The sequence below is a fragment of the Molossus molossus genome, unplaced genomic scaffold, assembly GCF_014108415.1.
Source record: "Molossus molossus isolate mMolMol1 unplaced genomic scaffold, mMolMol1.p scaffold_m16_p_1, whole genome shotgun sequence".
NCBI lineage: Eukaryota > Metazoa > Chordata > Mammalia > Chiroptera > Molossidae > Molossus > Molossus molossus.
Window position 1 is genome coordinate 102,172,280 of NW_023425344.1, and position 144,179 is coordinate 102,316,458.

At 40.9% G+C, this 144,179-nt stretch overlaps 1 protein-coding gene and 1 pseudogene across 1 annotated transcript; one reads left to right on the forward strand and one right to left on the reverse strand.

Moving 5' to 3' along the window:
- Positions 1–42,029: 42,029 nt before the first annotated feature.
- On the reverse strand, positions 42,030–119,629 carry GAD2 (glutamate decarboxylase 2). The gene is given in 17 exon segments (XM_036269338.1): positions 42,030–42,656; positions 49,923–50,012; positions 50,347–50,454; positions 56,555–56,704; positions 59,417–59,495; positions 65,580–65,644; positions 67,793–67,909; positions 69,498–69,552; positions 95,977–96,056; positions 107,544–107,659; positions 111,875–111,987; positions 112,533–112,623; positions 117,203–117,436; positions 118,413–118,445; positions 118,448–118,531; positions 118,734–118,814; positions 119,524–119,629. Coding segments are annotated over 17 exon segments (1,746 nt in total). The 5' UTR covers positions 119,600–119,629; the 3' UTR covers positions 42,030–42,482.
- On the forward strand, positions 77,394–79,311 carry LOC118637962 (annotated as a pseudogene).
- Positions 119,630–144,179: the final 24,550 nt, after the last annotated feature.

Sequence of the window (144,179 nt, forward strand, 5' to 3'; positions counted from 1 at the left end):
TTGTATCTTTCGTTGTGCAGAAACTTTTGTTTGATGTAGTCCCATGTGTTCATTTTCTCCTTTGTTTCTATTGCCTTAGGTGATGTATCAGTGAAAATTCTGCTGCATATGATATCTGAAATTTTTTTACCTACAGTTTCTTCTAGGATTTTTATGGATTCATGAGTCACATTTAAGTCTTTTATCCATTTTGAGTTTATTCCTGTGTAGGGTGTAAGTTGATGGTCTAGTTTTATTTTTTTTGCATGTAGCTGTCCAGTTTTCCCAACACCATTTATTAAAGAGGCTATCCTTACTCCACTGTATGCTCTTGCCACCTTTGTCAAATATTACTTGAGCATATTGCCTTTGGGTCCATTTCTCGGTTCTCTGTTCTGTTCCACTGGTCTATATGCCTGTTCTCGTGCCAGTACCAGGCTGTTTTGATTACAGTGGCTTTGTAGTATAACCTGAAATCTGGTAATGTGATCCCTCCAACTTTGTTCTTCTTTTTCAAGATTGCTGTGGCTATTCGAGGTCTTTTTTGGTTCCATATGATCTTTTGAAGTATTTGTTCTAATTCTTTGAAATATGCCGTTGGTAGTTTGATGGGGGTTGCATTGAATCTATAGATTGCTTTGGGTAGTATGGACATTTTAATGATGTAAATTCTTCCAATCCATGAACAGGGTATGTGCTTCCACTTTTTTATATCTTCCTCTATTTCTTTTTTCAATGTCCTGTAGATTTCTACAAATACATCCTTTATTTCTTTGGTTAAGTTTATTTCTCGGTGTCTTAATTTTTTGCCGCAATGGTAAATGGGATTGTTTTCTTAGTTTCTCTTTCTGTGAGGTCATCATTGGTGTATAACAATGCCATTAATTTCTTGATGTTAATTTTGTATCCTGCTACTTTGCCAAATTCATTTATTAAGTCTAATAAATTTTTGATGGAGTCTTTGGGGTATTCTATGTATAGTATCATGTCATCTGTGAATAATGACAGTTTCATTTCCTCCTTTCCTATTTGGATCCCTTTATTTTTTCTTCCTGTCTGATTGCTGTGGCTAAGACTTCCAGTACTATGGTAAATAAGAGTGGCGAAAGTGGGCATCCTTGCCTTGTTCCTGTTCTTAAGGGAAATGCTTTTAGTTTTTGCCCATTGAGTATGATGTTGGCTGTAGATCTTTCATATATGGCCTTTATTATGTCTAGATATGATCCCTCTATTCCCACATTGCTGAGTGTTTTTATCAGAAATGGATGCTGGATTTTGTTGAAGGCTTTTTCAGCATATATTGATATTATCATGTGGTTTTTATTCTTCATTTTATTTATGTGGTGTATCACGTTTATTGATTTGCGAATATTGTACCAGCCTTGCATCCCTGGGATGAATCCCAGTTGGTCATGGTGAATAATTTTTTTGGTGTATTGCTGGATCCAATTTGCTAGTATTTTGTTCAAGATTTTGGCATCTATGTTCATCAGGGATATTGGCCTGTAGTTTTCTCTCTTTGTAGTGTCTTTTTCTGGTTTTGGAATTAGAATTATACTGGCTTCATAAAATGCAAGTCTTCCTTCTTCTTGAATTTTGTGAAATAGTTTGAGGAGAATGGGTGTTAGTTCTCCTTTGAATGTTTGGTAAAACTCCCTCGTGAAGCCATCTGGGCCTGGGCTTTTGTTTGCTGGGAGAGTCTTGATTACATCTTCAATTTCTTCTGTTGTTATTGGTCTGTTCAAGTTTTCTATCTCTTCCTGGTCCAGTTTTGAGAGATTATGTGTCTCTAGAAATTTGTCCATTTCACTTACATTGTTGAATTTGTTGCCATATAATTGTTCATAGTAGTTGTTAATGATCTTTGGTATTTCTGTGGTGTCAGTTACTTCTCCTCTTTCATTTCTGATTTTGTGTATTTGGGTTGTCTCTCTGTTTCTTGGTGAGTCTAGCTAGGGGTTCATCAATCTTGTTTATCTTTTCGAAAAACCAGCTCTTTGTTTCATTGATCCTTTGAATTGTTTTTTTTTTTTTTTTGGACTCTATGTCATTTATTTCTGCTCTGATCTTTACTGTTTCCTTCCTTCTACTTGCTCTGGGGTTTTCTTTTTGTTTGCACTCTGGTTTTTTAAGTTGTGAGGTTAGCTAGTCTATTAGAGATTTTTCTTGTTTTTTGAGGTAGGCCTGTAGTGCTATGACCTTTCCTCTCAGAACTGCTTTCGCTGCATCCCATAGATTTTGTGTTGCTGTGTGTTATTTTCCTTGATTTCTAGGAAGTTTTTAATTTCTTCCTTGATCTCCTTGGTAACCCATTCATTGTTTAATAACATGCTATTTAGCCTCCATGTGTTGAAATGTGTTTGCGTGTTCTTGTTGCAATTGATTTCTAGTTTCATGCCATTGTGATCTGAGAAGATGCTTGATATGATTTCAATCTTCTTGAACTTATAGAGGCTAAGTTTGTGTCCTAACATGTGGTCTATCTTTGAGAATGTCCCATGTGCACTTGAGAAGAATGTGAATTCTGTAGTTTTGGGGTGTAATTCTCTGTAGATATCTATTAAATCCATTTGGTCTAGTGCTTCATTTAGAGTCTCTGTTTCCTTGCTAATTTTTTGTCTAGAGGATCTATCCAGTGATGTCAGCAGGGTGCTGAAGTCCCCTGCTATGATTGTATTGCTATCGATTTCTCCTTTGAAATCCTCCAGAAGATTTTTAATATTATTTCGGTGTTGCTATATTGGTGCATATATGTTTACCAAGGTTATATCTTCCTGTTGGATAGATCCTTTCAATATTACGTAGTGGCCTTCTTTGTCTCTAGTTATGGTCTTTGTTTTGAAATCCATTTTATCAGATATGAGTATTGGTACCCCAGCTTTTTTTTCTTTCTGTTTGCTTGGAAGATTTTTTTCCATCCCTTCACTTTCAGTCTATGTGAGTCTTTTGTTGTGATTTGGGTCTCTTGTAAACAACATATAGAAGAGTCATGCTTTCTTATTCAATCAGCTACTGTGTCTTTTAATGGGAGCATTCAATCCATTTACATTTAAGGTGATTATTGATATGTACTTATTTATTGCCATTTTTGTTTAGTGTGGTTCTATTTTTCTTCCCATTTCTCCTGCTAATTACAGCAGTCCTTTTAACATTTCTTGAAGTGCTGGTTTGGTGCTAATGTATTCTTTTAGCCTTTTTTTGTATGGGAAGCTCTTTATTTGACCTTCTATTTTGAATGACAGCCTTGCTGGGTAGAGTAGTCTTGGATTCAGATCCTTGCTTTTCATGACCTTGATTACCTCATGCCATTCCCTCCTGGCCTGTAGTGTTTCTTTTGGAAGTCAGCTGAGTGCCTAATGGGGTTTCCTTTGTAGGTAACCTGTTGCTTATCTCTTGCTGCTTTTCGGATTCTCTCTTTGTCTTTAATTTTTGGCATTTTAATTACTATGTGTCTTGGTGTGGGCCTGTTTGGGTTCTTCTTACTTGGGTCTCTCTGTGCTTCTTAAACTTGAATGCCTTCTTCCTTCACCAAATTAGGGAAGTTTTCTGTCACTATTTCTTCGAATATATTCTCTAACCTTTGCTCATTTACTTCTTCTTCAGGGACTCCTATGATGTGAATATTATAATGTTTCCAGTTGTCCTACAGTTCTCTTAAGCTGTTTTCCTGTTTTTTAATAATTTGTCTTTTGGTTTTCTGATTGGTTGATTTTTTCTACTCTGTCTGCTAATTCACTGATCCAGTCCTCAGCTTCCTCTCCTCTGCTGTTTAGACCTTCCAATGTGTTTTTTATTTCTGATAATTCATTCTTGATTTCTTTCTTGTGGTTTTTAATTTTCAATTGGTTGATTTTCAACATCTTTATGTCCTTACTCATGCTGTTGAGCTTCCTCAGGCTGTGAATTATAGCTCTGTTAACTTGCTTAACTGCACCTCATTTATCTAATCTTTGGTAGAGGTCTCTTGTTCTTTCATTTGGCTTTTGTGTCTTTGTTTCACCATTTTGGCTATCACAGTGGGCTTTGGAGCCTGCCAAATTTTCCCTGTGGGTGTTGGTGTTCTGCTGTTTGTGGCTCCCTCTCCTGGGTTTGAATGCATGAGGAAGGACCCACGTTAAACACCACTGTCAAGTTTTACTTCCCTGGTTAGAGTTGCTAGCCCAAGAATGGTACAGTTATCCTCTAGCTTTTTTGCTTGAAGGCTATCAGTAGCAGTTACCTGAAGAGCTTTGGGTTCTCAGTTGAATGAAAAAGTCCCTCAGGTGCTTAGCGTAAGGGGATTTCCCAAGGGTGGTGCAGATGCTGGTTGTTAGTGAGCCTCAATTTGCATTTCAGTGCCCACCTGGGTTGGGTTGAGTCTCCGAGGGAGGTGTTGCAACCTCTCCTCAGAGCCCTGGGGAGGAGTAAGATGGCCCCATCCTGCGTGGCTGCAACTCAGCAAGAGCTTTGAGCCCCCTCTAAATCCCGAGTGTCCCCACACAGTTCCAGTCCAGTCTGCCCTCCCTCTGCCAGAGCACAAGGTGAGCGGCTGTGGCTATTTTAGCATCTGTCCTGGCATTGCGCTGTGGAGCCATTTGGGAGTTTAACCCAAGGGCGCTGCTCATAGCTAAGGCCACTGGTGTCTGTGGGCTCCCATTCTCCGTCTCGCACCTCTGCAATCCTACCAGGTTTGTGTCAGTGTCCCTGGTTATATGATCTTCGCAAGCTGCTTTTATGTTGCTTTTTCCTATTGATTTCTCTTTATTTTAGTTTTAATTTCAGTTTGGTCCTGGGTGATAGTCTGTGTTGCTTCCATTCACTCAACTGCTATTTTGGAATCCCCCCTTTGGTTTTTTGATTGGTTGATTTCTTTTCTACCCTGTCTTCTAATTCACTGATCCGGTCCTCAGCTTCCTCTACTCTGCTGGTTATCTTTCCAATGTGTTCTTAATTTCTGCTATGTCATTCTTCATTTCCACTTGGTTGTTTTTCAGTGTTTCTATATCATTACTCATCATGCTGATGTCCTTACTCATGCTGTTGAACTTCTTCAGTATCATAGCTCTGAACTCTACCTCTGATAATTTGCTTAACTGCATTTCATTGATCTCATCTTTGATAGAGTTCTCTTGTTCTTTCACTTGGGATTTATTTCTTTGTTTACCCTTTTTGGCTATCTCAGTGAGTTTTGGCGCCTGCCAAATTTTCCGTGTGGATATTGGTGTTCTGCTATTTGGGGCTCCCTTTACTGAGTTGGATGAGCCTGGGTGGGCCCATGTTAAACACCACTGTCAAGTCTTACTTTCCTGGGTATATTTTCAAACCCAGGAAAGGTTCAGTTATGCTCTAGCTTTTTCTTGGAGGCTAGCAGTCTCAGTTACTCAGTGCCTTGGAATTTGGCCCTGGTGTTCTGCATAAGAGGATTTCCAGCGGGTGGGATAGATGCTGGTTATTAATGAGCCTCAATTTGCATTTCTTTGCCTTACCTGGGAAAGGCTGAATCTCTGAGGCGGGGGGCTGCTGCTTTCCCCCACAGCTCTAGGAAGGAGCACACTGGCCACCATCCTTTGTGCCCACAACTGAGCAAAATCTTTGAGTGCCCTCCAAATCCCGAGTGTCCCCACAGAGTTCCAGCTTAGTCTGCCCTCCCTCTGCCATAGCCCCCAGGTGAGTGGCTGTGGCTATTTTAGTGCTCTGTCCTGGCTCTCTGCACTGTGGAGTGGGCTTGGTCTTTATTCCGCAAGGGCACTACTCACAGCTAAGACTGCTGCTGTCTGTGGGCTCCCAGCCCACCACCCTCTCGGGCCTCCACAGGTCCTACCAGTGTCCCTGGTTTTATGGTCTCGTCCTGCTGCTTTTCTGTTGCTTTTTTCTGAGGATTTGTCTTTATTTTAGTTGTAATTCCCGTTTGGTCCTGGGAGATCATCTGCGTAGCTTCTATTCACTCTGCCTCCATTTTAACATTCTCTATGCCTATCTTGTGAGCAGCTGGGTTGCACAGGCCTTCCTGGTGCCCCTGCACCCTGTAGGTCCAGTGGGTAACTGAGTTGCACATGCCTCTCAGGTGCTTCAGCACCCTGCCAGCCCCATGGGTAACTAGATCGCACAGTCTCTGCTGGGTTGCACAGGCCTCTGTGGTATTTCAGCACCCCACAGGTCCTGGGGATAACTGGATCACACATCCCTGCTGGGTTGCACAGGCCTCTCTGGTGCCCCAGCACCCTGCAGTTCCTGCAGGCAGGCAGCTGGATCGCACCAGTCTCTCTCGCACTCCAGCTTCCCACTGTACTTGTGGGCTACTGGACCACACAGGCCTCTTTGGAGCCCCAGGTCCTGCCGCTGGTGGCTGGGGAGTGCTGCTGCCCCATGGGGCTCAACTCCTGCTCAGCTTTTGCTGCAGTTTTTGGGGATGGGTCTCAGTTGCTGGTATGCACTTCTGTTGCCTGGGGATGGATGTCTGCTCCCCAGCCTCTGTTGCTGGGGGGTATATCTAGACTCTGATCGGGCTGCTACTATGGGGGATGTTGTTGGGCTCCGGGATGTCCGTGGCTTCCACAACCAGCACCTTGGGAGCTCCACTACTGTGCACTGGTCTGTATTGACACAGAGTGTTCACTGGTTCAATGGTGCCAGGTGTGCTGGTGGGCTCAGGTTGCTGGCCCCTAGCCGCTCCCACTGCCTCCTCCCAGGGAAGACCCAGGATCTTCCAAAATGGTGGGACTTCCCTGCGGTGCAGGGAGAAGCGCCCTGAAGGGCTGCTTACCAAGGTAGCGGCTGCTCTGTCCACAGCACAGGAACCTTCTGTTCCACGGCTCTGCACTGCTCGGGTTTGGTCGTCCACCTTCACGTCCACTCCCATTTTTTCTTTTATACAAAGAAAATTCACATTAAAAATACACATGATACGAATATTAACATACTAATCTCTTGGGTTCACTGTCCCATGGGTTTCCAAAAATAGAACTAACAGTAGCAAGAAAGCATGAACATGGCATCTGTCCCAACTGGTTGGGCTTTTAGTCTGAGCAATCAGTACCCACTCCTCACCAGATGTGAAATATTTTGATAATTAGTTCTGCCTAAAATAATATCAACTCATTATGCTCTGGGTTTAATATAGAAATTTAAATAGAATATGAAACACTTTGAGCAAATTTTTAGTGGTAGGTAATTAGTGGAATGAAGCACTATTCCTTCTAAAGAGCTGCTGCTACCTCAGCAGAAGTGAAGGTTATGGTAACATGTTGCTTCTTGAGCTTCTTCATCAACTCATTTCTTATGACTGTCTAAATGTAATACACTTAGCATGGAATGCAACCAGTACATAATCACTATTGTATATTTAAGGATGCTCATATATACCTTATATACTTTAGAATAGCCCTGCTTGGATGCAAATATAATTTTCCAACAGAAAAATTACCATTTTTATTCTCAAGGATTTTAGAACTGAATTACATGTTAAAATGTTCTTATTTTAGAATGCTATTTATTTTTTTTATAAATAAGCTTGGAATTTCCATTTTAAAGGTTCTGAAATATTTAGGAAAATAGAATTTCCAAGGATAGTACCATTACAAATGGTAAGTACATAAAAGAAAAACAGCTTGCATAACTAAGGAGTTACAGTTCCTCTGCCTGGTAGAAGTTACTAATGTGAATTTAGAACTATGAGTTCTGAATCACAGGGCAAGCGTTCAGGGTTAATGAGGCTCTCCTGGAGAATCAGAGAAGAGGTGTGTAGAGGCCCAGAGAATGACCTAGGACACTGATGAAACTCATTTCATAATATGCTGTAGCAAACCTTACTTATTTTGAAACCATGATATTTTCTCATTTAGTTTCCCAGATAGGAAGCACACATATGGGGCCTATCTGATTCAAAACCACATATTTGGCAATGCTTACTAAGTACTGGAGGAAAAGCTTAGGTTGTAGCTGAAAAGGAAGTGAAGAAAAAAGAGGAAAAAACTGGAAGAGAAAAATCAAAGAGCACAAAATTTAAAAAAGGAAACATAGAAATGGATAGAGTAAGATCAAGAAGGATCAGAAAATTGAGCTGGTAGAGAAGAGGTGATAGGAGGAAATAGACACCAAGAACATTATCTTAAAAGAAAAATGTGAAAGCATAGTAGGTTAGAAAGAAAGAAAAAGACTAAAAAGTGATATCTGTGTGAGTTCAATGAAGCAGCTGGGCCCATGTGAGGTAAAGTGAATGGGAAATATAGATGGAATTTCTCAAGGATGGTGTTGATACTATTTATTATTTTAACAGGGAGGCTGATTCTGAGGGTCAGCAGAAGCAGGACAGGCAGCTGGGTTCAAGGAGAGCCAATGCAAAGTTTCAAGATCAGAGGCCAGAAAGGAAATGGATTAATCTCAGAAAACTACTCAGAGGCAATGACCAAGGGAGGGGCCTAGAACAAGAACAGTTAGATGGCAAGAAAACACAGACACAGAGTTCTGCCCTAGCCAGGGAGACTCTTACATATTTCTGTGGGGTCAGAAAAAAAATTCAAGACGTGACTTCTCAGTCTGCATTTGAAAGCAGCTAACCTGGTGGGAAATTTAGGGCCTGAGGTCAGAGAATATTCAAATGATCTTTCACTGAACACTGTTCCTCCTAGAAATTGAGTATTGGTCCCAATTGAAATAAATCTATTGGAAACATTTGAACACTACAATGAGATTTAAAAATAGTTGCCTCTGACCATGTAAGTGTAGTATTAATTAAGAGTAAATTACTCTAGTGATTTAATTATATAATTAAAAATTCATATTTCATGACATTTAGGTCCAACTAAGGCAGTAATTGAATATAAACATTTAAAATTGTGTGAAATACTGTGTAGAATTCACAGTCCACTAAATTTTTGTCTTAAGGAAAAATGAGTTATATTTAGAATTCAGGCTGAATAGGCAGAAAGTACATAAATCAGACCAACAGACATGTCAGGAGAGGCTGTTAGTGTAATTTGAAGTTTTTGTTTGTTTGTTTGTTTTTATCCTCACCCGAGGACACTTTTCCATATTTTGTTCAGTTAGAGTGGGAGGGAGAGAGAGAGAGAAACATCAATGTGAAAGGGACACATCGAGTAGTTGCCACCCATATGACCAACCAGGGCCGGGGACAAACTGCAACTGAGGTACATGCCCTTAGCGGGAACTGAACTCGGGTCTCTGTGGATTTCAGGCCGACGCTCTAACCATTGAGCCAAACCGGCCAGGGCTAATTTGAAGTTTTGAAGGAAGCAGAAACTATAACCATCTTCAAAGATCTTGGATACAAATTGAACCAGGCTTTTGTCACCTAGATGGCATGGGTGGGGAGAGATACTTATCTTCTCATATATACACTAGAGGAGCCCATGAAGCAGGGGTGAGTTCTGTTCTTGAACTATGAGAAATGGAAGTTTTCATCACTTGACTTGCAATGAAAGTTTTTTAGTCAGGTTTCTGAATATTACTGGAAGCAGAATGCTGATTATATTGAAATAAACAGAAATAGTATATCATTCACATGCAAATATACAACTTAATTTCAAATGAGTTTTTCTAAGTAGTGATATTTTTGATACCTTCTAAAAATATTTCTCCTTGTAAAAAAGTCACATCTTTCCAAAATAAGGAAGATACATTTTATTGAGAGTCACATAATTTTCAGAGCTCATTTAGTATATATAGAAATGGAATATTAAAAATTTGTGTGTATATACTTTCATATTTTATCCTTGAGAAAATTAAAACAATATGCAACTCCTGAACAACAATTAGTATTACCATCTATTACTACAGACATATAGTCAAAACCTTGTGCTTTTGGCTTCCTGGTTTTTATTTATTAATTTTATTTATTTATTTTTAAATCCTCACCTGAGGATATTTTTCTATTTATCATCAGATAGAGTGGGAGGGAGAGAGAGAAACATTGATCTGCGAGAGACACATTGACTGGTTGCCTCCCACACGACCCGACCAGGGCTGGGACGACCTGCAACTGAGGTACGTGCCCTTGACTGGAATCAAACCCACAAGTCTTTGGTCCATGGGCCAATACTCTCACCGCAGAGTCAAACCAGCCAGGACTTGGCTTCCTGGTTTCTAAAATCATTTTCTTCTAAACCCACAGGTTTTATTTGAAGAGGCCTGGGCCTTCTGTGGCACTACACTAGGAAGCCAAACTTCTATTTAAAATGTTTTCACAAGTGATTTGAATAAAGGAAAACAAGAACATGTGTATTAGAGTCACATATAATATTGAACTGGTTGAGATTGAAAAACTGTTAGTTGTACTGATACTTTATAATATTAGAACAAAATTTAAACAAAAATTGAGAAATTAGAAAAATAGTCACACATAAAAAGGATAAAATTTGAGATAGAAAAGTTCATCACGCCAAGCCGGTGTGGCTCAGTGGTTGAACATTTACCCATGTATCAAGAGGTCACCTGTTTGATTCCCAGTCAGGGTACATGCCCAGGTTGTGGGCCCAATCCCCACCGGGGGGCATGCAGGAGATGGCCAATTGATGTTCTCTCTCAGCAGTGTTTCTCTTTCTCTCTTCCTCTCTCTGTAAAATCAATATATATATACATATATATATATACATTAAAAGTTAATCACTTCCTTGGTGTCCATACCCCCTTATCTATGAGCCCAACTGTCCCATAGCCTGAGAAGACTTCTTACCCACTGTGTGACACTGACTCTTGTCCACAGCTGACTGGAATGAAACTGACCACTTTCCAGGACTGTCTGGAAGGAGAGCAGTAAGGCCTCTGGCACCATCAGCAATTGTGCTTCCCCTGGGAAGACTGTTGGAGTTCAGAGAGTGTACTCTAAGACTTTAAGAAAGGCTTAGTATTAGGACATTTATTAACATAATTCACCATATTAATAATCCAATAGACATAAAGATATACTCATGTTGATAGGTATAGAAGAGGCATTTAATAAAAATTCAATGTCTGTTCTTGACTTTAAATAAATTATAATAAAATAGAAATAAATGAGTACTTATTTATTTATTTACTTATTTTTTTCTTCATTGATTTTAGAGAGAGAGGAAGTAAGAGAGAGAGAGAGATAGAAACATCAATGAGAGAGAACATCGATTGGTCTCCTCCTGCATGCTCCCCACCGGGGATCAGGCCCACAACTTGGGCATGTGTCCAGATTGGGAATGGAACCAGTGACCTCTCAGTGCATGGGTTGACGCTCAACCACTGAGCCACACCAGCTGAACAAATGAGTACATTTTTAATATGATAAAAAAATCTGTTAAACCAGAATGTAGAAATATATTTCTGGCAAAACACTGGACACATTTACATTATAATCACAAATAAGATTAGGGTGTCATTATCCCTATTATTACTTGATATTAATATAAAAAAGTTAATAGTTTTCTTATATAAGCAATAATAAATTAGAAAATAGAAAGAACAGACCAAGTCTTGTCACAATAAAGATGTTTTCAAATATCTCTACAGAGGGATTTAAAAGAAGACAAATAGAGAAGCATACCTTAATCATGGATAGGAAGGCACCTTACACTTATCAATTCTTCTTAAATCAATATTATATTCACTTGGATCCCTATGTAAAATTAGGCCAAGATTTTGGAAAAATTTAATCAAAAATAATTTTGAAGTTCATGTAGAAAAATAAGTATAAAAGAATATTCAAGAAAATTTAGAAAGAGTCACAAGAGTAGAATAGCTTTATGATACCAAATTATGTTATAAAGCACTTGAGAGTAATAGCTAAGAGTTTGTTTCTATGGCCAATTTAGGATCAAATCTTGACTCTTCCACTTACTATCTTTGTGAGCTTGGTAAATTACTGAACGTTTTTATGCCGTATGTTCCACTTGTAAAACATTTGTAACAGTACCAGCACATAATAAGCATGCAATAAACTTTGCTGTTGTCATTATGAAGTCACCTTAATTAACACATTAGGATATTCATACTGAAATAGATGGACTAATCAATGGAGAGAATTCAGAAATAAATGCAAGAACTAATAGAATTCCATGTATAAATAAAAGTGGCATTTTAAATCCTTGAAAAAAGGTGAATTAATAAATAATGTTGGGACAATTGGTTAGTCATTAAAAAGTAGATTCCTACATTATTTCCTAAATACAATATAATGCAGAAAATATTTTTAGATAAATAAAAATTTAAATGTGAGAAATAAAATAACAGAAGTGCTAAAAGAATATGCAAAAAAAATTGTTTTTATAATATTGGAGATAGGAAAGGCTTTTATGACTAGGCATAAAACCAGAATCCATAAAGAAAATGTTAATAAATTTGCTTCTGTAAAAATTAAAACTTTATGGCCAAAAGAAAACCAACAATCAAACAAAAATAGGAGATTCCAAGATAGTGGTGGATTAGGTAGAAGCTACACTGATCTTCTCCAAGGACAAAAGTTGAATTACAATGAAAATATAGAAACAGCATCCTGAAAAACCAAATGAAGACTAGCTGAAGAGAAGACTTAAAACCAAGGACTTGAAGAGGAGGCCACATTGACTGGTGGTAGTCATCTCAAACTTTGAAAGTGGGGAGGTCCTTGAGAGATGGCAGTTTGATATTGAGTGTGACAAGACTGTCAAAGATGACAATACATCCAGAGAAAAGTCTCACAAAGCTATCCAAGATGAAATCTGCTCAGTGATCAGACAGATCACAGCTATCATAACATTTCTGCCACTGCTGGGAGTTTCCTGTTCATTAGATCTGCTGATCTACACAGACGAAGATTTGGTTGTACCTGAAAAGTGGGAAGAGTCAGGACCACAGTTTATTACCAATTCTGAGCAAGTCCGTCTGTGTTCCTTCACTACTATAGTCCTCAAAGTAAACAGCATGGTGGCCTGCAAAATCCCCGTCCATGACTGAGGATGAGACGAGAGAAATAGTGGAGTTCTCAGATGTGTTTCCTGAAATCACGTTAACTGTACTCATGTTCTGTTTCACTGAGCAATTTTTAGATGGAGAACTTTATAGTATAGTTTACTGAACTGTGCATAGTGTTCCATTTTTTTGGTACCTGTTTGGCTTTCCATAGGGTTGATGTCATTTTTTACACACTGTTCAAAGGGAACCAGCAGATTACAAAAGCACTGTTAATCCCTATGAAGGTGGTAACTGGAGATGGAAAACTTTTGCTATAAAGCTAAATGCCTTGCTAAACCAGACCTCTTGGTCAAGTAGCTTGACTCAGAGTATAGGCAAATGTGAAACAGCAAAAGAAATCTGAATATTCAGAATCTTTATTTAGTCCTAAAGTAACTGATAATTCACAATCACAACATATTTCTAGAAGTTTCTTTTGACATTTATTTCATTTGTATAGTTTCCATGCTGAAAAAGATCACCAATTATTTGATTTTAATGTATATAATTTACATTTACAAAGCTGTCTCTATTTCTACTGTTTAAATTCTGGTAATACAGAACTCTTACTGTATTTCTGTGTTTTATAAAATCAAGCTTTAAATAACAATAATAAATAAAGTTAAATGTGTGTTTAAAAAAAAAAAGGAGGCCACATCGAGACTGGTAGGAAGTGTGGAGGCACAAGCGGCTGGCCAGCTCCCACAGGTTGCAGCTGAAGTTCCAGAGGAATATCTCTGCTGTGGGGGTTCCCCCTGAGAAGTCTAGGATCTAAATCCCAAACTAAGCTCCTTGGCCCAGAACATCAGAACCAGGAAAGGTGCCCACATAACATCTGGCTGTGAAAAGCAGTAGGTTTTTTTGTCCACCAGGGAGAGACAGCTAGAAATGCAGACACCTTCTTAAAGGGCCAATGCTCCAAGTTTTGTTTGTAGCCACTCACCTTGGGCTCTGGCAGAAGGAGAACAGAGTGGACGAGAGCTGTGTGAGGAGAGTCTAGTATTGGTGACTCTGTGGAAAAGGCTGAAATGACAGCTGCCTGAATCCCTGTGCTGTCATTCCCTCATTCTGCAGAAACCATCCTTCACAGGCAGAACTTTCTCATCTATGCAACGTTATCTTGTGGGGAGGCAATAGCCCCACCCACTAGATTGCCTCTCACCCCACCCTCTGGTACTTATGCCTAGCTGGGGACTACAGCTAAAGGCTCATTAAGTGACTGAGATTAACAAGCAACCTGAAGGCAGAGGTAGATTCCTGGGTGCTTGGAGTCTTTGCCTGACCTGCTCCTGGACCCAGGGATAGTAAAAGCAGACATTAGTGCACAGCTTGATCCTTTGCACAATGTACCCAGGCCAAGCAGAGGGAGCCGCAAGCTGTGGATTGCTCATAGTCCCAAACAGGTTGCTCAGGGCCAATCACAGACCATGTCTGACATTGGCCTGCACCAGAGTTCCTGCAGAGAGGCTCATAAACAATACAGCCAGCTTCAGACAACAATAAGCAGCATATCCACAGGGAGATATTGGCAGGCACCAAACCCTGCTGAGGCAAATTTTGTTTCATGTGATCAGCACCTGCACAGCAGCCTGCAAGCTGTGTTGGGGGTTGAGCCTCACTGTCAGCCAGCCTGAGGGTCAAGCTCATGCATGAATGGGCCAATAGCAATAAAGACTCAATTACAACTGGAAGGCCCTCACAATGTTCACAAGGGACATTTTCAGAGCACCCAGTACTGGTGATCAGTGAGACTGTGCCAATGGGTACCACAGGCCAGCTACTGCATAAGGCCATCCTACCAAGACCTGGAGTTTCAGCAAATCTACCTAATATGTAGAAACAAACAGGCAGCCAAAAAATGGGGAGACAAAGAAACAGACCCCAAATGAAGGCACAAGAGAATTCTTCAGAAGAAAAGCTAAATGAAGTGGAGGTAAGCAATTGGTCAAATATAGGGTTCAGAGTAGCGATTATAAAGATGCTCAATGGTATGGGAAAGGTTATAGAAATCATAAAAAAGGACCAGTAAGAAATGAAGAATGCCATACCTGAAATAAAGAATACACTGAAAGAAATAAACAGCAAGTTTGATGAAGCACAGGATTGAATCAATGATTTGGAAAACAAGAACAGCAAAAAGGAAAAAGACTTAAAAAAAATGAAGATAGTTAAAGTGACTTTTGGGACAACATAAAATGAAACATCTGTGTGATAGGGGTACCAGCAGGAGAAGAGAGAGACCAAGGGATTGAGAATCTATTTGAAGAAATAATGTCTGAAATCTTTCCTATCCTGGTGAAGGAAACAGACATACAAGTCCAGAAAGCACAGAGTTCTAAACAAAATGGATTCAAAGAGGCTCATTCCAAGACACATCATAATTAAAATGCCAAAGTTAAAGACAAAAAGAGAATCTTAAAAGCTGCAAGAGAAAGGCAGGCAGTTACCTACAAGAGAGCTCACCTGAGACTGTCAGTTAATTTCTTTTTTTTTAATCCTCACCCGAGGATATTTTTGCATTTATATTTAGATAAAGTGAGAGGAAGAGAGAGGGAGAAACATCAATGTGAAAGAAGCACATTGACTGGCTGCCTCCCGCATAACCCCAACCAGCTGACCAGGGCTGGGGATTGAACTGCAACCAAGGTATGTGCCCTTGACCTGAATCAAATCCATGACTCTTTGATCTGAGGGTTATTGCTCTAACCACTGAGCAATACCAGCCAGGGCTAGACTGTCAGCTGATTTCTTAACAGAAACATTTCAGGCCAGAAGGGAGTGGCATGAAATATCAAAGTGATGAAAAACAAGGACCTACAACCATGGCTACTTTACCCAGCAAGGTTATCATTTAAAATTGAAGGAGAAATAAAGAGCCTCCCAGACAAGAAAAAGCTAAAGAAGTTTATTACCACCAAAGCAGTATTACAAGAAGTGTTAAAGGGCTTGTTTTAAAAAGCAGAAGACAAAGAAAAAAAAATACACAACAAAACAGAACACAGTTTAAAAAATAAAATGGCAATAAATATGTACCTATCAATAATCACTTTAAATGTAAATGACTTAAATGTTCCATTAAAAAGATATAAGGTAGCTGAATGGATAAGAAAACAGGACCCAAAAGCTCAGGAAAAAAATGGCAGCAGAGTGAATGGAAGCTACACTGACCATATCCCAGAACCAAGTTGGAGTTTCAACTAAAATAAATAAACATTATTTGGAATAACCAACTGGAGACCAGCTAGAAAGAATTCTTATAACCAGGGACATAAAGAGAACCCCAAAGAGAGATTGATAGGAGGTACAGAGGTGCAAGAGGGCTGGTTGGGCTCCCACGGGCAGCAGCTGAAAGCTACCTTATCTGTGAGAAGATTTCTCTAAGAAGTCTGGGGTTTAAACCCCAAGATGGCTCCCCAGCACAGAGTGGCAGAACAGAAAAAGGTGCCCACTTACCACCTGGCTGTGAAAAACACCAAAGCAGAAGTTCTGTCAGGCAGGGAGACACTTGGAGAACATGGGCACCTGCTTGAAGGGCCAGTGCACTAAATTATAGCTACAGCCACTCACTTTAGACTCCTGCAGAGGGAGGGCAGAGCTGAGGAGAGAGTCAGGGGTCCAGGCACTGGGGAAAGAGCTGGGAAGGATGCCATTAAGAGCTCTATGTTGAGTCATTCCCAACCTTACAGAAACCATTTTTCTCAGGAATTCTTTTCCCATCAGAGTGGCCTTAGCCCAGGGGGGAAACAACAACCCCACCTTTTGGAATTTAACTGCACCCAGCTGTGAGAAGCACAACCTGAAGCTCATTGATTGTAAGAGACTATTTGCCAGCCAGTAGGCAGAGAGACAAGTCTCTGGGCACTTTGAGCCTTGGGCCTGGCTTGTGGATATTGGGTTTTGAGGCTCTGGGGTCAGAGCTGTGAAACTGGCTGCCAGAACCCCTGTGTGGAGTCATTAACCCACACTGCAGAAACCATTTTCTTCAGGCAGAGTTTTGCTCTGAAAGCAGCTTTAGCCCAGGGTGAAGCAATTGCCTCACTCACTAGAATCCTCTTAACTTGCCCACATGAGGGCTTCAACCAGAGATTCATTAAGTGACTGAGACTAACAGTCAGCTTATAGGCAGAAGCTCTGGAATATATGAATCTTTGCCTGGCCTGCAACTCTACCCAGGAGAAAAAGACCAAATATTGGAGTGCAGCGTGGTCCCCTCCATACGCATCCAAACCCAGCAGAGGGAGTCAAAATCTGCAGAACATCAATACCCACAAGATTTTGGCATGCTCCAAACCCTGCTGAGACAGCCAAAATGCTGAAACAAAGAAAAAAATTTCAAATGAAAGAACAAGAGAATTTTTCAGAAGAAGTGATAAATGAAATGGAGATGAAACAGTTATCAGATAAGAAGAGTTCAGAGTAATGATTATGGACACTCAATAGCATGAGAAAAGATATGGAAACATTGAAAAATTACCAATTGAAAATAAAGAATGACATAGCAGAAATAAAAAATACACTGGAAGGAATATCCAGCAGATTAGAGGAAGCAGAGGATTGGATCAATGAATTAGAAGACAGGGAAGAAAACAATAACTTATTCAGAGAACCAAAAAGAAAAAAAAAACAATTAAAAAATAGAAGAACATTTTAAGAGAGCTGTGGGAGAACATGAAACATAACAACACCCACATCATAGAAGTTCAGAGAGAAGAAGAAGAACGTGAACAAGGGTTAGAGAATACATATAAAGAAATAGTGGCAGAAAATGTCCCTGATTTGGTAAAGAAAAAAGGCATAAAAGTTCAGGAAGCACAGAGAGCCTCAAGCAAGATAAACTCAAAGAAGCCAAAACACATCATAATTAAAATGCCAAAAGGTGAAATAAAGAGGTTCCCAAACAGAAGAGAAAAAAAGGTTAAGGGAATATGGTAGCACCAAACCAGCACTGCAAGAAATGTTAAAAGGACTACTGTAATAAGGATAAAAAAATAAATAGATAAACACAGACATAATAAATAAAAATGGCAATAAATAAGTACATATCAATAATAAATATGTTAAATGCTCCAATCAAAAAACACAGAGTAGCTGAATGGATAAGAAAGCATGACTCATATACAGTTATCTACAAGAGATGGTGGCCATCTTGCTCCTTCCTGGAGCTCTGAGATAAAGCAACAGCCCCTCCTTTAAAGATCTAATCCCACCCAACTGGGCCAAAAAATGCAAATTGAGGCTCATTAACAACCACAATCTGCCCCAACCTCTGGTAATCCTCTTGCACTGAACACTTGAGGTAGTTTTTTATTCAGCTGAGGGCTACAACCCAAGGCTCATCAAGTAACTGAGACTAATAGCCTCCAGGCAAAAAGCTAGAGAATAACTGAATGTTTCCTGGGCTTGCAAATCTACCCAGGAAAGTAAGGCTTGACAGTGGTGTTTAACGTGGGCCCACCCAGGCCCATCCAAACCCAATAGAGGGAGCCACAAACAGCAGAACACCAACACCCACAGGGAAAATTTGACAGGTTCCAAAATCCACTGAGATAGCCAAAATGGTGAAACAAAGAAACAAATGCCAAATGAAAGAACAAGAGACCTTTAGCGAAGATGAGATAAATGAAATGCAGTTATGCAAGCTATCAGAGGTAGAGTTTAGAGCCATGATCTTGAGGAAGCTCAACAGCATGAGTAAGGACATCAACACCATGAGTAAAAATATAGAAACATTGAAAACCAACCAAGTGGAAATGAAGAATTACATAGCAGAAATTAAGAACACATTGGAAAGATAACCAGCAGCGTAGAGGAAGCTGAGGACCGGATCAATGAATTAGAACACAGGGTAGAAAAATAATCAACCAATCAGAAAACCAAAAGGAAAAAACAATTTAAAAACGGAAGACTGCCTAAGAGAACTGTGGGACAACTGAAAATGTAATAACATTCGCATCATAGGAGTCCCAGAAGAAGATGAAAATGAGCAAGGGTTAGGGAGTATATTCGAAGAAATAGTGACAGAAAACTTTTCTAACTTGGTGAAGGAAAAAGGCATTCAAGTTCAAGAAGCACAGAGAGCCCCAAGTAAGAAGAACCCAAACAGGCACATACCAAGACACATAGTAATTAAAATGCCAAAAATTAAAGACAAAGAGAGAATTTTAAAGGCAGCAAGAGATAAGCAACAGGTTACCTACAAAGTAACCCACATAAGGCTCTCAGCTGACTTCTTAACAGAAACACTACAGGCCAGCGGGGAATGGCATGAAGTAAACAAGGTGATAAAAAACAAGGATCCGAATCCAAGACTACTCTATCCAGAAAGGCTATCATTCAAATCATAAGGTGAAATAAAAAGCTTACCAGACCAAAAAAGGCTCAGGGAATATATTAGCACCAAACCAGCACTACAAGAAATGTTAAAAGGACTGCTGTAATTAGTAGAAGAAATAGAAAGAAAAATATAACCACACTAAGCAAAAATGGCAATAAATAAGTACAATAATCACCTTAAATGTAAATGGATTGAATGCTCCAATAAAAAGACACAGAGTAGCTGATTGGATAACAAAGCATGACTCATCTATATGTTGTTTACAAGAGACCCACCTCACAACAAAAGACTCACATAGACTGAAAGTGAAGGGATGGAAAAAAATCTACCATGCAAAAAGCTGTGGTACATATATACAATGGAATACACTGCAGCTGTAAAAAAAGAAAAATCTCTTATCCTTTGAGACAAAATGGAGGGACCTCAAGAGTATTTTGCTAAACAAAATAAGCCAATCAGAGAAAGACAAATACCACATGATCTCACTTATTTGTGGAATATAACGAATAAGGTGGGCTGATGAACAAAACACACCAAGAGACATAGAAGAGAGTATGGTTCAGATTGACAAATCTCAGAGTATGGGGATGGGGGGGATTGATGAGATGAACCAAAAATTGATATGTATGTATGCACAACCAGTGGACATAGACAACAATGCTAGGGGGGTGGGGAGGCTGGATGGGGATGTGGGGGATCTAAGGAGGAGGGATGAAGAAACATCTGTAACAAAAATTTAAAAAAAACCTTATGGAGGACTCAAGGGAGAAATCAATAGCAATACAATCATAGTAGGGGACTTCAACACACCACTGACATCACTGGATAGATTCTGTGTACAAAAAATTAACAAGGAAATAGAGACCCTAAATGATGCAGTAGATGAGATAGATTTAATAAATATTTACAGAGAATTACACCCCAAACCTGCAGAATAAACAATTGTATCAAGTGCACACAGGACATTCTCAAAGATAAACCACATGTTAGGACACAAACTAAGTCTCTAAAAGTTCAAGAGGATTAAAGTCATATTAAGCATCTTCTCAGATCACAATGGCTTGCAACTAGAAATTAATTACAATAAAACACTCAAAAACATTCAAACATATGGAGGCTAAATAGCATGTTATTAAACAATAAATGGGTTACCAAGGAGATTAAGAAGGAAATTATAAACTTCCTGGAAAGCAATGAAAATGAACATACAATAACACAAAATTTATGAGACACAGAAAAAGCAGTCTTGAGAGGGAAGTTCATACCATTACAGACCCATCTTAGGAAAAAAAAAAATTAATAGACTATCTAACCCCATAACTTAAAGAACTAGAAAATGAAAATAAAGAAAAACTAAGAGCAAGTGGAAGTAAAGAAATTATAAAGGTCACAGAGAAAATAGATGACATAGAGACTAAAAATAAATTGAAAAGATCAATGAAACCAAGAGCTGGTTCTTTGAAAAGATGAACAAGATTGATGAACCTTTAGCCAGACTCACCAAGAAACAAAGAGAGAGGACCCACACAGACAAAATCAGAAATAAAAGAGATGAAGTATCAATTGACACCACAGAAATAAAAAGGATCATTAACAAATACAATGAACAATTATGTGCCAACAAATTTGACAACCTAGATGAAAGAAACAAATTCCTAGAATCACACAGTCTCCCAAAACTGAAGCAGAAGGAGTCAGAAAACTTGAATAGACCAATAACAACTAAGGAAATTGAAGCTGTAATCAATACACTTCAAGTAAACAAAAGCCTGGGTCCAGATGGCTTCACAGGGAAGTTTTAGGAAACATTCAAAGAAGAAATAAAACCTATGCTCCTCAAACTATTCCAAAAAATTAAAGAGGAAGGGTTTCAAGCTCTTTATATGAGGCCAGCATAATTCTAATGCCAAAACCAGAAAAAGACACTATAAAGAATGAAAACTATAGGCCAATATCCCTGATGAACATAGATGCCAAAATTCTCAACTAAATATCAGCAAATTTGATCCAGCAATATATTTAAAAAATATTCACCACAACCAAGTGGGATTCATCCTAGGGATGCAAGGCTGGTACCATATTCTCAAATCAATAAATGTGATATACCACATAAACAAAATGAAAAATAAAGATCATATGATCATATCAATAGACAAAATCCAGCAACCATTTCTGATAAAAATGCTCAGCAATGTGGGAATAGAGGGATCATATCTCAACATAATAAAGGCCATATATGAAAAACCTACAGCCAATATCATACTCAATAGGCAAAAACTAAAAGCATTTTCCTTAAGGACAAGAGCAAGATAGGAATGCCCACTTTCACCACTCTTATTCAACATAGTACTGGAAGTCGTAGCCATAGCAATTAGACAAGAGGAAAAAATAAAAGGGATTCAAATAAAAAAGGAGGAAGTGAAACTGTCATTATTCACAGATGACATGATATTGTACATAAAGAAGCCTAAAGACTCCATCAAAAATCTACTAGATTTAATAAATGAATTTGGCAAAGTAGCCAGATACAAAATTAACATCTAGAAATTGATGGCATTCTTATACACCAATAGTGAACACACAGAAAGGGAAACAAACAAACAAAAAACCCAATCCTATTTATAATTGCAACAAAAACACTAAGATATCTTGGAATAAACTTAACCAAGTAGATAAAAGACCTGTTGTCAGAAAACTACAGGACATTGAAGAAAGTAATAGAGGAAGATATTTAAAAAGTGGAATCATATACCATATTCATGGATTACATGAGTCAACATCATTAAAATGTCCATACTACCAAAAGCAGTCTACAGATTCAATGCAATCACTATTAAAATACCAACAGCATATTTCACAGATCTAGAAAAATACTTAAAAGATTATATGGAACCAAAAAGACCCCAAATAGCTACAGCAATCTTGAAAAAGAGGAACAAAGTTGGAGGCAACACATACCAAATATGAAGCTATACTACAAAGCTATTGTACTCAAAACAGTCTGGTACTGGCACAAGAACAGGCATATAGACCAATGAAACAGAACAGAAAACCCAGAAATTGATGCAAGACATTATGTTGAATTAATATTTGACAAAGGTGGCAAGAGCATACAATGGAAGCTCCTTAAAGACAGTCTCTTTAAAAAAAGTTGTTGGGGCCCTGGCAGGTTTTGCTCAGTGGTTAGAGCATTGGCCCGTGGACCAGAAATTCCCAGTTCGGTCCCCGCTAAGGGCATATACCTCGGTTGCAGTTTGTCCCCGGCCCCGTTTGGGGTCATGTGGGTGGCAACCATTTGATGTGTCTCTCTCACGTCAATGCTTCTCTCTCTCTACTTTTCTCTCCTTTCTGCTCTATCTGAAGATAAATGCAAAAAAAAAAAAAAAAAATGTCCTCAGACGAGGATGAAAAAAAAGTTGTTGGGAAAAACTGGACAGTTACATTAAAATAAAAGTGAAACTAGACCACCAACTTACACCATACACAAAAATAAACTCAAGGTGGATAAAAAACGTAAATGTAACTCGTGAAACCATAAAAATCCTACAAGAAAATGTACACAGAAAAATCTCAGACATATTCATAGAATTTGCAGTGATAAATCACCTACAGCAAGAGAAATAGAGAAAAAATTAATAAGTGGGAGTACATCAAACTAAAAAGCTTCTGTACGACATAAGAAACCAGCCACAAAATAAAAAGGAATCCACTCTTTGGGAGACTATACAGTGATACCTCGGTTCTCGAACGCCTCGGATTTCGACCAAATCGGTATTCGACCAGGAGATTCGAGAAACTTTTGTCTTGGAATCCGAACAAATATTTGGAACTCGAACTTCCGAGATGAGCCGAGTTGAGCCGAATGGCGTTCATTCGGCCCAGCGCGCCTTGCTTGCGTCCTCAGTGTGAGTGCAGAGAGAGAGTCACGCTTTGTGGAGAGAGTCACGCTTTGTGGAGAGAGTCACGCTTTACACTGAATTTAACCCTTAGACATACTGTACACTTTTATTTCTTGTTGAGACTTATGTTTTTCTACATATTATATACAAATTAGGCCAGTAAATAGGCATTTTCTGGGGCTTGGAACGAATTAATCCAGTTTCCATTATTTCCTATTGGGTTCATTGCTTCGGTTCTCGAACAATTTGGTTCTCGACCGTCCTCCTGGAACGAATTATGTTCGAGAACCGAGGTATCACTGTATTTGCCAATGATACATTGGATAAGGGGCTAATATCCAAAATATATGCAGTACTCATACAACTCAGCAAAAGGAAGACAAACAATCCAATTTAAAAACGAATAGAGGACCTGAATATACACTTCTCCAAACAGGACATACAAATGGCCGAGAGACATATGAAAAAATGCTCAGCATCAGTAATCATCAGAGACATGCTAATTAAAACAACTATGAGATATCTCCTCACACCTGCCAGAATGGCTGCCATCAACAAATCAAACAACAAGTGCTGGCAAAGATGTGGATAAAAGGGTACTCGCTGGTGGGAATGCAGACTGGTGCAGCCACTATGGAAAACAATAATGTGTTTTCTCAAAAAATTGAAAATGGAACTGCCATTTGACCCCGTGATTTTACTTCTAGAAATATATCCTAAGAAGTCTGAAACACCAATTAGAAAGAGCACCCCTTTGTTCATGGCAGTGCTATTTACAATAGCTAAGATCTGAAAACAACCCAAGTGTCCATGAGAAGATGAGGGATACAATGGAATACTATGCAGCTGAAAGAAAGAAAGATCTCTTACCCTTTGAGATTACATGGAAGGACCTGTAGAGAACTGTGCTGAGCAAATAAGAGAACAAGTACCACATAATCTCATTTATGGAATACCATGAACAAAATAAGCTGTCGATCATAATAGATCCATCCCTGGCCAGTTTGGCTCAGTAGTTAGAGCGTTGGCCCGCAGACCAATGAGTTGTGGGTTTGATTACAGTTAAGGGCACATACCTCGGTTGTGATTCATTCCTGGCCCTGGTTGGGGTTGTTTGGGAGGCAGCAACTTGATGTATCTTTTTCACTTCAATGTTTCTCTCTCTCTCGCCCTCCCCTCTCTTTCTCTCTCTTCCTCTCTTTTTTCTCTTCCTCTCTCTCCCTCCCACTCTATCTGAACAAAAAATCCTCAGGTGAGGATAAAAATAAATAAACAAACAAAATAGATCCAGTGGCATGGAAGTAGGCTACATACTGACAAACCTCAGAGGGAAGGGGGTTGGGGGAGTTAGGAAGAGGTAAAGCAAACAACTTATAAGCACATCCAAAAGACAGAGACAATAGTTTAGGGAAAGTAAGAGGGGGATGGGAGTGGGAGAAGGGAGTCAACGCGGGAAAATAGGGGAGACATCTGTCATACTTTCAACAACAAAGGTAAAATAATAGGAAAAGAAAACAAGATCCATATATATGCTGTCTTCAAGAGACCCACCTTAGAACCAAAATACCCACAAGCTAAAAGTAAAGATATGTAAAAAGATATTTCATGCAACTGGAAGGGGGAATAAAAAGCTGGGGTAGCAATACTTATATCTGACAAAATAGACTTTGAAACCAAGGCTATAGTAAGATACAAAGGAGGACACTACATAAAGGGAGAAATCCTGCAAGGGAATACAACCCTGCTAAACATTTATGCATTCAACCTAAATATGTAAAGCAATTATTGGTGGACATAAAGGGAGAAATTGACAGTAATACAGTTATAGTAGGGGATTTTAACATCCATTGACATTAATGGATAGATCTTTAAACAGAAAATCAATATGGAGATGGTGGCCTTAAATGACACACTAGATTAAATGGACTTAATTGATAGCTTCAGAGTATTCCAACCTAAGGCAGCAGAATATACATTCTTTTCAAGAGCACATGCAACATTTTCTAGGATAGACCACATGTTAGGCCACAAAACAAGTCTCAATAAATTTAAAAAGAATGAAATTATATCATGCATATTCTCTGACTATAATGCTATGAAACTTGAAATCAATCACAAGAAGAAAACTAAGAAACACACATAGGCATGGATCCTAAATAACATGCTACTAAATAATGAATGGGTTAACAATGAAATCAAGAAAGAAATAAAAAAAATACCTTGAAACAAATGAAAATGAGAACACAACAACCCAAATCTGTGGGACACAGGGAAAACAGTCCTAAGAGAGAAATTAATAGCATTACAGGCCTGTCTCAAGAAACAAGAAAACATTAAAATAAACACTCTAACTTTACTAGCAATCTAACAATTTAATTTTAAATTTAACAATTTAATTTTAATTTAATCTAACAATTTAACTTCCAAGGAACTTGAAAAAGAACAACAAACAAAGCCTAGAGTGAGTAGAAGGAAGGAAACAATAGAGATCAGAGCAGAAATAAATGAAATAAAATCTAAAAAAAAAAAAAAAAAATACAATAGATCAATGAAACCAAGATATGGTTATTTGAAAAAGTAAACAAGATTGACCAACCTCTAACCAGACTCAGCAAGAAAACAGAGAGAAGACTCAAATAAATAAAATCAGAAATTAAAGAGGAGAAGTAACAATTGACATTACAAAATTTAAAGAATTGTAAGAAAATATTAGGAACAACTATATGCCAAAAATTGGACAATCTGGAAGAAATGGATAAATTACTAAAAATATACTACCTTCCAAAATTCAAATAGGAAGAACCAGAGAATCTGAATAAACAGATTGCAACTAGTGAAATTGAAGCAATAATAAACAAAACTCCCAACAAACAAAAGCCCTGGACCAGATGGCTTAATAAGTGAAGTTTACCAAACATTCAAATAAGAACTAACACCAATCCTTAAACTAGTCCAAAAAATTCAAGAGGAGCAAGACTTCCAAGCTCATTTTACATGGCCAGCAATACCTTAATTCCAAACCAAGATAAATACACTGCAAAGAAAAAAATTATAGGCCAATATCTCTGATGAACATTGATACTGAAGTCCTGAACAAAATATTAGCAAACCAAATCTGGCAATACAGCAAAAAGATCATACACTATGATCAATTGGGATTTATTCCAAGGATGCTAGGTTGATACAATATCTGCAAAACAGTAAATGTAATACACCACATAAACTAATTGAATGATAAAAATGTCATGATGATATCAATAGAAACAGAATAATTACTTGATAAAATCCAGCACCCATTTGTGATAAAAACTCTGAGAAAAGTGACAAATCCAGAGCGAACATCATACTTAATTGCCAAAAACTACAAGCATTCCCCTTAAGATAGGGAACAAGACAGGGGTGTCTGCTTTCATCATTTTTATTCAACATAGTTCTGGAAATCCTAGCCATACCAGTCAGAAAAGTAGGAGAAATAAAAAGCGTCTATATTGGAAACGAAGAAGTAAAACAGTCATTTGCAGGCGACATGATATTGTACACAGAGAACCATAAAGATTCCACAAAAAATTACTAGATCTGATAAATGAATTCAGTAATGTAGAAAGACACAAAATAAATACTCAGAAATAAGTTTCATTTTTATACATAAATAATGAACTATCAGAAAGGGAAACTAGAAAACCAATCCCATTCAAAATTGCTTCAAAAAGAATAAAATACCTAGGAATAAATTTAACCAAGGATGTAAAAGACCTGTATTGAGAAAATTCTAAGACATTAAAGAAAGAAATAGAGGAAGATAAAAATAAGTGGAAGTATTTTCCGTGTTCATGGATGTGAAGAATTAACATCATTAAAATTTCCACGCTACCCAAAGCAATCTACAGATTCAACACACCTCCTAATCAAGATACCAATGGATTATTTCACAGAACTAGAACTAATATTAATAAAAATTTATATGGAACTCCAAAAGATCCTGAATAGCAACAACAATCTTGAAAAAGAACACAGAAGAATCACTCTACCTGATATCATATTATACTACCCGGCTATAGTAATCGAAACAGCATGATACTGGCATAAAAACAGACATAGATCAATGGAACAGAATAGAGAGCCCAGAAATAAATTCACATATTTATAGTCAAATAATATTTGACAAAGGAGTCAAAAACATATAATTGACTAAAGATAGTCTAGTCAATAAATGGTGTTGGGAAAATTGGACAGATATGTGCAAAGAAATGAAAGTAGACCAGCTTTTACCACGTACAAGAATAAACTCAAATTATATTTCATACTTAAATGCTAGACTTGAAACCATAATCCTTGAAAAAAAATAGGCAGTATAATCTCCGACATTTGTCATAGTAATATTTTTTTTCTGAGGCAAAGGAAACAAAAGAAAAAAATAAACAAATGAGATTACTTCAAACTAAAGAGTTTATGCACAGCAAAGGAAACCATCAACATAATGAAAAGACAATCCACTAAATGGGAGAACATATTTATCAATGTACATCTGATAAGGGGTTAATATCTAAAATTTATAAAGAATTTATAAAACTTAACACCAGAAAAATAAACAATCCAATTAAAAATGGCAAAAAACCTGAATAGACACATCTCTAAAGAGGACAGATAGATGGTCAAGAGACATATGAGAAGATGCTCAATGTCACTGGTCATCAGAGAAATGCATATTAAAACAACAATGAGATATCATCTCGCAACTGTCAGAAAGGCTGTCATCAATGAATCAACGAAGAGGTATTAGCGAGGATGTGAAGAAAAGGGAACCCACATGCACTGTTGGTGGGAATGCAGACTGGAGCAGCCTCTGTGGAAAGCAGGATGGAGTTACCTCAAAAAATTAAAAAATGGAATTTCCTTAAGAGCCAGTGATTCTACTTTTGGCAATTTATCCAAAGAAACCAGAAACACTAATTAAAAAGAATACATGTACCCGTGTTCATTGCAGCCTTATTTACAATAGCCAAGATTTGGAAGCAGTCCAAGTGTACATCAGTAGAAGAGTGGGTAAAAGAGCTAGGTACATTTGCACAATGGAATACTACTTTGAGGTAAAAAGGAAGAAGATTTTACCTTTTGTAACAGCATGTATGGCCCTGGAGAACATTGTGCTAAGTGAAATAAGCCTGTCAGAAAGTCAAATAGCATATGATTTCATTCATATGTGAAATTTAAAGAAAAAGCTGAACTACCAAGCAAAATAGAGACAGATTCATAGAAAGCAAGCAGACAGCTCATGGAAGATGGGGTGGGGTGGAGTGATTGAGCAAAAAAGAAAGAAAGAAAGAGAGAGAACTCATGGACATGGACAACAGTGTGGTGATTGCGGGAGGTGAGGGGTTGGTAGAGGTGAAAGAGGGCATAGAGGGGATATACAGTGATGGGGGAAAGAAGAGTTCATAATTCTATATTTTAAAAATAATAAAATAAATTAAAAGCCAAAACAAAAATTTATTTCCACTCATGAAAAAAATACATTGACAAATGTCAGGAAAAAGATACACAAAGTTTCTGCACCTGAGAAAAATGAACATAATTTGTTTTTGCTCTAGGGGAGAAGGTGTAGAAAAAAATGATATGTGGACATAGAAAGATGGGGCTCGCTGCTGGAACTGCCTCAGTGTCTTTGTACCTTTCTTAGTACTCAGTTGGACAGCCTCCCTCTCTCTACCCTTTTTTTGCTACTCCCTCCCCTCTTTTCCCTCCCTCCCTGTGACAGAAGCAAATATTGCTCATGTACTTGTGTTGAATTGCTTAGTCATGCTAAAACAGCACCTGACATATAGTAAATATTCAATAAATGTTAGTCATAAGAGAGATAGTATCGCTTCTAAGATTAATTCATCTCTTGTGTTACTTTGTCTCCTGCAAATACCCATGTACCCAGTGTCTCACCTCCTATTCCAAATGTCCTTGCACAAGAATTTTCTTAAACAAATAAAATTGCCATCCTGAGAGGTATTATGGTGCCAGGGATAACTGATGAATGTGTAAAAGAATTACATACACACACACACACACACACACATGTATATAAAAATATATACATATAAAATTTATATACATATATAATGTAAATTATATATGTACACACACATGTACACACACACACACAAACATGCCTAGAAATATAGCCTCACACGTGTATGTGTTTCTCAAACTTTTCCCTGTACATGTTTGCTTCTATGTTTAATAATACATATAAATACAGAAACACCTACACATGTTTAATTATATTTACGCATACAACTTTTATTCTACATATCTATAAATCTATATAGAATTTATATGTCTACACATCTATGCATTTGTAGATGTACAGAAAAGCACCAATGTGGTATAGGCAAATCTCTTCATAGAGTTTCTCTCTAGGGTTTGTGCACCGCTTTCAGCTTCTAATTTTTACCTTTCATATTGGTTGGATTTTCTACGTTTTATTTATTTTGGCAAAAAAAAAAAATGGGCTTAAAAATTAAACAGAGTGTTTGAAGGACTGTAAAAGATGAAATGAAGACAGAAAATATTCCCAGGTTTTAAATTTTCAACAAAATATTTGGAGTGGTTTTTACCACCATCATATTCTAAATGAACACAGGGTGGGTTTTTGAATCTTGGGCTCTCTACTTAGAGAAAAAAAAAAAAGACAACAAAGAACCAACCAACTGAGGGGGCGCAGGTGGAGAGAATGAACAGAGAAAGAATATGAAGCCCAATATATTCACTTATTCATTTACATTCATGCACTTGTTCATTCCCTCTCACACTTTCTCTCCACCTCAACCTCGTGTGTGTGTGTGTGTGCGTGTGTGTGTGTGTGTGTGTGTGTGAGACTTAGCATTCTTTCTTAATTGTAAGTTACTGTTAGGTGTTTGTGTAGTAGCATCTCACAGAAGCAATGGGTTGCCCACTGCAACTTGAACACTGGGGAGTAATATAATGCGTTATATGTAGCATTTAGAGATTACAAGTCATTTTACTTTTAAAAAGAACTATTAGCTATGATTTTCCAGCCTCAGTGATAGCACTCATCAGTATGCTGACAATGTGGCTCAGAATATAGTTTCTCTTAATTTAACTGTGCTCAGTTCTACTCTCTGCTTGAGAAAGACAATTGAAGGGTGTAATTATATACAAAGAATAGATAAATGACAAAAGAAAAGATTTACCCTCCAAGAACCACAGTAGAGAATTAGAAATGGAAGATGAGAAAATGGCAAAAATACCAAATAATTATTTTCTGCATGTCCTTAGAAATCGAGGTGAAGGAACTTGATGATGATGACAGAGATCACAGAAATGATAGTTATTGAGGGAGACTAACTGCTTTGAAAATAAAAATGTCAGTGTGTTCATTGTGTCCTGCAGTATGAAAGGAGCAGAAGAAAATAAAAATGAAGATCTGGAAACATAGTTTTCCTTAGAACAATTTCTGAAATAGCTAAGTGAGTTAGTTCATTCTTTTTAAGTGAACATTTGAGGGGAATAGTGCAAGTGTAGATGCTGTCTGAATAGAAAGACACATGTTTTTCAGAGGGAAAACCAATATGAATTCCTTGAGAGAGATACTGCTACTGCCCAGCATTACCATTTTAGCAGGTTGTAACTGTGGAGGTGACAGTACGATACTAGATTCCAGTACGTGTTCTCTGTGATAATAATATCAGTACCGGTTTCTGAGTGTCAAAAGGGTGGCCAACATAAGTCACAAAGATGCTAATGAGAAAGTCAGCTTCAGGTGACTTCATCTCACAGTGAAGGATAATGAGTGCGTGGGAAACTACTGGGACTCTTATATGTGAATGTGGAATTTTTATCAGCTGATTATGGGGTGGAAGAAAAAATAAGGGGTGAAAAGTATTGGGAAGGAACACTCAGACACTTAGGGATCTAGTTCAACGTTGGGTTCATGCATCTCCTGAAAATTTCTACTGGTTTTATGTGCAGTCCAAGTATTTCAGTTTTTCTCTTTGAGTAAAGTAAGTTCATTGTTACATTGTTCACCTGGAGAAGGTAAGTTCATCGGGATGGGCTGAGTGATTCAAGTCCAACTCTGTCAATGTAGTTTATCCTACCATCTTTAATTTCTGAAAAAATGTAGCCATGCGATCCAAGTACACCATTTTATACGAAGTATTGGTAGCCATGTGAGAAGCTCCAGAGAATAATTAAATTGAAGTTGTAAATTTAAAAGACCTGGTGAGAGTTACCTATGAGAAATAGATGTTGCTTTTTTTAAATACCATATTTTTGAAAAAGCTAATGAGGCTATTTGAAAATTTCTTATAGGATTTTAGGGAGCTGTCACAGAATTTTCTGCATGGGGGCAAAGACTTAAATATAATTTTAGATGGTGCACATCTCAAGTTATGAATGATAATTGGAATGTTTCAGGAACATCTCTAATACTTGAAGTTTTCTTCACATATAGTGATCCTGTTTTCCCAAGGTAAGTCTCATGATATCTCTCTCAGACTCACAATCTTGGGAGAAATCAGGTTTTAGTTCTTGCTTCAGTCAACATGTTCTATAGTTTCCCCATGGTTCTGAATCCATCTAGTGTCTTACAAGCCAGATTTAGCAAAACCGGGGTCACAACAGGGCTAAACGGGGCAGGGATGAAGGAGAGGGCAGGGAGGGGGTCAGAAAGGAAATGAGTCACCCTTACTTACTTTGAATTGCTTTGCGCACTGGTACAGTTGATGGCTTGTTTGTCGTCGCAAACTGGGACATTTATGGAGATATAGATTCCCGCCTGAGATTTTTTTTGGAAGCCAGGAAAGAATTCTAAGTAAGTGGCTCCAGAAAAAGGTGGGAGGAATTCTTACTGAGCAAAGGCTTGGAGCAGGGATCCTGAGTTCTCTTGTCCTTTCTAGAAAGTTACTTCTCATGTCAGTGTTAAGTGAGCCAACCTTGGAGCTATATATCTTCTATTCCTTTTTCCTTTTTGTGCCTGTTTGGAATTTGATGAAATATGATATAGCAGTAAAGGCATCTGGTAACCGTTGGCCACAGTTGGGAATATACATTAATCAGGTAAGACAGCCATTAGAGAAAAAAAAATCACATGAATATTATTTTACAATCCATTAAAATTCAGAATGTCTCAAGCTTGCTTAAGTAAACAATAGAAGCTATTTAGGGCAAACTAATATGTTTTAAGATTAAAAAGAAAATCCTTCAAAGATGTAGTCTGCAAACTTGAGAGAATGTTGGTGAACTGTGCCAAATACATTTTTGTGCAAGGAAACCAGGTCTCTGGGACAGTAACTGTGCAAGGAGAGGAAATTCAGGGAGACTGCTAAGGAATTTAAGTATTCCCAGCTTTTCCCAGATGAAAGTGTGGCAGACACAAGCTAGGCCCTCTATGAGGGGGTTTTGTCTGATATGTCTACAACATACTTTTCCCAAGTTCCTTCTTCAAGTGTCTGATCCAAAAATATGAGTGTTATGTTTAGTTTCAACCCAGATTTTGACAGATTCTAAAATACATTTTGTTCATGTATGAGTTGCCTATAAGATGAAATATATTTAAAAATACATTTTGAGTGTAATCTGGCCCCTTTTAATCTAGAATGATTGAGAGGTATGAGATTTCAGTTGACTGGGTTTCTATAGAGGCAGAATAAGTATTGACACATTTTATTAAAGGCAATAAAATGAATTTGCCACCAATGCTTTATTGTGTTTAATATGTGGATTAAAGAATGGCTTTATCTTTTTTTGATAATGCATAAACATTTGAGGAACCAGTTGTGCTACAGGTCATCTTTACTGACAATAATTTACAGCAACAAATAACATTCCTGGCCCTTGTGAGTTCCTAAATGATTTTGTTCTGTATAAACAGTGGTTCTTTGACATTGGTTGTTTATTCTTATTGCTTTCAATTATTCATAAAATGTTTGTTGAGTATCTACTAGATGTCAGACACAATGGCAGGTGTGGGTACACAAATATGAACAGAGCTGAATCACTGGCCTCAAGGAGCTCACAGCCTGGGGAGGAGAACGTCTAAATAAAGAAGTAAAGGTCGGTGTGGCTCAGTTGATTGGGCCTTGTTCTGTGCACCTAAAGGCTGCTGGCTCAATCCCTAGTGAGGGGCACGCAGGAGGCAGCCGGTGGATGTTCTGCCCTCACATTGATGTTTCTCTATCTCCCTCTCTTCCTTCTTCTCTTTCTCTCTAAAAAAAGAAGAAAGAAAGAGAGAGAGAAAGAAAGAAAGAAAGAAGGAAGGAAGGAAGGAAGGAAGGAAGGAAGGAAGGAAGGAAGGAAGGAAGGAAGGAAGGAAGGAAGGAAGGAAAAGAGAAAGAAATTGCTCACAAGTTTAGGTGCTTACAGCCATCCACAGCTAGGCAAGGAACATAGCTAGGAAAGAGGGGAGGACATTTAGTCTCCTTTCTGCCATGAAGTCATGAAACCAAAGCTCTAATTCACAAAGTTTGAGAAATAAACTCAGGCAAAAACGGTCTAATGCCAGGCTTACCTCCCTGGATTTCTGCCTTCACTAAACCGATGAGTATTTTTTATTTGTTGCCAGGTCATGATGTTTGTAAGATGTTTTAAATATATTATCCAATAATTTTAGCTGTTTTCAGTTAAAAAGTAGGTATGAGAATTTGGGCCACCATGTTACTTTCATGTGTCATTATATCTTTATTTTCTTACCTCTAGTTTTCTCTGTTCTATTTTCTTGGAACTCTTGGCTTGAATCTATAATTCTCTTGAATGTTCCCCCTGCCTTTTCCATCTGTCTATTGTTTCCTATTCTTAGAGATCTCAAATTTATTGTATTTATTGATTTGTTTTTCAGCAAATATAATTATTTCCATATTGGATAGTTTTCATTTTATAAATGAAATATAGCCTTGGCTCTTTCTGGACAAGGGGTGACAACAGGTTTTGTAATTTCATTAAAGGCCAGACTGTCAGGTTTAGTAAGTTACTAGGTAGGTACATGTGGGGCAGTAAGTGTTAAGGTCACCTGCACCGCTGTTTTGATGACATGCCTTCCATTCATTGCCCTGATTGTTGACCCCTTCTTGCTCCACTGTCCACGTACCTGCCCAGGTGAATTCAGATTTTGCTGGATTCTGCCAGGAAGGCTGGCTGCCTTCTCTGCTGTAGCTTCTCCCAAGCCGTTTGGGACTGTGCTTTCTCTGCACTATTTCAGTCTATAATATATTTTAATTTTTTAAAGAAATATTTCAATTCTGGCCCATTAATGCTACCCTTCTCCTGTTAAGACTACTGTGAAATACATGTGTTCAGTCTACTGTCTCATACTGTAACTTGACTAAGAAAGTTCTTTTCCATTTAAAAAAAGATTCATATTAGTTTTCCTTCATCTTCTTCAGATCTTCCCTCTAATTGATAAAGGGCGTGCTGGTGGTGGGGAAGTAAGAGGGGAGCATGAGCACTAGAGAAGAAGAGTCATGCTGTGGGGATCAAGGACCGTGAGGACAGTGGGCCCACGGCCCGTCCACACCGGCCAACACTTCCTAGTCTGAGATTCCACCATGCTCTTCTGGACCATCGTGATATCCTTCCACGTGATATCCTTCCTCTGGACCTCTCCGATCATTACCTCACATTTCAAACAGTTCTACTTGTGCAAATCTGCCAACCTACCCTCCCTTCTTTTAGGACAGAGACACAAACAACTCCTGGATCTGCTCTCCAAGGCCTTGCGGGGCCTGGCCCTGCTCCTCTCTCCAGCCTCACCTTGGCACTGTCTCCTCCTTGCTCTGTTCCCTTGGGAGCCTGGCAGCCAGCTGATACTGGAGAGACAGCAGTGACCAACAGGCCAGACTATTGCTCTCTAGTTGACAGAGACCAACAAAAACCAAACGTTTGGAATGTGTCTTTTGCTGGTCATGCTCCTGTCCCCCACAGGGTGCTCGCATGTATGGTTTCCTCTTCCCGGAACACAAGTCTTTCCAATTTTACTTGGGTTACTCTGCCTTTCATATCTCAACTTATAAATTAATTTCTCAGGAAAGTGATGTCTTCATCATAGGTTCTCATTATATCAGGTACCACTCCTTTCTGAAGTTGCAATTTTACATTTATTTGTTTTACTGTCTTCTCTACACTTAGGCGTATCCACATGACAACAGGTACCTTGCCTGTTTTTCATTCTCATTATATCTCCAAGGCCAGACCTCATAGGTACTGAATACATATTCGGAGGCAGAATGAATGATTGAGTGAAATGAACAATGTTGCTGCTGCTGCTGCTGCTGTGTGTGTGTGTGTGTGTGTGTGTGTGTGTGTGTGTACATGAGCATGCACATTAAGTAACCAATGATCCTGTCAGTATGCCTGCCAGCTCTTTATAGCCCTCAAACCACCCTCCTTCCCCTGACCTCTATTTCTGAGATTACATATTTGTGTGTGTGTGTGTGTGTGTGTGTGTGTGTGTATTTTCTTTTTTCTTTTTTAGGGACTGCTGTGGTTCCCCCATTTCTGAAGCAAATTGTGTTATTTAACCTCAGAAGGGAATGACTAAAGTCTTTTTCATTCTTTCATCTCCTTTTTTCTTAGAGGAGTCCCTCGACTGGGTACAGGGAGGATGAGCTAATTATGGTTCCTGCGCCAGACAGTCCTAGTGTTGTTCTGAGCTGGCAGGGATCCGTGAGTAGGCTCCTGTTAGGGGTCCTGGGAGAAGCAGGGAGACCAGCTTCCTCCAGCCTGTGTGAAAGGTGAATGAGGCAGAATGAGATTATTCCTAAGTGCCAGCCTCATGGTGTGGGATGTGGGAGATGCAGCCCTGTTGGTGCTGTTCCCCGTGTCTGAGGCCTTTCGGAGCCCACACCACTCATCTCTTTGCAGCAAAAGCAGCTGCAGTGGAATCTGTCAACCTGGGGTCCTCTGTCTCAGGTGGTTGCTGCTCACCAGCTAATAGGTGATTATCTAGTCTGCCCCTTGGGGGCCCAGTCTTAATAGAATCTAATAAAGCCCTTATAAATGAGTTTCCTGGAATAAAACCTGCTCCCAGCGTACTCTAGCCCATGACTCTTCTTGCAGAAGTGTATGGTCTCTGTTGATGTTTCATTGAAGCAAACAAACCCCCAAACAAAACCCCTTTTATTTATAGGAAAAGCTACCCAGGGTAGCAATCACATTTCTAGTGAGTATATTGATCCAGTTAACTCTCCAGGAGCCATCTATCGGGAGGTGATTCTAACCCCAGGACAGCAGGGCAGTCACAGGACAAGCCGAGGAAAGAAGGACAGTCACCGGCAGGTTACTACTGCCGAGAGCCTTACAGGGTTTTCTCATCCGGTCCTTACAACCTTCTGCAGTAAGTACCACTAGCCCGTTTGCAGATGAGGAAAAGACATTCCGAACTTATAAAGAGAGGAGACAATATATAATTGAGTAGGAATGTTGTCATTAGTTCAGGTATTATTGAAGGGCTTCTGAAATTATGCGATAGTTGCCCCAGATTGAAGGTAAATAGTAGGGAAAGGAATGAGGCCAGGCCTCTGCCCCTTTCTCCGTTCCTCGATTCCCGCACCGAATCTCATTACGCATTGCTACAACTGTTAGATTAATAGTGTCACTCGATCGGGGTCCTTCATGCATTGAATTTATTCCTAGACTCAATCAGCTCTTATAACGAATTATTATAGCTCATGATGACAGGAGCAGAGAGAATCACTCACTGTCAGAATTTAATTTCCCACCCAGGGCTAACTATAGACAGTTAATTCTCAATAGATCTTTTACCTGAAATTCTATGCACCCTTTTAAAAAATATATATGAAGTGAACAGATACTTTGTTTTGCCACATCACAAAGCAGGAAACTCTTTCTTTAAGTCTTGGCTGCTTAGTAAGAACTGGAACCATCTGCTCTTTCCCGAACATCAACCAGCCTGGGCTCAGCCAACGCTGGAGACGCACAGTGGTTCTCCCTTGAACGTGTCTTGACGGTACAGAGGAAAACTCGAAAGCCCTTTTCTTGCCAATTGTAATAAACGTTTAATTACTTTTCCTGAGCCAGAAGCCGCAGTTCTGACACTTTCATAGAGACCACAGATATTTTTTTCCAAAAGTGGGAGCAGGACTCCGCGGAGAGAAGTGTCTGTGCAGCCACTTGGGCCTCAGGACTCATGGCAGCAGGTGCTGGGAAGGGATGACCTTCAATTTAGAACTTTTAGTGCTTCTTTGGTACTTGCTCTTTGAAGCATTGGAAACTCTTTCATGGCTTAGGGGAGACCGAGTCACTCCTCGGCCTGGCGGTGTGCCCCCAATGATTCAGTCTCATCGTGTAAACGGAAGCTGTGAGCCTTAGGTAAGTGACCACATTAGCAATTCCAATGAAGCCAAAGCTGATGTGCTGTGTGATTTCATTCTGACTCTGACAGCTGCCTGTCTGAGGCAAGCCTGTGCCCTGAGGAAAGCAGTTCAGAACCAGTAGTAGATAATCCATCCCAACTAAAGTGGCTTACTTCCTCTTGCTCTTGCTTTTCACTCAGCTACCTGCCCAGCCTTTCTGCATCTCTTCCCCTTCTCTATTAAAACCAGGCTAAGGCGGTGACAGAAGCTTCCTCCGCCACCAGCCTGCTGTCCTCAGGGATAATTCATAAGCTTTCTACAGGGAGATGCTGCAGTCACGTGCTCTACCTGTTCAGCACAACCTTGTCTAGATGAGCTCGGTAGGATGAAGGGCTTGCTCCTGGAGCCTGGTTCTTCCAGGCGGCAGCACAGAATGAAAGTGAAATGAACACATTCTCAACATTCACTGTGTTGCTGGCACTGGGTTTTCTTCTCATTTCAATCTTCACTATCATCTTGTGATAAGTGCTATTTTTGTCCTCACTTAACAGATGAGCTAACTAAGGTTCAGAGAGGTTAAGTGATTTGTTGAGGGTCACAGAGCAAATAAAGAAATAGCAGAGCTGGCACCTGAGGCCAGGCAGTCTGACTCCAGCAGCTGCTCCAGCAGCTGCCTCATTGGAAGGATAAAAACATGGGTGCAGGGGGCCTACCTCTCCTGGCAGGGGCCTAGGTTTCCCGGCCACCCTAACCTAGTCCTTTAGGATACCTCCTCCTCATGACGTGATAGCACTCATAAGCATCTGTAATGTATTCTAAACCTGATTTGTATTTACTGTCCCTAGATGTCACTGGCAAGGCATATCAGAATATACCCCACCACTTAAGTTCCCATGGCTTTCTAGTTTTTAACTGCTCACACCTCCATGGTCCATGTGTATACAGCATCATACTGCGGTCCTGAATCACATGTCCCAGCTGCCCTGGGAGGTTGTGGGGCCTCTGGGTTTCCTGGGTCACAGGCCATGGGCCAGGCATTTTGCTACAGAATTAAAAATCAGGGACATGAGAACACTAACTGAATATTTGATATTACTATGGCAATATTACTACTAGAGTTTTTCTTTAGTGATCATGGTATTGAGGCCTTTTTTAAGGAATCCTCTTTTATAGATTCATATAAAAATAAGTTGGTGTTGGGAGAATATGAGATGGGGGAATGGATGAAATGAGATTCAGGCTCAGCAAATGTTGAAGCTGGGTGAGGCCTCCATGGCGACTTATTACACTGTTTTCTCCATTTGTGTATGTACACTAAAGGATCCATATTAAAATATATTTTTTTAAAGGAAATGATGTTTTAATACAAATTAAAATCACAATTTATACTTTCTAGAATGGCTAAACTTAAAAAATCACCAAGTGTGGGTTAGATGTGGAACAATGGAAACTCCCACGTCCCAAAGGTATGGTACAGGATAGAACAACAGTTTGGCAATTTCTTACAAAGTTAAACATGCAGTTAGCCTAGCATAATTCTACTCCTACGTCTTTTTTTTTTTTTTTCCTGGATATAAATGGTTTATTTTTATTTTTAATTTTTGTTACAGATGTTTCTCCTTTTTTACCCCATTGACACCCTCCTCCCCATCCCCCCCGCCCTGTCCCTGGCTTTGTTGTCCGTGTCCATTGGTTATGCATACATGCATATAAGTTCCGTGGTTTATCTCTTCCCTCCCCCACCACCCCCTCTTCTGAGGGTTGTCAGTCTGTACCCCACTTCCACGTCTCTGGGTCTACCCTATTCCTTAGACTGTTATGTTCATTATATTCCACAAATAGGTGAGATCATATGATACTTGTCTTTCTCTGCTTTGCTTGTTTCACTTAGGATAATACTTTCCAGGTCCCTCCATGTTGTCTCAAAGGATAAGAGATCTTTCTTTCTTACAGCTGCGTAGTACTCCATAAAATATATATATATATATATATATATATATATATATATATATATATATATATATATATTTTTTTTTTTTTAAAGATTGGATCTGACTCAAAGAGAAGCCAGAGTGGGAAGTAATATGCTTCAGAAGCTACAGTGGGGGCGACTGCGAAGGAAGAGCTCATTCTTCCAACAAACACCCAAAACATGCGGAGCTCTGTGGCAAGCGAAGGGCCTTTTATTCAGCAATTTGTCAACTATTCTCTTCACAGCGTGGCCAGGTTGGAAATAAGTATACAAAGCCTGAGATGTGTCCACATTTACACATTTATTTGGGTTTAGAGAGACGACACAGATAAACTACTTGGATCATACACAAGTTTATATTTGGTAAGAACAGGTTGCCACATGTTTATATTTTTTATCTTTTTTTGTCTTTAGGAATGGAATACTGTTGGGGAGATGGCAACGTCTTTCAGGAACACCAATTGGGAACACTATTGTGGCACACATAACTAATAAGTACACAGTGTTTGCACTTAGCATTTGAAAACAGGACAGCACGTGCAAGATGATCTCCCCCGACAGGGTCCTGGGTTCCTCCTTCTGCGCTATATTTACACTTGGCTTTCTTTGTCCATGTTCTGAGGAGTAGCACCTACTCCAAACCAGTGTAGGCGCAATACCTCCAATGTTGGCAGTCTGTGACAGTCCATATGGGTTTCTTCGGTTCTCAGAGATGAAGTAGCGCTCACCTTGCGTTTTGTGAAATAACACAATTCTCAAAGGAGATTTCTCAGTGGGGAGCTTAGCCAAGGGCGTGTTCTGTATTAGAGCTGAGGTGGAGGGCGTACGGTTTAGCAGAGAGAGGGAGAGAGAGATTACAGGAACAGATGCAGATGTAGTTCTCAGAGTAGCAATACAGCTACCACACAGAAAAAGACATATCAATAATATATTGAACAAGCTTTTACAGCAACACATGTTGATTTGCAACACTGTACAGTTCAGATCTAAAGCGCACAACCACAATCTGAGGGGACAAGACAGTACTATCAATATAATAAAGGCAGCACAGTTACACATACAGCTGATTCCTTCGCTTTCCTCAGTCTGTGACAGCACATGAAGTCAATTACCATTTGAATGTCTCAGAGGAAGACACACCATACTTTTTTTTCAAGTATTTTAAAATAATAAACACAACATTGCTGTGTAAGTGAAAATGGTCATGTCAATTCTGATTAAAACCACAACCGAACTTTTCTAAAATTTCTCAAGAATGGTTCCACAGAAAAGCCTTTGGTACCGGGAATTTGGGCTAATGTTCAAAAACAATCTCCCTCCCTCAGTCCCTCCCACCTGAGTGGATCATAGACCTACTTTAAAGAATAGTTATTAAACTACGGGAACCTGTTAGGCTTTTATTGACCTCCTTCCCTGGGCTACCGTTGGTAGGGATTCACTGCATATGGTTGAGCAGGGCTCCCAGCAAACTTGGGGAAGGACCTGCAAGGAGCAAGGGTGGGGAAGGCAGCCTATTGGTAAAAACGAATTCTGGTCCATACAGAAAGGAGAAATGTTTTAAATTCGTGTCTGCAGTCCCCTCTCCTAGCTCTCAGCATCTAGAATCGGCGGCCCATAAAGATCTGTGGGAGCTTCTGTTAGTTCATGTCTCTCCATCAGGTTTGCAGGGGCAGAGGATGCTTTCCAAATGCTGTTTTGAATTCTAAGGAGCATAAACTGGTCATTTTGAATCTTGATGGGAGATAGGGAAAAGAAGATCTTAAGATGCTGTCTCAAAATCCTGGGTGAGGAGCTCTTCTCATGAGAGAAAAAAGAACCACCCATGGAGTAGAAATTGATTATTTTGGATCCCAATGATGGGGAGCCTAGCAAGGGTGATTTTTGTGGGTAGGAATGGGAGGAAATGAGACTAAGCAATTTCCCAGGTGGTAAATGGTCCCTTCCTGGACAGTGGCAATATGGCCTCTGGGATGATGCCATTATTCTCACACAGAGACCTCTTCTCCCAAGGCTGGCTTTCATTTCCGGGGCTCACCACATTCTGGAGTGTGCTTTGTTCCTGTTTGCTTGGGCTGATTTGGTTTTATTTTTCTCTAATTAATCCAAATGATCTACTAAAAGAGTACGGTGTGGGAAGATGCCTCAAGAACCAGCATCAACCTTCTGTTCAAAACAGGCTGAACTGGAGAGTAGAATAGAGACTATTACCCTAATTTAGTCTAAGGGGAAGCTTGGCTTTTCATGCTCACTGAGTGGGGCTGCAAAGGGTCAAATGGGTGGAAAACATTTTTAAATGGGAAGAGAATCTTATTGTTGATCTGATAAATTATATTAAGGAACTTGCAGTATTCTTTTGTGTTTGTTTTATAATACTGACTTTAGAGATGTGAGAAGACATCATACGGTTTTAAGAATTTTGTGGGCCTGTGTTTCAAAATAACTTTGCTAAGTGTTTTATTGTGCCTCCATGAAAAGAAAGAGAAAAAAAAAATCTGGCTTAGTTTTTATATCTGCCCCTGCAGTTTGTATAACCCATATAAAATAAAAATCTATATGTTACAAAATAGGATTTCTTTTTAATATATATATTTTCCTTTTGTAAAATTATATGCATTTAAATACATTTGAAATGTTGCTATAGGTAAATTAGAAATTTTTTTCTAACACTATGAAAAAGGCAAGAGTTTTTATCGTCAACATACATTTTATATTTACTTTATCCTTTTCACTGTACCCCCAAAGAACCTTTTATGATTCAGGGGCAATTTGGCACTATTCAATCTTACTACTTTGAAGTGAAAATAAAATTTGATTTGCATACTATATTAAAAGTAAGGGAAGTATTTATAATAATTTTAAGCTTTTCCTTATTGATTAGAACACAGCCATTGTCACTAATTATTAGAGAGGTATTCTAAACTTAAGAAAGGGTTTTCAAAAGGAGCATTTTTTTTTTTAACTGTACTTCTACTTTGACACCACAATATAGAAATAGATTTACTTTGGAACAAACTACAAATACATTCACAGAGGTTGTGACAACTTAATTGCCTACCTAGAGAATTGAAACAGCTTAGTGAGCTAGTTTATTATAAATCCTGTCCAAGGCGTTCTATTTCTTCAATCAGGAAGTCAATGTCTTGGTGAGTTGCTGCAGGATTTGAAATGACCATGCGGAAGAAATTGACCTTGTCTCCCAAGGGTTGGTAGCTGACCATTGTGGTCCCATACTCCATCATTCTGGCTTTAATCACCGGAGCCACCTGTGCGAGACATCAGATCAATACGGTGACTGTTACTCCTGGGGACTTTCCCCTTGGTCAAATAACCTGCTATCAAGTTGCATTTTAGTCTGTAACTAAACAATTAGAATCATATTTGTGTTTCTTAGAAGGAACTGCCTCCAAGTTTTCTTGGGATTGGAGGACTGGGGCAGTTCAATACATCCAAAATCTTAAATGTGGTAAGAGGACTAATAAATGGTAGGCTATTAAGTGCTTGCCACCTTTTTCTTGACTTTCTTGTCAGTATTTTGGGAGAATGAGAAGAATCTGGTGTTGGTCTAAGACTAAAGAGTTTAGCAATACAGCTTTGGGGGGTCCTCGCCCCCCACAGTAGATGTAGAAACATTGGAAATAAAACATTGTTCGGCCCTGGCTGGTTTGGCTCAGCGGTTAGAGTGTTGGCCTGAGGACCAGAGAGTCCTGAGTTTGGTTCCCGCTAAGGGCATGTACCTTGGCTGCAGTTTGCCCCGCCCCGGTTGGGGTCCTGTGGGTGGCAACCAGTCGATGTGTCTCTCTCACATCAATATTTCTGTCTCTCCCTCCCTTTCTCTCTCCTGCTCTATCTGAAGATAAATGCAAAAATGTCCTTGGGTGAGGATAAAATAAATCCAAAAACTTTGTTCAGAGAATGGTTACCAAGAGGTAAGTGTCAATATCAAGTGATGTATGAAAATAAGCAGACTTTTGAGACCCTAAAGCAATTTTTTTCTTGAGACCCTAAAGCTTTCTCGTTCCTTTTCATTCTCCTTTTGCATTACCTCAATTTATAAGATATTTTGAGACATGTTTCTTAATAATGATGAAGAATCAGCTGAGACAAAAAGCTGAACCCATAAGGACTTGCCATAACAGACGGGATCGCAGACGAAGTTTCTCCACATGGAGGCAAACTGAAGACCACAGGGCCAGCAGCCCTCCACTGGGCGTGAAATTAAAGCCAAACTCTTCACTCAGCACAAAGGCCTTTGTCACCCAGCTCTGAGGACTCATCTTCCAGTGCTCACCAAAATAAACCTTTAACTCTGAAAGAGCTATCTATTTAATACCCCTTGAGTGTGCCACACCCTTGTTCTCTTAGCTTAGAATTCATTATCTCTCACAGTTGACATTCAACACACTCCAAGGCTCCACCGCAGTCCTACAACTGCTATGAACCCCCTCCTTATTCCTCTAGTTCACTAGCATCTTCTCTTTTAAGTTGTAAATATATGATCCTTACCCACAGATTATGACTGTATTCTCATTTCCAATTGTCCTCTTATGAGAAAATACATTTTATCTCAGTACTTCACCTGCAAGCTCCTGGGGGGTAGGCACCGTGCCTTTCACTTCTTTTTGTTTAGTGGTGGCACTGGGTGCCTATTCAGGGGTCCCTGAGTCCTTATTGACTGTAAAGGCATACATTTAAATGATGTCTAAAGGTATGTATGATCTGTCCAATGATATTCTATCATTGGAGTCTATAGATATAACATCTGGTCATTTAAGTTTGTTGCTGCAAATATGTAACCAGGAATGGTAGATATTAGGAACACTGCAGACAGACTTAGTTTGGATATACATAGTCAATAAATCAGTTCAAAATGGGGACCATGCCTTATATCCCAGTTGAATCCATCTGAAATAGAGGATAGTTAGAGTCAAATGGAATGTTGTTAGGAACATATCACTTTTCAGTACCAACACATAAATAGTCGTTGGTTCACAATGAGTTGTTCATCTTCACATGCATGATGCACAAAATCAGTTTGGTTCCCATCAGGCCCATTGATTTGTTAGAAACTAGGGGCACAAAAAATAATGTTCCTCCTACCTTCTAAATTCTTCTAGCTAGATTAATAACCAAAATTAACAGACACAGATTAACAGGAGACAATGTCCAAAGTTTATTTTATTGGTGCCATAAGAATGAGACCCATGGACAGACTGTGTAATTAAGAACTATAGGCCATCCTTTTTTTTTTTTTTTTTTTAATGGTATAAACCTAATTTGATTTATTATTATTATTTTAACAGGAGAAAATAACCATTTATTAGCCATGTAAACACCAGGGTTCCATAAGAATATGGGGCCCTGTCCTGGCCACCATGAATAATGCTGCAATAAAGTTAAGGGTCCATATATCACATTTTTTGGGTAAGATACCTAGAAGAGGGGTTGCTGGGTCATACAGTAATTATATTCTTAATTAAAAAAATTTATCTTTATTATTGAAAGTGTTATAGATGTCCCTCCTTTTTTCCCCCATTGACTTCCTCCTCCCCACTCCTGGCCCCCCTTCACCTTTCTGTTGTCTGTGTCCATTGGCTATGCATATATTCATGTTAAGTTCTTTGGTTTATCTCTCTTGAGCTAAGGAGGAGAGGAGGTGGGTTGTAGTTTTTGGACTTCAAAGGGCAAGAAGGCAATTCACATGGAGATAAAAAAGCAAATGTTTGGTAGAGAAATGTTTTCTGGGCCATCTCTAACAACAGGACACAGTGAAGACTTAGATCAAAGGGACATTGCTAGGTTCCTCCCTGTCCATCTCACCTAGTTTATAGTAAACTACAGTTATCTGTGATGAAATCTCCCTTCCTGGAGCAGATCCTCTATCTAAATTTCTTTAGGCAGATAAAGGGGGATAGTCAAAGGTTCTTTCTGAATCTTTAGTTCCTTAATAACCAGTTTAAAATAACCAATTATCAAAAAAGGCACATTTTGGGGTGGCAAACTCTGCTGTCCTTCATTACCAAAGACAAAGGCAGACATACTTCACTTTCACCTTCACTTCACACCCTAAACCTAATTTACTCATCTCAAAATGTGGAGGATGGTTCCAGTGCTGAGTGTTCTGACCCTGTACTAACAAATCCTTAAGTCCCTTCCCGCCCCTTCCTTATTCCACGTGGAGGTAATATAAAGAGGGTTATTTCTGTTGGGTTAATCCTTTTTTCACCCCAAGGACTAAGGCTATATTCACAGCACTGGGCTCATTCCAGGAAAATAATATAAATACGAATTAAATATTTCAACTCTGGGATTAAGTTCTGGAAATGGATCTACTGGAATATTCTAGCCTAAGGACATGAAATTCATTATTTTGTGCTAGGAGGCAAGGCAAATCAATGTGTTCCTGGGAAGATAAACTCCAAATTAGAAAAGGAATTCCACATCCATGTATCTGCAGGAAATTAAGGAAAAATCACACAACTATTCCTTAGTTTTATCTGTGCAACAATTATGCTTGCTCTTTAGAACTGATAAAACAATGACTGTGCTTTACTTAGTGAATTAAACCCTGGTTTGTCTGCATGGGCAATCCAAGAAAAACATATATTAATGGCACTAATGATTAAGAATAACCACCTCCAACTTTTCAAATAAATGCAAATCAAAGGTCAAAAGATTAATGGTAATAGCCATCCTTTAAAATAGACTTTGGCATAAAGTAAGATTGAATTCCTCCCAGTTCCTGAAGCTAGCTGGGTTGGCAGAAATCACAGCTGTCTAAATACATATGACTTTTAGTTGTTTCCAGAAAATGCTTATGAACTAAAATTAGCAGGAACATAGAACATCTACTTCATTACAGAATCACTAATTGCAAGTTAAGAAGGAAAATAAAATTCTGGCAATTCTGATGACCACATAGAGCTTTTATTTATTTCTAGCATTTGTGTTTGTGTGTGTGTGTGTGTGTGTGTGTGTGTGTGTGTGACATTTTGGGTTTGCTGAATAAAGACAGGCAGCTGAGAAAGAGAGGGGCTGCACGTTGAAGAATTCACTAAGGGCCTAATCAGCAGGAGCTCTTTGGAGCTGCCTTAAAAGTTTTAGGGTACTATTTTTCCTTTGTGTCATTAGCTTTTACAATCCTTTAGAAAACAATAACCAGGGGACTCTTACATAATTTGAATCCACATATTTTCTTCCTCCAAAGAGAGCTCAGATTAAAGCTTCATGAAATAATATCACCCACTATCACAGAAGTGTATTTTTCACTGTGTATTACAAAACCTTTTTGTTTTTAAATCTTGGAAATGTGAGTAAAGTTTTGAAAAATAAAATAGCAGAATAACTATAAATAAGATATTCTATAATGCTAAAATCTCACAAATTAAATTTCCCATTACATTAATAAGAGTCACATCAAAGATGAAGCCAAAATACTTCTTTACAAATTTACTTTTAAATCCATAGTTGACCTTTTGAAAGTATGCCAATAAGTATAGGACTATAAAAGCTGATAGAGAGATGCAGGTAATAATCACATATAACAAAAATTAAAATATAAGAAGACGATGATGAAGAACCAGAAACACAACAGGTGATCAACATGCAGTCTTTGGATTCTTATCTGATAACTGCCGGCATACAGAGACTGCTGCCCTTTGCCTGTGTTTAAGGCATGGATCATGTACGCACAGCATCCCAGGTCCCCCGGGCCCACTCTGCCTCAGTGACAATGTGCAGCTGCACAGTCACTGTGCTGACTGACAGCAGGAAATGCACCAACCAGATTCACATCTTTACCTCCCTCATGAAACTGTGACTTATGCCCATTTTAGTCATAACCAGTTCTTACCTAGATATCTATCCCCAAGCCAGCACGTGGACTAAGAAAAGGCCTAAGATTCCCTAGTAGGTTTCCTAAGCGGTGTTTCCCTTCCCTATTCTGGAAGATGCAAATAGCATTTTAGCTCAACACTTTTGAGTGCCTGTCATATGGTAAGCCAAGTAATTCAACTCAATTTTTTTGTTTGCCACACACCACAGAGAAGACTCCATTTTTCTCCCCATTTTGGGTCCATATCAGCACTGACCAAGAGCATGCTGTGTAATGATGGAGATGTTCTCTATCTGAACCATCTGAGATGGTAGCCACAAACTGAGCACTTGACCTGTGGCTAGTGTGGATGAAGACGTGAATTTCTAGTTGAATTTAATTTTAATTAATATGAAGTTAAATAGCCACATGTGGCTATTACACCATACTGGACAGTGCAGATGATTTATGTCACCTTAGCTCTTTACCTTCTGGGATTGTGTGTGTGTGTGTGTGTGTGTGTGTGTGAAGATTTTACTGGTCCTTGGACATTATAGCTTAAGGAATTATACTTAATGAAAAACTTTTCTGAAACTCTAAATATTATTGACATAAATAAACCAAACTTAACCTTGATATGTATGTGGTTTTATTTTGATTTCTAATTCTCTCTATTACAGTCAGGAAAATGGAGTCACAGGAGAGGAATGAATTAGGAGAATTCATTTTGCAATCCCAGAAGACTTCCAAATCGATTTACCAACAATATGAAAACAACTTACTAATATTCTAATGGTTGTCCTCAAGAAATGGACTCTCTGGTCCGCAGGCTGACGCTCAACCACTGAGCCAAACTGGCCAGGGCTGTCCTCAAGAAATAATCTCCATCCCATCACAGTTTATGTGATGTGCTAAATCTAAGAGGTATTTTAAGATAGTTGTATTTAACTGGGAAACTTAGAGTTGACTTTTGCTCAGAAAATGATGACAGTCCCCTCTTCTTTGTATTCCCATCTTGCCCCATCCCTCAGCCCAGGAACAGTGAGTCAATTTAACAAATGGAATCAGCCAAACTACTCCATGCATTCTCTGCCTGGTCAGAGAATGTAAGAAGTAAAGCCAATAGAAATGAAAATATCTAATTTCTAACTAAGTTGTTAAATAAAATTAGTTATTGTTAAGATAATATATATCATGGAGAAACCACATAAAAGTCCCAGAAAGAAAAAGACCAAAACTCTTTCCTCTCAAATGATAGCAGGCCCTTTGTGTTGTTTGTTTTTTGCCAGAACCTCTAATTTTCTTCAATATGACTTCCATCCTCACTCCCTTATGCCCTTGGGCTTGATTTCCTGTAATGAACCAACTTCTCTAAAACTGCAAACATGACCGTGATCCCTTCCACCCGACATACACCCTGGATCCCTGCTCTAGAAGTTTTCTTCATTGTTCCTCTAGGTCACTGGCTCTCAGCCTGCGTTTTTCATTGAAATCACCTGGAAAACTTTTAGACCTATCCCTAAGCCCATTCAAAACAAATCGGATGAAAATCTTAGTCACCAGTATTTCTATAAAGCTTCGGGACAATTCTAATGTGTAGCCAGGGATGCGACCCAAAGCTCTAACTAGGAGGCTTGATTTAAGGACTTCAACTATGTGTAAGTTTCATTGTGTCTAGGCCCTTAAGGGCAGGTGTTAACATTTATAAGGTTTTCTGGAGGTTTTAAACCCCACATAAAATCCTGTTCTTCATTTGACATAGAAGGGAACAAAGTGTCCAGGAAGGTCAGTGAGGCAGCCCAGGCTCCTTAGCTGGGGTGAGGGTGGGGGTGGTCCCTGCTCTGCCCAGTGACTGGAGGAGGTCCATTCCTTTGTGGAAAATGGAAAACTAACCAACCAATCAACCAAGCAACTAGCCAGCCAACCAGCCAACCCACCAACCCTTTGAGATCCAAATATACACGACCATTCCTAGTGCCCATCCCTCCCACACTGTGGGTGATGGGCCCCTGCATTTACCGCCCTTCAAGGCTGTCTTTGGCATCCACAACAAACCAGATTTCCCTTGTGTGTGATGGTGGAGCAGGAGAGGATAAGAGAAAGGGGGTCTTGCTGGCCACAGTAGAATTTACAGCACACGCTCTCAGGCTCTGGGGTCAGACTGAGGTGTGATTTGGGGAATGTGGCTTTTTCTCCCTGTGCTTCAGGTTCCCCCAGCAGTGGAACAGAGGCAACAGTGCTTCCCAAAGTAGGTGTGAGAGATACGTGATGTAATGCTAGATCAAAGTTGAGCCTGGGACACACCACACACTAAACAGTGACTGTTACTGTTACTGCTCCCTGCTCTGTTGCCTTCTGGGAGTCACCACAGCTCTCAAGACCCCATCGGGCAGCCTTGACTTCGGCATCTCAAGGGGATCAGCAGCAGCTTTATTTTCTAATAATTTCTGGTGCCTGAAGTCTCTTCTGTGCTTGTAACTAAGCACCAGTCTCACGCGGCAGGTCACTCACTGCCAGCAAGTGCAGTTGTTAAAAGTCTGGATATACCAGCTCTGCATGTCCTGGCTCTACAGGAGCCCACAGAGGGCAGTGGGTCCATGCACCAAGACGAAGGATGGATTTCTCCTAAAGACCTATGAGTATGTCATAAAGATGCTACATGTGTGAAAGGCCCAATGTACCCACCAATGGCCAGATCAGAGGAGCTTGTATCACTTACTTTGGAGAGGCGGCTCATTCTCTCTTCGTTGTCTTCCAGGACACGTAAACTCGGAGGAACATACCAGAAGCAGACATTTGTATGCTGAGGCTACATAGAAGGAAGTAAGATTCACACTCAGCCCAAACTGGCAATTTTGAAAATTCCAAGCACATTTCTAATGTATTTATTCTGTAGCTTCTGAATACAATTCCCACTTTTAAATCTGTAATCACCTTTGAAGTGCCTGACTTTCGCAACATTATACAGTTATTTTTTGTGAATTTGATTTTTACTCCAGCTCAGAATAGCTACCCCATCATCCCTGCTTCTCCTTTGTAATGATCCCCTTACCTGGATCGTACATATTGACAAAAAAAAAATATCAGGGATAAGAATGGCGATTGACTAAACATTTTGGGATTGTAGGATTCAGAAGACATACCTTTCCATCAAACACCATTTCATATCCTTCTCGGTTTTTTATGATATTGTATAAATACTCTGCCAGCTCCAAACACTTGTCAATATGTGCTTCAAACCCAGTAGTTCCCTGAGGAAGAGAAGAAGAAAGAGTCTCAGGCAGGTTGAGAAATGTGGTGAGCATCCAGGCTGAGATGCGGGATAAGTGGTCCCTCGAAACAAATGGACTTTCTGCCACCTCTGTCTCGGCTCTGCTGCTGCACTTCCCTCACATAAGACAGTGTTTCTGAAGTTTTTCTGGCAATTATTTCTTCTTTAAAGTTCTCGCCCTCGGGTGTTTTGTTCCCTGTCGCGTCAGTCATTACTGCTCTGCACAGAGGCTCCTTTTCTTCCCAGAGCCCCCATCCCCCAGGCAATTATTTTGATCACTCAAGGGAAAGATGTGCACCTGCCATTCACAGGGGTGATTATGAAGGCCACTGATGACAGCAGGGCTGGGCTATTCTCTTCCAGTGGATGAGAAGCATCATCGGAGATCACCCCCAACCCCAACGGAAGCATGCTTAGCTCCAGCCCATTTGTCATTTCCAGACCCCACTTTTGTTCACAAAATGTACTCCCATCATAGAACAAACAGGGTAGGTCTCAGTGAATATTTGTGGAACATGTGAATGAACACATCTTAAGGGGCACGCAGATGTTTTGTTAGCCTGTCACTCTGCAAAGCTCATTAGATTTCTCCTCTGCGGACAAATGACTGATGTGTGTGTAATGGGCAAACATGATCACAGAGGTCCTTCAGCTTCCAGCCCTGGAAGCCCAGGGTCTAGACTTAGGAAAAACAACACAACAGCCTTGACTGGAACTGTTTAACTGACATCAGGCCACACTAGGGAATTGCTTTTCAAAATGGCTTTTCTTCAGTGTTTGTGGCATGCTAATGGGAAGCTTAGAAAAACAGCTGACGCTCATTCCAGGAGCTCTCAGAACTAGCCTCCCAGTGACTAATCCAACATGGAAACCAGAGTGAGCAATTGTAATGGAGATAAGATGAGCCCACTTTCCTGTTTACGCACAGTCTGGTCATCCTAGCTAAAAGAGGGATCCAGCATGGCCAGTGACATTTAACATCTGACACATATTTAAGAATAAGCTGCCTTAAAAATAGCCTCATGGGGTTAGAAATCTATTTCTTTGGAGATTGCTGCCCTAGCTTATTGGTTTAAGAAAGCTGACTGGTTCCTAATGAGCCCAGGGAAGGACTGGGCAGCCTGAATGTTCATGCCAACACCTGCGCCATGTGCTCCATGAGTCTGTGGGTGTCAAAGACATTAGGATTGGTTTAGACTGACCTGGAATTTTGGGTCCACTTGGGATGGACCCCAGGTAGGAGAGAGAGAGGTTAGTTGTTCCTCAAAGTGGATCCTTTGGACCAGTCTAGAGCTGAATTTAAACTCGCACATACTGATCCAGGATATGGCCAGGACTAGTATGACTCTGACCCTGTCCAGTGTATGACCTTGGCTAATCTCTCTGGTCATGTGAGTATAATGATGTATGTGTGATTATGTCTCACACAGAGACAATAAAATGAATGCTCTGGAAATGGGTTTGGTTGTATTGCAAAGGGAGTAGAGGTCCTCTGGTCGTGGCTAGTCCAGGACTTCACTCTGGAGGTGAACAGGAAGAGTCCAACTGCCCCTTTAGCTGATGGCTGAACAGGTGCAAGGGGAGCGACACAGGAAACTCTAGTGTGCCCTTAGGAGCCTGGGGCCCCTCCTTTTGTGTTAGATAGTTATGGAAATAAGATCAAGATTTTATTTTGAAGGTTTTGAAGCTTTTAGGAGATTATCTAAAAATTATTTACTCATCAAGCTCATGTTGAGTAGTTATCATGTGCCACACAGCCTATATTGTGAGAATGACCCAAGTGCATGTAAAACTTTATCAGACATTATATCATTGTGACCTGAGTCACTGTGAAGGATGCTGAAGGCTCAGATGGGTGTTTCTAAGTGGAAAGCTGGATCCCAGCATCAGGGTTATGTCATGGAGCTTCGGGGAAAAGATGGTTTTATTTTCTCCCTCATTGCCCACACTTAGGATTGGTTTAGACTGACCTGGCTGAAAAATATACTCCTTAAGGCTACATATTTAAGTTCCTTTTGTTCATTGTCACATCACTCATACCAGCAGTGCTGGGCATATATTAGGTGCTCAGTGTATATCTTTTGAATGAATGAAGTATAACTTTAATCTCTGGGGCAGTGTTTTTACAAAGTACATTCTGAAGAACCAACTGTATCAAAACCAGGTTAATTGTGTTAAAAATGTAGACTCTCATTCCCTGGCTGGTTTGGCTCAGTGGTTGGAGCATGGGCCCATGGAACAATGAGTTGCGGGTTCGATTCTGATCAAGGGCATGTATGTCAGTTTGCGGTTCATTCTGGCCCTGGTTGGGTTGTGTGGGAGGCAGCCAGTCGATATGTCTCTCTCACATTGATGCTTCTCTCTCTCCCCCTTCCTCCCCCTCTACCTGATGATAAATAAAAAAATATCCTTGGGTGAGGATTAAAAAAAAAAGTAGATTCTCAGGCCCACCGCAGACTCCTAACATAGCATTTCAGATGAACTCGGTTTGTGTTATCTTCCTCAGAGATCTCACAGTCTCCTGATGTTCAGCTATGGCCTTGGTGTCATCTGGGGGCCCAACAACCGAGTGCTGCTCATGGTTTTTCTCTGCTTCTTAAAACCTTCATCTAACGCTCTCAGGCCCAGAGCTGCTGCTTCTGAAATAGCTGCTGCGTCCGAGCAGCCAGCTCCATTGTTTCTGCCATCATTTGGACAATGGCTCCCTAACTACCTTCTATCTAGAGTCTTTACTAGGCTAAAGACGTATGCACTTTAGCCCCTTCCAGACCTTCTTTCTGGAATGTCCTTCTCCCAGCTCTGGTTAATACCTACTATTCTACCTATCCTGTTCAAGACCCATCTCAAAGGTCATCTCTTGATAAGTCATTCTTAACTCTCAACCCAGGAATGAGCTCTCCATCCTTTAACTTCTCAAGCTGTGTCTGTGTTTATTTTATGACCATTTACATGCTGTCTCATGTGATGGTTATCTGTGCATTTATCTTATCCTGTATGGAAAATTATAGCTCCTTATCCCATTCAGCACCAGGCCCAATAACAGCTGCTCAATATCTGCTTATTAAAATAAATTTATATTTTAGAGAGAAAGTGAACATTCAGTCACTCAGCAAAGGATATCACTAGCCATCAATGTCCCCTTAATAGTTTTCTCCTGTTATTTTTTGTCCCCAGCCATTTGCCAGTCCCTCTATTATCTATGTTTAAGTTAGGGAGGCCAATCACAGAAAACTAAAAGAACACCTACCACTTTGTATAAAGATACAAACACAGAGATTTACAGCGAAAACTCATTAGTTACATATTAAATCATCCTTGCAGGCTTAAACAAAGGGGACTAATTTTAAGTATTTTTTTCTACCAAGTTTTTATCACTAAAGAAATCTATCAAGATGGAAAATAACCATCAAGTGCTAATAAAATGCAGACGAAATGAAAGTTCTACTTAATAAGAACAGAGTTGAGGGCAGGCAGAGCATCTCTGCTAATGACAGGATAACGTATCACAATGCAGTCTAGAACGCTTCCCAGCATCCTACATTTAAAAAATAATAAACTTGATCTAATCACGTTATCTTGGACTTCCTGTGAGCGCTGTCATTAGTGCATTTAGCTTCGTTAGTCATTAACAGATTAAGAAATAGTAATTTATACATAGAATTCTATCTTTCATGTGGTTTATCTTAGGAGAAAATGTGGATTCACTTGAACACTGCCTTCTCAAGGCATATCTGATAACAGAGGGCTACCTGATGATTGAGTTTGTCCTCATTCAGACTGTTTCCTCATTCCTGAGAGCAAGAGGGCATGTAAGATAGAACATCAGGGCTCACTCTTTCGTGGTTCTCCTTGGGAGAGATGATCTCTCCTTCCGTGGCTGGCATTAATAGATGGAGTTTAAGTGAAAAGGTAATTATCCTCACCTTTGATCCAGAGTGTGAGACTATGTTTATTACTTTTACAATAATTATTAGCACCTCATTTTGCAAATAAAATAAACGCAGCTTTAAGTTGAAAGCCAAATAGGCGTTCTGCTGTTCAGATGTCTAGATGCTTAAGGTTACTGCACAAGAAATTAAGAGACCAGGTGTCCCTACATTATGTGGCCGCTCTGATTGTTCTGTTTCTCTTTAAATCCCCTCTCCTGGTGCCTTCATTTCAGCACTTTAGAAACTGGATCCTCTGCCTTTATTTCAGGCTTCACCTGTTCCTGCTGTTGAATCCACACCTAGTGTCCTCCAAGTTACTTCCCTAGGAACCAAACAGCGGCACCATGCTGGTGAGGAGGCTACAGATGGACAAGGAGCAGCAGGAACTGATGAACCATGAGAGGAATGTTTTGTGTAAACATGGCTAGTGATCATCATCTTAATAAAAACACCACAGAAAAAGGAGACAAAAAGGATGGTACTGAACAATATTTACAGATCAAGCTTTCCTCAGCTTGCTAGCTCATATTTTCACCAATTGATGAAATGAGAAGCCCACTCCTTTTAAATAGCTTGAGAGCACACCAATAATTCATGTTCTTGATTTATTAATTTTTCTCAAATAAAAGTGTCATTGCCAACTGAATGGGCCTCATCATGGGTGATGAGGACCAGGTCTATGTTCTTGTCAGGCTTTCAACCTTCAAACAAGGAAGAGGTCCCCTGCCCAGCTCAAGGGATGGGAACTCACCCATCATACAACCTTTACAGAGCAACAACTTACCTGGGGCCTCATACTTAGCTGCCCAATACTTAGCAACACAGAGAAAATTCAGCTAAGGTAAATAGTATTATGGAGGCTTGCCTGGAGAATATGTAGTCCAGCCATCCCTGGAGACCATCTGAGGGTTATTTCTACATGAAGCTTCTTTCCATTTAACCTGCCTTTTTTTTCCAGGAAGGATTTAAAGAAGAGTCCATAAAATCATTGTGGACTATATTGGTTGACTCTCAAATTCCCTTTCTCTTGTTAGCCATCCCCCTCTCTAAACCGCTTAAGGCAATTCAGTTTACTTTGAAAATGTTATAAGCAACAGCATGTGGGACTTGTGGTTGTGGACATGGTGGCTACCTCTTTACACAGACTCGAGGAAAAGCCCATTCTGTGGTCTAATCCTGGCATGTTTCACCCCTACTGACCTACTTATCTGGTTGTTCCCATGGATTAAACCTGTCACATGTGTGTTTTGGCTACTTAACAAACTTAGAACTAAATTGGTGGGACCTTCCCCACACATAGGACCTCAGGGCATGACTTCCTCCCAATTGCTTCCTTTTCCATTTCCTTTGTCAAGTGTTCCTTACACACTCTTAGCAGCTGGGCTTTCCTAGCATGTCCAGCTGGCTCTGGGCATTGCCTCCTGCAGGAGATAAAAGAAACCAGGTGGGAAGTCACTGATTTGTGACATTTAAGTTAGGAGTCTGGTCAAAATGAAAAGTAAAATATTTGGCCTTTCCAGCCTGCTTACACTTAAATAATGCACTTTGAAGGTTACAATTAGGTCCAGTCAATACTACACACTATTAGTTAGAGAGTTTGTGTTTCTGGGAGAGGAGTGATCATCCACAGTTAAATTCTGAGGTCAATCGAGAAACCATACAAAGGAGGTCACTAGGTACTTCTGGAGTTTTTAAAAAGGCTTTATAACTAGAGGTTACCTCCTTGAAATATCAAAAATAAACTAGCATGATGGTTTTTTTTTCCTTTTCCTTTTTTTGTTCTATAACCATATCCTTTTAGATTACATTAATCTATCCAGTGACCAATCAATGGATAAAAACCAAGAGTTGGGAGACAACAACAAAAACACTTAGTAAATACCAGCTGTTCTGCCATACAAAGCAACATGGATTTGTTTTCTAAACAACTGAACATTCAGAGCAAATTGGCTTAAAAAAATACAACCAGTTTTTTTAAGTACTATATTCTTGCCCATGGTAGAATACAGATAAGTAGATATAACATTAAAAAAACTTAATCTTGGGTAAGTAATTTTCAATTTGGAAATCAATTATTAACACGTTATACTAAGGCTCACCAGATATTGTTTGTGTTTTTAGTCAACATTCAGCTGATTTACGCGTGCTCACCTTTGCTCTCCACATCAGCCATAACTTAAAGACATCGACATGGCGTCCACACTGCAAGGCCTTATCCCCAGTGTCGTAGGACAGGTCATAATGTTTATCTTGCTGGAAGAGGTAGGAGGCATGCATCTGGTTGCAACTCTGCATCAATCCCTAGAAGAGAGGAGGAAACCTTGGAAACTGTATTGATTTTTTTGGGTGTTCTATTAGATTTACACTGTGATAAAAATTTTTAAGAAAAAAATAAAAGAATATCCTAGAGAAAGAGAACAGTAAGAATCAAACGGAAAAAAAAGTAGGGCTGTTGTCTGAACAGGATGGACTGTGCTAAGTCAACTCTGTGGGATAAATGGCTCAGGGTCAGATGTTACCAGAGTTTAATCAGAGAAGGCATTTAAGAGACATCACAATTAGAGTGTAATGCTCATTCTTTGGGGAAACATCCCGATGTTCTGGTTTTGTTGCAATTATTATAGTCTGGAAACGCTTTGGTTCTGTAAAATATTATTAGTGTGATTCGTCTAGGTCAAGTGCTTTATCATTTAGCTGTTAAGGTTGAGTTCTCTTTGGAAACCATAGCTTTTAAGATAGTTCATTGCTCTCATTTTTATATGCTGGAGTCTAAAAAAAATAAAGACATGGCTACTCTGAAATGTCTTAAATAACCAATATATCAACTGTCATGTCCTTCTCTCAAGAGTGGTTAGAGTGTCTGCACTGCATTTCACACTGTTGTTTATGGGAGTTACAGTGGAAAGTCTCGTTGTCGATGACCATGTTCCTTGGCACCATAAGCTCACTGTGGAAAATGAGTGGCAAAGTGATTGAACTTTTCCAAAGGACAGTGAATGAATCATGCTCTCTGACTAAAACAGCACTGTCAGTCGCCTCGTTAGAAAGCCCACCACGCTCCACTTTGTCACGAACCACAGGACTCCTTCCACTCTTGCATCATCCACGGCATAATTTTGATTTTACAGAAGCTTTGGCACTTTTTTTCCTCTTGTGACTCACGACCAGAGAAGAAGAGATGAAAATGTGATCATTTAGTTGAAGTTAGCAGCGAGAACCCTTTAAAAAATTATCCAAACTAAAACAAAGTGTAATGCAGCTGAGATTTTAAGTAGGGCTCAGCCTTGTGGTTTAGGCTTCATAGTCATTGGAATTCATTAAGTTGTTTTTGAGACAAAAGGAAATGACACAATATAATTGAAATAGGGCAGTAGAAAGATGTAGAATTTGAAAAAGAAAATTCACTTGACCAATACAGTCAAAAATTGCTGCAGGTGATTCTGTTTCGTTTCACGGTCACGGAAACTTGGCACCGATCTTCCCAGCCCTGCAAGCTTGCATATAGGTGCCATCAATCCTAAGGGAGCCATCCCAGAGTGTGGACTGGTGGACAGGTGAGACCCGCTTCTACTGGACAGGAAAAGCCACTCAGAGCACATGACCTCTAAAAGGTCGAAGAGCACTGGTTTCAATGTGCAAAAGGATAAATAAAAGTGATGTTGCTTTTCACATAAAGAGCCTTGGTGAGTAACATCCGGTTCTGAGCCATTACAAAGTTATAAGCCATTATGTCCCAAACTATGTTAAACACATGAATAGGTGCTGAGCTGTAAAATAGTTGCTGTAAAAGAGATTCCCATGGTCAAAGAAACATAGGAAATTCTACGTCATAAATCCCTTATTTTCAGATATTTGCAATATATATCAGCACATTAAAGGCTCTAATATGCCCAGAAATAAACTCGCTTTTAACTCTTTAATCCAACATATCATAAGCTTTTTGAAGACTGAGAATTCTCTCACTACAGAATACATACTGCAGTCTTACAGAAAGGCATTATTCCCTGGTTCCCAATAAGGGCAATACTGTCACAGTATCATGGATTTGGAAGGGATCCTGGAGCTATTGATCTATTCCTTCCCAAAGAGGGAATCCCTTTTATCCTCTTACTAATAAATGACTGTCCAATTTCATTCAATCAACTCCCTTGATGAGGAATTTATTTCTACATAAAGCAGTCATTACTTTTTGGGTAGTTTACTTTTTAGAAAAGCGTTCCTTTTATTGACCCCAACTCAGACCTAAAATCATGTTGTATTCTATGACTTCCATCAGATCTGTACCACCCAGTGTTACTAACCCAGTTCCCTGAAGCCTCAAGAAAAAAAACAAAATCTCTTCCACTTGAGAGTCATTTAAACTGTAAAGGCTGCTTCCTTCCTTCCTTCCTTCCTTCCTTCCTTCCTTCCTTCCTTCCTTCCTTCCTTCCTTCCTTCCTTCCTCCCTTCCTTCCTCCCTTCCTTCCTTCCTTCCTTCCTTCCTTCCTTCCTTCCTTCCTTCCTTCCTTCCTTCCTTCCTTCCTTCCTTCCTTTAAACATCCTTAGTTCTTTCAACCCCCTCTCTTACATGCTTACCAAGTGTTCTACACTATTAAAGCCCTAGCTTGCTGGGCTCCCACATACTATTTGGCACCAAGGTAAGCAAACCATGCCAGGTGAGGACTGCCACTGCCCTCATCCTGAAACTCCGCTCTTTCATTCAACTAATGTTTTGTGAGCGAACAGTTATTTTCGCTTAACCCATTGTTGACCCCACAGAGTACAACCTAACGTCCTAAGCTTTTTCACAAGTAGAACAATTTAGCCATGTGTGAAACATGGCTGTCTTGTCTAGTCAAACTGTAACCAGACTATACTAGGGCATAAGAGCAGGACCTTACAACTATTAACATTTCCCCCTTTTTGGATGTAACTCACTGTTCCAGTCTGTAAAATGATCCTGTGTTCTGAATCTGTCACCACACACATCTACTCCCCACAGAGAGACTGGACCACCAGCCAGGAAGGACGTACCTCTTCCCTAACCAGGAGAGCAGAGCACTGCAAAGGGACGCCCATCATCTTGTGTGGATTCCATGTCACAGAGTTGGCCCTAAGGGAAACAAAGCAGGTTAAGAGGTGGCATCCACAACCTGCTCAGACTACTAAGGCCCTGGGCATAGGCAACAGAGCTTCAGAGTTCTTGGCACTGTTTCCAGACTTCAGGAGGACACTAAATTTTCAAAAAAACCAGCGGATCTACATTCTTTTCTCTCTCTCTTTAAAAAGAAAAAAATGTTTTATTGATTTTTTTTTTTTTTTTTAAGAGGAAGAGAATGGGAGAGGGACAGAGAGATAGAAACATCAATGAGAGAGAACATTGACTGGCTGCCTCCTGCATGCCCTGCACTGGGGATGGAGCCTGCAACCCAGGCATGTGCCCGGACCAGGAATCAAACCGAGACCTCAGTCCATGGACAATGCTCAATCCACTGAGCCACACCAGCCGCGCTCCTCTTCTCTTTTCCATGGAGACATTCATTTGGCTTCCAAGGTGGTCTGAGAGCCCCTTCAAATGACTGGAATCATCCAGTCCAGGGTCTCGCCTTTGGCTACCAAGGAGCAGAGCATGAAGCAAGTAAAGGAGCTGCCCTCATGTGTGTCTCCACTGCTCCTGACACAGTGATGGCCTGGAGCTCAGAGCCATGGCTCATTGCACTGCTTAATTCTGACCTTTTCCCAATCCAGTTTCTCCTTCTTCTGAGTCAACTGATTACCAAATTTCTCAAATGTGTCATTTCACACTAGCTTCTAGCTTGCCCCCTGCTGCCATTTCTTTTTGAGTCAGAGTCATTCTTCAGACTGCAGGTGAGATACACTGTGGCTCCAACGGTGGTTTTCAATCGGGTTGGTTTTAACACACTGGAGAAATTCAATGCCCTCCGTCAGCATTAGTGATTCTCAGCCCAGGCACTTAGACTCTTTGAAAAGTCTAAACCATAGTCCCGAGTCAGATTCCTTTACTAGTAATAATAATAACTATTATTGTTATTATTTTAATCTAGATACAGCAATTGTGTCTTAACTGACTCTTGGCCTCCATTCCATCCTCTACCCAGCTCCACAGTCACGTCTTAACTCTGTTCATGGCTCTCTCCTCTTTCTAAATTGTTGACAACTTCCTTTTGCCTCCAGCCCAAATTCAAACGATAAGGGATGGTTATGATGCCCACACGGGTAAACCCCAGGCTACGTGTTCAGCCTAGTGTCCTTGCACTTTCTTGTACCCATTTCTATCACACCAGACGGTTTTGTTCTCAGAAAATAATATGCTCGTGCTCCTGGGTCTTCTAACGCGATTTCCTCTTCCTGGAATGGTACTTCCTTTTGCCTCACTTGGCTAAATCTTACTTTTTCTTTTTAAAAAATCTTTATTGTTGAAAGTATTACAGATGTCTCCCTCCTTCCCCCCCCCCCCACCGACCTCCTCTCCCCTCCGCTCCCACTCCCCTCCTCATCTCCCCAAACTATTGTCCACTGGTTGTGCATATATGCATAGAAGTCCTTTGATGTATCTCTTCCCAACCCTCCCACCCCCATCCCTTTGAGGTTTGTCTTACTTATTCTTTAAGATCAAGTTTTATCTCTGCAACTCTCTTGGACTTCATTCAACTTCTCTCCTTAACTCCGGCCGTACTGCTCCAACTCCTCCTCCAGTGCCCAGGGAAAGCAGCGGTCCCTCTGAGTTCCTGCTGCTCACTTTACATGCTTGTCAGGCAGGTGAGTCCCTGCACACAACTTCTGAGAAACTGAATGTGCTCTTGGTATGAACAGACTCACGGGAGGAGGAAGAAGCAGGACCAGCCATGGCAGCTGCTATGGACTGCGGCCCCTCAGGCTCACCCTGCTCCCAGCACCTGAGGTGCAAAACCTTGGGGAGAAATGAGAGGCTGGGAAAGATCCCATTCGTCTATTTGATGAAAGGCTCAGCCGGCCAGTCAGAGAGAACACTTATCGGCCTGGGGATCGTATCTGAATCAGGGAATAGTCCAGCTCTTCTTCTGGACTGGAATTGAGGCAATAAACATAGGCAGTTCATGGCCAGATGGATACTGCCCCTGGAAAGAGGGCTAAATGACTTCATGACCGGAATCAAGGAACCTGGGGGGTAAGCAGCAGTTAACAGTGGTTAGGGGAGGCGAGCTCGGGAGACAGACAGTGTGTTTGCACCCAGGTTCTATCACTTCCTAGCTATGTGATCTTGAGCAAGTTACTTAATCTCCCTGTGCCTAGATTTCCTTTCTTGTAAATAGAATACTATTAAATAGTTTGGGTAAGGTGCTTATAACTGTGTCTGACACACCATAAGCATGAAATAGGCCTGGCTTTCACTTTGATTTCAGCTCTATCACTCACAAGCTTTGGGACACTGGGCACACAGATGCCACCACTCCGTAACATTCCACAGCAATATACCTAATCCTGACGCAACCCAGCTGTGTCCGAAATGACACCTAAAGAAGAAGAAAGCCGCTGTTCTCCATTTCTCTGATTGGAGGTGTTCATTTCTATGCAGTGGCCAACTGGCCTTTTTAGACCAGAAAGAGCCCAGGTCCACAACTACCTGTCACTGTCCTGCTCTGTTTTAGAGGGGCTGCCTCATAAGAAGGCAAAAAGCTGAGCAGAGTGATTCAATGACATAGCCTTAATTTATTGGAGAAATGTTGGCAATGTATCAAAAAACAGCCTCAGTTTTACTTCAAAATGTTCTGCCGTGGGATTCAGACATGTGGTGTCTGTGAATTCCCACAAGTTGGAGAGAAGGGAGTCCCTTAGGGCTGTTTTCAGACAGAGCCTTGTCCTTGTGCCCTCATTTGCACCTCATACTCAGCAGACCCCTAAGGATCTTCACTTGCTCCTCCCCAACCTCCCAGACCTCCTGTTTCTCCTCTAATCTTCTGTGCCTCAGTTCCTCATACCGTTTTCCTCCCACACATCCAGCTCCCAAACCTGTGATGTTTTGGTTTCATTCTCTTCTTCCCCGTCCCCTGACAGCACCCCTTGCAGTTGTGTATTTCCCCACCTCCTGGGTTCATCCGCTTTCTTCCCCAATCCAAGAAATATAATGTTCTCTGGGCATAGTAGTGGCTCCCACAGCAGTGATTGTCAGCTCAGGGTTGAGCCTGACTTGGCCCTGCGGGCAGTCCCCCCGCTGAGGCACACTGGGCAGGACTTGTCACGGCCATGACGCCACCGCGGTCTCCAAGCAACTCATGTGAACATTCTCCAAGGACCTTTCAAACCTGCATGTCCCTGATCGTCACCTTGATGTCCTTCTTCCACTTCTGCCTGATGATGCTCCAGTGCTCACTGCCTGTTCAGGAGGAATCATCTCTTCCTGGTGCCCTCCAAACAGCTCGCGTGTCTATCTCTCGGGCCTCTGCTTTTCTGCCTTGAATTGAATCCGTTGTTGATTGCCAGTCTTCCTGATAGATCCTCCGCCCCTTGAAGGCAGGCTTCCTGTCATATTCATCCTTGTGCCCTCACTCATCCCAGTGTGAGGTTTGCAGACAGCAGAGGTTCTGCAACTACTGACTTGAATTTCGGAGCCCCTGGCTCTCAGAGCAGGAGTGAGGGCAATAATTGTAACCAGGCAGAAGCTGCACCAGAACCTTCTGTTGGGCCAGAAAGCCTTGGGAAGGGACCACAGCGGCGACTCACTGTAGGTGAGCAGCAGCCTGTGGCCAGAGGGTTAACAAGTCAGTTTGCAGTGCGGGAAACACACTCTGAAGCAGTAGGGCTCCTGGCACGCCCTCCCAGTGACACCATCTCTAGGATTCTGCAGAGTGCTATTGAGGAAGACAGTTGCCTTCTGAGAATTGGGTTGGTTCTCAAAGGGGATGCCAGGCAGGGCTCTGGGAGCTTGTGCCATTTGGTTATGAGGACAGCACTCTGGGATCTCTGTGACCACTAAGGAACCTCTGGATTGGGGACAAAAATCAACTATGGATTTCCTCCACTTTAGTGTGAGTCCTAATGCTCAGGAAAACATGATACCCCAAGTTAGGCCAATTTCTTTCCTAAATTTGTGCCCATGCACATTATGCCTAGGGGTTTTCACCAAAGAAAGTGTGCTTTTTGCTGATGGTAAGTCAGCAAGATGATACTCTCAGGCAAATGGGTGGCTAAGGGGATTCTGCTCAAAGCGGAATGCCATCAGTCCCTCATTTCTAGGACTTCATGTCTAGCTGTTTCATTCAGCAGAGTTTGTTACAATACAGTTCCAAGAACAGGGGCAGTGACAGGACTCTGTGTTCCCTTGTGAGTGTTCTAAGCTTTGTTCTCAGAAACGGTCTTCAGTGCAAAGGAGTGCGGGTGTGTATTTTTCCAAAGCTCAGGGGAGGTAATTTAGCAGCTTTCAAGTCATCATCAGCGTGGGGTGCTGCGTGGCTTCAGGACTTGGAGTCCCAGGTGGCAGTCAAGGTAGAATAACAGACGCTCACTTCTTGTGCCAGTCAAAAAGAGGCTCGGAGAAGAGAAGACACTGTGTACGGAACAGCCCTATCAAGAGGACATGAATTTGCCCTGGCCGGTTTGGCTCAGTGGTTAGAGCATCAGCCTGCGGTCCCGAGAGACCCAGGTTTGGTACCCGCCGGGGGCATGTGCCTTGGTTGCAGTTTGTCCCCAGCCATGGTTAGGTCGTGCGGGTGGCAGCCACTAAATGTGTCCCTTTCATGTTGATGTTGGTCTCTCTTTTCCTCTTTTTCCTTTCCACTTTATCTGAACAAAAAAAAATGGAAAAACGTCCTCGGGTGAGGATAAAAAAAAAAAGGACATAAATTTAATTCTTGTTCTGATCATCTAAACAGGCACCTCCTAACTGTTCTCTTCTGTTCATTGCCTCCTCCTTAAGCTTCAGGTTTCATGCAGATCTTCCTGACAAGGGGATCTGGCCTGTGAGAAGCCCTGAAGGTCCAGAAGCACAGCCTAGACCTGGCTCAGTGTGGGAAAGGGACAGGCCTGTCCTCGTCCACTCACACCTTCGAGGTGCCTGCACGCAGAGCAAGGGCCGCTGACTCAGGGACAGCAACCCTGCTGGCCTAGCTAGACTCTTCCCAGCCTTCTTTCACTAACCGGGCCGGGTGCCCCCCGACGCTGCCTCAGTAACCCCACCCCTCTTTCTCACTCCTAGATTCTCTGGGGTGCGTGGGCCTGGGCAGCACGCAGCACTCCCGGTGTATTCGTTCCGGCCTGGCTGCTCGGCATGACCCGTGCTCACAGCCGCTCCCCTGCGCCACCAGCCTCTCTCCGCACCCTGGGACAGCAACTGTGCCAAGCTGTCCAGGGGCAGAGCCAGTGGAAAGCTTGTCCTCGGCAGCATCTGGCTACTTGGCAGGGCATGCTGGGAATCTGGCAGCCTCGAATGAATTCGGGCTTTCTCCGCTGCCGGGGTGTCCGAGCTCACAGCCACAGTTGACCTGCCACGTTGTGATGAGAGAACTGGAACCTCGGAGCGCCCTCTGCAGGTGGGCCAAAGCCCGAGGCTGGCTGTGCATTCTGTGGGGTTTTTTCTTTTTCCTTTGGTTTTGAATATGCTTCACACAAATCAAACATCATCTCTTCTGTGTTTTGCCGCTTTTTCTCAGTGAGTTACTACTCAGTGTCTCAATAAAGCGTGCTTTGCAGAATCCATCAGAGTTATAGCAGAACAAATAATATTACGGGAATGAAAGCATGTTCCACTGTAAGTAAACTGGCCATTTAAGCCCAAACCCAACATAAATTATAAGGTTCTTATTTGCTTTGCTAAATTATTTACTGGTTTCTTTAAAGCAGTGGATATTATCCTTTATGGAATCCAAAAGCTATAGATCTCTTCCCTAGAAAAGTTTTAAACAGTTTCGGTGGTTCATTCAGAGATCCCAAGAAGGTTATTCCTGATCTTTTGGTGAACCATGGGCCCCAGACAGGAACCTCTGTTTGACAGACATTCCCCTTGGGTCATTAGATATGGGCTTTGATTTCCTTATGCTGATTACACACAATATTCACACACATATGACCACACAAGGCAGAGCACACAAGCACTGTGCAGAATGGGCGCGCCTGTACACAACCGTTCTTGGAAATCAGGTGTAACTTGCTCTTCACATTTAGCTCTCACACTTGACATTGTGAATAAGAGAAATGTGCGTACCTCTCCACGCCGCTCAGTTTCCACTTGTGTTTTTGGGACATCAGCAATCCCCCACCCCAAGCGGCCTGGAAAAGGAAGATCATACAAGGAAAAAGCCAGCGGTTTCTCATTGCCTAGATTTCTACAGTGTGATGTCTTTCAGAATGGTGAGAGTCTCCTTGACCCCAGGCAACTTAGGGGGTTGGCCACCTTCATCTAGCACTAAATTGTCAAAGTTTAAATGTGGGGGGGGGATGGGGGGATGCGGGGGGATGGTGTTCTAAGGTCTCGGACTCCAGCCCTCATTTATATAGTGTAAGAAACCACACTGTGGCCACGTTTTCTCAGTCTGCACGAGAGAGAGACAGAGTCCCCCACAGCCCGTCACCAGCGTCGGTTGTCCTGGTGCAGCTCCTCATCTCAGGATGAGAAAACCTGTTATCTCCACAGGTTAGAGAACATGGGCTGGGGACCAATTAAACATCTTCCAAGTTGCAAGGAAAACTCTTTGGACAATTCTGGATGATTCCAGATGGAGGAAGTGGCTTCACAGCCCAATTTAACTGCTGTGTAATTTTGGAGAAGCTAATTTTTCCGTCAAAAACAAAACAAACAGAAAACCCCATCACCAACAACAATAAATCAAGTGGGAAAGACGTGTACCAGTCAATTAGTTGAGCAATCAGAACATGTCCCTTAAAAATTTGTGCTCAAGTTTTAAGATTTGAATTGATATAGTAATCTTTAAAAATAGGATGTTAAGTGAAGATTCATTGGAAAATGTTTACATTCTTTGTGGGTAAAAATATTCCTGGGATAATTTTAAAGGAAAAAAAAAATAAAAAACCTGTTAGGGTGTAATTGCCCATACCCCTCTGCTGTAATTTCAATTCTTTTACACTTTCATAATTATCCAATTTTCCAAACGTATAAACATTAAAGACAATAAGAGATATGTTTCAAAGAAAGCTAACACAATTGGTTAAAAGATCTCCCAGCTCTATTGTAATAAAAATTCTGGAGGAGAGACCACAGCATCTGCTGGCTTAGGACACACAGACATTGCTATTTTTAAGGTTGTCGGGGTAATTCTCTTCCTGAATCAGCTAGCAAGGTTTAATAGGCTCCCAGTTCCGAGGCCAGGTCACTGAAGTCACTCAAGTTGCTCAACTTTTTCCAATGTCTTCGTGTATAAAACAAAGGGGTCTCTGGTAGATTAATGTACTACTTACACTGTGAATCAGGGAAGGAAGAGAAGATGAGTAATTGCAATGTAAACACCTCTGGACTAATATAAATGTACCTAGCTTAGCCTCTGCATGTTTTCTGCTCTGAATACTTATCATAAAGCCAAAAAGAGCTAAAGCCAGTGCTACCCGTCAACATTCTTGCACCAGAATCAAGTTACGCTTGCTTCATTGAGAAAGCCTTGCAATAAGAATATGTCAGCTGTACCAAACATTGTGCTTAGCAATGATTTGGCACCAACTCCTAATCTCATCCTGGATCATTAACAGTTTGCAGATAGCAGCTAATCTTTGAGCCACACTTTGAAAAATACTGGCCTAAATTTAAATTCCTGCACTTTGTCCTAAAAAATGTCAGTATTTTACTTGAAAATGTTTTTGTGGGCACACCTATATTTTTTTTCTTGAAAGTGACTAAGCCTGGAGTAAAAACTCTCATTTACAGTTTATCTTCTTAGCTGATCAAGCTAAGAAATTGGAAATTTGGTGGTAGGTATTTCTTAGCAAGTTGTCACATATGCTTTCCTCTCAATATATACAAATACCTGACTTGAGTTGAATTTTTTACCCTTTGGGTTCCCTGTATAAATGCAATTCCTACTTACCCTTTTGATCATTCTTGCAGGAAAGTAAGCTCTGCACGTGTGTGGCTGTGTGTATGTACCTAGGATGCTACAGCTCAATTTATTGAGACCTAAGTGCTCAGCTTGGGTACTGATCAAAAAAATAAGAATATTATCATGTCGGAACATTAAGTCATAATCAGCCTCCGACTGCTTCCAGTGAGCATTGTACATTCTGTGAGTCGTGTGCTATTTTGTCTTTGCAGTCTTTAAAAGCAGAAATGTCACCATTTGAAAATAAGCTGCTAACGAGAGAGAGAGAGAGAGAGAGAGAGAGAGAGAGAGAGAGAACAAATTTCATTCCACGAGCCCAGGTGAAAAGTGTGCAAGGACATTTCAGTGGCAGGCCCTATGGGATACTTACATCCACATGCATCCAGATCTTATACTTCTTGCAAATGTCAGCAACAGCTAGGAGGGGATCAAATGCTCCGTACACGGTGGTCCCAGCTGTGGCGCTCACAAGGAAAGGAACAAATCCCTGTGCAAAAGAGGAAGCCCCAAGTAATGTAAAACAGGGGTTCAGAGATTCTTTAAGATAGCTGGCAAAGACAAAGGGAACTCTCCCCCTATAATACACATGCGCGTTTCAGGAGTCTTCAGAAAGCTATTGAAACCTTGAAGCCTGGTAGGGACAATATTCACGCTCCGGACCGAATTCTCCTGGCCATTCTGTATGACTCACCAGTTTCCTTATAAGAGGCCCACAGGTCATTTATATATTCTAGGGAGATTTTTCTAGCCTTCCCTCCCCACTTTTGCTAACTTTCTAGTCTTTCTTTTTCATAACAGGGCCTTTGAACTTAATAACTAAGCAGAAAAGAGAACAAGAAGAAGGAACTTCAACCAGCCCATTACTTTTATTTGGAAAATTCTTAGATAATTTATTTGGAGTCTAAGAGAAGAGGATTCATATGAGGCTAAACAATAAGCCATGTCTTTTATCCGTATGAGTAGGTGTTAGTAGTTCTCATTCTGTCTGTCTCTGACTGCATGAAATTGATTGAAATAATAGGTGGCTGCGGAAGGAAGGCAGTAGGACTCAAATTGGATGAACTTGTTACTCCCCGTGGTGTAACATGATGTTACAGAGTCCGTCTGTAGGTGGCAGCAAAGGCTTAATCTGTGATTTAGTTACAAGAAGTAGTTCAAGCACAAGAACAAGGGGGAACCTCCTGCAGCCAATTTGTATGGGGGAAAAGGCATATAAACAGAAACAGTTAGTCCTGAGTGCATAATACTCAACAGGTGGTACAGCTCTGAACCAGGAGCTGTAGATTACACCCAGTGAAATGAGACTGAGAGGATTCCAGAAACAAGCTCTCTGGCTTGCGAACGATCCAGGGGTGTAAACGACTTTCCAGAGCTTTGTGGGACTCTCTAGCCGGTTTTCAGAACGTGTTACTTCTAAAAAGCGTTCTAAATTGCTTCTGAAAACGAAGGCGTCATATCAGCGTGTGCACAGGCAGGAAGAACGGCCCCTTTCGTATAGCCTCACAACAGTAACTGACCTGCTACATTAGGATTCTCTTGTTTTCCACGTTATCTTTGGAATGTGCCTGACGCAACACCCCATCACAGCCCTGGCCGGTTTGGCTCAGCGGTTAGAGCATCCGCCTGCGGTCCAGAGAGACCGGGGGTTCGGTTCCCACTGGGGGCGTGTACCTCTGTTGCAGTTTGTCCCCGGCCCTGGTTGTCCCTTTCGTGTCGAAGTTTCTCTCCCCATCCCCCCCCATCTGAACAAAAAATGGAAAAATGTCCTCCGGTGAGGATTAAAAAAAAAAAACAAAAAAAACCTCATCACACAAGACGATAAATGCTTTGGGAACTCTTACAGTGTTTTTGTGTATGTTATGTATTCAGCAACTTAAACCTTTCTAAAGCAGAGCCTACAACTCAGAGAAATAAATAATGACTGGATGCAAAATGCCATCTCATTAAAGCTGGGAGGTTGAGGCTGGGGTCTTCTTTTAAAAAATAAAACTAAAGTGTGTTCTCCGCTGGATAGAAGTACAAATTTGTACACTTAGCTTGTTATGAGCTGGATAAAGATCCCTACAAAAACTTACTTTTTGTTTGGCTTCAAGGATCCTTCTTTCAAGATCAGATGGGATCATTTTTCCCCTGAAAGGAAAAATACATTATCAATGTGCTTTGAATAATTTACTTTTTTTTTCTTTGACAAGCAGCCACCTGAGGGTAAAAGTCTAACCCTAAACCATTGATAATAATGGTCAGTTTAAACAAATCCTTGCCTCTTTTAAAAAAGAAATGCATTTCTTCTCTGAATGATGCAAGACTGCAATTTTTGGCACGCTCCAGGGACTCCTGACCACAGTGGGCTGATTGGACTTGTGCACCTGCACTTTGCACAGACCCTGCTTTTTACATCATCCCCTAAATCAGCTGAAACAAGGCTGCTTTGGAGCAAGACATCTGACAATGGAGGGAGAGTGCAGAAAAAGATTTGTATTTCAAATCTTCTAGGGAATGGACATGCAACATCACATACAGATGGAATACCAAGAAGAGAAAATCCGTTCTGAAGCATTTGAATGAAATATTAAGTCAACAAGCTACCTTATTACAATCTAAGTGCTAAAAACCTGAAGCAGGCCAAGAACTTATGGGCTTAAATTTCAAACAGAAATTGGAGAAAGAAAACCCTTTCATCCTTGTAACGTTTCTTTCCTAAAATAAAAACATAGATAGTACTTTACTTACTATAAAACCCCATTATTATAATAACCAGAAGAGTTGATTTCTCCAAAAAGCTAGATGTATGATCTTAGACAAGTTTCTCAGTTTCCCTGTGTGCATTATTATTACTATTCCTAGAATATAGTGATAATGATATTATTTATGGAATTATGAGGATTAAACGAGTTAATAAATGCAAACTTATTTTAAAAGTGCTTGGCATATGGGAGGCAGTCAATAAGTGTTAGCTTTTTTTTTTTAATCCTCACCCAAGGACACTTTTCAACATTTTGCTCAGATAGAGTGGGAGGGAGGGAGAGAGAGAGAAAGAGAAAGAGAGAAACATCGACGTGAAAGGGACACATCGAGTGGTTGCCACCTGCAGGACCCAACCAGGGCCGGGGACAAACTGCAAATGAGGTACGTGCCCTTAGCGGGAACCGAACCCCGGTCTCTCTGGACCGCAGGCCAACGCTCTAACCCCTGAGCCAAACCGGCCAGGGCTAAATGTTAGCTTTTATTGTAGGGATTGCTATTATGTATTGTGACATTCCTATCTTCAGACATTTGGGGAAAAACAGGCAAAGGGCAGACCAAATAGGTACATAGCACGAGAAGCAGTGAAATATTCTTTAAACCAACATAGCTCTCTTGAGGTTGCTAAACTGTTTAAACTTTTCACATCAAGGTCCTTGATCTAGATTTTCTTAATAAAAGGAATTTGGAAAATAACTTATGAGGAGGAGGTAGTAACAATAAATGTCCATGGGGGATGCTGGCATTTAGTGAGCAGCACACGGGGCTTCAGTATTTGTCACTAGCTCAGTAGTGCACCCGTGATTCTAGGTGTAGTTCAGGGACTGGGCTGCTTCGTTACACCTCCTAGTGTGATCTTGCCTAAGCTTTTACATATTGAAATGTTATTTTATTGTTAATTACTTTGCTAACATTTCTCTGTTTAAAACATAATCCGGACATTCTATAGTGAGCGGGTAAGTTATATTTTCTACAATTTTCATTTCAGGCTAATAAAGGTGGTGTTGCAAATAGCTGGACTATAAAGCAGACATTAGGCCTGAAGGCTCTGGGACCAGATTTATGTGAAGCTGTTTCCCAAAGGCAGCTCAGATGCAGCTACGTGGCGACAGGAATGGACAAGCTCCCAGTGATCAGTTAGTCAGGGTGGTGGGACAAAGACCATCAAGTGTACATTTGGTGCAGAGGACACACTCCAGTTCTGAGCAGCCACCTATGGGGAACTCCTGTGTGACAGGGACATACGCAGAGACACAGGGAATGCCAAGGTGGAGATGGCCTCTCGCTCCCTACACGTCTCTCTTGACTTCACAGCTGCCCCTGGGAGCACCCTCCACGTGGTGATTTCCACCTCTCCTGGGTCAGGCTCTGCCCCGCTATGAACAAAATGTTCACATTTCAGAGCAAATGCAGGTATTGTTCTTCTATATAAAGTTCTAAGCACATTAACTTTACTGTAGTACCTTTGCAGTAATATGGACATTGACAGAATTCCCAGACACTGTTTACAAATCCCCAGTTCTACCTAATCTACCCAAACCAGGCACGGTGGACTAGTCTGACAATCCCTACCTGCTCATCCGATCCCTTCTGGAGGTTCTGTTAAATTCAGGCTGTAAGGGGTCACAGATTAGGGTACATTAGAATCGGAAGGGGCTCAAGACCTGGTTCTAGTTTAACTGTCTTATTTTACAAATGAGAAAACAGTCCAGGAAAGGCAAAGTGACTGCCCAAGATCAAAAGTGGGTAAAAGGCAGGTTGTAACTAGAAATAAAATGCCAAGCTTCCAGCACAAACTCAAAGGGCCAAACATATAGGAAACCGTTTGGAAAGACTGGAGTCTTTTAGGATAAGATAGATCCTTTTAGGTAGTATGTGGTTTTCATGGATCAGAGGTGTCATTCACGTCTCCCAGGAAAGCAGCCGTGAACATACAGCCAGCTCCATTTCCACATCAGTGAGCTGAGGGGCAGCGGAAGGGGCAGAGGGACACAGTTCAAGGCCCGGTGGATATACTCACAATATACACTATGTTTTTTCCTATACATACAAACCTGTGAGAGAGTTTAATTTATAGATTAGGCACAGTAAGAGCTAAACTAATAACAGAACAATTAAGCAATATACTGTAATAACAGTTAACTAAATGTGGTCTCTGTCTCTCTCTCTGAAAATAGCTTATTGTCTGTATTCACCTTTTCACTCAAAAGAAGCACATCACAGCTTCTCTTGGGCATTTGAATTGTCACCATTACTACTCTTACACTTTGGGGCCATTACTAAGTAAAATAAGGGTGACTTGAACTCAAGCACTGATACTGTGACCGTCAATCTGATAACCAAGATGCCTACCAAGTGACCAGTGGGTAGGGGACGTCTACAGCGTGGAGGCCCTGGACGAAGGGATGGTTTATGTTCCAGGAGGATGGAGCAAGACCGTGTGGGATTTCATTATACTCCTCAGAATAGCACACGATTTAAAGCTTGCAAATTGCTTCTGGAATTTTCTATGTAATATTCTGGGACTGTGGTTGACTGTGGAAAATGAAACTGTGGATAAGGGGGGCTAATGTAATCCAGTGCACAGGTTTGCGTCTTGCAGAGAGGAGAGTGACGGGTGTGGCTCTGGGCAGGGCAGGCTCCTGTCTTTTCTAGGCACTCTGCCTCTACACCGTGATTGTTCTGTCCACTTCGGAACCCAGACCTGGCACACTGCAGGCCAACACTCGTTACAGGCGTGTAACTCGAAGGCAGAAGTTTAACCCAAGGATGATATTAATATGTTTACTTTACCTTACTCTCTGACCAGACGGCTAGTGTGGGGGCCTCTGGAGACAAAACTTTTCATCTTTCCATTTATCTTAGAATTGGCTGAATTACATTAGAACAGTGGTTCTTAAAATTTAGCATTCATAAAAATCACCTGTGTACATCCTTAAAAGGCAGATTATTTGACCCTACACTTAGGGATTTTGATTCAGTAGGTCAGTTATAAGACCCAGGAATTAATTAATTCCATAAGTGTTTAATGAGCACTTAGCCCTGGCTGGTTTGGCTCAGCGGTTAGAACGTCGGCCTGTGGTCCAGAGAGACCAGGATTCGGTTCCCGCTAAGGGCATGTACCTTGGTTGCAGTGTGTTCTCGGCCCTGGTTGGGTCATGTGGGTGGCAACCACTCGATGTGTCCCTTTCACGTCGATGTTTCTCTCTCTATTTCTCTCTCTCCCCCTCCCACTGTATCTGAACAAAAAATGAAAAAATGTCCTCGGATGAGGATAAAAAAAAAAAATGAGTGCTTACTATGTGCTACATACTGTTAGGGATGCTGGGGTACGAGGGTAAACAGACCAGTTTTCACTCTCCAGAGCTTACATGCCAACATGGGAAATAAATAATAACATAGTTAATAAATAAACATACCTGGGCATTTACGTTTCTAAGAAGCACCCAGGGTGATGCTGACGCGGGTAGACCTAGCTCCAAAAAATACTGCTTTGGAAATGGAAGTTTTAACTTGGTAGGCATTTAAATATTTGTGTAGCATACCAGCCAAGTACTTTGCATGTGAGCCATGGTTTTGAGGCCCCATGGCTCGGGGCAGCGAGCAGAAGGAGCTCCAGATGTGGCACCGTGCTGCCTGCCTGCCCGTGTGCGGTGGGGTGAGTACACTGGGCGACAACAAGCAGGCTCCTCTGAGGATTAGGAGCTGTCTGGCCAGTCCTGGCTTTTCCAGACCAGTCTCTCTTGGTGCAGGGCAGCTTTGGATGGCAGCTGTCGCATCCCCTATGTCCGTTCTAAAATTATTTCCATAGCAAAAAGTTATCTTTAATGTTTATACATCTAGCCTTGAGGCTCACAGTTAAGTCGTGACTGATGCTCTGAAATGCTGCTCTCTGTTAGTTGTTGGTAATTGAGACAGGACTGCCATTAAAGCGACTCTTGAACCAGACAGCTTTAAAAGGCTGCTGTTCTGAATTAAAATTCCTGATTAGCAATTGCCTTTGAAAATCCACATGGTGCTATAGGGTCAGATAACTTCATAAAGTTGCCTGGGCGAAATCTCACAACTACAGCTGCCAGCAGGAAAAACCTTCTCTTTGTGGGAAAGGTAAAACACAGGGATTACCCCATGTGTGCCTTTCGACTCAGATTCATGGCCATCGTCCATGGCTCTGACGGAGAAAGTTACCTATCCTACCAAACGGAGCACATCACTGGAGAGTGTATGCCTCTAGACAGGCATTTAGTGGTCACGTATGGGGTGCTTGAGTCATCGGTGACCCCGCAGTAATTCTACCAGCCTTTCTGAAGTGAGCAGAGCCTGGCTCTGTTCACAGAGATACAGCTGCAAAGAAGAAAGAGTGTGTGAATCCTTTCAGATAGGAATCGACTAATGTAACAATCACTGTTAATAGCAACACCACCAGCAGTGACAAGAATGACCAGTTTATAAAGGAACTGTACTATGCCTTAGATAAGGAAACCGAGGCTCTGAGAGGCAGCTGTGTGTGGCTAAAAGTTTGAAATGTGGAGACAGAATAACTGGGCTCCTGCTCCAGATCCAATGCTAATTGTGTGTACTTGAAGAATTTAGTTCTTCCTTTTGCTTGTGTGTAAATGATGATAAGAGTACCTGCCTCACAAGGTTTATATGAGGATTAAATGAAATAGTAAACATAAAACACTATGGAGTACTAAGTATAAAACTCTACCTATCATATAGTAACTACTCAGTACATGTTAGATAATCTCACTGTTACTAGTAGTAATAGTACTAGCATTATGTGACTTGCAGCATGTCACACAGCTGGTGGGAGGCAGATTTCTAACTTAGAGCTCTGTGACATCAGAACCTAGGTTCTTAGCACTATACAGCAAATGTCTTCTGAAGCATTTACGTGTTTTAACAAAATACCTACTACCTTGACTTAACATGAGTTCTAGAATTGTAATGATGTGCGTAACATTTCCACTATGATTGTCTGGAAGTCCCTTGAATTGAGTAGTTCCTTGATCCCAATTCTTATTGCTATTAGCACTGATTAGTAAAATAAGGAAAACATATAACCTCCTTCTAAAACATATTGCTCTGTCATTCTTTGATGATATTATTCTTTCTAGTGCAGCACCCAAATGTTAGGAGTAAGAGCTCTGCTAGTTTTCTGGGGTTTTTTTTTTTTTAATTTCAAACTAGTCAGTACTAAACAAAACTGTTTCTTCAACATACAGACAATAAGGGGAGTTCATAGACCCAAGCAAATCTTCAAACTGCCCAGACGGGATGGTACTTAAAACAAGGCAAGGGCTGTCTTGAGGAAACGTCATTGCAGAGATTTACAGAGCAGCAAACTTACAGAGAGTTTCCCCGGGAAAGGAGCAGATGTGGGCAGCCTATCCTAGGAAAGGCCCATAAGATAAAACAACAAACAGAAGTCACACAGATCATCCAGAAAGCACTTGTATTACAAAACCAAAGCCCAGTGCAAAAAACTTCACTATAATTATGAACAATGAACTTCCTTGGTCCTTTTGATGTGTAGTTTGATTTGGATAAATAACTAACTGTAACAGCCATATTTTTCTCTTTTAAGATTTGGTTTTCTATAGGCACAATGGGATTCCTTAGCCTTTGGTTAGAATATGGGAGCAGACTATTTTGGGTAATTTTTGTATCTAATTATATTAATATATATATTTTTTCTTATTTAACTTCTCCAAACAGCGTTTACTTAACATACACACACAATTTGCTATATAGCAATCCAAGTGATATGCAATTGGAGACTCCAACCATGATGAAGTAAGGAGATATTTTCTTTTTCATATAAAACCTTCTTATTGCTGCCATTTGGGGCCAGTTTGACACAGACAGGGACATATACAATAAGGGAAAATGTCTGTGTGCACGAGAAGGTGTGCTGACAATCTGTCATCACTGTCCCTGCTCCCCAAACTACCACCCCTCTTCTGTGAACTTGTCGGTAGAGAGAAGAAAACAATTATGATGAAGAGTTCAATTTATCATGTAAGAAACCATGCTTGGCTATTGCAAATAACTTTTGTGACAAGGAGAAAATCAAAACTGCCATTATAGAACCTTAAAAATTAATGACATGGGAATACAACATAAAAATATGAGAGGCACACTAAATCATTCTCAGAGGAAAATGTAAAGCCTGAAATGCTTTTGAAATTAAATAACAGAGTATAAAAGTAACTAAACTAAACATTTACTCCAACAACAAACAATGTAGGCAGAAAGAATGAATTTTTCAATGAATTTAGAAACTATAAATATACTTAACTTCAAAAGATGGAACATTAAAAAGATCAATGAATGTACAAATATCTGACTAGTGCACTTAAGAAAAAGAGAGAAAATGTAACATTTGAAATGAGAAAGGAAATATATATATTAATATATTAATAATTAATATATATTATATTAATGTTATAATAGAAGTCTATGCAGAGCCTTAGGCTAATCTTTAAAATTTTGAGGAAATAGATAGTACCCCCCATCAGAAAAATGTAAGTTAAAAGAATTGATTCAAGAATATATAGAAAATTTGAAACAAACATAAAAACACAGATAAGTGGGGGAAACATTCCCAAAAAGGTGTCTCTCAAATTGCGAGGCCCTGATGTTTTAGTAGTGAATTTTAATAACTCTGCTATTGGCAGATGGTGCTCTTTAAGCTTTTCTAGAGAAGGCAATGGAAAACTTGAATTTCCTGAACTTAGCTCACTGTGAAAGCAAAATCTGTCAAATATACCACCCCCGATCTACAGATACGTCTTAAGAGTATAGTTACAAATATATTTAATATAGCATTAGAACAAATAATCTAGAAGGAAGTTAAAGATTAAGTAGGATTTGTTGCAAGAATGCAAAGAATTAAAGAGAGGTGAAATAATTAGTATCTGAAACTATAAGTGAGTAAACTGAAACTAATATATAAGAAAAATACAGGCAGGCGCACGTCGGTTTGCACGCTTTCTGGAGTCTCCAGATCAAACTGAAGACTCAGCGGTATTAAGAGGCTTGCTTAAGATCATTCATTTACTTTTTCTTGGGGACCAGGCTTGAATCTCTAGAATGCAGGCCTCAGCCCTAGGTCTGTGCACCTGAGCGAATGGCCTAAGAATTCCTTTGCAGTTGCGTCCGGCCCGCGTACAGGAGACGGAAGGCAGGGACCTACCCAAGGCAGACACTGGCATGCAGTATGCATGGCAAACTCTGAGGTTTCCCAGGTCTGTGCTATCAAACTGTTCAAAAAATATGCAGAGAAATATTCTGCAATTATTGATTCTGACAGTGTTGAAACTGGCTTGAATATCTATGCGGAAAACATTTTAATTTTAGCAAGATCTCAGCAAACTGACCATGACAAGTGGGAGTCTGGATTGCCAATAAATAATGTTTTCAAAATAAGTAATGACCAGGAGATGATGCAGCCTTGCAGAAAGTTCCAAGACTCTCTGCTGGCACCTTCTGATGCATCAGTAGTAATTCAAAAGAGGCTGCTCTCTTTGATCTCCTAAATGTGTGTTTGTGGTGGTTCTAAGGAGAGGGACTCATTAACTAACCCAGCTCATGGTACACATAGGACCCAAGACATCCCTGAGGGCAGTCCTTTGAAGGGCTCTCAGAATGCCCAGCCACCTGTGGTGACAAACACCCCAAAGACGTGTCCCATGTTCTCAATCCCTCTTGGTGAATGAGGCAGTGCAAAAGTCCACGCCACACCATTATTGTACATGTCAGAAAGGGAGGCAACAGCTCTCCAGAAGCCAGCATAGAACTAAACATGTTCCCATCCAATCAGTCTTGTTTTCTCTGGCACCACTGATGCACTTTCCACCCCAGTGTTGAATGCGGCTTTTAGTAAGACAGAACACAATGGCCAAAGAGAGGAAAGCAGCCTGGCTACTTCTAAAACCGCAAAAGAATGATTATGGGTAGATCAGACACACACACACACACACACACACATACATATACCCATATATACATATACATATACATATACATCTATCTCACATACCCCCTCACACATCAGGGTCTTCATATGGTGGTGTAAAAGAGTCTCTGGGAGCCAGTAGATCCCGAAGAATATTTGGGAAGTTTGTCACTCCTGTATCTAAGCAAGACTGGGCAGGAGATCCAAAAGAAGGGGTACAGCATAAGCCTGACAGCACTGGACCCACAGAACCAGCACATTCAATTGATGAGCATCTGAAGAACTTGGAACCAAAGATGATTGAACTGATTGTGAATGAATGATATTATGGACCATAAGCCCCCAGTAAACTGGGAAGATGCTGCAGGGGTAGAATTTGCTGAAGCTACAGTAAAAGAGATAGTTGTGTGGCCCATGATGAGGCCAGACATCTCTACTGGTTAATGAGGAAACCCCAGCCCCCTCAAGAAATTCTGTTCTTTGATCCTCCTGGGACTGGGAAGACCCTGATTGGCAAGTGCGTTGCTAGTCAGTCTGGGCAACTAGCTTCTTCAGTATCTCTGCTTCCTCCTTGACCTCTAAGTGGGTAGGCAGGGGAAGAAAATGGTTTGTGCATTGTTTGCTGTAGCAAGGTGTCAGCAGCCGGCTGTGATACTTATTGATGAAAATGATTCCCTGTTATCTCAGCAGGGAGAGGGTGAGCATGAGTCTTTTAGGAGGATAAAAACAGAGTTTTAAGGTCAGTTAGATGGAACAACCCCATTTTTCTGAAGATCTTATGCTAGTGGTGGGAGCAACCAATCGGCCTCAAGAAATTGAGGAAGCTTCCCAGAGGAAGGTGGAGAAAAGGCTCTACAGCCCCTTCCCAGAAGCATCAGCCCCGAAATCGATGGTAATTGATCGGATGCCCAGGGAGCAGGTTTGCCTCTGTGAGGAGGAAGCTGACCTGGACGTGAAGCCGTCTGAAGGGTTCTCCGCCTGACACGACACGGCTGTGCAGAGAGGCGTCCCTTTGTCCCGTTCGCAGTTTACAGACTGACCACGTCGCCACCATAACACCAGATCAAGTTCCACCGACAGCTTACACCGATTTTGAAAATGCTTTTAGAACTGTGAGACCCACTCTGTCTCCAAAAGATTTAGAGCTTTGTGAAAAGAACAAAACTTTTGATTGTGAAAAGTAAATGGGACACTTAAAATGGAAAGATGACATCTTTGTAGTAGAGTCTTCTCCATTCGTTAGCATAGAAAATTGGGGATTTATTAGTTGTACTTATAGTGTATTCTAAAGCCAATACCTCAAATAAAGTATTGAGGCATTTTATAATAGCTCAGATTTTACAGCTGATCATGGCCTGTGTTAATAGAAACTTGATTTTTCTTCATGATGTGTACACTCATTTCATAAAAAATGTGAAGAAACTTTTTTCTTTTGTTTCAAACAGGTCTTTTTTAAAGCGTGTAATTGGGTGAATAGTGAGCTCAAATCTAAACTTTAAATCTTATTTGTATACGAGGATGTATAATTTATATACATCTTTTATTGAAGAAAGAGTTTCTTCCAAAGACCACATAAGTCTTACTGTTGGCTAGTATAGTGGTTTACACTTGAAACAGCTTTGCTTACTATTGTTTAACAGATTTAAGATCTCACCAAAAGCTAGAGTGAAAGGGCCAGTTTTTACTTTGGTTTGTAACCTGATAACATTTCCTTCCCTTACCAGGACTAACTAATAAGACATGTTCAGAAATAAAAAAGAAGAAAAATACAGATCTTTACCAAAGGACTCAAAAAAGGTTTGGATAACTGGAGATACATCATGTTTGTGGTGAGAAAGCTCAGCATGGTAAATACATACAATTAATCTCTAAACACAATTCCAACAGGACCCCGGTGGGAGTTGTAGGGCAATGGGAACTGGGAAAATAACTAAAGTACAACTAACTGAAAAACGTAAATAAGGAAATTCAATTTTTAAAAAGTAGCACACAAAGGAAAAATAGGCAGGGGACAAATTTTTCTCTACCAGAATGTAGAACACATTGTAAAACTATAGTGTGATTAAAAAGTATGCTAATAAAACCAAAGAAACAAATCAGTGGAACAAAACTAAAAGACTAGGAACAAGCTGAATATGAATTTAGAATATACATATTAGTGATTAAAATACATTTTAAAATTTTCATATGGTGTTGGCACATGTGGCAAAAAATAAGTATAAAAAATTGCATACCTCTTAAATACCATAGATCAAAATAAATGTCAGTTAGATGAACTTTAAAAATAATAATACAAAGATTCTAGGGATAAAAAGATACATGTTAACATGTACTAAGAATGGGGAATACTGGTTCGGCGGGTGTGGCTCAGTGGACTGAGCATCATCCCACAGACTGAGAGGTCCAGGTTCAATTTCCCGTCAAGGCACATGCCTGGGTTTCAGGCTCTATCCCCAGTGGGGGGACGTGCAGGAGGCAGCTGATTGATGTTTCTCTCTCTCTCACCCTTCCTCTCTTTCTAAAAAAATTCAACAAAAACATATTTTAAAAAAAGAATGGGAAATAATTTCCATAGAATGCACTAAATGTGGAAAATGGATAATTAATGATAGCTCTAGCTACCAAAAAATGGAACATTTCTATAAATACCACAAATAAAATCGAAAAGCAAATGATACATTTTGGAAAGCATTTACAGCACATATGACAAAAGAGGGCTTAGGTTTTCTCTTTTTGATGATAAATAACTGATAAGCATAAAACCCTTGACATTGCTAATTATTGAAAGTGCAAACGATGCCTTGGCTGCTTTGGCTCAGCAGCTAGAACGTCGTGGGCCTGAGGACCAGTAAGTCTCAGGTTCAATTCTGGTCAAAGGCACATATCTGGTTGTGGTTTGTCCCTGGCCCTGGTCAGGTCATGAGCGAGGCAACCAGTCAATGTGTGTCTCTCACACTGATGTGTCTCTTTCTCTCCCCTTTTCTCCCTCCCTCCCTTCCCACTGTATCTGATGATAAATAGAAAAATATCCTCAGGTGAAGATTTAAAAAAAAGTGCAAATGAGAGCATCAGTAATAATAAAAAAAAGGTTCCATGCACCAAATTCTTATAGGTCACTTAAGATTTTAATTCCTAGGTTTAGTAAAAACACGGTGAATAGTCACCCATGTCTACTACTTAGGGGGAATGTAAATTGGTAGGTTCTTTTCTGAAGGACAACATGCCAGCAAGAATCATAATTCTTAAAATAGGCACAGTCCTGGGCTCAGAAAGTCTATTTCTAAGAACTTATCCCAGGAAAATAATATAAGAACGTATGAAATACTTAACCATACTTAACCATAATGATGTTTATATTAGTATTTTTTACCACTCGATGTGTCCCTTCACATCAATGTTTCTCTCTCTCTCCCTCCCGCTCTATCTGAACAAAAAATGGAAAAATGTCCTCGTGTGAGGATTAAAAAAATATATATATATATTAGTATTTTTTAAACAGCAAAAAATTTAAATAACAAATATCTAACAACAGAAGATTTGTTAAATTACTTAATAATAAATTCTAAACAATAAATTATTAAATGTAATTGAGAATTATATTGGAGAATCTCTAATGACATGAAAGTTGCTCATAATATTTTAGTTATATAAACAACAAATTACTAATCAGTAATATATATATATATTTGTGTGTGTGTGTATATATACATATATATATATATATATATGAAATTATGTGTACCACACTATTACAAGAGATTTTGTCTAGGTTCTTCTATTTTCTTATTTTTCTACAATAAATATGTGCTACTTCTGAAATAAAAAATAATATTCTTTTCCTTTTTTTAAAAAAAGGAGAAGCTGTCCCTTACCTAACACCATATTAAAAAATTAACTCAAAATGAATTAGAGCCCTGGCCAGTTTGGCTCAGCAGCTGGAGCCTCAGCCCATGGACCAGAGAGTCCCGGGTTCGGTTCCCACTAAGGGCACGTACCTCGGTTGCAGTTTGTCCCCAGTCCCAGTTGGGGTCATGTGGGTGGTGACCACTTGATGTGTCTCTCTCACATCGATGTTTCTCTCTCTCTTCTCCCTCTCTCCCTTGGCTCTATCTGAAGATGGATGCAAAAAGTGTCCTTGGGTGAGGATAAAAAAAAAAGAATTACGGACCTGAATTTAAGAGATAAAACTCTTAGAAGATACACTTGAAACCAATACAAAATAATACTGAAAGTAAACTGTAACTGAAAAATATTTTTAATTAAAAAAAAAACTCTTAGAAACAAGCATAGGACTAAAGCTTCATGACACTGGATTTTGCAGTGAATCTTTTTTTTTTTTTACAAAATATAACCATGTATTTTATTTTTAAAGGAATATTTTTAAAAGCCTGTAATACTTTTTATAAACATATTAATGCTTCTTAATTTCTGCTGGTGGGTTTGTGAAAAATTTTTATTTTCCAATATAATGTTTTCTATGATTTATTATTTTATTTGTTTTTCTTATTATTTAACTAATTTATTTCTTTTTGTTACAGATATTTCCCCTTTTTCACCCACTGATTCCTCTCTCCCCATCCCTCCCCACCCTGTCCCCACTTTTGTTGTCTATGCCCATTGTTCATGTTCATACATACATGCATATAAGTTCTGTGGTTTATCTCTCCCCCCACCCCCTCTTCAGCGGATTGTCAGTCTGTACCCCACTTCCACGTCTCTGGGACTACCTCGTTCCTCAGACTGTTATGTTCGTTATGCAATGAATCTTTTCATGGATATAGCACCAAAGCCATGTGCAACAAAAGAAAAAATAAACAAATTGAACCTCATGAAAACTAAAACCTTTTGTGTATCAAAAGGTACTACCAATAGAGTACAAAGGCAACCCACAAAATGGGGGAAATATTTGCAAATCATATAGATGATAAAGGATTACTGTCCAGAGTATATAGAGAACTCCTTATGTTCAAGAACAAAAACAACCCAATAAAAATAGCTGAGTGAACCTAAGAGGTACATATTGAACATTCTATTCAACAGCAGCAGAATACATATTCTTCTCAAGTGCACATAGACATTTTCTTGAATAGATCATATGTTAGGCCACAAAACAAGTCTTAACAAATTTAAGAAGACTGAAATCATATCAAGTATCTTTTCCAGCCACAACAGTATAAAATCAATAATAGGAGAAAAACTGGAAAAATTATAAATATGTGGACATCAAACAACACACTCCTGAACAACCAATGGATCAAAGTAGATATTAAACGTATCTTCAGAGAAATGAAAATGGAAACACAACATTTCAAAACGTATGGTATGCAGCAAAGCAGTTCTAAGAGGGCCATTTATAGTGATAAATACCTACATTAGGAAAAAAAGAAAGATCTCAAATAAACAATCTAACTTTATATTTCAAGGAACTAAAAAAAAGAAGAAGAAAGCCAAAAATTAGCATAAGAAAGAAAATAATAAAGAATCGAGCAAAAATAAATGATATAGACTAGAGAGACAATAGAAAAGGTTAACAAAACTGAGTTTTGTTGTTGTTAATCCTCACCTGAGGATATTTTTTCCATTGATTTTTAGAGAAAATGGAAGGGATGGAGGGAGGGAGAGAGAGAGAGAGAAAAAGAAACATGTGAGAGAGACACACTGATTGGTTACCTCCCACACACTCCCTGACCTGGGCAGGGTATCAAACCTGCAACCCAGGTATGTGCCCTTGACCAGGAATAAAACCTGTGACCCTTGAGTGTTTGGGCCAATGCTCCAACCATTGACCCACATCAGCCAGGAAAAGAGTTGGTTTTGGAAAAAATAAACAAATTTGACAAACTTTTAGCTGGACTCACCAAGAAAAACAGAGAACTCAAGTAAATAAAATTATAATTGAAAAAGAAGACATTATAACTGAAACACAAAAGGTCATCAGAGACTACTGTGAAAAATTATATACCTACAAACTGGATAATGTAGAAAATGGATAATTCCTAGAAACCTACCAAGAATGAATTATGAAGATAATGGATTTCTGAACAAACCAATAACAAGTAAAGAGATTTAAGCAGTAATCAACAACTTTTAACAAAGAAAAGTCTGGGATCAGATGGCTTCAAAGGTAAGTAAATTCTACCAAACATTTAAAGAATAAAGGTCAATACTTCTCAAATTCTTTTAAAAAATCTTACCAATGCACAAAGACAACAAAGCTGGGGAAAGGGTGGGGTATGGGGAGGAGGGTGTCAATGGGGAAAAAAGGAGAAACATCTGTAAAAAAAAAACACAAATTAATAAAAATAATTTTTAAAAATAATAAAAAAAAAAAAAAATTGGAGAGACAGGAACACTTCCTGACTCATTTTACGAGGCCAGTATTACCCTGATACCAAAGCCAGATATGAACACAAGAAGAAGAAAAAATCACAGGCAAATATTCCTGGTGAACACAAATTCTCAACAAAATACTAGCAAATTGAATTCAACAGTACATAAAAAGACCATACACCATGATCATGTGGGACTTATCCCAAGGATGCAAGAGTTTTAAAAAGTCTCAACAATTCGGGTGTAGAGGGAACATACCTCAACCTAATAAAGACCATGCATGACAAGCCCACAACTAACTTATACTCAATAGTGAAAGGAAAATTTTTCTCTAACATTAGAAATAAGATAAAAGTGTCCACTCTCACCATTTCTAGTCAGAGCATTTAGACAAGGAAAATAAAAAATGACATCTAGATTGGAAAAGAAGGTTACATTGCTATGGTTACAGATGACACAATCTAGAAACTCCTCAAGACTCTAACAAAAAACTGTTAGAACTAAACAAATTCAATAAAGTTGCAGAATATACAATCAAGATACAAAAACAAGTCCCATTTATAACAGTATCAAAGAGAATAAAATACTTAGGAACAAATTTCAGCAAGGAGGTGAAAGATCTATACACTGAAACCTATAAGATATCAGTGAAAGAAGACACAAATGAATAGAAAGATGTCCCATGTTCATGGATTCAATAATTTAATTGTTAAAATGTCCATACCCAAAGCAGTCTACAGATTCAATGCAACCCTATCAAAATTCCAATGGCATTTTCCACAGTAATAGGACAAACTAACCCAAAATTTGTATGAAACCACAAAAGAACCCAAGTAGCCAAAGCAATGTCGATAAAGAAGGACAAAGCTCGAAACATTGTACTTCCTGATTTCAAACCATGTATCAAGGTTATAGTAATCAAAACTGTATGCTGTATTGTAATAACAGACACATTGACTGACTGAATAAAACAGATAGCCCAGAAATAAATCCGTGTATGTACAGTCAAGTAATCTTTGACAAAGGTGCCAAGAATACACCATGGGGAAAAGGAGGTTTTTTCAATAAAGGGTGTTGGGAAAACTAGACAGCCACATGAAGAAGAGTGAAACGGGGCCACTGTCTTACACCATAAACAAAAATTAACATAAAATAAAGACTTGAATGTAAGACTTGAAACCATCACACACCCAGAAGAAAACATAGGGGGATTTGTCTTGGTCTAGGGTTAAGTTCTTTACAATTGGTGTTGATGATGATTTTTTTGAATGTGACATCAAAGGCAACAAAATAAAAATAAACAAGTTACATCAAACTAAAAAACTTCTGAACAGCAAAACAATCAATCAGTGAAATGAAAAGGCAACCTATGGAATGGGAGAAAATACTTGTAAGCCATATATATAATGATGGTTTAATCTCTGAAATGTATGAGGAACTTCTACAACTCAATAGCCAAAATACAATAACCTAATTAAAAATTGGCAAAGGACTTGAATAGACAATTTTTCTAAGAAGACATAAAAATGACTACCAGGTTTATGAATAGGTGCTCAACATCACTAATCATCAGGGAAATGCAAATCAAAGCCACAATGAGATATTACTTCACAGCTGTTAGAATAGCTGTTATAAAAAAGATAAGAAAAAAGTGCTGGCAAGGGTGTGGAGAAAAGGGAACCCTCATATGCTCTTGGTGGGAATATAAATTGGTGCAGCCATTGTGAAAAACAGTATGGAGGTTCCTCAAAAATGAAAAATAAAGTGACTATATGATCGATCCAAGAATCCCACTCCTTGGTATATATCCAAAGGAAATGGGTCAGTATTTTGAAGAGTTATCTGCATTCCCATGTTCGTTGCAGCATTATTATTTATAACACCCAAAACATGGAAATACCTAAGTGCCATTGATGAATGATTGGGTAAAGAAAATGTGGTATTTATATACAATGGAATATTAGGAGAAAGAAGAAAATCTTGCCATTTGTGACAACATGGATGAACCTGGAGAACATTATACTAAGTAAAATAAGGCAGAGAAAGAAAGACAAATACTGTATGAATTCAATTATATATGGAATCTAAAAAAGTTGAACTCATAGAATCAGAAAGTAGAGCGGTGATCACCAGGAGTTATTAGATGGGAGAAATGGGGAGGTGTTAATCAAAGAATATAAACTTTCAGCCCTGGCTGGTTTGACTCAGCAGTTAGAGCATCGGTCTGTGGTCCAGAAAGACCTGGGTTCAGTTCCCACTAAGGGCACGTACCTTGGTTGCAGTTTGACTCTGGCCCTGTTTGGGTAGTGCGGGAGGCAGCCACTCGATGTGTCCCTTTTACATTAATGTTTCTCTCTCTCTCTCTTCCTCTCTTTCCCTCCCACTCTATCTGAACAAAAAATGGAAAAATGTCCTCGGGTGAGGATAAAAAAAAAGAAAAAAGAATATAAACTTTTAGTTATAAGATGAATGAGTTCTGGGGATCTAATGTATAGCATGGAGACTATAGTTAATAAACTGTTTTGTATACTTCAAATTTGATAAGAGAGTAGATCATGTGTTTTCTCTACACACACAAATGATAACTATGTGAGGTGATAAATATGTTAATTAGCTTGATTGTGGTAATCATTCTATAATGTATACATATATCAACTCATCTCATTGTACACTTTAAATATATACAATTTTTATTTGTCAATTTTACCTCAATAAAGTTGGAAACATATTTCTTTGAAAGAAGTAAAAATAAGTAGGTGAAAATAATTCTTAAAAATTGGAAAAGGAACATTTCTCCAAAAAAGATGTACAAATGGCCAATAAGCACATGAAATGTTACTCACCATCACTAATTACAAAGGAAATGCAAATCAAAGCCACAATGAAATACCACCTCACACCATTAGAATGGCTACTATACAAATAAACAAAACAGAAAATAACAATTATTGGCAAGAATGTGAAGAAATTGGAAATGCAAAATAGTTACAGCCACTAAAGAAAACAATGTCAGTTCCTCAAAAAGTTAAAAATACAATGACCACACCATTCAGTAATTCCACTTCTGGGTATATAACCAAAAATTAAAAGCAGGGCTCAAAGTGATATTTATACACTTACATTCATAGCAACATTATTCACAGTAGCTAAAATGTAGAAGCAACCCAACTGGTATATATTATTCATCCTTAAATATTATTTTTTAAGGAATATTATTCATTCTTCAAGAGAAAGGAAATTCTGACATATGTGACAAGATGGATGAACCTTGAGGACATTAGGCCAAATGGAATAAGTCACTCACAAAAAGAGTGAGACACCTAGAGCAAGTTCACAGAGACAGAAAGCAGAATGGTGGGCACACAGGGCTGGGCAAGGGGAAATGGGGAGCTGTTTAATTCAGTCTTCCAAGATGAAAAGAGTTTTGAAGATGGATAGTTATGATGGTTGGCCAACAATATGAATGCACTGGATATCACTGAACTGTACACTAAAAAATGGTTAGGATGGTAAATTTAGTTATATGTATTTTAGCTAATAAAAAAATTGGAAAGAGAGAAGAAGGGACGATTAACTGTTGAACACTAGGAGCTCTCAGCTGCGTCCATGCCCAGATTCTTCATTCACCAGCTATGTGACCTTGGACATGTCTTGCCTCTGCAGGGTTATGAGTGAAATGGAGAAAGGAGAATTTACCATATTGTAGGGCTGTTATATATATAGAAACACTTGACCAACCATGTCAACACCAGGTAAATGTGAGGAAATATAATTTTTTGTATCTCCAATGAAATTAATTAATTAGACTGATTTTGTAAAGAGCCTAAGACTGTGTCTAACTTATAATAAATTAAATAAGTGTCAGCTGTTGTTACTTTATAATCCTTCCCCATTCTGGACAAAGGAAGCACATGCACCACCAGCACCTTTGAGTTCTCTGCGTCCAAACCCACAGGAACAATGACACCCAGAGGGCTCACTACAGCCCTGCTCGATAGTAACTGATTCAGGGTCTCTGTGAAGTTTAGCCTGTTACAGTGCACTCAACCGTTCCCCAAGGGCCTGAACGAGTTAATTAGCTTCCCTGATTGCCTTCTGGCACTGACCACAATTCAGCTAATTTTATGAAACAGCATAATGAGCCCAGATTATTATACTTTCAATTGTTTATATCAATTGCATAATAAAGTGAGGTACTTTACTAGCACAGAGAAATGCACTCTAGCTATAATTTATACAGCTAAGTGGTGTGTTAAAAGAAAAAACTAAAATGTATACAAAAGCATAAGCAGTTAATTTGGGGGTAAGAAAGTATTAATCAAAGTAGCTGACAGAACTGTTGTGTTCCACGTGAGCTAGGAAGGGCAATGACTCCTCTAGTCCTGCGCCAACCAGGAGTGATGTGTCTTGGTCAGATTTACTTTGTGTAAGGTTTTACAGCAATTGACTAATAATTTAGATAATTTAAAGGAAACTGAAGGGAGGAGTAGAGATCAAAAAACAGAAGAGAGAGGAGAGAGAATAGTAGAGAATAGAGAGAATTAATTTCCACAGGTACCTATGAGTCCATACTTATTATAAGTAGAGAAACGAGAGAGAGAAAGAGAGAGAGAGAGAACTAATAATAAATGTAGAAGGAATGGTGGAGTTAGAAAATCACTGTTTTGCAAACACCATAATAGGTAAGAATCATCAGCTTTGGGTGGTGTGGCTCAGTGGTTGGAATATCAGCCCACGTTCCAAAGGGTCGAGGGTTCAATTCCCAGTCAAAGGCACATACTTGGGTTGCGGGTTTGATTCCCAGCCCTGGTTAGGGCAGGTGCAGAGGGAGGAGGCAATGAATCGATGTGTCTCTCACATTGATGTCTCTGTCTCTCTCACTCTCCCCTCCTTCCCTTCTACTTGCTCTAAAAATCAATGGAAAAAATATCCTTGGGTGAGGATTAAGAGCAACAAAAAAATCATCAATGAATGCTAAATTAGTGAGTGAACGTTTCAGGAGGATCAGAATATGTACAGTCTAAAAGTATCCCCTGTGAGATACTTATTAACTACAAAAAAGCGAATAGTCATTTTCCAGTGGAGAAGCCTGGCAGACACCACCGTAACATAATGGTCAAAGCTGACATTACTGATGATGTGACAAACCTCCTGATGAGGTGCACTCGAGAAAGACAAGCATCACCTCCCTGGAATTCCTGTCCCCAGTGCATCACCTGAACCTAATCATGACCAAATGCCAGACAAACCCAGATTAAGAAATATTTTACAAAAGAAATGGTCTGTCATCTTAAAAAATATCAATGTCATGAAAGACAAAGGAAGGCTGAGGAATGTTCCTGATTAAAGGAGGCTCAAGAGACATGACAATTAAGTGCAATGTGTCATCCTGGACCCAGAACATTATTGGGACAATTAGTGAAATTTGAATAAAGTGTATACATTGAATTATAGTCTTGTGTCAATATCAAATTTCCTGATTTTGCTCATGTACTGTGATTATGTAAATGCATATCCTTATTCTTAGGAAATATATACTGAAGTTTTAAGGGGTAAAGGGGCATGATATCTGCAAGGAATTTTCAAATGGTTCAGAAAAAATTATATCTATACTATACATATAATTTACATATGTACTATTGTAATCTTCATTACATCTGATGTGCAATACTGAATTCGACGGAGAGAAAGAGAATGACATTTGTATGTCCTGTTTGGAGAGGTGTCTATTCAGCTCCTCTGCCCATTTTTTAATTGGGTTCTTTGTCTTCCTTTTGTTGAGTTGTATGAGCACTCTATGTATATTGGAAATTAACCCCTTATCTGATACATCATTGGCAATGCAATGGACATGGACAACTAAGCCTGGGATGGGGCGGGGGTGGGGTGGGGAGGGGGGTGCCAATGGGTAAAAAAGGTAAAATATCTGTAACAAAAACATAAATAAAAAATTTATATAAAAAAAAAAAGAAAGAAAGAAAGAGAATGACAAAGCAACTGTGTTAGAATGTTAACCACCGGTGAATTTGGGAGCAGGGAATATGAAAGATTTTGTTACTAGTCAGGCAATTTCTCTTTAAGTTTGAAATTATTTACAAAAATACAAAGTAAAATTTTTTTTTTTCAAAAAGCTGGATGAATTAATGTCCAAGAACCTTTCCAACTCTAAGGGTTTCTGAATTGAAATCCATTGGCGGCTTGTTGTACAGTGTGAGCCCAGGGCTTGGTCCCTCCTCCCGTCCTCCCAAAGCCTTCCCTCTGCGTCCCATCAGCATTGCTGTTGTTTTCTTCACCCTTGTTTCCTTCCAATTTTATAATGTGAAATAACTTCAGAGTCCTTGTGAGCTCCTCAGAGAAAGATCCTACACAATTTTAGCAAAAGGAAAAGGAACTCACAAGGGGAATAAACCCTCTACTATCTGTTTTATCCTTTTTTTCATGTAATCCACATTTCCTCTCTAGCAGGTCCTTCCTCTCACACTTCAATATGCCGTAAGCCCCTCTCCTTAAAAACAAGACCAAAAGCCATCCTGGACTCAACCTCTCCTCCACCTCCTGCCCGACTCTTCCCTCCATGCTCAGTTCTCTGTACTTTCTCCTTTCCTCTTCCTCCTCCAACCCACTGCACATTGCCTTTGACCCTCACCCCTCCACTGAAGCTGCTTTTACCCAACTCACCAGTTACTTCCTTACAAGCAAACCAACGGACAGTTGTGGACCCTCATTTCATCGACTGGTAGCATTTGATACCATTAACCACTCCTTTCAGAAACACTTTCATGGCCCCAGTTCCTGATTCTCCTCCAACAACTCTAGCCGCTCTTTCTCAACCTCTGTAGCAGGTTCCTCTGACATGAGCATGCTCCTGAGTTCTTTCCCAGGCCCACTCCCCTGCTCAAAATCCTTCAGTGATGTGCCACGTCTTCAGCCTAAAGTCCAAACAGCTTAACATGGCTTATAAGGTTCTTCATGACAAGGACATTCTGACCACTTCCCCCAGCACTTCTTAGACAAGTCAACTTCCCTCACATCCATGGCTTAGAGTGTGCATGGCCTCCACTTGTGTCTGCCTTCTGCACACCAGACTAAGTTGTGCAGCCTCTGGGACTATGTCCACCGTGTCTACCACTATGTGTCCAACCACGGCCACTGCTTACAGCCAAAGATAGTTCACAGGGCTGTCACTTCCATCAGGTGGGAACTTCCTATTCTTCCAAATCATCATCCATGGGATAGAAGTTTTCTCTCCTCGTTCCTATCTGAATGTCTGGGAAATATCTTTTTGGTTAGTGGCCTCATCCAATTCTGAAATATCACTCAGTTTTCTTCCACAAATACTTATTTTCCTCTAGATTCTAACTTAGACTTTTCTTCTCTATCCTTAGATACATTAATGCATCATTACTTTAGATTTCATTAATTCAAATTTTGCAAATATTAGACCCAATGACACTTGTATACAAGTCCATTAATCCCATCACTAGGAATATTCAACTTTTTGCTGAAAAGGTAATGGAACTCTTAAATTACAATCTAGGAAAATAAGGTTTCATGTAACACATTTTCCTCTTTTGAACTTAATAATTAGTTTTTACAAAATCAATACTGTTTTAGTTACGATACTTCCATTAAAATGTAAAGTATGGTGAACTGAGGTTTTCCATTACCCTATCTTATTTTACTTGTTAGAGTATACATAATACAATGAAAATGGTCCTTTTTTACTAGGATATTTGCCTTCCATTGCGAACTTCTTACTAAGTCAAATGTCTGCAGGACAAGATAAAACCTGTCACGCAGTCACTGATAGGCATGTGTAGAGCTGGAAAGAGTAGCCCTGAGGAGAGAAAGCCTCGGGGCGCAGGTCCAGGCTCATGTTTTGCAAAGTCTGGCTGAGCTCTGTAAGGCACACCAGGAGGAACAAGAGTGTCGGCGTGCACTGTGTCAGCCGCGACTGGGCTTCTGACCTGCACACCTGACTTTCCTGGGGACTTGATGACAAACACAAAACGGCTGAGAGAGTGTTTTACAGATTCTCACAGGGATGCTGGCTACGTGGACTATTCAAGTCCTCCTCCTGGCCCCAAAGAATTCAATTTCACTTAATCCATTAAACCAGGCTCTCAATCTTAAACTCATGCTATACAGATGGTGTGACTTATTAGAATTAAAGACTACCTGTAGCTAAAAACATGGCTTTAATTTTATTTTCCAAAATGTTCTCATACAATACTGCTCGGAGTAAATTCATGAAACCTTTTGAAAGGCAATTTGGCCTGATGCATCACTTTACTTAAGAATGTTCATATAGTTTAAGTTAGCAATTATACAAAGAAATGACCATAGATGGAGAAGCCCAGGGCACATAAAAAAAGGTTGTTTAGAACAGCAACACCAGAAATAGGGAAATATTTTGTGCTTGCTGTGTTCTACATATCACTTTTAGCGTTTCACATTTGTCAATGCATTTAATCTGCACAACAACTCTAGGAAGAGGTGCCATTACTTTTTCCTTTTCTAGATAAGGAAGCAGGCGTGGAGAGGCATTTGTCCCAGCTGGTGCTACAGCTGAGGTTTATTTAAACAGCCCAGCTCCCGAGCCAGTCCTTCAAATACTATCATGTTTTCTGACAGGCACACCTCAAAAATCATGTAGTTGAGTTGTTGTGTTTGTAATAATGTAGAAAAATACTTACGTTATATCTAGTTAGAAAAACAACTATAATCACAAATGTAAATATACACAAAAGAGAGAGAAGAAAAAGAATAAACCTCTATGCTTACAAAGATATTCAAAGGTTTAGACATCAATGTGATGATGTTTGGGTGGTAGAATTATGATTTTTTAAAAATATGTTTTTATTGATTTTTTTTTAGAGAGAGGAAGGAAGAGATAAAAACATCAATGTGAGAAACATTGTTTGGCCGCCTCCTGCACACCCTCTACTGGGGATTAAGCCTGCAACCCAGGCATGTGCCCTGATCCGGAATTGAACCTGAACCTCTCAGTCCATGGGACAATGCTCAATCCACCAAGCCACACTGGCAGAGCTCTATAATTTTCTATTTTTTAAAAAGTAAGCATATATTGCTTTTTAAATGGTAAAAATGTTTCCTGGCCCTGGCTGGTTTTTGCTCAGTGGTTAGACATCGGCCCGAGGACCAGTGAGTCTCGGGTTTCATTCTGGTCAAGGGCACGTACCTCGGTTGCAGTGGAGATGTGTGGGAGGCAGCCAGTCAACGTGTCTCTCACATTGATGTTTCTCTCTCTCTCCCTCCCTCCTACTCCATCTGAAGATAATAGAAAAGTATCGTTGGGTGAGGATTAAAAACACAAATGTTTTCTGCTCCCACTCACATATCCCTCCACTTCCCTCCCCCTTGCTTCACTTCATACATCTGCTGCAAGATTTTTCTCCTAGTCCTTACTTCTCCCAACTTTTATTTCTTATGCTTTTTTCTCTTTCCTTTTTTTCCTTCTGTGTTGTCCTTGTTGCTCCCTGGCCCCCTCCCCATTCCACAGGCCCCTGAGCAAAGGAGACAAAGCCCCTGGCCCTGCTGGTGGTGAATGACAGACACCTTTTGGTCTCTGTCCCTGTACCCTGTCTGTGGCGCCTTCCCTGCAGCACTTTGCTTTGCCCTCATCCCCTTCCTTCTCCCAGGCCTGCAGTTCTCTCTGGAGTGTGACTGCCTCCAGTCACAGGTCCTCAGGTCGCCTTTCGCTCTCATGAATACCTGGCTGGCAGGCTTGGTGGACTCATCCCAAGGGCATTTCCATGTGCACAGCCTGATTTTCACAGGTGCCGTAGGGACGGGGTTCAAGGCCCCTCTGTTCCCCCAGGTCATCTAGCCTCTGAGTGAGATTCAACTCAAGAGAACCTAGTAGTTAAGCTAAGAAGGAAAACTGACTAGATTGGTAAAATAGGGCCTGTCAGACACTTTTTCCCTGAATTCCAGGTTCGTTGCTTATAACCATTTGGCTACAGATTAAGAAAGATTTTTGTTATTTAAAATTTTATCCCCAGTTAGCAATTTTTGTGTGTGCCAGTTTTCCCCTCGAGTCTTAATTCTCAAATATCGGATAGTGAGGGACACTGGTAGCCTTCAAAATATAAGGCGATTCCTGTTCAAAACGTGTTCGCCTCACTCCAGTCCTCATCATTTCACACCCTTCGTCCTGCTAGTCACTGACCAGCCTCTCCTCCTCCTTGCTTCCTGCAGGGGTTCTCATTCACGCCCTTCGAAAACAAAAAAGCTTTCAAGTTACCTGGTCTCCAGATTCATCAAGTTAAAATGCTAAGTATAGCTCCCCAACCCCGGCCCCAAAAAAGGAAAAATAAACATCACCTTTTTCCCCTCATTATAAAAGTAATGTGTGTTCCTTGCAAACAAACAAATTCAGACAATATATAAAAGTGTGAACAAGAAAGTGGCAATCTCTTGTAATTTTATCTTCCAGAGGGAGATATGGTTATTAATCCGCTTGGCTTTTCGAGCTATCAAAATCCCACATGGCCAAATATATCTGCCACGGCTGTCTCCTTCCTCTCCTCGAGGCCCACACGTGCACTGCCACTTCCGTGGCTCTCTCTGCTGGTGGAGTTCAATTTTCAGCAATTGCCCCCACCCATCCAACTCATCTCCAATTTTTAAAAATCCAGCTCAAGCTTTTCCTGATGCATGAAGCCTTTCAAGGCTTACCAATGTATAGAATATATACTCTGGGCCACACAATTCAACCATATAAATGTCTTTTTGGATGCTACTCTTTCTCTCCACTTCGTTCATATACTGTCAGGACCCTGGGATTGTGCCTTATCTTTTTCTAGAGCTTAGTGGTATGGGAGGCAATCATGAATGTCTGTCTAATAAATTCATACAAATAAATAAGTGGTTAATTGAGTGGCTTCCTTTTAAGTTAGTGAAATTCCTTACTCAATGCATTAAATTTTTTATAGGTTCCAAGCTTACAGGGCCTGTGATAATTTACATGAATATCCTGAAAATGTTATTAAATGTCCCCCACACCTTGTCACAGAGACCTGTGAAGATATGGGTGTCGATGAAAACAGGGATTCTCCTTTGGCTCCAGTACAAAGCTGATGAGTTGCTGGGGTATTATTTACTCCCTACTCACTAAAAAGCACCCCTTCTATAATTACTCCATCAAGTTCACACCATCCTTGGTGCCCAGAATGATGACATCACCATAAATCAGTGATCAAGCTCCTGGTGTTGCTTAAGTGGCCAGCTGATGAATGTCCCTGGGCATCATCTTGGTGCAGAATATTCTGATAGATTTAACAAAGGTTCTGATTCAGTCAAGGGCCATGGAAGGCTCCATGGCATCGAGGGACACTGTCCGGCAACTCCAAGCAAGAGCCCATGTGAAAAAGAAAGTGAATGGCAGTGACCAGGATGGAGGCAGGTTTGCTTCCCCACAGTCATCACCTGTTTTTACACTGTATGTGTGGAATTAGCAAATTGCTAACCAATAAGAGTTGTGTATTCATGCTCACCTCTCATCACATTTAATCAGAATCACGCTGTCTGTTCCAATGCCCAAGGCTGCAGCTCCCTTCTTGAGAGAAAAATGACTCTGTAAAAAAGGCACATTTATAATTAGTTGCATATAAACTCAAGATCCACTCCCTTAGCTATTATTTTTTCTTTTCTCCTATTTCTCATCTGTCCCTCCAAAGCCTGGATTGCTGAGAGAAGAAGGCATCCTACACTTGGGCTTTAAAAAAGATTGTGGTGAAATATACATACATACAATTTACATACATAACATATAATTTACCATCTTATTGCTGTGCAACCATCACCACCATCCATCTCCAGAACTCTTTTCATCTTGCACAACGGAAACTCTGTACCCATAAAACAACTGCTCCTCATGCCTCCCTCTCCACAGCCCTTGGTGACCACCATTCTACTTTCTGTTTCCATGAACCTGACTATTCTAGGAACCTCATATAGGTGGAACTATACACCCTTTGTCCTTTTGTGAGTGGCTTATTTCACTGAGCATAATGTCCTCCAGGTTCACCCATGTTGTAGCTTATGTCAGAATTTCCTTCATTTTCATGCATATTGTTGTTTCATATATGTTGTATGCATATTCATTGTATGCATACAACATGTTTTGTTTTTCCATTCGTCCATCAGTAAACACTTGGGTAACTACTACCTTTGGCCATGAGGATAATGGTATTCTGAGCATAGGTGTACAGATATCTCTTAGAGCCCTACTTTTAATTCTTTTGGGTATACTCAGAAGTGAATTGCTGAATCATGTGGCAATTATTTTTTTTTTTTTTGAGGAATTGTCATTCTGCTTTTCACAGCAGCTGCACCATTTCCCACTCCCACAGCGCTACCCAGTGGTTCTCTACATCCTGTCAACAGTTATATTCTGCTTTTTTGAGAATAGTTATTTTGATGGGTGTGGAGTGATACCTCATTATGGATTTGTTTTGCATTCCCCAATGATTATTGACATTGAGCAAATGTTCATGTGCTTATTGGCCATTTGTACATCTTCTTTGGAGAACTGTCTATACAAGTCCTTTGCCCATTTTTGAATAGGTTTTTTGTTTGTTTGCTTGCTTGTTTGTTGTTGTTGTTGAATTCACTTGGACTTTTAACTAAAAATAATATGATCTTGGAAGGTGTAAAAGGACCTGTGACCCCAACACACGGTAATTCAAGCCAATTTTATACACAGGGAGTAAGAACACATCAACTGCCTCCAACAGCAGTGTATATATGGCTCCCCCCAAACTTATATTTTGCTGCCAAGAGATTACACTCAATTTCTTTCAAGTTCGGTATAATTGTGTGCACCCAAGTAAGAGGAGAGATTGGCTTTAAATTCAGCACTTTTTGTCCCAGGCCTATTGAAGGGGCTATTTGTTGTGCAGGTGACTGCCCAGCCTGGGGTGGGCTCAGGAAGGAGGCATTGGTTCCTGGTTTGGGCAAAACATTGACAAGGAGCCGCTACATCTTGGTTATTGATTCCGGATAGGAATCTGAATCTCAGTGGCTGGATCACTGTGCAATTCAGAAAGCTGAGAGAGGCTAACCTAAGCCCAGCTGTACTGCATCTGCTCAGCAGCCTCTTACTATTAACTACAGATCATTAAGCTGTCCAAAAGGGGAGCTCTTGCCTCAATTTACATCTCAAAAGGGCTGCTGACTGGAATTTTAAGTTACGGTTCCTGAGTACACTCTCTTTGAATGCCCACTTTGATTTATTTGAATTATTAAATATGCAGCATAAGAACTGCCACATACTCTTATTTTAGGGTGTGTGTCTCATAAGCAAGAGGAAATCACATTTAAAACAACAGCACATCATGGAAACCGGTAAACGAGGCACTGAACAGAGGTGTTTAAAAAACCCAGTGTAGCTCAGAAGTAATGAGAAAGGGCCATTAGCCTCATTTTATAACCTCGGAAAGACAACGTGCACATTTGTTACCAAGATACCTGGAAAGTAGGAAAGAAAGCTTAATTGGGTTTGTAAAGATGTATGTCTTCCCCACTAAAAACAAAACAAAACAGTGCCCTCTCTTGCTTATTTAGTAGATCCCTGGGCCACTGAGAAAAGGAGAAAACGGCGCTAAGTCCCCTGACAGGAGGGCACAGAACACAGGAAAACAGCTGCCCCACTGAGCAAGCACAAGTTACTCAAATTAGGCCCCTCAGTGAATGAGCTTGTAAGCACTAAACTGCCAAATGGCAAATTGGGGATAAGTAAGAGATCTGGTGCACCTGGTCAATGAGAGGAAGTCGTTCTGCCTGTTTTTTAATGAGAAAGAATAGGGATCTCAAATGAGGAGCAATTAAGCAGGAAAATTGATCACTATACCAAATGCCACACACTTAGACAAACACGTGCCCGAGCAGAAAGCTTAAAGAGGGAGAACCTGGGTGATATGAGGCATGAAAGAGAAAATCAGATACCGAACACTGTTTATATTTTCAGGAAAGGGAGCAGGGAAATAGCTAAATGTTGTCCACAAATAGCAAGGGACATAAAGAGGAAGGACTTAGAGAGAGAAAAAAACACGGCCAAGGCGGAAGAAACAGCGAAGCCAGCTTAAATGTCTCATCTCTCTGCGCTGATGAAAAATCATTTTTAATCCTTAGCACCATGTTTCACGGAACCATTGTTGATAAACCAGAGCACACTAGCTTCCTGGATGGTCAGGAGTCTGCGAACCAACTGTCTAGAGAGAGCTCAGAGAACGCGTGGTCACGAGCAGAGGCCATGAGACATGTGGCAAGGGTGGCCTTTATGTCTGAAGGGCCGTGCCGAGGCAGGAGTAGAGGAATAGCTCTGGGTGGCTACAGAAAGCAAAACTATGAACAAAATTTAGAAGCTCTAAGGATTCAGAGGTGTCCCTTAAATCATCAAGACTGTTATAGTAATTAATAGAATAGCTGGGGAATGAGCTAATGAATGTCCCTCTTGCCTCCCCAACCCTGATTTTGTAAGTAAAATGTAAGCAGGCTTTCTGGGTTTGAGTGGGATGAAACTGTCCAAAGTAAGAATATGTGAAAAGGAGAGCATGAGCTCTGCCATTTCTTAAATATGTTTGTATTGATTTTTTTTTTTTTTTTTAGAGAGAGAGGGAAGGAGAGAAACATCAATGTGAGAGAGATACATCAATCAGCTGCCTCCTGCACGCTCCCGACTGGGGACCGTACTGGACCTCTGGGGCCACAGGACGATGCTCAATCCACTGAGCCACACCGGCCTGGTGAGCTCTGCCATTTTATCCAGCCTTGGGACTGTGGGGTGCAATCAGCTCCTTCCTTCTTTAATGGGCACAGTAAATCTTACCTGTCTTTAGGGATGGTGGGAGAGTAAGGGAACTGGTAGAAAGTTCTGAGACAAACCACTTCAGTCTCTGGACATGCTAGTATCTCTTCCTATGTATAATTTAGATAAGCAGTGGGAAGTTGCATTAATTCTTTCAAGCCATTGTTAGTCACATCCAGATATTTAACAGAGGCTCAGATTCAACTGCTTAGCGGACCACTTTAGGGAAATCCTCGTCTAGGCTTGGGGAACATAAAGGTTATTAAGACAGCCCTCAGTACCTAGTTACCTTTATCCTCCACCCCCTCCCTACCTTGTGTCCTACTTCCCCTCCTCTCACTCACTCTACCTGGTGGTACTGGCTTTCCTGGTCTTCTGTGAGCTTGCCAAACTTGTTCTCACCTATGGGCCTTTTTATTTGCTGTTCCATTTCTTGAAAAATCCTTCCCCAGATATGGAAATGGCTCTCTCCCTCATTCCATGTAGGTCTCTGCTACGTATCACCTCTACAGAGACCTTCTATGACCATCCTAGAATAGCCCATTCTCTTGTCACCACGTGACGTTACATATTCATTAGTTTACCCACTATTTGTGCCCAAATAGAACACAGGCTACATGAGGGCAAAACTTTGTTGTAGTGTATGGTTAATAAGTATTTGTTGAGTTGGAACACATGCTCAGAGAACAAATCCAGGGAAATATCCACTATTTATTTCCATAAGTCTCTGACCACAAGTCCCAATGTTGAGAAGTAGTTTTGGTGACTGGGGCTACACAATGGTGGGCCAAATGGACCTCAATGCCTTTAATCTAAGGCCCATTCTGAAGCAAGTCCGGAGGTCTTCTTATACCCACCCCAGAAAGCCTAAGGTGGATCTTTCCCAGGCAGGAAACAGCTGTAGGTCCTTCTAAACAGACCAGCTGCTGGGGGAAGAAAGAAGCAACCAGAATTTCAAATAAAGAAAAGAGAAAGGATACACTAGGTTGGAGATCTCAGCTCTTAACTCTTCTGACATTCTATCAAAAGCTCTACCTTTTATCTCTAAGGTCTGTCAACTGTCCTTGGACTTGATTCTTTTATGCCAACACTCTCCCCTTTGTGGATGCAGTGAATGGAGTCTGTGTGGAGGAACACTGAGCCCAGCTGAAAGGATTACACATCATCATACATCCAGAATCCCCAACAAGTAAATCCTGAAGTTCAAACTATGAATGAACTAGAATCTTCTGCTTTGGCTCCTTCTCTGTGTCGCACCCTCGTCCTCCCCTCAGCGATTGCAGGACCAACAGTCTCCCCTCGTCCATCAGCTTCTCAGTACCCCTCTCACACACCCATTGGTTTGCCTCCCACCCATCCTGAGATTTAAGGGAAACGGTAGGTCCATTTGTCAGAGAGACTGGTTGCCCTTGTTCTTACTTCTGTTCCTCAGATGGCCTAAAAGAGCTTTCTGCTTTCTAAAGCATCTGATTTACAAAGAAGCTGGTACTCCGTGAGACCGCCTCATCAATTTCTATTATGATTTGGAGGGGAGCGGATTACCCAGCCATGTTCCTAGAGACACTCTGTGAGTCAGAGGTGATCTGGATGTTCACACAAAGCATTTCTGTGAAGCTGCTACCTTATTATTCACACTCAGTTCTATAATTTAAAGTTATCCCATTGTGAGCTTGTGCCCAAACTGTCTGTTAAAAGGTCCTGGTGTGTCCTAGGCTTAAGCTGACATAAAACATGAACACCAGCATGAAATATGTCACATTGATCACCCAATGGAAAGCAATTATTTCCATGATTTTAGGATCCTGAGAATAGAGAAATAAAAATGTCTATGGAAAGAGGTCATTTGAGACAAAATGACCTGAGTTGGACACCTGGCTTTATTTAGGCAAGTTACTTTCTCATTCTGAGCCACCATTTGCTCAGCGGCAGTGATGGATTCCTCTTTCAGTAGAGCTGGTGTGATACGTGTAGCTACGAAATGTGAAGTGTCTGTGGATCACCTGGCATCCACAAGTGTGTCCCTTCTTACTCTCCTACCCTCCTACCTACTGAGAAGCTGCCCTCAGGTCTCCCTCGAGCAGAATTTTGAAATCCTCAGACAAAATTAATGTGAATTTACTTTGTGTCTTATACTAAGCATATGCCATGTAGAAGTATGTAGGGAAATCTCAAAATCATACAAGTAATAATAGCATTTCTAAAGTCTCTTAAGGCTATGAATCCTTGAGTATTGTTCTGGTATTTCGGGAGGGAGGCCATATCTATCATAAGGCAATAATTTGCCACTCAAAATGTCCCCAGACATGTGACTGCTCTCCTTGCTGCCTCCAACTAGCCTCCTGGATGGGCTCAACTCTTTCCCATGTGGGCACCAGTAGGGGCTGGTTAGAATAGTAATGTTGGCAGCCTTTCGTGGAGTACTTACCGAAGGCCAGGCACTGTGCTCTACCCCTTGACATGTATTATCTCACTTCATCCTCTCAACAACTATGTGAGCTGGGTATTATAATTCCCATTTTACAGACAAGGAAGAAATAAAGTAGCTAATTTGAGGTCATATCCTGGAAGGTGGCAGAACAGGGTCTGCCGTCATTTCTAGTCACTTCCAAAGCTTACGGGCTTTACCCACTAACCTGAAGAAAAATAACTCTATCCAGTTACTGCAGATCTGGCACTCAGAACAAAGGAGTTAGTCACCCAATGTGGAATGTGGTTTCAGGGGCACTGGGAGAGGGGACCATCCCCTTCATGTCCTTCCCTTCTCCCCGAGTACAAAATGTGCCCCTTGAGAGCAGGCACTGGGTCTGTTCTGTAAAGCCTGGTACACAGCATCATTGAGCGAAGGAATAAAGAAAATGTCTCACTGACCAGTGCCTGGACTTGTACCTTGTTGCCTTATTACTTTGTCTTCTGTTGCAATGGGAACACCTGCAGGAGGGGAAACACTTAGGTTTCACAATCATTTCCATGACTCTCAGGTTCTTTCCTGAGAGCAGGTTTTGATGGGATCGGGTGGAGGAGAAGGATAACACAGCAGTGATCAGGGCCCTGAAGTGAAAAGGAGGCAGAGCAGGGGGTGCCAACGGTGGACTGAATTTGACTCACAATTCCACTTATTGCAAGTTCTGGCAGGCTAAGTTACTGTCTACTGGGAATAATTACAAGGGAGCTGTCTTTTTTCCAAGCTGACTAGATTGCAGTTAGTTAGTTGTTGTTGTTTTTTTTTTTTTTTCATCAAAGATACCTATTTTTGTAATTGAAACCCTTCCAAATAGTGTCAATATGTGGAAAACATATTTCCAAAGCAAATATGAAAATCAGCTCCCCAAAGAAGTGGGCTGAGGCCATGGGGGGTCTTGAGAACATTGATGACTGGCCCCAGGTGACGTCGACATGAGCTGGGTTTGGCCTGTGAAGAGCTGAGTGAGTTAGTTATGGTGATTGGCCTGAAAGATCTCAGTATCTGTTTTGATTATGAAGAATATTTTTCCTGGGTGTAATTATGCCATTTCATTGAAGCTATTTCTGGAAGAACTTGTGTCACATGAGGAAATAAGAGGAATTTGGAATTAAGCTCATGGTTGGAACTTCCAAAGGATAGAGAGAGAGAGACAGATAGGTGAATTATTGCATTGCGATCTTAGCTTCTCTCTGAATCTATTTTCAATAAAGGACCTAAAACTCAAATTTTGCCAAGTTTTCTATCACTGAAGATTTTTGAAGGTGATGAGATTCCAGCAAGGGATGAGTATAGAACCAGATAATCTCTGAGATCCTTTCCAATTCTGAGACTTTGTGATTCTATATTTTGAAGAAAAGTAATCTTGGCACTCTTCACTCAGACTTCCATGCTTTCTCTTGTTTCAGCTCAGTGATTTATTTACTTCTAATGTTCTTCACAGCAGTAGTGTTTGTTTAATTTAGCCCTATTCAAAATTTCAAAAAAACAGCTTGATTTGAACAAACAGGATTTAGAAAGTTCTAAAGCTAAAGAAAGTTCTAATCTGTTTTGGTGGAAAGAAAAGAAATGGGTAGCTTTGGTGGAGAGAGAGAGAGAGAGAGAGAGAGAGAGAGAGAGAGAGAGAGAGAGAGAGGAGCCATTTAGAAAATAAAGGATGACCCTTCCCTTCTTAAATGTATGAAGTTTCTGATTGAATGATGGAAGATGACAGTTTCTCAATGCCATTGCCATCTCTATGGCTCCAAACAGGTCATTATTAACTCAGTGCTCAGAACAAAAGGACAGTAACTTGACCAAGTTCAATAGATCAGGAAATTATATTAGCACTAGAATAGCCGACACCAGGCAAACAGGATTTGAGAAAAGACACTACAGGTGGGTGTGGAGCAGCCAGCTAGAGAGTGCGTTCAGGTCACCCCGCCAGCAGTTGAAAGAGTAGTGTTGGGACCATTGGGAAACTGAGGCTCTAGATCTTACTCTGCCAGTGAATGGCTGTGATGCCTTGGGCAAGGCATCTTCCACCCCTGGGACTTGGTTTCTTCATCTATAAAACAAAGGGGTTTTGTTTTTGTTTGTTTTGTTTTGTTTTACGTTATCTCATATATATGTAGATTTCCTGTGTCCCAGGCACTGAGGTGAGTGTTCTATGAGGCTCTCATTTGATACCCCAAAAGTCGTGAGCCTGCACCATCCTTTCTCCCTGCACGTCAAGCTATTCAGGAAAGATATGTCTATGCAGACATAAATTGCTTGGCCTTGCCATGGCCGGTTTGGCTCAGTGGTTAGAGTGTGGGCCTGCGGTCCAGAGAGACCCGGGTTCGGTTCCCACTGAGGGCATGTACCTCAGTTGCAGTCTGTCCCTTTCATGTCGATGTTTCTCTCTCTCTCTTCTTCTCTCTCCCTCCTGCTCTATCTGAACAAAAACTGGGAAAATGTCCTCGGGTGAGGATTAAAAAAAAAAATTTTTGACATGGAGAAAAAGCATTTGAGACAAAACTTGGTAATTTTCTTTCTTTGGCCTGTGGAGATATATTTCTGGGGCTGGCGGAGACATAGGGACGATAAAATCTGGAAGGATTAGGGGAGCATATGGCTTGGCCTGAAGCTGGAAGGAGCTACACTAAATGACAAATGGGATGGAATGGCCCTGAGTATGAAGCCCAGTAGGAACTAGACATGGGGGGTCAAGTTACCTCTTAACCTGTAACTTCAATGATTTTTTTTTTAATTAAAAATGCTTTTAATGCTGACATTAGGCAGGAGCCCCCTCCTCCAACTTTGCCCACCTCCACCCTCCCCGGCCTCCTCCCTCCTTGGCCTTTAACAAATTGTTGTCTCATCTATCCAGAATGATTTGGATCAACTGTTCAAGGAGACATAAAAGTGCTTTCAATAAACGTTGAAAACCCCCTCCAGTTTTTCCAGTTAATCAGCAGGTTTTTTCTTTGGGGGAGCTAACAATTTAGCATCACCTTCACATTCAGAAAAAACTCTTGGTGGAAATTTGATTTGGGAAGGTAGAAAATGTTAAATCAATTGATGAACTGTGATCTACAAACCTTTGTTGCTGAACCTTTAAATCTGGTTTCTATGTTGGCAGTGGAGGCAGGGACTTCACTGGTCTGGGAGTCAGGAAACCCATTTACTCTTGGCTTTGTCTACATAGCTACTACAGCCTCTCCTTTATAAGACACTAATAACAATTTCTGTTCTGCCTGTACCACAAGATTGCCATGAGAATCAAATGAGCTAATGTGTATTGGAAGTGTGTCGGAAACAGTCAAATAGTTACCAGATATAAGGTATTATACATTAGGAAAACAGTTCATTTGTCAAAACTAAGCTTGCAGTTAGAACCAGTTGGGATTTTAGGGCAGGTTTATAATTCAAATGTTCTTTCATAATTATGTGTGTGGATAGAGATCCAAGAAAGAGGAAGGAGAATCAAATGGTTGTTGTATAACTGAATGACCTTTCTTTGGAAATAAAGTTTGCAATAGCAAGCAAATAAGCATAGTAAAATCATTGCCAGGCCACATGACCTGAGCTTTCTGAGCAAGGTTAAGTCAATTTCATGAAGCTTGAGCCCAAGAAACTCATGCAGAAACCAGAGAGCACAGAGCAGCTTGCTGGTCGACCAACCTCATTTCATATAATCAGCACAGAAGCCGAAAGAAAAAGATACCCAATATAAGACTAGCTGAAATTTTTGAGACTGAGAATATAGTAACATTTAACAACTATGTAGGGATCCAAATCCACTGCAGGGTTATTAGAAAAAAAACTGCATCATGTTTTTCTACCCACGGAGAAGCTGAGAAATGAAAATTATCTGATGATGGGCGTACTAGGTCTAGTAAAGTGAAAAATGCCTTCCTCCCCAAAGATGTCCATATCCTAATCCCTGAAACCTGGGGATATGTTACCTTCCATGGCAAAAGGGATCTTACAAATGTGATTAAATTAAGGTACTGAGATGGGACATTATCTTAGGCTATCTGGATAGACCCAAGTAATCACAAGGGTCCCTACAAGGGAAAGAGGAGATGGGAGAGTCAGAGCTAGAGAAGATCTGGTGATGAAAACAGAGGTCAGAGAGAGAGAGATCTGAAGATACTCCGTGCTTTGAAAGTGGAGAAGGGGGCCATGCATCACGGAAGGCAGGTGGCCTCTGGAAGCTGGAAAGGCAAGGAAAAGGGCTCTCCCCTACTGTCCCCAGAAGGAGCCCAACCCTGCCTCACCCCTGTTCGATTTTGAACTCTAAAACTGTAAGATAATAAGTCATATTGTTTTAAGCCACTAAGTTTATGGTAAACATGACTAAAAACAACATGCTAAAGATATTTTTTTAACATAAATCACTAGTTTCTTTTTAAAAGAATATGTTCTTTATTGATTTTTTTAGAGAGAGAGGAAAGGAGAGAGAGAAACATCAATGTAAGAGAGAAACATCAATCAGCTACCTCCTGCACGCCCCCTTCTGAGGATCGAGCCCGCAACCCTGGCATGTGCCCTGACAGGGAATCAAACTAGGACCTCTCAGGTCATGGGACGATGCTCAATCCCCTGAACCACACTGGCCGGCCCGAATCATTAGTTTTTTTTTGATCCCGTGGCTACTGCTGTGGTTATGAATTGTACACAATGGCTTGCAACCTGTACTTGCTCTCAGTTTCCTTGTTATAAACACACACACACACACACACACACACACACACACACACACACACACCTTAAAGCATATAAAGAAAAGTTCTGTAGTAGATCTGAGGCCCACTGTGATTCCTTGCTTCTCCTGACTGACATCTCTTTCAGGAGCTTCTAGTTTTCCTGTAGATCCCTTTCCTCCCTCCCCATTTCCTATTTCCCCCATCATCAAAGGGCTTCTTGATCTTTCAGACAGTTGTTTTCCAGACCCTAGGCTACTTTGAGGCAAGGTACTGACAGCAGTCTTAGGAATGCTACAGCACGTAATGTTTATCTTACACCTGAAGAACAGTCTCTCGTTCACTGCAGGGCCTGTGTGGTGGGAGAGTTCTGTACCAAGGTGTTGCTCACACAGCTGCAGGGCGGCTTTGGGCTCCTGTGCTGCTTTACCTTGGTATGTGACAGGAAGCTGTTAGCACAATTTACGTGAACAGGATGGACCTTGTTTCAACTCTGGGAAAGCCATGGAAAGAATATGACATACGATGCCCTGGCATTGAGGAAGGGAGACCCGAGCTCCCAGCATCCTGCCTGGCCAGCAGCTTCGTGGCAAGTAGGAGCCTCTGATTGGCTAAGACAGATCTGGCCCAGAGATGAGATATGACAGATCACTGTGCCATTTCCCTACAGTGATAAAACCTCTAGTGAAGTCTGCCAAAGGTTAACATTAAGGGGTTCAAGACACCATGAGAGTAGACCATCTGATCAGAATTTTTAAACACGAAGATTGTATCAGCAGGGTACTTTGGAATTTTGACTTATGTAGGCACAGCAGTATCAATAGTCTGAAGGAGATCATAGTCACTCTGTTTTCTCTCCTCCTACCTTTCCCCCAACACACAACAGTATTACTAAAAAGTGTAGGAACTGCAGGTAGAACATCCCACTTTCTCTTTGAGAATTTTCCTGAATTTCAAAGAGAAATTCAACCCATTGTACCACTCAGCATTTCTCTCCCTCATTCTTTTCCAAAATGTATCTTCTGGAAAGAGAACCTCTGGGGATAAAGCATTTTCAAACATCATTCCTTAAACCCGGGCTTTACGAAATACAACCTTAAACTTGGAAAGAACAGGAACACGTACATGCTCAGATGTGAAGGCAATGAGCCTGGGAACAGCGGCCATTCCTTGCTCCTTGACTTCTGGAAACATCTTGAAGCGTGCAATCAGCATGGCATACATGTTAGATATGGCACCACCTAGAGTGCACAGAACACAGTTACCGCTTCTAGTCGTTATCAACATCATTTCACATGCAAGCCACATTCCTACTTCCACTGCCCTAGGTCTTCCTCGGACACAGGAGGAGACCTTCGTATTGGCTCTCGAAATGAATCTTCAGACTCGGGCACTGGCTGAGAGGGTTCAGAGAAGGAGCATGGGGCCCAACTGCAGGGCGGACGTTGTCCCCCCACACCCATCTCTGTCACTAAGGGGAGCTGCAGGTGATTCTGCTCTTGTTGGGAGCCCTTTGAAGAAGCTTTCAAGAACTGAGGAGTTGCCCTGGCCGGTTTGGCTCAGCGGTTAGAGCGTCCACCTGCCGTCCTGAGAGACCCGGGTTCGGTTCCCGCTAAGGGCACGTACCTCGGTTGCAGTTTGTCCCCGGCCCTGGTCGGTCGTGCGGGTGGCAGCCACTCAATGTTTCCCTTCACATAGATGTTTCTCTCTCTCTCTCTCCCTCCCGCTCTACCTGAACAAAAAATGGAAATATGTCCTCGGGTGAGGATAAAAAAAAAGAACTGAGGAGTTATTGCCTTCTTTCCCAGCTTGCAAGTGTGGTCATTCTGCACGAGGCTTAGGAAAATCTTCCTTTTATCCTCATGGAGAGACATTTCTTTTCACTTAAGCTCATACACTGCCTTGCACTTGAATTGATACAAGTCAGTTGCTGTTAATCAACAATTCTTACAGAATGAGAATAAACATCCAAGCCCACCTCATTGTACACATGTGTTAATTCCTCCCTAAATAGTTCTTCCCGCTTAAAGAAATCATTAAAATATAATCATAATAGTTAACAAAATCTTACTTTGTAATTATAGGAAGGACATGCAACTAAGGGAATTTTAAGTCCATATTAAGTTACTTTTCCTGTGTCATCCTATGATTGTCAAGGATTTCATACAATAAAATGTGTATCTAATGAATAGAGTTTTATTTGGTAAGCCAGGAAAAGTGAGCTTTTCCCCAGGATTATTGGAAAGGTCAGGGTTTTTGCTATCCAGACCAAAGACAGATTGTGCGTGGCAATGAGTGTGCTGGCGTGGCAACTGGGATTGCAGGCAGAGTGAAGACACTATCCCCCCTCTCACCCAAAGGGGGACACGCCCAGGCCCTGCCACTGCATAGGTGCTTTGAGTTCGCTCCCCTTCACGTGGCTGAGGAGCAGGTTTCTCTGTATTTAGTTGAATGGCCCACATAGGACACGATCTTCGCCTCACGAGCCCTGGGCTCTGACACAAGCAGACAGCCTGACACACAGCAGTCATCAACCAGATCCTGGCTCTGTCATCAGTCAGAATGAGGACGATTCCTACTTCTTCTAGACCCCAGAGACACAGGACAAGCAGAATCCAGGTCAAACCTGCTCTGAGCAGACACCCTGTCTAAAAGTCTGACTGTGTAGGGTGCTGTTGGAAAATGCAGCAGCTTTTACAGGAACTTGCACTCTAGCTATAGTTTCTCAGTCCTCGCACTTAATGATACTTGGGGCTGAATAATTACTTGTGGGGGGCTGTCCTGTGCATTGCAGGGTGTTTAGCAGTAGCCCTGGCCTCTGCCCACCAGATGCCAGCAGCAATGTACTGCCCCAGACTGACAACCAAGAATGTCTCCAGACATTGCCAAATGTCCCCTGGGGGAAAAATTGGGGGCAAAATTCTCCCACTGAGAGCCACTGCTCTCATTCTTCTCAGACAGGCTGGGGAGAAAGGAGAGCAGAAGACAAAGGGGAAGTTGTACACAGAGAAAATGCATTTCACAGGACACTTATCCAAGAAGCTTCTAGCTCTGCCTTCCCATGCTTCGGTTTGCACCTCAGTCATTCTCTGTCTGAGGGCTCAGCAGCCCTGAGAGGGACAAACAGGCTTCTGGGCCTCTGGACAGAGTACACTGCTTTGTGCAGCACAGGCAGGAGGCCAGATGCACGGATCCTGCATGTTTTTACTGCCCATACATCTTCCAGAAAAGGATGTAAAAGCAAGCCCTGAATCACTCTGAAAATCCCGTAGACAGAGAAAGGTTGTGACTAAGCCAAGCCTTTCCTCTTTCCCCCTCAGTCCTTCGTGACTTGCTGAGCAGTGACGAGTGGCTGTCGGGCATAGGTGACATCACTTCTAGAAGTCCCAAAGGACTTTCCAAGAAACACGAAGCTTCTGGATGTTATAGATGGAGGTGTAAGACAAGCAGCTGAGCTATATATTCAGCCACAGACCTAATTACTCATGCTTGGTCCCAGACCACAGGACTTTCAGACCTCAGGCACATAATATGTATGATTTCCCCTTTTCTATACCCCTTAAATCATAAGACCCTTTATTCCAGGAATACGGAGGCCGACTGCTACCTACAACGGCAGCCATTAGTGATTAAAGATGCTCTCGACCTTTCCTCTGTAATGTCTACAGAGGGCAGGGAAGAAACAGGTTGCCAGTGGCCTTTTCTTGTGTTCCCTCCCCACTTTGCAATGTCTGCATTACCTTGTAGCATGACATCTATGGCTTCCATTTTGGGTCTTTAGGGCCCAAGGGAGGAGCCCCATGATCAAACCTAAGTCTTGTCTAACCCCTTCCCTTGATCATTCCCTGTCATTGATGAGGGTGGCAAGGAAGCCCTAAGTCCAGACCTGGCTTAGCAGAACTGCCAGAGAGGCTGCTTTCTCTGGGTGTACATTTTCTGGCCTGAGCCAAGCCCTTTTAGTCAATTTTTTAGGGTCCACAAGAGCAGCTGTTAGCAGCTGTTCTCTCGTCCCTCCTGGGAACCATCAAAACGGAGCCTGGGATGTTCTTGGCACCCTCAGGGACAACTCGATCATAAAACCAACCTTATAAGAGGAGAAAGAATAAAGGTAGAAGTGATGTTGATCTCTGAACCCTACCTAATTGCTCATGAAAAATACTTTACGTCTTAAGAGCATCAGTTCCAGGCAATGATGACAAAGTTCCCTCAACAGGGGACAGTTTTCCAGAGAAAAACTAAGTACTAACTTCTCTACAAAATAAAGGCTAGCTTAAAATTCATCACAGCTGGTGTTCAATGACTTAAAAGGAAAAGGCAAATTTTCCCTACAATTTAACTAACAGGTTTTCCTTCAGCACCTGAAAAAAAAAAAAAAGTGCTATAGCTTTAAAAACATAAAGTAAAATAGCAGATCCAAGCTTGCAGGTAAAGCTGCTTGATTTAAACCCTGGCCTTGAAACCACTGTTGTTCATTTATCATTTCTTCTCTCCATCTGTTCTTTACCACCCCCACCCCCATCCCCCTGGTCTTGGTAAATTTGCTGGAGAGAGATCACAGAGTGGCCTTTGCTAGGGCTGGCACAAACAATGGCTCCCCTAGGGGAGCACCCACCCATTATAATGACCTCTTTCCTGCCACTGATTAGGTGTTGATCTGCACACCAGTTTTTTCCATGGGTCAGTGACTCTCTTTTCCCACTGCCTTCCTCACTTCTGTTTTCTTCTCTGCATCAAACCAAGGTCACAAACACACCCGGGAACCAAGGGCAGGCCTTTGTTTCAGGTCGATTCTCTTGGCTGGAAGAGGTGTAAATAACGGAGCTTAGAATGCAATGGAGGGCGGTAAGGGCAGGAAGGAAAAGACTGAAATGCATGATAAAGAAGAGAAGGAATGGGGAAATTTGTGACAAAATCATCACCCTCTCTTTTAGCTCTAACAAACTATCTCCCAAGGCACTCTCTGCCCTCCTTGAAATTAGTGTAAATCAGCTTTTCTGCTTGTTGCTTGAAAGGGACAAGGTTCGTAAGATCTATTAAGTAGGTCTGCCTGTCATCCGCTTTCAAACAGAGAACGCTGTATTAGATGAGGCTACCCCTTTCCTCTCTCTGTTTCTGGGAAGAGCATCGGAGAGTGAATTCTCATATTAAGAATCTTTATTCTTTTGTTCCACATGATCCATACATCCTGTGTTGGGATCCCAGTAGAAGTCCTGGGTAAATATCATCCTTGTTTATGCTCTTTTTGAACACAAATAACTAATGCTCAGGCATGAGTAGTTGGCTTGGAGGCATGGCCAATGGTTATGTGCACTTAATGAACTCATTCTTTTGATTCATAAACAACCTATTTAACCTAAGCAGAAATTCAGACAAGATATTTAAAATTTCCTAGGTTCATAATAGGGCACTGCATATCAGAAGAAAGAAACACAAAGAAAAGTTGAAATATCATATACCTGGAGAAAATATCCCATCGCCAGAGCCCCCTGGCCAGCCAATGATTTCTCTCATTTTCTTTAGTGTGACATATTCCAAAAGCACAAACACTGGAGCAATTTCATAAGTGAACCTGAAATGTAGTAATGACCACATTTTATGTTTGTAACTCAAATAAATAATTCACCAGTACAACATCTATAGAATAGTTTCCTTTTTCAAAGCCTACATTCACAAATGTTATGATTATATATTAAACAGAGAGAAAATTATGTCTTCTTGCCCATTTTTCTATATTTGTAAAGTTAAGAGCTTCAATTATTAGCTTAGTGCACAAGAGACATTTATCATATTGAATAAAGACCATTGTTGAGTAACACCATTTAAAAGACATCTAGTTTCATTTCTTGTTTACAGTATACACAATTATAAGTCCAAAATGCAAAAAAAAAAAAAGTCCCTTTTGTATTAAAAAATGTTGTATGGCTTTGCATGAAAGTTGTAGCAGGACTTATTCTATTAAGCTACAGTAAATAGCAATTCACATCTGATGTCCATATCACTGTTTTAGGGGTTTCTTAATAAAAGAGATTTTCACATGAGAGATAGAATAAAGACTATGGAACCTCATTAATAATTATCCTGGATTACACATTAAAAACACATTTACCTACTTACATGTTAGTGTTTGCTGTTGATGTCAGCCAGTCTGCTGCTAATCCAACCATATCCAGTCCTGTGGAGAGTTGATTGAAATATCTGGGATGCCCTGAATAAAATGGAATACCGGAATAAGGACTGCATCCAACAAAAACAAATGCCTCTCAAGCACACATTTCTCTTGCTAAAAAACCTTGAAAGATCCATCAGTAATAGGAAATCCATATTCAGAAACCCAACATACATGCACGTGCGCACCCCCTCCCCTCCCCCAAGGAATATTTCCTATAACGAGAGAGACTATTTTGGATTTTTTGGTATTTCTTAAAACACACTCTAAAAATAATCCCTTAAATATTCCCTATTAAAAATCACAAGTGTGTGCCCTGGCCGGTTTTGCTCAGTGGTTAGAGCATCAGCCTGTGGTCTGAAGAGACCCAGGTTCGGTTTCTGCTAAGGGCACGTGCCTTGTTTGTGGTTTGTCCCCGCTCCTGGTTGGGTCGTGTGAGTGGCGGCCACTCAATGTGTCCCTTTCCCATCGATGTTTCTCTCTTTCTCTCTCTCTCCCTTCCACTCTATCTGAACAAGATATTGAAGAATGTCCTCAGGTGAGGATAAAAAAAAAAAAAATCTCAAGTGTGGTCTGCAATGTGGATACTACCTTATTTCCTAGCATTCTTTCAATGTACTTGGAAAGTACAGTGCTAGTGCAATTCGACGCGATTCACAGACAGGCTTTTCTTGTTTACACTGGTGCTGCTAAAAATCCTCTTTTGTTGAAGCTGTTCTGGAATCAGTCATACCATGCCATTCGTCAGGCACGCCAACATTCATAATAATATCAGTGACAAATGGCTGATGATTACAAAAGACAAGGCAAAAATGAGAAAATAGGACATTCTGTTGAATGATTTGCCCTGGATTCAAAAGGTGATGATTGTCTAAAGATGGCATGGGGAAACCTAATTCTTGTCAATTCTTTTCTGTCCAAATATTTAATTATAAACAACAGAACTCCTTCACAGCTGCGATTTAAAATAAAGATGAATACAGTCAGCATCACTGTCTTGTCAACAAGATACATGAAGATATAGTCAATGGACCGATCAATCCATTAGCAAGGCTTATCTAATTAATTTCTGGATTTCTCTTAGACTCTCTAAAGGGGTTGACATCCAAATACTCCTGAGGCTATTATTTTAAATGTGAATAGAATTCCACTTTCTTGTCTTTCCCCATAAAAACCTATCTATAAATCTGTGATGTGCTTAGCAGCAAAAATATTGGAAGATGAACAATTATGGAAATAGCATCTGATAAAAAGGCACCTGCCAGTTACTGGACACATGTCTGAAGCCTGGGGATGTGATGGTCTCTCATGCCAGTATGGGCAAAACAAGATTAAAAAGGCAATGCGGAAAGCAGGGACAAAGTCAAGGCATCTCTTATCTCTAGGACTGGAGTGCTCTCTTATCAGCCTCTGGCATGTGGCTAGACAATTAGATGCTAAGAAAAGATGGGAGCTGGAAAAAAAAGAGCATATTTGAGAGATTGAGTTTTGTGCAGCTCTCAACCAGATCTCCACCATTGTTTTACCGCCCTATGGCCTTGCACAGTGCCCTTCTATTTTTTTGCTCTTTTCCAGGCCCAGTGATGCTGACCCTGTCAGTTTATGCATCCACAGAAAGTGAAAAAGCCTCTTTCTGGCTGCATGGCTGCTGGCCTCTGGAACCACCCTCCACTCCTCTCTGCCTCATTGACTCCCCATTTCATTAGCGCTCACAGCTGAAATCATAGCCCTCTGCTCCCTCCAGGTGCCCCTGCATTTCTCTTGCCTTGAGACATTTCTTCAAAGCCAGGATTAGCAAATCTATCTGTTAATCTACTCTACCAATTCATATGCATTTTCTCTATGAATCTGGTGTCTACTATCACACACTATTTAACTCTGTGGAAACTTTGTCATGAAAACCTCTGCATAAAATTGGGAGGGATTCCAAGGAGTGTGTTGTATCCCAGGATGTCAGAAGACAAGTGTCCCTGATGACTGCCTTAGGGAAACTGTGGAAACAGATTTAATGCTTTGGTAGACTATGTCCCTTCTATATTTTTTTGGCCTTGGTCTCTCATTTCCCCTGAATATGTCCTTCCTCAAATTTTATTCACTGATAATCATGTGAAAATATAGAGAAAGATAGTATGGCAGGTCAGAACAACATGACCTCTTGATTTCTGCAGAAATAGTCTATAGAAATATTATTTTGCTCCCTTTGCATGTCCTCTACAAGCTGCGGGTGAATGTAGGCAGGGCTCTCTGAGAGAAAGGGTGTGAGAGACCTGCCCAGGAGCTTGCCAGCTGTCCTGGTGGCCCTAACATCCAGCTGCAGCTGCTGCCCCCCACCCCCACCCCAGGCCTTGTGCAGTGAGGCTCTGTGCCAGGAATCAGGTAGCCAAGAAAGTCTGAGCAGCCAGGGAGACAGGGAGTTTGAAGGGTGAGATTAAAGCCCCCCCAGGCTCTGGAATGCTCCCCAAAGATTAGCAAGTGAGCCAGGAAGGATGCACAGACTTCTTGTCCACAATCAGTTGGGGAGGGGGCTAAGGGTGCCCAAACTGCTCTCTTTGTACTGGCAACACGCACACAAGGCCTCACTCACTGACCCTTCAATTCCTTTGTTTGATGGTTTGGTTAAAAGAGACAAGACAACATTTAACCCCTCCAGCACCCAGCCACAATCACCACCAAATCTAAGAACCCCTGCAAATGCTAATTGTTTCAGGATTCTATCATTCTCAGCAGTTTTCAGTTTTAGTATTTCTTACAGAGGTAATTTTAACAAAAGACAAAGATGTCATTTAATATAGCAGGGTAGTAACTACTTTACAGACCCTAAATAGTACTAGTTGTCAAGTTATAGCATAAGAACTTATAACCTTGCTAGTTAGAAAGAAAAAGTGATTGCTGTTAATTCTTTGAAATGTTATTTGAGGATAGGGGAGAGACTATGTATGTAATGAATAATATTGATATTGAATTAATTGCTTAGAAATCCAACTTAATCAATCATATTTTTTCTGAACTTTAAATAACATGCATTAGAGCTACACTTAACCAAAAGTTTTACAAGCATTATGGGAAAAATCAACAAATTGAATTGACCCATGTATTTCCTAAATGGAACATTGACAGACAGAATTACTTTCATTGACTTGCAATTCCCATTATCTTAACTCTTTAAATTGTATTTCAGACACCACCAGCTTTTAAGGATGAAGATGTAAAACATTTGTATAGATTATTTTTTGTTTGGTAGCAAAATAATAAAATATAATAATAATAGGTAGCATTTTACTATTAACATTTAAATATTAGGTTAGGAGAATGGGTCTAACAAAAATGAATTAAAAGCATTGTTCAGGTTTGTACTTACAGACACATGAAAAGCTGGAAGAAAAAAAATCTTTAATACCTAGTATATACATCATGTGAATTCTCTGTGAACATAATTGAGAATGATATCCAATAAGCCTTCAAAATCCGTTCTGCACAGAGTTTGATAGAAATCACCATACTAAATTCTTTTCCCTATGTATCCAGTTTTAAATCTATAGTCTCACAAAAGTGGATACTAATAAGTCAGTAAACCAATTTACTAAGGTTTCTTCTATGCATACCTTTCTTCTCTGTTGGTATAAAGAATGTACAAAGAACCCTCACACACACACACACACGCACACACACACACACACACACACAGGTCTAAAATCACACAGCAAAGATCTTTTCTTCCCCCACTCTCCTGAAAATTCAGTCATTTTTATTGCTCTAATGAAGTGTAATGCCACCTTGTATCCGGATAATTAGAGACCATGTAGGAAAGAAAGGGGTAATCATGACTTGGGAGATGAATAGCTGACTTTGTGTAGACAAAATTAAAACTTAGAATGCACCCAAACAAACGGTACACCTGGCATTATAACATGGACAAAGTATGAAGAGTACTGTGAAAAAGCAATACATTTTCCCCTAAGGATATCTGATTTCCTTCACCGCCTCCCTTCTTCTCCTTTATCTTATATACAAAGTGGCCATGAAGCACACATTCTTATATAATATGGCTGAATTATTAAGGCAGTTGGAATTGTGTTTTCTTTTGTGTACATTCCTTAAAAATAGGGACAACTTGAAGTTCAAATCTAAAGTGCTGGCCACTTGAGACAATGCCAAAATATTATCCCTCTGGATCAATAATTACATAGGATGATTTGTCCAACTTTTGACCCTTCCTGTGCAAAGAAAATTACCAGCACTACATTAGTATTTTGTTTGAATCATGTTTTTGTGAGTATTAATTTCCATATTCCCCTTTTTCTGCATTTTGGGTCACTTCTACTGGCCTCTGCTGACAAATGGTTGTGTCTACATCAGTGGTTAACCTCCATGACCAAATATGTGCAATGTAAAATATGATGATTTATAATTAGGTAATGTTTCTGACATCAACTTCAGAAGCATTAGCACTAATAGTAAAGGGTGCTTTTGATTTGAATCATTCTAATAATGACTATTTTTTAAATGATGAAAATGTTTTATAAATTTGAAAATATCAATAACTTCAAAAAACAAGAAATTATTATAAAAAAATATTGTGAAAGGAAAAAGAGCTTTATTATTTCTGATGGGACAATACCTGTTTTAATTGCATATTTTAGAGTTGTTTGGCAATGCATCAAAATTTCCTCCAAATTTTGTGGTTGGTCTGCCAATTCCCAATTATGTTCTTGAAGAAGCTCATTAGGGTAATGGAAATCAATCACTTTGGTTGATCTATCGAAACTTTTCACCACATACTGCAGCAAAATATCCATAACATCCTGCAGAAACGCCAGGGTGGGTCTTTCTCCATCACAGGCTGGTAGTAGGTCTAAGGAATGGACTCAAAATGACACATTTTAATTTTGCTATGAAAACACCCAGGCAAGATCTTGCTCCAGCAGTTTCTTTATGAACTGAGTGATTGTGTGTTTAAAAAATCTTCTAGAAACGCAGAGCGTTTACTTTAAAAGGGAAGCATTTCTCAAAGATGAAGAAATGAGAGAATTTAGTATTTCTCCCACCCACTCACCCCAAATGAATTCTTGTATTTCAATTCAAAACTTATTTGCTTTCTTTTTAAAAGAGAGTGTGCATCTTCGCAGGGGTTCGTCCTAAATGTTATTTCTCAGTAAATCATCCTAAATGATTATGGAAATTATCCATGTCAGAAATGTTTGTGGACGGCCTTTCTGCAAACCAGGCAAATTGGAACATGCAAAATTAGGATCTCTGACCAATTAGGAAGGCCTGCTGTTTCCAAAGTGGTGTGGTTGTGTGTGTGTGTGTGTGTGTGTGTGTGTGTGTGTGATGCGCGTTTGGATAACTAGGTGTGTAAACACAAGGAAGCAAAACCGCATGCAGTTCTCACGTGAATAAAATATTTCCGTAAAATCACAACTACAAATTACTCTTAGGATGTAAAGACTTAGAAAGTCTTTGCGCTTTGAACTGGGAATAGAGTCCCACCCTAGGCCTCAGCGGCCCAAAGAAGCCAACCAGGAGCTCAACGCAGAGACACCCCGGCCACTTGCAGCCCCAAGGGAGGCGCTAGGGGAAGAGCGCCCTGGCCCCAGGGCCCAGTTCCAACATGAGCTCGCAGTGCCTGCAGGGACTGTGATCAAGTCTCGGACCCAGGAAACAAGCCCTGCATGTCTCATTTTCAGCTGAAGATTATCCTAAGGTGGGCCTCGGCCTTCTACCTGGAAGTTTGGGGTAGGGTTCACAGTGCCGGGTTCTTCCCTGTGGCAGTGGGTGGGGCAGAGCGAGGGGCAGTGGCTCCCGGGTGCCCAGCGAGGCGCCTTTACCTGTTGAGTGTAGAAACGCATAGTTGACATCCCCTTGAGACAGCTGCAAGCACAGGCCGTCTTCCCGGAGGTGACCCGTGGGGACTCGCTTGAACCACTCTCCGAAGGCTTCTGGGCATCTCAGTCTCCAGTCTCCGTAGAGCAGAGCTGGGCAAGGACACGGAACGTGGATCTCGCTCAGCCGCGGAAGCGCTGGGCTCCCTAGCCCCTTCCCATCCTGGACCAAGTAACCCGGACTCCACTGCTGGGGATGCAGAGCTGAGAAGGTGGCTGTGCACCGCGGCCCGCGGCCCGAGGCACGTCGCCCAGTTCACCTCCCACCCCCTGGGCACTGGCACTCACTGCACAGCTTGTTTCTGATGCCACCCCTGAACTTCTGGGCCACCTGACACCAGGCTCTCGCTGTAAAAAAAGGCAGGCAGAAGGTCGGCGAGGCAGAAAGAGAAGAGCAGACAGATGGAAGTGTGAAATTTTGTTTTATGTGAACAACGCCAATAAACCGGGGTGCAGGATGGGGCACCCAGGGTTCGGCACCGCAGGCACGTGCGGGAGGTGCGCGGAAGCTCGGCGATCCCTCCTGGCCCTCAGTTTTCCGATTCTTTACCCAAGGAGAAGCCCACATCACGGCCCCCTGCATTTTCCTTTTAGTGCCAGTCGGTTCAGGCAAACTCCCTCCCCTACCTGCTCGCTGGGGCGAGTTTTCCTACACTCCGAGCCTGTCCATTTCCTCGCAGGCTCTCCTTTTAAACCAGTAATTTTCTTCCCATTCCAATTTTTCCTTTCCACACTGCTACTCTGTCCCATTCCAGGGTCCAGACACCAAGATGGTGGCAGTGTCCCAGGCCCCCGGAATTGAGGGTCCAGGAGGCGCCTGTCATGGGTCGGCTCGCCCGGACTTCGGTGGAATAGGCCCAGGATTCTTGGAGCGTCTTCTTATGGGATAAAGACCTGTAGGGTTTTGGTCTCTTGGGCCATCAGGAACCAACCCGGAGAGCAGGGCGAAGCCACCAAAGTTTCCTGTTGCAGGTGGAAAACCTCCTTCGTCTTCCCTAGCTCCGCAAACCCCAGTCCACCCTCAAAGCTCTCCTGCTGCAGGTCCTGATTCTCCTACCTGTGCTGGGGTTCTCGGGATCCCCGGAGCCATCTTCAGACCCGAAGGACCAAAAGCTGGAGCCAGGAGATGCCATTGGCGCTGCGAGATTGGAGCAGATCTCCTCTGAGTGCGAAGTGTCGGCGAGCTGCCCTAGGCTCCGACAGCGCGCCCGCGTGCCTGTGTGTAGAAGGAGGAGGACACCGCGCGGGGACCTGCGTGGCCGCGGGACAGAGGGTGAGTTTCACTCAGGGGCAGAAAACGTGCGTGTGTGCGTGTGTGTGTGTGTGTGTGTGTGTGTGTGTTGGAGTTACTTAGGGTTTCTAGACTAGGCAAAGCTCTGAAAGCTGTGAATGTTAAATAGGGAAGGGGACCGGCGGATTCTCACAGACAGGAGAGGGGAAAGCTCTGAGAGCCAGAATGATTTTAAAGGCGAGGAAACCCACTGCGGATGGATCAGGGGGCTGCAGAGGCAAAAATGGGAGAGGGAGGGAGCTGAATCATGAGGGTGAGAGTCAGACTGTTCCCAAGAGCTGGATTGGGAGTGAGTGGGTGGGAGGTGTTCAGGCGAGCTCCCGCAGCGGGCCAGGCGAGGGCTGCCGGCTTCACCGCTGTCCAGGGTGCTAACGCGGCTGACTTCCCGCTGGCCTCTGGGAAGGGTGGACTAGAGACCTTGGCCAGGCGGGAAGGGTGGCGGAGAAGAGTCTTACAGACGCACAGATTGGCCTACCGTTTGAGGTCTGGCTCCCACAAGAAGAGGCGGGGGTTCCCACCTCGCCTTTCTTCAAGAGAGTGCTGGGGTCTCTGAGAGCCCAGCAGCTGGGCCAGAATCTGGAGTGGTTCTGGAGCTTGCAGAGGGGATGGTGGGGGAAGGGTTTCTTTGGTTAATGGGCTCATTTCAGCTCCTAGTAGCGCCTAATGCCTGCCTACTGAGCTGCGAGGTCCCGGGTGGTGCACTCGTGCTGCGCTGTAGAGCGAGAGGTCTTTCGACCCACCTTTCAGCTTCTCTGACTGAGGCTGGGAGAAAGACTGCCCATTGAAACAACTAAAATCCACGCTAGAATCTATCACCTAGGGCCTTGGCTGGAGAAAAATAAAACAAATGGGAACTTCTTGGAAGGGGAGTAAGAGCAGCCAGGGAAAGCAATTAGAATTGGCAGGATTGAAAATCGATGGGTGATGGGATTGGGTCATCTTTGACCTTGGCCCACCAGGCATGAAAGGGTCGCTTCTTATGTGTGACGGGAATCGGTGGGTGCATAGGAGGAGTGCACAGAGTTTCCAAATTCTGTACTGTTTGAGCTTCCCAAATCCGAGGTGGAAAGAAGGCATCTCCTGCTGGGCCTCAAATCAATGACCCCCTTCCCCCTGAGCATCTTTAAGATTGTGTGTATGTGTGTGTATGTGTATGTGTGTGTGTGGGGGGGGGGGAATGAAGAATTGGCTATTTCTGTGGCCTGTTGAAATATGGTTTCTCCTCTACTGAGGAAGTTCAAGTCTCTCCTCTCTTAAAATTTTCTTTCTCCAAAATTTGTTAAACAAAGGGAGGGTGCCCTGAGAATTCAGAGACCAGTTGAGTTCCATCGCTTTTTCTTAGCAGTAGAGAGAGGAGCGTTCCACATGCTAAGCGGTTCCTGGGTGGGTGGAAAGAAGGGCGAGGAGGACCAGTGGGAAAGGGCTGCTTCCAGCCTCCTGAGGCATTCATTCCTGGCGTACTGCTCCCCTTGGGCAAATGCTTTTCATTTCCTTTGTATTCCAGCCACTCTTAACCAAATCACCAAAGCTGCTGCCAATGCGGAGAGATCCATGGATCCTCAGTCTTGGCTACCACCCCTTGACCCTGGCTTAGGAAGGGCTTTGTGGGGCCCAGGATGGCCGCATGCAAGTTCAACTCCTGTGTCCCAGGAGTTGAAGGCCTGGTCAATTGTCTCCACAAAGATTTGTCTTCTTCCCACATGCCTGAGCGGGAAGGAGCCATTCAATCTATACCATGGCCAAGGGGCCCACTCTGGGCATGGGCGCAGGGAAGGGTGTAGAGCCAGTTCTGTTCAGAGCCTGCACAAAGCTGCAGGCACAAGGTGAGCACCAAACCAGGTCTCATTTCAGCCCTTCTTTAGGGTGCTGGAGACTCCAGTGCTCCAGTGAAACCAGGTAACAATTCCTGGGGTGTAATGATTTGGTGGTTCCACGTTCTGAGCCGAGGGCAAGGAAGTTTCGTAGTTCTTGCTTTGGCAGTGCAGATACACGTAGGAGAGACCGGTTCTTTGTTTAACTCCACACCAAATCTTACAAATATTTCACTTCACGCCAGCAGGCTGGGGTGGCAGAACTTTTCAACTATGGATGAGTGGTCGAAAACAGAAAGGTTTTTTAAAACAAGCATTTAACACAAATACACAAATTCCTGAAGGACAAAATAAATTAAAACAAGAGGAAGGTAGAAATCACACCTGGATCTCACAGATTTTAAAAGCTCAGTGATTTAAAATTCTACTCCATTAAATCCCACAGCTCTGGACTACTTTGAAAGAAAGGGTAATATTTACATTTTTAATTTAACACCTTCTACTTCTGGTGCACTCGGGATCTGATTTTTCTTTCTGTAAGGCCATCCCTCCCTGGACTGCAATTTGCTTTATAACTTTATAAATGCTTATTCCACAAAAGAGCCCACTCCCACCCCCCTTGTTGGGTTTGAGGTTGTAGATAACAAAAGCGCTCTGGGAGGTAATAATTACAGTCATTAGTTCACAAAGGAGGCAGCCTCAGAATGGGAAGGAAAGGCTGACCAGTGCTGGGGAAAAGCTTTCCCAGGCCCTTCCTGCAGAAGGGGAGAGAGACCCAGGCTCCCAGGCGCTTGCTGCCAGCTGCCTTGGCTGACCTATATTTTGTTGGTGTATTAATCAGAGATCACATTGCGGGCCGACAAAGAAGAGTGTATGGTACAATTTTCCCCTTATGTCCTCCTAGTGCTTACATGTCGAAGGACAGAGAAAGAAGATGGCAAGAAAGAGAAAGGAGGAAATACAAAAACAAAAACAAAAACGTATCCTTTCACCAAACCTTTGCCATTCTCTTTTCCGGTCCTACTTTAAAAGCAGGGAGGGGATGGAGAGAAAGGCCTTCTCTTTCAGCAATGGAAGGGCCAGGTTGCCAGTGCTCTGATCTTCAGGGGCCAGTCAGGAGGCCAGGATTGAAGAAGGGGCTTGACAGGAAGCCCGGCTTTTACCCCTAAAGGCCTCTTCCTGGTGGCCTGAGCGCTTGGTAGGGGCGGAGGGGTCCGGGCCACCTTGGGTAATGGGATCCTTTCCTCCCCAGACCCGCCAGTGAATCCTGTCCTGCAGCGCAGATTTCCTGGGTGTCTGGGCCAGGCTACAACCAGCCAAAGCTACAACCTGAGTCCACACAGCAGGGGATTGCTGCTTCCTTGGTTCACAACCCTGGGCAGAGGCCGTGGCTAGAACCTGAGGAAAGAGCAGGGCCTCCTTTCATAGAGTACACTTGACCTTCGAGCTCAACCCTGCCACAGCAGGAGGTTTTTCCTCTGGGTACCTCATTTGTAAAATTAAATTTGCACGAGTTATTGCAGAGGACCTGTCAGAGCCCACTCTTTGGGTAGGAAAAAAACTGATGACGTTTTGTGGCCCAGCAGCACAACAAACATTATCAGCTGGCTGCACTGGCCCTCACCTTCTCCTGGAATATTTCCTCAAAGCCTCCTGGCTCTGGGCCATGTGTGTAAGTGCCAGGAATACCTGCAGAAGGGACAAGCCCCAGAAGGGACCCTCCTCCCAATGTCGTCATTGAAACCGCCACACCACTTCCTATGCCCTCTCCAGGTCGCCTAGACACAAAGGGTGTCAGTTTTATAGAAGAGCTCAACCCGGATTTTAAAATAAAATCCACCAACCAATGAATGCAAACCTCTGCCCACCCACTGCTGTCCTCCCCTCCATCATAAATTTACCAAAATTCAGAGCAGCGGAGATTGCCTCAAATCTGTAGACGGGAAGAACCTAAATATTTGACAGTTCACTCAGTAGTGGACCAAAAATTTTATAGGTGGGACCAAAGGAAGCCATGGTGTTTGGGAAGGCTGTGTGTGTATGTGTGTGTGTTTGTGCACTCCCAAGCTGTGTGTTTGGGGGGGGGGGATTTGGAGATTTGTCTGGAGGCCAAGTTTGTGTCACAAGTACAGGTTGTATGTGCGTTGAGGTGATGGTGGTGGGTTGTTCGCTGATGGAGACAGAAAGCACTTTGTCCCCCTCCCTGGTCACCCCAACCTGCACAGCAGGGTCGCAGGAGCTGGACCTCCAGTGGGAACAAAGCCTACCAGCCCAGAAAGCCAGGGATTCTCCTTTATTTAGTAACCTTAAGGGAAGGGAAAGCGCAAGTTTAAAATAAAGTTCATGGTCAAAACTTCCCCACCATCCCCACGATTCTGCTCCCACCGGGGCTTTATTCCGTTTTCACAGACTCAACCCTTCCCCAAGTGGCCCGCAGGCCTGGGAGAGGCGTTTCCATGAAACAGAAAATATTTTAAGTCACCCAAAATGAGAGAGGAGGGGTCAATGAGAGCTCAGGTGCCATCGGGTTCTCAGAAGGAATTGCAAACAATTGGACAAAGAGCAGCACTGGGGGCCAGGGACAGGGGTGCCCCAACTGATGGGCTGGTGGGAGTAGAGAGTGCGGGAGAGTGATGAGTCAGCTTGAAAAAGCTCCCAGGTCTCTGCCTTCTGAGCACTAAAGGCTGGCGGGTGCACTCCAGGGGAGAGCGCAGTGGGCAGCCCCTACCAAAGCCAGACTTCAGCAGCTGAGAGTCCCCCGCTTTGGCCCCTGCACCACGCAGTCTTGAGACATTCTGACAGCCACTGTGGAGTGGGACTACACCTGCTGGACGAGGCACCTGCGCTGGGAGGTTTTGCACAGGAGCCTCCTGTAGTCATAAGGATTGCTCGCAGGTCCATTCTCCTCCTCCTCCGGGTTCTCCACTGTCCAGCACCTGCGAGCAAGACCCAGAGTCCCAGAGTCAGTGGAGCCACCATCATGCAGCGCATATCCACCCAGAGTTAGGTGGGTCCTCTTCTCCACACCTCACAGTCTGCGGACATTTGAAATTCGTACATTCAGAATATCAGGACCAAGATCAAACGGATCTACGATAATTTTTCTCAGCAGGTTTTCAAAACCCCTCTGAGAGGAGGAGCAGAAGAGCTGGTGGAACCTGAAGACTTTGTGTTTGAATGACAGCTAAGTAAAGCGTCAGAATGTGTAGTTCAGAAAGATGGCTTCTTTTGGCTTGAAATAATTCACAACCAATAAACAAATACTTATTTTAGTTGCCTAATATTTTGTATTTTAAATGTTTCTTTAAAACTCTCTTGCCAAATCTAACCAACCCCCAGGTTAGCCACACAGTTGCTGTCAGCCATGTGGGCATTTTCAGTGTTTTCAATGGGGTTGTTGGGCCACATTTCCCACTGCTGGGAAACCCTGCTGTTTACCTCTGGTTTCTGCAGCCTGCCTGGGGAAGCCACGTGTTACCTGAAAGGCAGCTATGGAGAGTCCCTTTATCCATGGTGCACCCACTAAGTATCAGCCAGAGCAGGTGATGAGTGAGCAGAAGTCCCTGCTCTCAGGGAGTTTATAGTCTAATATGGGAGAGGACCATAGACAGTTTTTAATACCAGATGGTGAGAGGTGCTAGACAGACAAAGTAGGCTAGTGGGGAAGGAATGATAGGGGGTGTGTATGTGTCTGTGCGTACAAGCCATTTCATAGAGAGGGATCAGGAAAGGCTTCTCTGATAAGGTGACATGTGAAGAGAGACCTGAAGGAAGGGGAGGAGTGAGCCAGCAGATCTCTGAGGGAAAGAGAAGTCCTATCCAGGAGGTAAATGGAAATTTTGTTTAAAGAAAAAAGGAGTAATTGTAAAGAAAAAATAAATAAATGCTGATAGAGTGAGATAAGGATTGAGAATAGATAATGGCATATGGCAAAACAGAGGTCACTGGTGGCCTTGGCAGGGGCATTTTCAGTGGAGTTGTTCAAGAGTGAAGTGGCTCAAGAGAGATTGGGAAGAGAGGATGTGGAGGAGGTCTGATCATTATCATGTGTTACTCTTGCTATAATGAAGAGCAGGAACATGGGTGGTTTGGCAGGGGATTGAGTTGAGTGTTTTTTATGAGAGGTCCAATTGCATCCTGTTCACAGACTATCAGAAATAATGCTGTAAAGAGAACAAATGTTCAAGTTGCAGAGGAGAGAGGGGACAATTGCAAGACAATGCTCTTGAGTAGAGGAAGGAGCTGGATTCAGTGCACAAAGGAAGATTTGGCCTTAGCTGGAACAAACAGTCATCCATGCTAAACTGAGGGAGGTATATGGATAAGTGATAGATTTGGTGGTGGAAGATGTATCTGTTCTTTGCTATTGTTTTCTCAGTAAACAGGAAAAGAGGTTGTCTGATGAGAGTGAGGACACTTTGAGGATTTGAAGAGAGAAGAGGAAGTCTGAAAGAGCAACCTGAAAAAGTTGGATAATGATTTTTAGGAAAATGTAGTATTGCAAAATAACTTCAAAAGTCTGCCGAAAGTGTGTGGTCATAAGTTTTAAGTGATAATAGACTGTTTTTTCTCTAGACATGTTCAGTTACATGGGTGCAGGTATTGACTGCATAGAAAGTTGGATTTATCCAGCATTGTGTTTTACCAGTTGAATGTAACTGAAGGAGAAAAGAGCAAGGTCATTGAAGGTTTATGCAAATAAGTGAAGATAATGAGAGGCTAGAAAGGACAGTCTAGAATGTCTACAGATGGAATTTGCCCTATTCTAGTCCATTCTGAATAGAGAATTTAAAAAAGAAATCCTTTGGGTTTTTGCACAGCAAAGGAAATCATCAACAAAACAAAAAGACAACCTACTGAATGGGAAAACATATTCACCCATGATATATCTGATAAGGGGTTCATATCCAAAATTTATAAAGAACTCATACAATTCAACACCAAAATAACACACATCCAAAAACCCCCCAAACAATTCAATTAAAAGTAGATAGAGGACCTGAATACACACTTCTCAAAAGAGGACATACAGACAGCCAATAGACATATGAAAAGGGGCTCAGTACCACTAATCATCATCAAAATGCAAATTAAAACCACAATGAGATATCACCTCACACCTGTCAGAATGGCTATCATCAACAAATCAATAAACAAGTGTTGGCAACAATGTGGAGAAAAGGGAACCCTAGTGCACTGTTGGTGGGAATGCAGATTGATTGGTACAGCCACTGTGGAATACAGTATGGAGTTTCCTCAAAAAATTAAAAATGGAACTGCTTTATGAGCCAGTGATTCCACTTCTAGGAATATATCCAAAGAAACCCAAAACATTGATTTGAAGGAATATATGCATTCCCATGCTCATTGCAGGGTTATTTATAATAGCAAAGATTTGGAAGCAGCCCAAGTGCCCATCAGTAGATGAGTAGATTTAAAAAGCTGTGGTATACTACTTAGCCTAAAAAAAGAATAAAATCCTACCATTTGTGACAGCATGGATACACCTAAAGGGTATTAGGCTAACTAAAATAAGTCAATCAGAAAGAGACAATACTGTATGATCTCACTTATATGTGGAATCTAACAAATAAAATAAACTGATGAACAAAAAATAATAGATTCACAGATATAGAGAACAGATTGGTTGTTGCCAGATGGGAGGAAAGGTTGGAAGACTGGGTGGAAAAGTGAAGGGATTAAAAAGTGTAAATTGGCCCTGGCCAGTTTGGCTCAGCAGTTAGCACATCAGCCCATGGACCAGAGAGTCCCAAATTTGGTTCCCGCTAAGGGTATGTACCTTGGTTGCAGTTTGTCCCTGGCCCTGGTTTGGGTTGTGTGGGTGGTGACAACCAGTGTATGTGTCTCTCTCACATCGATGTCTCTCTCTCTCTCCCACTCCATCTGATGATAAATGCAAAAAATGTCCTCAGGTGAGGATAAAAAGAAAAAAGTATAAATTGGCCCTGGCTGGTTAAGGGTCGGGGGTTTAATCCCTTGCCCTGGTTTGGGTACTGCAGGAGGCAACCAACTGATGTATCTCTCTCACATCCATGTTTTTCTCTTTCTCTTTCCCTCCCTCCCTCCCTTCCACTCTATCTAAAAATCAATAAAAAATATTCTTGGGTGAGAATTAACAAAAATAAATGAATAAATAAATAAAAAGTATAAGTTGGTAGTTACAAAATAGTCATGAGGATGTAAAGTAGGGCATTGGGAATGTAGTCAATAATATTGTAATAACTATGTATGGTGTCAGATGGGCACTGGAAATATCAGGGGAAACACTTTGTAAAATATATGATTGTCAACCACTGTGCTGTACACCTGAAACCAATACAAAATAATACTGAATATAAACTGTACTTGAAAAACTTTAAGAAAAAAAAAGGAAAGAAACCTTTGGGAAGGTCTTCTAAGGCATCATGAGCTCAATGGATACTTGACAGAGAAGTGTTTAGGCGATATCTATGGAGAGGATCTTGGGTAACTGACTTGAATTCTCATACCTGTTCATTTCATTTCTGGTATGAGAATATTGAGGATCAACTATCTGCCACATACATCACATACATTATCTTTAATTATAAGGACAACATGGCAAAGCCTTAGTTTTTCTTATCTTAATCTACAGATGAGAACATTCTAGTTGATATGACTCATGAGGAGTGGAGTGGGCTTTCAAACCCAGGTCTAGAGCACTCAGAGCTCATCCCTTCCCCACAGTATCCCTTTGCCTCTTTTCTGCTGATGCATCTTTCATGATTCTCCTAACCCTACTCTGAGGCACTCTTGCTCCATTTTATTTTCCCACCTTTCTCCTTCCATCCTCCCTAAATCTTCCAGTGCTAATTAAAACCTAGCTATGCCTTAAATACCCCACATCACTCTCTATTGCTCAACAGAGACCCCACTACATCCCACCTTAGGATTAGACAAGGAGACATCAGTTCTCCTATTGCTCTCAATGCTGTTCTCTAATCATTGACTACCTGCCACCACTTTTACTCATTACAAGACACTTAACTCAACATTGCTGTTGTCCCTGATTCCCAGATCTACTCGCACCTGCCTGGGTGATAGCAGTACTTGGGGGTGTGTGTGTGTGTATATAAAATACATATAACATATTGTCAGAATAATATACTTATTACATGCAATATAAATATATATTACATAAGATGTTATATTTATATTCTATAAATATATAATATAAAAATTTATTTTTATAAATATATATAAAATTTAATAATTTAATAGGTAATAAGCTATATATTCTTTCTACAGTAACATCATCTAACTTATAGTTTATCCCCAAGTTTCTCTAACTGTCCCAAAATATCCTTTAGAACTGTTTTCTGCATTGTTTTTGTTTTCTATTTTAAATTCAGGATTCTCTCAAGGTTTACCTACCGCATTTGGGTGTTTTGCTTTTTTTTTTTAATCCTTACCCGAGGATACATTTTTTATTGATTTTAAAGAGAGAAAGGGAGCCCTTGCCTGTTTGACTCAGCATTTAAAGCTTTGGCCTGTGGACCAGAGAGTCCCAGGTTCAGTTTCTGCTAGGGGCACATACCAAAAAAAAAAAAAAAAAAAAAAAGTTAAAGAGAGGAAGGGAGGGAGAGAGGGAAACATCCATGTGAGAAACATTGATCAGTTGCCTCCCTTATGTGCCTCAATCAGGGATCAAACCCGCAACTCTTGAGTGCTTGGGACGATGCTCCAACCAAGCCACACTGGCCAGGACTATTTGAATGTTTTCTCTCTTTAAGCTGCTTTAGTTTAGAAAACAATTCTCTCTCAGAGTCACCTTGTTCATCTTTGTTAGATCAATGTACTTTCTCTCTAGAATCACATTCCTTGGATATAAGAATCACATCTCATGCACCAATGTATCTACCCCTTCCTCAAACCCCTGGTGGGGGGTGGTGGCTTAGGGAAGTGATGCAGAGCAGTAGTTAAGGTCATTGACTAAACTCAAGAAGGCCCATGTTCAAATTCTGGCTTCATCACTTATTATTTGGGTGAATATTTGCAGTCACTAAACTTTGTAGACTTAACCTTCTCATTTATCAAATGGACAGTGATAGTAACTGCCTTTGAAGGTTGCTGTGAGAATTAAATGAGATATTAGCATAGTGCTTAGCACAAGGTAAGCTGAACCAATACTAGCTTCTAGCAATCTTGTTCTAGTGAACACTAGCTATGCATCCTTAGACACTAAGAGGATACCAGGCAGTACTTCAGGGATGCAGTGCTTCCATAGCATGTGTGTCTATTAGTGGAGGGAGGGGGGAACACACTGGAGAGGAGGCAGGCTGGGTTGTTATAATGGGAAGCACGTAAGGCAGTGAAAAGCAATTTGAACAGGCAGTGAAAAACCTTGGACTTTGGTTCACTAACTCAATGTGTGACTTTGAGCAAGTTACTCAATCTCTCTGGCACTTGGTATTCCACTGTATAGAACTCAGTGGTTAGACTGGAACATCTCTAAGCTCCAACATATTACAGTTCTTGATCCCAAGATGAAAGAATGCATCTTCTTATGGGTACAAGGGGAAGAAATCAAAGTTCAAGTAGATTCTGGAAAAGCAAATAAAGATGGTAATAGCCATCCTTAAGGACCTCCTCCCCTCTGCCATGTCTGGTGTTAAGCCCTTCACATATATTATTTCATTAATTTTTATGACAACAGGGGGAGGCAGTTATTGCTAAGTCCCTTTGCAGATGTGGAAATAAAGCCTTCAAGAGGTCCAGCGACAGGAGTAAGGTCACTCAACTACTAAGTGGCAGAGTCAGGATTCGAACTTGAGATTGTCTGGCTTTAAAACCTCTTGTCTTAGTAGCATCTCACACTGTAGAAGAGATGGGAGAGGGTGCCTGAGTGCCCTAGGCTGACAAGACATTCATTCAGGATTTTGGAAAAACAGCTTTTCATGGCCTGTCATTGCTCCCATTTTTCATACACCACGTTTTTATCTTATTATGTGCCCTCAATTTCACAGCTTCATGAAGAATTTCTAGGGAGAGGAAAAAAATTCCCAAGGTAGTAAGGAAGCTACAAATTATTTGTTACTTGATATGAAAGTCAGCAAAATGAGAGATTAAATCCAAAATATGTATTTCTAGATAAATCTTTCTCCCCAATATTTTTTGGTCTGACATCACTGATTCTGAGAAATTACACAGCATAATTGAGAAACCAACAAGTGATTAAAATTACATTGGTTAGAGCTTAACCACAGTTTTGAATACAGTTTATTGCTTATAGTTAGTATGACCATAAATGTATCATCCAAACTGAGGGTGTGCTATTAATGATTTACATCAAGAAAACAGGTATAAACTGGGACTGTGCTAGAAAAACTGAGATGTCTGATTACCCTACCATCATATTTATGGTTTTACTTTTAAACAACATATCAACATAAGATGCAATATCCAGTAAGCGCTTTATCTATTAAATGCTTTGTCATACATAAAACAACATCACTTTAGACATGGAATTGTGAGTATAAAATAAAAAATTCTGTACTTTAATGTGAAGTTTATTACCTTTCATCAGCCTTAAACCATTGGTTCTGGAGTTCTCTCTGTTGTCCTCATTCTCTTAAACTAGGGTTATGTTTTTTTGGTCCAGAATGACTGGGCAAAAATTTATTATAATAGAAATCTTTCAAATCTAATAATTTTCCCTGACTGTTAATGAACACATAAATACACCATAGTATCAATTGAATTTTCTATTCACTGAAACTTATAGGACACGTGCTTTCCTCTTTTAAAGTATTTACTGTAATTTAGGAGTAACACATACATGTCAGTATAAATAGGAGTTGTCTTAAAATGAGCAAAAATAACATATACCATAAATTAAAGAGGAAAACAAAACCCTTACCTCTTACCTTTAAGAGAACATTAGCTGCTAGAGGGGATTTTCTTGGTTCTGTCCTGTTCAACTTGGCACATTAGTAGTTACCAGATACCCAGTGGTTACAATGTTCCAGCTTGGCTAGTCTAGGTCAGGGTTCACAATAGACCCTTGGGACACTTTATGTACTAACACATAGCATTTTCCGATTTAATCAATCATCAATACATTGATATACACAATGTGTCATAATCTTACTTTACTTCTCTTACAGGTAACCTTCTGTCCTCCCCTACCTGTTGGTTTTTAGAGAATTATTTATTGTGCAATATTTTAATTTCTGCCCATGGAGTGTGTCCTCAATCATTTTAATTCTTGGATCTGCTCTTACTATGGTTCTGGTACCTGTAGTGCTCAGTATCTGTAGTCTGATGGGACTTCATCTGAGGTTGCCAGGGACAGGTCTGGACAACTACCAGGTGTTACAGTGCTTCTGGAGAGAGGTGCCTTTTAAGTTACAGATGATCTATACAGATGATCTACAGTTCAATCTATAAATGAACTTTAAAAATAATTAATAAATTAGAAATTCTGTGCTCTCTCATGCCTAGCAGAAGAATCCTCAATTGTTATTAACACTGTCTGGACATTAGTTGATTGAAATAGTGGCAAAATATTAAAATTGTGAAGTTCTAGTCAGCTAATATACTATAGGAAAAGGAAATGAGTGTGAATTTAGCTGTACCACACCTGCAAGAGACATGGACCTTATCTTTCTAACAAATCTGTAAAAGGGAGACTTAGCATATCTTGTCCTCAAGAACAAAAAGCAAAGAGAAATTTGGGGCCCGGGTGGTGTAGCTCAGTGATTGAGCATTGACCCATGCACTAAGAGGTCGCTGGTTCGATTCCTGGTTTGATTCCTGGTCAGGGCATATGCCCAGTGGGGGGCACGCAGGAGGCAGCCAATCGATGTTCTCTCTTATCAATGTTTCTCTCTCCTTAATATCAATAGAGAAAAAAAAAACTTAAAAATAAAAGGCGTTTGGGGGAAGAAAACTCATGGGCATGGGCATGTTCAAATTGCTCAATCAAAACCATATCAATGGACCAAGAAAAATGAATTCTGTATTGGAATAGTAAAATTCATTCAACATAATTTGAGTTCTTAATGTATGCTTTGCACTGTGCTAGCTCACTGTATTTCCAGTGGACAAGATCGTAAACCACATACGGGTATTTATAAGATAAATGCTTTGAGAGCACACTGCTTTCCAAATTTACCCACATAAAATTGGCAATTAATAATCTAATTTGAACATATAGATTTATATTTTGGTTTGATAACTTACTGAAATCTAGAAAAAAAAATTACCTACCTTTTCTTGGTCTTTGTTTTTCTTCTTAGATTGACTTCTAAGGGGAACAAAATAATTTTTTTTAAAAATCTATAAATATTAATGTTTTAATATACTGTAATTGATATATTACTATAAATTTAATATATAAATACTTTTGTCTCTAAAAAGCTAATTAGAAACAAGCAGATACAATATTTTTAAAATTTGAGAAAATTTTATACTTTACTAATTATAAATTTGTGATAATTTTTACCGAGACTGAAATTAATCTTTGCATTCCATACAAAAAAAAAAAAATTTACCACAGGACCACTCTATACAAATGGGGGAAAAAAGTTAAAATTTCTGGAAAATCCATCTGTTTTCACAAATACAGCTGTGACTCACACAGATACATAGGCTGCTTTGTGGTCTGGTTTCTATGCCATCCTTGTCTGCAGGTAGAGCGGGGTGGGTAGAGGGGCAGCTGCCACAGTTCGCCAAAGAGTGAAACTGACTTCACTAACCTATAGGAGCTCGTTTATGGCATAAAAGTGGCAGCACAGATCTTACACACATTCATTTGCAAAATATTTTCAGGTTGAGAACATTATGTATCAAGGCAATAACTAGAATATTTAAGTATAGATATGACTAGATATATTTTAATCAATAATTTAATTTGAACACTAAAAAATGGTATTTTGCCTTACATACAGAGCAAACTTCTCTTTGGTACTGTAACACTAGTACTGTGTTCCACTGTGTGCTAGCTCAATATATTTGTGCTTAAAAATTTACATATTACAGGGGCATATATATCATTTAGGCTGAGAAAACAATACCACACTCACCTTGATCAAGCTGAAGATATTATAATTGTGGAAACCCTAATGCAGATATCAACATGACTGGCACCATAAAAGTGCAATACAAATGGTGATTATTAATGGTTTGTAAGTATTGAGGGTTTTCTCAGTATTTTTAGAAATACAATCATTTTTGCTCATTATTTGAAATACACTAAAATGTTGGATGAGGCAAACAGTTCATAGTTTCTTTAATTCTCATTGGGGAATATTTCTGTAAGTGGATGAGGCAAAAGTGAATGTGTAAATGCATTAAGCATGGGAGTGGACCACTCAGGAAATAACAATGTAAGGGGCAGGACACCAATTACATTCCTGCCCTCCTTCCATTTCCTATTACTTCACATTCTTGACCCAATGTCCTGGGCTAGGAGGTGCTTACAAATAATTGTATTACCACACAGGTACAATGATCCCCTAGTGGTCTAGTCAATGATCCCTGGAACCAGGATGGTGTTTGCTGTGGTTGCTGTTGTTTTAACATGACAGAGGTCCTGTCCCCTTGATCCACTGTCTGAAAAAAAATCTGCTTTGTTCTTGGTGACAACTTTTTATAATTCAAATTTATGCTGAAATGATGGCATGATGCTGAGTGGCAGAGATCCCCAAGAATCAAATAATGTTCTGCCCTTGAATTCTCAAGCTGGCCAGGACCCCCCCCTTTTCTTTAACTCTCACCAGAAGATATATTTTATTGATTTTTAGAGAGAAAGGGACAGAGGGAGAGAAACTTCCATCAGTTGCCTCCTGTACATGCCCCGACCAGAGATCAAACCTGAAACCTAGGTATGTGCCCCAACCAAGAGTCAAACCCAGTGTACAGGACATGCTCCAACCAACTAAGCCACCCAGCTGGGGCAACTCCTTTTCATTCTGGACCAGCCTATCTCCCTGGGAGGTGGTGCATATAAGCTGGTTGTCAGTTATAGGAATTCTTAGAAAAGGTAATACTATCCAGGCTTTATTTCACTCTTGCCTGTGTTAGAATATGCTAATGAAATACAATTAAATAATACATTTTTCCAAAAATTATTTAAGATGGTTTATAATAGAAGCATTCATATAATCAAGGCAATAAAATAGAAGTTGTAAAAAAGAAAGGAGAACAAAAATGAAATGTTGTATGATGAAGCCTTACATTTGTCTCTTAACTTTCTAGTCCGAAAGGGAAGCATGAAACTGCATTCTTATAAAGAAGGAAGCACATTGTACCTCCTGGGAGAGAGGATTTAATATAAATTTTAACCCATGAGACCTGATATTAGGGGCACTTATTGCTAAGACAAACAATGTTTTCAATTGCAGATTTGAAATGACAAATCACCAACTTCAAATCTGAAATAAAAGAAAGAACAAATGTCCTGTGGCAGTTTTTTAAGGAACCAGAATAAAGAAGAGAGAAAGACAAGGAGACAAAGAGGACTCAGAGAGAAGATGTTCCTGAGCGTGTGTCTAGAGGGGCCTTTGGAAGAGCAGGGGTCTCAGCTCAGAGGACTCCGAACACTCAGCTGCCTCACGCTCCCTCCCTCTTACCAACCTAAAGAAATATGTTTCACAACAAAACTTTAAATCTTACATCCTTTACACCATGGTGAACACAGTTTTATGTTTTTTTGGAAATACACTAACACTTTATTTAGAGGTCTTCACAAGGATAAAGAAAGTAGCCAAATCATAAGAAAAGATCATGAAATGGCCAAACTACCTCCTTTTGTAGTCAGGGGAGGTACTGGAGAAAATAATAAACCTAGAAGACCTTTGAAATTCTGTGTTCAGTTACTCTTTTTTTTTTTTTATCCTCACCTGAGACATTTTTTTCATTTTTTTGTTCAGATAGTGCACGAGGGAGAGAGAGGAAGAAAGAGAGAGAGAGAAAAACATTGATATGAAAGGGACACATTGAGTGGCTGCCACCCACATGACCCAACCAGGGCTGGGGGAAAACTGCAACCTTGGTACGTGCCCTTAGCGAGAACCAAACCTGGGTCTTTCTAGACCACAGGCCGATGCTCTAACAGCTGAGCCAAACTAGCCAGGGCTCAGTTATTCTTCTTGAGGAAACTGTTGGCCCCAAGTCATTTTGCTGATGGCTCCCAGCCTCTGCATTGCAGGAGCTCCACACTCCCTTACAGCAGGATGTACGTGCCCAGCTCATGTTCTCCCCTCCACAGGCAAGCTTCTGAGGCTCAGCCTACTGTTACTTTGGAAACAACTATAGCAACATTTCCCAGCTGTAAGAGGTTAAGAGCATGAACTCGTAGAAGAGAGCTGGTATCCGTGTTAAGGCAGCCAGAGAGAGAGAGAGAGAGGAAAGGAGAGGGAGAGAGAAACATTGATGTGAGAAAGAAACATCTATCGGCTGCCCCTCCATGCCCTCCACTGGGATTGAACCCACAACCCAGGCATGTGCATAAAACCAGTGACCTCTTGTTGCACGAGACAATGCTCAGCCAACTGAGCCACACCAGCCAGGGCAAGAAAGTTTTTTGATGGGTAAAGGGAGTGGGGCCCCATCATTTCTGTAAATTTCACTTATTTGTAGCACCCAAACCAGGTAAGGGCCAGATAAATATGAATGCATTGTGTGTTTTAACTTATAATAATAGTGTAACGAATTTTCTGTGTTTTATTTTTCACTGAAGCCACAGATTTAAAGAGTAAGGGTTATAAGAAGGACTACAGTCACTAATAACTCAAGATGTATTAAAACACTGTATATTGATTAAAAAATAATAGTTCAATGACAATGTAAGCTTTCCAGGGGGCAAGGAGTCATTTGTGGAGGCTCAGATTCTGCTCCAGTCTAACTGACTGGCTGGTTCTTAGTCATAAACAGTCCTCCCATTTTAAAGTCTCTTACAATCTCTCATGTGGAGAGCGGATCTGCTGTTGAGGTCACAGTAGCCAATTGCCATTTCAGTGGCAATTGAAAAAGGTCATTGAGCATCGCGTTTGGTACTTTCTACTCTTGTTCTCTGGGCTTCATGCTGAAGGAGTTGCTGAGCTATAAAGGGACTGTTGAGGGAGGAACACAATCAAATGGATGGTTTAGAGGAATTTTCTAGTACAGGCTGCAGAGGCTCAGGTTAGAAGCACTTAGGTGGGGCCTGCAGCATTCCAGGGGAAGAACGACCATGGTCTGAAATAGGCTTGTTGCTGTGACATTAGAGGAGGAAGATGAATGGGAGTGAGCCTTTGCCAGAAGAAGCCACACTTTAGAATGAGTGGTTGGATGTCTGGTGTCAGAGAGAGACCAGGTCCAGGATGGCATTAGTTTCTTGGCCTAGGTAACTAAGTGGATGATGGTGTCATTCAGAGAACAGGAACGGGAGAGGATGAGAAAGCTGGCAGGAAAATACCAATGAGCCTGCATGCTGCCCGTGCTGAGTGAGAGGACCTCAGGACAATTAACAATGTTGACAGCTAAGAAGTGCCTTAGTCTGTGTCTGAGTCACAATCTGTGAGATGGGAAAGCCCCCAAAATGGCTGCTTCTAGGATTAGATATAACAGTGCATGTGAACATACCTCATTCCAGGCCTGGAATTCAAAAGGTGCTCAATAAATGTCTCTTTCCTTCCTTCCTTCTACTTTCACCATAACTCACCCATTCACATTCAGGTCCCTCTCTGGAGAGCTCCTGCTATGACACAATTCTCTTTCTGGGTTAATATTTGCATATCAGCTCAGAGGAACAGACCAGCAGAGACAACTGCTGGGAAGGCACAGGGTTAGAGGTCTGTGGGAGAGGCCTGGATGGTGAGGAGCATGGGTTGGAGGATAGCCCAGGTCCTCGGCCAGTGACAGCACAGGAAAGCAGAAGCTGGTGGGTGTCTCCCTTTTACAGAGTTCTCCTTTTGGACAGGCCTAGTAGGGTCCCAATTTTGTGGATGCTATGGCTCCCATCTGATGATAAGAGTGAGCCACTTACATGTAGTAGATAATAATATGTGCAGTCCTCATAGTTATTTAATGTTTTGGGTTTCTGGGGCCATCTTGGGGGTCTCAATATTTTTGGCTCCTCTCCTTTAGAGATACCTACAAGAACAACTATTCAATGACAAAGACTACCATCAAGCAAGGCTTTCCTTTGGGGGTAATTACATACACACCACTGGGGCTAACGCTGTGAGAAAGAGGAAATACCTTGCTTCTCCCACCAACCCTTATATTTCTACCACGTGCTTCCTTCAGTTGTCTGGTGCTCTACAGACTTTGAGAATTAAGGGAGAGGGGAGAAGGGGAAGAAAAGAAACACAGAGTTTGGTGATGTGGAATAAGGTACTGCAGCTCAGAAGTTGGATGGGGAGAGGAGACAAAACTGCTAAAAATTCTTTAACAAAGGGTATTACTCTGATAACATCTTGCTGTCCACCTCTCCCCCCACCAGCCCTACACATCCACCTGTGCATCCAAGCACTGCCTGATTGTCACTGTAAGGTACCACTTCATGTTACGGCCCAAACAAGGAGACCGCTCGGCTCATCTGCAGGCTTGAGTTCTTTCTACAAACCTAAACAACTCTTTTACCAAAATTTAGAATTTTCAGACCTGACTTTAAAAATCTTGACCAAGAAAGAATCAAGTTTGTCATCTTTTACTGCTCTTTCTGTCAATAGAGCCACGTTCTCAAAGCTGTAGCAACATCATCAGAGTGTGCTTGGTTGTTAGTGATCATTATAAGTGGCTTTATATTTACACAGCTAATAGGCCTCTCATGAAATATTTCTGTTTTTCATGATTCTTGATACCCCATCTGATGACCACATTTGTGCAGGAATGTCTTCTTGACAAATATATAAGGATCGGGATGGAAAAGGGGTATGGGTGCTTATTGAAAAATACTATGTTTAACTTGAACATACATTTCATAGCTGAAATTTAAGGCTAGTAATAGGTCACTGGTGTGTATAATAAAGGAGTAGTAGTGATCCCTAACTCTTAGATGTAGAATACACAGAGAAACTGAATTGCTCCAAACCAAAACTAATCAAATCAAGTCAGACAGAATCAAATCAACGAATACTTAACACTTCCTAGTTGTAAACACCATGGCTGGTGGCATGAATCAGCTTCTCCAGGCTGAAGAAGCCACATCGATGGCCAACTTTTCAGTCAGTTTGTCTGACCCACTAGTGAACATACCGATCACAGCAGCCTAGTCTAATGTCATCCAGCTCATTCATGTAAAAATTTATGGGAAACTGCTGGATGACAAAGACACATCAACTAGTTGGGAGTACTTCCTAGAGGTGTAATGCACAGAATAACACTAATCAGAGAAAGCCATGACAATCATACATTACCATACTTTTTTTGTATAAAACAAAAGAAAATGAGGTCTTTATTGATGAGACCATGTTAAGTAGAGATTGGTAATAGACTAATTACTAATTAGGAGGGGTGATGCATTTTTCCAACCAATCCCTGGAAGTTCATCTCCCATTCTCTCTCTCTCTCCCTTCTTCTCCACAGGAATAGACAGTGGAGAGAATTTAAATATCGAAGCCCTGTCAGCATCTGTCTTAGGCTGTCACAGGCACAAGGAGAGATGGTACAACCTTAATTCTTGCCACCACCATAAACAGTGTAATTTTTTGAAAAAAATTATTTTTCTTCTCTCTGATTATCATCTGTCCCAGTACTGATTAATAAACAACTTCTATTGGCTCTTTCAAAGTGTTATCATTAAAAAATAAATTGGTCATATTCACTTATATTACTCATTTGGATCTGAATCGAAAGAAACATAAAAATACCATATCAGCCCTGGCTGGTTTGGCTCAGCGGTTATAGCATTGGCCCATGGTCCAGAGAGACCTGGGATTGGTTCCCACTAAGGGCACGTACCTCGATTGCATTTTGTCCTTGGCCCTGGTTGTGTGGGAGGCAGCCACTCAATGTGTCCCTTTTACATCAATGTTTCTCTTTCTCTCTCCCCCTCTGTTTCCCTCCCACTCTATCTGAACAAAAATAGAAAAATATCCTCAGGTAAGGATAAAAAAAGCTCTCCCTCTCTCTCCCTCCCACTCCATCTGAACAAAAATGGAAAAATGTCCTTGGGTGAGGATAAAATTTTTTTAATTGATTTGAGAGAGAGGAAGGAAGGGAGAGAGGGAGAGAGAGACATTGGTGTGAGAGAGAAACATAATTGATTGATTGCCTCCCGGATGCATCCTGACCAGGAACTGAACCCCCACAACCTAGGACTGTGCTCTGACCAAGAATCAAATCTGCCACCTTTCAGTGTATGGGACAATGCTCCAGCCACACTAGCCAGGGTGACTTGTGATTAACTTTTAACTTGACTGTTAATATTATTTAAAGCATGAATTAAAGTATCAGAACATTATTATTGCAATGAAAATGAATTAAATTGAAAATGGCAATGAATCTGAATAAATGCCAGGAGAGTGAAAAACAAGTCAGATTCTGGAAATAAAAGAAGTCTTGCTGCCTTCTACAGGGCTGAAGGTGACCACTTTATTGCCACATCAAAGGCCCTTTATCTGTTCTTATTATCTCTCACATCTTCATCATTTAACATTACTGACCACTCCTTGCCTTTATGACTGAGGATGAGGTTTCTGAGGGCAGACACCTTATCTTATTTATCTTTGTATTCCTGGCAATTAAGGAAATGCTGATATAGTAAATGCTTGATAAAAGTTTGCTGGATGAGTAAATGATCCCTTTGCCTCTGGATTGAATCACACTCGTCTTAGCTCTGTGGGTTGTCCACAGTGTACACTATACTGACCACTTCCTAATGCATACCTCAGGTTTGACCCACTCAGCCCTCCAGGCTTCCCACCTAATTTTTTTTCTTTATTGATTTTAGAGAGAGACGAAGAAAGAGAAAGATAGAAACATCACTGAGAGAGAACATCAACTGGCTGCCTCCTGCATGCCCCCCACTGGGGATTGGGCCCACAACCTGGGGATGTGTTCTGACCGGAAATCGAATTGGCCACCTCTTGGTGCATGGGTCAATGCTTAACCACTGAGCCACACCGGCCAAACCCAGCCCTAATTTTTTATTGAGCACTTTCATCTCAAACTCTCAGACTCAAAGGGACCAGTGGCCACCTTTCTTCTCCATCTAGAATTCTGAAAACCACTGCCTCAATAACACCATTATTTCTGTCCCCATGTTCAAAATATTGATGTCACTTTGTGCTATCCCTCTTCTTCATTTCCTGTAAATAGGCAATCATCAACTTCTGGAAAAACTTTCAGGAAGAAAACTTTGGTTTTTATTTGCAAAGAATTTCATTTAAAAAATGTATGAAGTTTCTTATTCCTACTTCATTAAACCTAAACTTCTATTTTTTTAAATTATGTTTTTAATTCCCAACCTGAGGATATTTTTTCATTGATTTTTAGATAAAGAGAGAGGGAGAAAGGAAGGAAAAGAGAGAGAAACATTGATGTGAGAGGGACACATCGATTGGTTGCCTCCTGCACAACCTGACCAGGCCCAGGGACTGAACTGCAACTGAGGCATGTGTCCTTGGCCAGAACCAAACCCATGACTCTTTGGTCTTTGGGCCAATGCTCTAACCACTGACCAAAATTGGCCAGGACAAGCCTAAACTTCTTAATCCAGGTTACTTACAATCAACAGTTTCAACTTTATCTTCCACTTCCCCCCAATTAACTATCTCCCCTGGTCAGCTTGGTTACTTCGTGGGAACCCTGACACACCATGTTTATAGCTGTAACTTTGTTTACTCTCATCTTCTCCCAGCACAGATTTTCACTGCCTCCCCCAAATCTTAAGCATTCTTCAGTGCCTATCTCCAGGCTGACCTCTTCCATAAAGCTTTCACTAACTGCCCAGTTACCTCCTCACATGAGAACAATGATGGTACTTACAGGATATACAAATCATTTGAAATGTATCATGGGATGAATTATGTTTCCTCAAAATTCATATGCTAAAATCCTAAGCTCCAGTACCTCAGACTATAACCATATTTAGAGAAAGGGTATTTAAAGTGAAGTCATATGAGTGGGCTTGAATCCAATATCACTAGATTCCTTATAAGAGGAGGAGATAAGAACACAGACACAAGCAGAAGGAAGATGATGTAAAGACATAGGGAGAAGATGACCATCTATCTACAGGCCAAGGAGAGAGGCCTCAGAAGAAACCAGCCTTGCCAGTACTCTGATTTTGAACTTCTAGCCTCCAGCACCATGAGGAAAAACACTTCTGTTGTTTAAGCCTTCCAGTCTGTGGAACATTGTTATGGTTGTCATATAAAACCACATAAAACCTTACTGTAATTTGTTTTCCTAAATACTGAGGCCTTCGGTTTGGTATGGTGGGGATCATGGTTCAGGTTTTGATGCCCTTCTGCCTTGTCACCGGTGGCCTGCATGTGCTAGGTGTTGGATGGACGTTGTCTTAGATCAGAGACAGAGTTCCAAGTGAAGAGTAGACACTCAATATACTTTTGTTAACTAGATGCCTATTGTTACCAAGATATAAAAATAAATTCCTGATGCTTTAAAGACAGATGTAAATAAAAGACCAACAAAACCCTTAAAAGAGAACCCAGAGGCTTCATGAACAATCTAGAAGTACAAATGTCTTAACCAAAACTCAGAAGTCATAAAAAAGTATGTATCTGCCTATTAAAGATAGATTAAAACCCTAATATGACAATGAAATCAAAAGACACACAATAGATTTGGAAAACCATATTAACAACACAGAAGACAAATAAAGAGTTGATATTCTAATATACAACAGTTCAAGCAAATGACTACAAACATGAAGACCAACAGAAAAATAGGCAAAAGACAGAAACACAGGTCAAGATGAACAAATCCAAAAGGCCAATTAGCATGGAAGACACCTGAGCTTTCTAACAGACAAAAAATATTGAAATTAAAATAACAATGGAATATTATTTTACTTCAGACACAGCAGCAAAGATTAAAACAAAATGACACTGCTGGATGGGATGTCAGAAAAAGTGTATTCTCACAAATTGTTGAAGGAAATGTCAATTGTTAGGGACTTTTAATAAAGCAATCTATCAAAACCAGAAATACCTTTCAACTCAATAACTTCTGAGGACTTAGCTCATAAAATTAAAATCCTAGGATACAAGGACATTTTCAAAGATGTTTACTGCAACATTTTCATAGTGGCAAAAAATTTGAAAAGTGAATATCTGACAATAGAAGAAAGGTTATACAAAGTATTTTGATCCACATATGGAATATTATATAGCCAGTAAAAAGAACAAATTGTAACAATTCCAGTTGAATGCAGAGATTCCTGCTAAAGTACTGAGGGAGAAAAGCAAGATATATAAGTGTTTAAATTATGATCCTATTTATATAAAATGTCAAAATTTTCTATGTCTGTATGTGTGTATAAGTACATGTGTGCATATCTGCAAAAAATTTTAAAGAATGCATATTTTATAATAAGGGTTCCCTTAAGGGAGAGTAATGTGGGTTGGGAAGAGAGAACAAAGGTGAAGGGGAGCCCTGGTCGGTTATACTCAGTGATTAGAGCGTCGGCCCACAGACTGGAGAGTCCCAGGTTTTGTTCCCACTAAGGGCATGAATCTTAGTTGCAGTTTGTTCTCTGCCCTGGTTGGGGTCCTGTGGGTGGCAACCACTCGATGTGTCTCTCTCACATCAATGTTTTTCTCTCTTCCTCCTTCTCTCCTGCTCTGTCTAAAGATAAATGCAAAAATGTCCTCAGGTGAGGATTTTAAAAAAAGGTAAAGGGGAGAAGGATATAGAAAAAAATGAGAAAATAAAAAAATACTGCATAAAAAGAATCATGGAATATGGTCACACTTATTTTAAGTTATAAATTTACATGCTAGTATGTGAAGAGTACAGAGATTTAAAAAATGTCAAAATGCTTCTGGCCGGTGTGGCTCAGTGGTTGAATCAACCCATGCTCCAAGAGGTCGCCGTTCAATTCCCAGTCAGGACACATGCCCAGGTTGTGGGCCCAATCTCCAGTGGGGGGCATGCAGAAGGCAGCCAGTTGATGTTCCCTCTCATCAATGTTTCTCTCCCTCTCCCTTCCTCTCTCTCTAAAATCAATAAAGAAAAAAGTCAAAATGCACTGAATTTTCAGAATTTCTATTTAATTCTTGTATCTTACAGGATTTGCTTTAGTGTTAATTCACTGAATTTTCCTTCACCAGGACAATCTGAAGGTTGAATATTCTTAAAGTGTGTCTCATTTAAGATACTGCCATGCAAAGTGGGCAGCCAGCAAGGGAAAATTATTGATGAATATATTCAAAAGGGCCTGATTGTTCAGATTAAATTTACCCAGACCATTTTGTATTTTTGAAGAGCAAACTTCTCATAAGCCTATCAGCATACAAATTTCAGAAAGGCACAGCTTATTTTTGCTTTCTAAATTTTTGTTCCTTTGGGGGAGTTCAAACACTGTTTGCTAACACCATTCTAACCCCTTAAATTACAAAAATGACATAAATATTTATAATCACAAATGATCATCAGCATATCAATGTTGGCAGTAGC